The sequence below is a fragment of the Gallinula chloropus genome (genome assembly GCF_964237585.1).
Source record: "Gallinula chloropus genome assembly, chromosome: 16".
Lineage (NCBI taxonomy): Eukaryota > Metazoa > Chordata > Aves > Gruiformes > Rallidae > Gallinula > Gallinula chloropus.
Window position 1 is genome coordinate 14,987,033 of NC_140101.1, and position 141,813 is coordinate 15,128,845.

General features: G+C 53.7%; 4 protein-coding genes across 4 annotated transcripts; all 4 read right to left on the bottom strand.

Annotated features, from left to right (window-relative positions):
• Positions 1-63,299: 63,299 nt before the first annotated feature.
• On the bottom strand, positions 63,300-77,691 carry MYBL2 (MYB proto-oncogene like 2; the record flags this gene model as incomplete). The annotated part of the gene is made up of 14 exons (XM_084271784.1): positions 63,300-63,959; positions 65,811-65,957; positions 66,188-66,304; positions 66,810-66,923; positions 67,547-67,646; positions 68,578-68,717; positions 70,688-71,074; positions 72,190-72,471; positions 73,184-73,340; positions 73,501-73,721; positions 75,266-75,358; positions 75,733-75,804; positions 76,844-76,937; positions 77,672-77,691. 14 exons carry the CDS (start codon positions 77,689-77,691, stop codon positions 63,831-63,833), a joined length of 2,073 nt encoding a protein of 690 aa, XP_084127910.1. The 3' UTR covers positions 63,300-63,830.
• A 5,345-nt stretch (positions 77,692-83,036) lies between these two features.
• On the bottom strand, positions 83,037-95,370 carry IFT52 (intraflagellar transport 52; the record flags this gene model as incomplete). Its single annotated transcript, XM_084271383.1, has 13 exons — positions 83,037-83,330; positions 83,881-84,026; positions 84,503-84,611; positions 85,911-85,998; positions 87,007-87,161; positions 87,861-87,929; positions 88,611-88,697; positions 91,208-91,334; positions 92,420-92,491; positions 92,579-92,654; positions 93,465-93,594; positions 93,893-93,980; positions 95,252-95,370. 13 exons carry the CDS (start codon positions 95,368-95,370, stop codon positions 83,283-83,285), a joined length of 1,314 nt encoding a protein of 437 aa, XP_084127509.1. The 3' UTR covers positions 83,037-83,282.
• Positions 95,371-96,034: 664 nt separating this feature from the next.
• Positions 96,035-110,611, bottom strand: SGK2 (serum/glucocorticoid regulated kinase 2). The gene is made up of 14 exons (XM_084271689.1): positions 110,539-110,611; positions 105,411-105,480; positions 104,135-104,192; positions 103,416-103,465; positions 102,813-102,870; positions 102,146-102,229; positions 101,706-101,837; positions 100,792-100,904; positions 100,251-100,287; positions 99,621-99,707; positions 98,224-98,319; positions 97,804-97,959; positions 97,329-97,418; positions 96,035-97,248 (listed from the first exon to the last, which is right to left on the bottom strand). Exons 1-14 carry the CDS (start codon positions 110,588-110,590, stop codon positions 97,093-97,095), a joined length of 1,239 nt encoding a protein of 412 aa, XP_084127815.1. The 5' UTR covers positions 110,591-110,611; the 3' UTR covers positions 96,035-97,092.
• A 9,417-nt stretch (positions 110,612-120,028) lies between these two features.
• On the bottom strand, positions 120,029-122,529 carry SLC32A1 (solute carrier family 32 member 1; the record flags this gene model as incomplete). Its single annotated transcript, XM_084271381.1, has 2 exons — positions 120,029-121,216; positions 122,152-122,529. 2 exons carry the CDS (start codon positions 122,527-122,529, stop codon positions 120,029-120,031), a joined length of 1,566 nt encoding a protein of 521 aa, XP_084127507.1.
• Positions 122,530-141,813: the final 19,284 nt, after the last annotated feature.

The window sequence follows — 141,813 nt, forward strand, 5'->3', positions numbered from 1 at the left end:
CATCACATCAGCCCCACCCAGGGCAAGAAAGCACATGCAGGGGCAAAAGCTCCTGAAGCTTTAATGCCTCACAGTGGCGGATACACCACTAGAGAGCACATCTCCCACACCTTGGTTCTCCTGCATCCCAAATCCCAGCCCGGGCAGTAATCCCACGTTTTGCACTTTAAGGTGACAAGTAGCCTTGTGCCCTTCCAGGTGGAGGTTTGAAAAGGTTTCATCTCCATGGCAGCAGAACCACCCCGCGCTTGCCCATTGTTTCTGGAGCATGTAACTGAGATGTCACAAGCAGGGGAAGACAACATGTGTCCACGCAGCTGCAGGTGCCACCAGGGTCACAGTTCTGTGCTCAGAAAGTTAAACAGCAGAAGTCATGGCACTTCTTGGGCAAGACAAGCTTTGCTTTCTTCCAAAATGGAATTAAAACCTTGCCACACCACTTGCAGCTGCATCACTGCAGCCTTGGGCCAGGCACAATGACAAGTCACTGCTGGTTTCTGCAAAAATCCCAGCTTTTTCTCCAGAGACCTCCAGCCAGCAGGACCACTCCCTAGAATCCCATTTCCCAGAGCAGTAGGAGTTAGCAGGGACCCCACTGAGACCACCAGCACCGTTCTGCACCCCGCTTTTGTTACTGGATGGATCTATTGCTCCCTTGAAGCAGCAGTGTTAAACTCTGATTGCTCTTTTGCCAGATCATTGAGATCTACCAGGAAAATGATGTGCACCCACATCCAGGTGTTTGAACCACTACAAAACACAATGAGCAGGTTTCACTGGAAGAAGCAGCCTTGCTCCAGGTCTCATTCCCAAAGCCACTGCAAGTGTATGGCTGGGAACAGGACTGGAGATGGGAATGGTGACTTCAGAGATCAATGCTGGATTGCCTCCAAAGAGAAAGCCAAACAGGACAGAAAAATGGTTTGGACACAAATAATTACTTAACTTATTAGTGCTGTTCTGCATAACACCAACTAAAGCAGAGATGGCAAGAGGAGCCTGCAAGCAGGACAGCTGTGACACTCGTGTCCCAGGTCCTGAGCAGCCTGGGACAACTCAGACCCCAAAGGGCCCTCCTAACTTCTCTGTGTCTGTGATCCTGCCTGTGCACAGCCCTGCCTCAGAGGTGCAGAGGGACAAGTTCTTTCAAAGGGTAAACTGGGGTGTGTTGGGAAAAGCAACAAAGTGAGATGCATCATAGAGGATGTGGTATTCGAGATACCCAATGTGAGCAGGTAGATGCAGGCAGTAGATGCAAGTGTGGGGTTGCAGTCTCTTTTTAAGGGTTTGTATTCCCAGACACACACAAAGCCACACCATTCAGCAGTTTGGGCAGCCCCTGGGGTGATGCCCCACTGTCAATGCCTACTAGCTTGGAGACAAGTTGCTCCTAGAGATAGAAATTCCCCTACAATTTCTTCAGCCCCTGTCCCTGCCCCAGTGCCGAGCTTGGTGCTCACTGGGGGGAGAGCTCCAGTACCACCAGATTCACTTGTGTTCTTCTCACCATAGCTCAGCAGCACCAAACTCCTTCCCAAAAAGCATGAGGGGACACTAGGACTCTGCATCCCTGTGGCCACGCTCCAGACACATCACTGGACCAGGGGTTTGAAGGCAGGGAATCCATCTCCAGCACCACCTCAAAGGGTTTGCTATGCAGCTCAGGGAGGAGAGATCACCCAAATCAATTCACATGGAAGAAAAGCAACAGGGAAAAGGCATCAAAACACAGGGTACATCTTCAAAGCACTGACCAGAAGGCAGAGGGTCATTCAGTGGGAAATGTAGGCCAGTCTGCACATGAGGGACATGTTTTTCATGACCTTCCCCATCCTTGATATTTCTAACTTTCAAACAGACGTAAAGAGGGGTATCCTTCCCTCCTCCCACCAGCTGCAGGTTGGCCCTGCTGACCACAGGAGCAGCTCAGGCTGGGTGGAGAAGAGTTCCTCAGCTGCCTCAGCAGCCAAGCTTGACCTGGAAGGAAAGAAATCTGAGTCCTCCCTGAGATGGAAAACACAGAAATAATACATCCTGTGAAGCAATAAAGCGCTGCTTGGGAATGAACAAGTGATCAACAAGAGGAAGAATTAATTTTAAAAGATGTTCTCTCATTTTAATCCATCAAACAGGGAACTCACCTTCTGCCCCCAGGATCAGAGATCACCTATCTTGGGTGGACAATGCAGAAAACATCAATAAATGGGTGTTACCAGCTGGTTGTTTTTTCATCCTCGAGTATTTACCACCCTCATCTGTGCAGGTGAGAGGTGGGATGTACAAAGCCTCAGATAAAGAAATGAAAGCAAGGAAACCTCTGGTTCTACTGGAAGAGCAGCACAGTTCATTTTTTGATGAGGATTACTCCTCTGGAAGCAGAGCAGCACACTAATAACATTCATACCAGCCCGTTAGACACAGGCAGAGCCCACCCTGCACGTCATACACACTGTCATCTCTGCTCAGACATGTTCCACAGCTGCTGACCTCCTGTGTTCCAGCCACACTGTGTAACACTCATGTCTCACCCACTCAGTTCTAGAGAGCATCAGCTCAAAATGCCACCATCCCTTGTCACAGCTGGAAACCAGGAGCCTGCATTGCCCATGGCCACCACTGGCTTACACTGCCTGTGCAAGGCTGCTGGTTGTTCACAGGGGACCAAGCTGTGACTCTTTGGTAGAGGATGACCTGCACTTGAGGTCCTGCCCTGACCCACACCACAGAAACACCCAGCAACCTCACAGCACAAGACCCAGCTACAAGGCTCATGCAGACATCCAGCCCATCTCATCCAAGTGCCACCAAAACATGTTTTACTGGCTCTTCCAAGCTGTCCCCCCCCATCCTGGGGACATACAGTTCAGAGTCCCCCAGCAACAGAGGCCACTCTCTGGAGGAAACATTCATTAAAGGGAGCATTGACAGAATCACAGGGCTGGAAAAGACCTTTAGGATTATCAAGTCCAACCATCCCTGTCCTGTGCTGACCCAGATCCCTGAGCACCTCATCTCCCCTCTGTTAAACACCCCCAGGGCTGGGGACTCAGCCCCTCCCTGGGCAGCCTGTGCCACAGCCCCACAACTCTTTCAGGGAAGAACTTTTCCCTCCCATCTGCTCTGCCCCTGCCCTGGGGCAGCTTGAGCCCATTGCCCCTTGTCCCATTTCCTGTCCCCTGGCTGAAGAGACCATCGCCCACCTCTCTGCACCCTCCTGGCAGGGCAGTGGAGGTGGGGAGAAGGTCTCCCCTCAGCCTCCTCTTCTCCAGACTGAATACCCACAGCTCCCTCAGCTGCTCCTCAGAGGATTTGCCCTCCAGCCCCTTTCCCAGACTGGTTGCCCTTCTCTGGACCCTCCTGCAGCTTGCAGGATTTGTCCCCATTTCTGGGCAGGATCACAAGATCTCCCTTGCATCTGAATGTCAAATACAGGCTTTGATGGCCACTCCCTAAAAGGATGTCAGGTTAGCCAACTGCCCAGCCCAATCAGCGCTACATTTTCCCACCACCAGTGCAGCAGCCCCCCAGACCTGTTCCCCCCACCCCCTCCCCAGCATGAGGTTTCTGTGTGCAGAGCCAGTTCAGGATTCCCCCCAGAGCTTTAACTCCTGGGCCTGTTTCCCCACTCCCCCACACGATGATGAATACGAGCAGCATGTAACTCCTATGGCAGGGACAGGCAAGTACATACACCTGCCTCCTCCATACAGCCCCATACACACACACACATGCCCATGACACCCACAGCAGCTGTTGGGTCTCTGGTCCCAGCCCACAATGGGAAGCGCAGCATGAGGCAGCTCTCCTCTAGCACAGGGTAAGGAACAAGCCTGGAACCCCTGTGGCAGCTGAAGGAAGAAATCCCAGTCACCACAGCTGGAGACCAAAAGCAAAAGGGTGAGGTTTCCATGCCCTGCTACCAGCTGGGGGCTAGAGTCCCAACTTTGATGCCGAAGCTCTCTCAGCATGAGAGTTCTGGGCTAGAAGTGAGCTCTTTGTAACCACCCACAGTTGGGGCCAATCCAGGCTCAACTCATCCCCTTCCCCTCCTGCTTCCCACTCCAGCCACACCTCACCCCTCCCTTGGGGCTAGACACCAGCTAAAGGTGTCAGCCAGGTAGGATTTTTCTTCTTTTGTTGGCTTTGGGGTTTTTTTAACCACAAAAGAAATATTCTGAGTGGCAGGAAGTCGGTGATATGGAAGGGCTTAAATCAGTAAAACCCCAACAAATACTTCTATCAGCCCAGGTGCTGAGTGACAGCAGCCCTTCCACAAGTCCAATGGCTTAATCACCACTGCTCTGCACCACCACCACACAGACCTCTCACAGCACATCCAGGAGCTGGTATTTAGGCACCAAAGGAAATTTCCTGTGAGAAATCTGCAAGAAACCCAGGACTTGAACCCACACCGGGGTCGTGCCAGATGCAGAAATAGAATCCACAGATGATACGGAGCCAGAACACAGAGTCTCTGAGCACCCTGCTCAGTGAAGCTTTCACCAGGCTACGGGGCATTATACAAGAAAAAAATTACCCTTATTTGCTGTATAAACAGATTGCAGTTGTGTTCATTACACAGTCCTGCATCTTTACTCAGCCATAGCACATTAAATGCCAATAAGGGAGGGCTAAGTTGCCGTTAGCCACACGGCACAGCACCAGGATGCTTGTACTATTTAGGGGTTCACAGATGCACTTCCCAGGAAAGGAGCCAGAGCTCCCCAACAGCCCCTGGTACAAAGTGTGAACTGCTGCTGAAAGGTCGCAGGGCTTTTCCTTCTTTACCTCTGCCATCAGAGCCATGAGAGCCAGTGCTACCCACTGCTGGGGTTTTGTTCTGTTTATGGCTGTCAAATTAAAGGAGGATCAGAGAATATCAGCTATTAGCGGATTACAACATGCTGAGCAAAGCTGGTTTCCAACATCTGCAGCATCCCAGAAACGTGAGGTTTTGAGATACAGCATCCTGGGAAGCTAGCAGAGTAACACCCAGAGGTGTGAAGGTCCAGGGTGCAGCAGGTCTTGAAGGAGAGGGTTTGGGATACAGATGGATCTCTGCCACAATGGCACAAAAGCTTTTAAAACTGGTGTTGGGGCACCCAAAGCAAGTGACTGCAAAGCCACTGGTCCTCTGTTACTTGTAACAGGAAGGCAAAAAAAGTTGGGCGGTCTGAGGCGTCTCAGACATCTGCTGCTCTCAGACCAGGTCTTGTTACAGCTGAGAAATATTTTGGGGTTGATAACGATGGAGGTGGAAACTGGACACTGAAGATGTTCCCAACATGACTGCTGTAGAGTCTCACTGCCCACGCAGGAGGGCATCCTCCCATCCATGAGGCCTATCTGGTAATGCCAACTTATCTCCCTACCCTCACCAGCAGATAACACCCCCAGCTGCCCAAACATTTCCAGTTCAGCAGTACTTGAAAACAGAAGGGGAGATGAAAACATTGGGGAAACAGGGAACAGACAGTACAACACCAACCAACTAGCAAAGGCATCTGCATACTGTCCCTGCACTGTGTGCTCCCTCGCTGTGCTGCAGTTATATATAATTACAATTCAGTCCAAAAATAACTTCAGAGGTATTTAGTGCTTGGAGACATGGTCCAGAGGTGGATCAGACAGGGTCAGGCTGTGGCTGGACTCAAGGATCTTGAAGGTCTCTTCCAACCCAACTGACTCCATGATTTATCTGCCATGATTGCCCAGCCCGTGCCTGCTGCAGAGCAGCAGCAGCCACCACCCCCTCCTAAGCAGCATTATTTAGAGGGAACCCCAGCTTTGCTGCCAACCTCCCTGTGGCACAGAGGCAGAAAGAGGAACAGAAGCAAAGGGTGCACAATATTAGGGCGCAGGATATTCCTGGCTATATCATCCCAGCCCAGGGACAGACCTGTGCAGCAGCAGGTGGAGGTGACCTCAGAGCCACAGATGCTCGTGCAAGGAGAGGGTGCCCAAGGTCCCCACTCACCCCACAGCTGGGCCAGCTCTGTCAGAGCAAAGAGAGAACCTGGATAAAACTTTTAAAACACCAGGATTTTCAGATCCAGGAGCACTCTCCACTCTGGGACTTCAGCTTCTCAGCTCTGACAGAATAAGAACACTGCAGTGCTCCATAATTATTTTTTTATCTTAATTTTCCAGATTAATATAGAATCAGGAGATTTGCTTTCAAATGTTAATTTTCTTTCTTTTCTTTTTTTCCTAAGTACACCCCCCCAGCTGGCTGGCTCAGGCTGCTGAAGGCTTTGTTTTAAAATTAAACTCCTCTTCATAGGGATTTCAATAGCAACACTATTTCCATGGCTCAGGTGAGCCAAGAGCAAAGCTGACCCCAAAGACCCATAGCAAGCTGACCACACTGGGTTTTGCTTTGTGCACTTCAAGAGGCAGAAATAGCCATGAACTAAGCTCAGGGACCAGCAGGCAGGACCAGGATGGGGTGCCTGGCAGTGCTAAAAATGCAGATGCACCAGAGAGGGCATCTCCTGCATAACTCATCTGCCTTCCAGCAGCAGCTCAGTAAGAGAGGCACACAGCTGGGGCCAGCCGTGAAGTCAGCACACCCCAGCAGCCAGAGACAGAGGGGGGAACAAATGCAGCCAGAGAAAGAGGGGGGAACAAATGCAGCCAGAGAAAGAGGGGGGAACAAATGCAGCCAGAGAAAGAGGGGGGAAATGTAAGGATTTGAGGAGTCTCAAGGCATCCCATCTCTTTTTTTCCTGCTTTACCTAACAAAAAGGAATAATTTTGAAGGGTGACCAAGGTCCTTTCTGCCTGGCAGTACCCTCAGCACACAAACCCCACATCCAACAATATTCCTTCAGGCTACTCCAGCCCTTGCAGAGGCACCTTTGGGTTCTATGGCACCCCTGCCCTATCCAGGGACAGAATGTGACAAAGTCACACCAACCACTATAGATGGAGGGTGGCCCCTGTGTGTGACCCAGGGCCTGGCTGAGGGGGAACTGGCTCTGAGGGGGACACCTGGTTTGCTACACATTGCCTGTCAGCCCTCAAAGTCATTTCAGGTTTCCTTGCCCCTAAACACCACCTCTAATGTGTAATTACCTACTATGGGTTTTGTGAGTGTGAAGACACCAAACCAGTGAGGAAATCAGAGTCAGCATTCAGAGGGGATCTCAGAGCCATGGACGCTACTAAACAGCTTCAAGAGCCAAGCTGTGCCAAGCCCTCTCTTCATCAGGGATTGGACTTGATCTCTTAAGGTCCCTTACAACCCCTATGAGCCTGAGATTCAGCAGAAGAATGGGTTCAGCAATGATCAACCCCAGCTCCCAGGAAAGCATACAGGGATGCTGTGCCCTGCAATTAAAAAAAAAACTACTAAAAAAAACCCTTTCCACACCACAGAGTGTTTAAAGTCATGTTAGTATTGCTTATGCAAAGACACACAAATGATGTAAAGAACAACCTGCAGAAAGCAAACAAGGTCACTTCACTTGGTAAGGAACATTCTTCACATTAGTTACACTCAGCCAGTCTCATCTTTGCCCTTTGAAGGGTCAGTCCAGAGTTACCAACCTTCCCTTCACCATGCAGCAAAATGTCTTTTTTAGCTAAATTTGCAGTCAGTGGACAGCAAAAAAACCCAAACTTCTCATTTCTAGTACTGCACAGTGGCTAAAAGGAACTGGGTTGTGTTTGCAGGGAAAGCTTGCACTTTACTCCAGGGACAGAATAAGGCTGGTACTGACAGCAGACAGCTTTTTCCTTCCAGGGTCCCCCTGCAAGTCTGATTCCAAGCAGGCTGCAGCATCACAGAACCCCAGACTGGGCTGGGTTGGAAGGGACCCCAGGGATCACATAGCTCCACCCCCCCGCCACAGGCAGGGACACCAACCTCCAGGCCTGGAGCTACACAAGGCTGCCCAGGGCCCCATCCAACCTGGCCTTGAACACCCCCAGAAATGGGGCACCCACCCCCTCTGGGCAGCCTGTTCCAGCCCCTCACCACTCTCTCTAAAAATCTTCCCCCTAACATCTCATCCAACCCTTCCCTCCTCCAGCTTCACTCCATCCCCCTTGTCCTGCCAGTCTCTGCCCTTTAACAAGCTGATTCCCCTCCTGTTCCTCTGTTCCCTTCAGGGACTGGAAGGCTGCAATGAGGTCCCCCCACAGCCTTCTCTTCTCCAGGCTGAACCAGCCCAGCTCCCTCAGCCTCTCTTCACAGGGGAGGTAAGAGATCTGTCCCATCAGTAGGTTCGATGAACTGGTGGCCTCTGTCTCTGCTCACAGCAGGAAGAGCACCAGAGGGGTGTTCCAGGGTCACCATATCATCGTGCACCCCCTCCTGCTACCAGGGAGAGGAAGAGGATGACTCATATTACCCACAGGTAAAATCAAGCACGGGGATCCCCATGCTGCCAGCTCAGCAGCACCCCAGCACCAGGCTGCCTGGAATGACCAAGAATTCATTTCTTTTTAAAAAAGAAACGAGCTGCTGTTTGTTCAGCACAAATCCATTGTCCAGAACCCTTAATTAAGAGTATGGGGCCATCACAAATGAGCTTATTCCCTATTTTTCTACCTCCCAGTGAGAGTCTCTAAAGAGCTGAGTGCATTTCAGCAGCACTCACCCCACAACATGACGTAGCACACACACACACACACACCCCTCTTTGCTTTACACAACCCAGCACAGAGCCCAGTGCCAGCGCTGCAGTCAGTCCAGAGATCAAGGATCACTCCTAATGGAGACAACACAACAGAATCCATTTAATATTCTCCTCAGATTCCAAATAATAATATTGTCAGCTAAATAAAAGGCAAGCATTCATTTGTATGTAAAACAGCTGGTTATATCAGGCCTATTTATGCCTGCTCTGCCTTCCAGCTACAAAGATTTATGACTGAACACCCAGGGGACCTTTATATATCTATCCAAATTCATGCATTTTTTTCATTAACCTGTGTACTGGCATCTTGTACAACACAGCACCAAACAGTAATATAGATTTTATATTTTTTTCCCTTACTCTTCAGGCAAAGGAAGGAAAAGTCCCTGCCAATAACAGCAATAATAAATAACATCTCTCTGTGGTGGCTTGTCATACATAAATATAGGTTTATATTTTATGTGTGCATATATATGTATGCAAATATATGCATACAGACACATGTTATGGGCACACATGTCTGTGTGCAGAGGGGCCTCCTCATCCTCCTCTGCCTGTTCTTCTCCACCTCCCACTGCAATCCTCCCCCAGCCTTCCCACCTCCTTCCAATGCCAGACTTCTTCCAGTATCTCCCTGGTGACAGGGCAGAAACAGCTGCAATAAATTGCTCAGTGTGCTTTTTCCATTAAATATAGTTTTCAAAGTGAAAGTTTGAAAGCCAGAAGTGTGCTTGTGTAGAGTTACAACAACTGGCTTCATAATTCCAGGGAAATGACTGCTGGCTGAGAGAGGTGGGAGTCTGGAGGGTGTGGAACAAGCCCAGCTCTGTTAAGTCCAAGAGTCACTGAAAGTCCCTTCACTGGACCAGGTGTTTGGTTTTGCTAAATCATCTCTCTCAGTGACTAGATTATTTGCCTTGCTTATATTTGGAGCCTATTGAAGCTGTTCCACCAAAAAGGTTTCACCTCTGAAGCCCCTGGCAATTGGCCCTGCCCTGAGGAGGAGATCCCCATTTCTTGTCTGGGGACCTCAGGGATCACTATTGCCTCTTGGGGAAGGGGAAGTGAGAGAACAGGAATGGTCCAGCTCTGAGTGCTGGGGACAGCAGTGGGGCACGATCTCAGGACACATAGGGGAACACCCCTAGGTGCTTTCCCCAAAAGAAAGCACCCATCAGCATCACAGGTCCGGGATCCCCGCTGTGCACCAGGACACCCTCAACTAAGCACAGCTTCACCTCTAGAAAAGGCAGAAGACTGTCCTGAGGTGCCAGCAGAGCATCCAGGATGACTGCAGCAGTGAAGCCCCCACCAAGCCCCCTGATATCCCTGCTTCATCCTAAACCCACCTGCTGCAAGCAGCCAGCCCTAGCCAAGCAGTGTCCCTTCCTGCTGGCACCCCAGTGAGACCCAGGCACTGTGGGGAAGCTTGTCCTGAGTGAGATCATTTTGTGATGGGAAGAGAGCACGCTGCCTTCCTGTGCAGGTTGCTGGGAGAGCTGGGAGCAGTTCCAAGGCAGCAGGCAACACACCAAATCCGAGACACCCACGACTCACATCCCATTGCCTGCTGCACTGCACTGGATTCCAACTTCTCTATTTTTAGAAAAATAGATTCCCTGAGGCAGACTTATTCATCTTTCTTTTCCACAAGGAGGTGCTAGGTTTGAGGTTTGGTGAGAGGCAGGAGATGGAGGTCTTTTGGAACAGCAGAGCCTCCAAGCAGCACCAGCTTTCCTATCCCACTCATCCATTTGGCAGCTGGCTGGACACGAGCCAGCAGTGTGCCCAGGTGGCCAACAGCATCCTGGCCTGTGTCAGGAACGGTGTGGCCAGCAGCAGCAGGGCAGGGATAGTTCCCTTGTGCTCAGCTCTGGTGAGGCTGCACCTTGAGTGCTGTGTCCAGTTTTGGGCCCCTCACTAAGGAAGAATGTTGAGATGCTGGAGCTCATCCAGAGGAGGGTGATGGAGCTGGTGAAGGGGCTGGAGCACAAGTCCTGTGAGGAGCAGCTGAGGGAGCTGGGGCTTTGTGGCCTTAAATGGCTGAGGAGAGACTGTTGCAGAGATGTCAGGGTTGGTCTCTTCTCTCAGGTCACAAGCAACAGGATAAAACAGAACAGCTTGAAATTGCCCCAGGGAGATTCAGGTCAGATGTCAGAAGAATTTCTGTACCAAAAGTGTTGTCAGGTGTTGGGACAGGCTGCCCAGGGGGGTGGTGGGGTCACCATCCCTGAAGAGATTTAAAAGGCATGTGGATGAAGTGCTGAAGGACATGGTCTAGATGTGGGCTGGGCAGTGTTAGGTTTGTGGTTGCACTTGGTCTAAAGGGTCTCTCTTCCAACTCAGGTGATCCTATGATCCTCAGACCTAGATTTCCATCTGCCACACACATCAAGAGGGCTGTTGCTGAAACAGCATTGCCCAATTACTGCCAGCCAAACCAGCACCTCTTCCTTCCCACCAGAAAGCACTAGGTCAGGTAACCTCTCTGAAGCATCGCACCTTGTCAGACAGCTGGCAGGTTTCTTCCCCACCAGGACAGAGCTGAGCCCCTTAAGTAAACACCAGAACACCTACAGAAGTTGGGTAGGAAACCTCAAGCATAAACCTTTGGGGTTTTCCACTGGAGTTTATTCCTATGCATCCCTGTAGTCTTTCTGTTTAATAACATGCTGAGGCAGAGTAATCGATCTTGAGAGAGCAGCCTCTCTGCACAGTGCTTGCTCCTGGGCCTGGAAATCTCAGACTATCATGGACCTTTTCTAGAAGGGGCTCCTCAGGGTACAATTTTCAGCTCAGCTTCATCCCACACTCCTGCTACACAGATGCAAGCTCACACTGCAACATCTATCCACAACCTAGTGGCTACAGAGAGAACCATCACCTGAATTTGAGAGCACAACCAAGTCAGACATTTAGGACAGACAACTGGGTTGGTCAGAAAAAGGTTCTCCCACTCCCATGGGGTGTCCTAGAGCTCTGGCTCCTACACAGCAATCTGAATTAGGCCCTGACCTGGCATTCATGCCTTTGAGAAGCCTTCCTAGAATCCACAGCTTCCCTCAGTTGCTTACAAGCACTCAATATGCTGGATCTTTTAAAGGTCCAAGCAGCTCACTCAGTCAATCCCAGGTTAAAGAACAGCACAGAGGAACCTCCTCTTCATGCTGCCATCAGCCAGCCCTCCTCTTCCTATGGAGAAGGTTTGAGTAGAGACCTCATCCAACAAACCTTGTCAGCAGTGACCAGCAGGATATGGCACTTCCCTCTGAGAGATGCTTGTGTATCTTTAGTTAGTGACACTGTTGCCCAGAAGGTCTGGTAACCCACCTAAACAGTAACACTCAAGCACTACATCTTTCCTTGATAGACCTTCTTGTTCTGCAGGCTGCCACAACTCTACTTCCCACCCCCTGTGAATGATGATAGCTTGTGCACTAACTCCTGGAGACTAAATTGGTCCTCTGGGGAAATTTCATCCTCAAATTTCAATATTCATTACATAGCAAACCTGTACCCATGCTTCCCTGGGCCAGGCTGGTAATGTGGCTGATTCAGAGATTTCCTGCTCTGGAAAGAGCTGCACTGTGACAAGCACATCTGTAAAACAAGTCACAGTTGGAGTGCCTCCAACAGCCACTTACCACCGTAGGGTGTCAGGGCATACAGCGGTTAAGGATGACAATGCACCATCCCTGGAGACAGCTTTTTTTGGCCATCTCAGGATGTCTCCTGACTTTATGGGTCCCTCTCCAACCCATCTCCCCACCAAGCAGATCAGGCTGCATCTGGGGAGCCTTTGCTTCTGTCCCTGCCTCTCTAGTCCCAAGACCACAGATAAAAAGCATCACATAGAGCCACATACTGGCTTTGGTCAGAGGGGACCTCGAAGTCCATCCAGTCCCACCCCTGCTACGGGCAAGGACATCCCCCTGCAGCCCATGGTGCCCAAAGCCCCATCCAACCTGGCCTGAAGCCCTGCCAGGGATCCTGGGGCAGCCACAGCTTCTCTGGGCACCCTGGTCCATCATTCACATTTCCTGCACAGTGTCCAGCCCCTTACACAGCAAGCTGTCCCACCAGAGGGGTTTCCTCTCTTAAGGACACATCTTGTTCACCACTCAGAGTGTGAATTCACCCAGAACAGCAGCCACTCCCTGGCACATCCTGCAGTACCCAGCACAGGCAGTACCCACTCCCATGAAATTTATCAAGTTGGGATGCAGTCAGCAGCTAGAGACCCATTTCTCACCTGGCTCCCACTATAACAAGTGATGCCAAGGGTAGCATGACTCCCTTCCCATTAAGCTAACCAAGTCCTGCCACCTAGAAGATGCTGGTGGTGATGGGAAGGAGCCAGTGCCCAAGACTCAGTGTCCACATGCAACAGGACACAAGGTCAGTGTGTGACAAGTCACATGGGCAGCCTCCTCAGCTGCTCCTCATATACAAGATGCCCCAAGACACGGTAATAAACGTGCTGCTCTGATCCCTGGTGCAGCTTCCCAGGCACACCGAAAACAGTGATTTTCATGACTGAAAGGATGGAAAGAGTTGCAGAACACGGTGTCAGCTTGCCAAGTGCTTCATCTCAGAGTTACACACACCATTATTCTCTCCACAAAAATCAAAGGCAATCCATCAATTACTGTCTCCTTACCCTACCTGCCTTTCTATTATTTTGTACTTTTAAAAATACTGTCTGTATTAACGACACCGAATTCACAGCACACACAGGGATTTCCCATTAATCTTGCTTTAGCCAAGCTTAAAAGAAAAGAGCCAAGACACTTTTTCTCCTGCCACAAGTCAAGCACAGGTGGCTGTTCACAGTGGGGCCAAGAAGGCCAATGGGATCCTGGGGGGCTTCAAGAGGAGCACGGTCAGCAGGTCAAAGGAGGTGATCCTCCTCCTCTACTCTGCCCTGGTCAGGCCCCATCTGGAGTGTTGTGTCCAGTTCTGGGCTCCCTGGGATAAAACAGCCAGGGATCTCCTGGAGAGAGTCTAGAGGAGGGATATGAAGATGATTAAGGGCCTGGAGCAGCTCCCCTGTGAGGAAAGGCTGAGTGAGCTGGGACAGTTCAGCCTGGAGAAGAGAAGCCTGAGAGGGGATCTGATCAATGGGTATCAGTATCTGAAGGGTGGGACACAGGGGGACATGGGCAGCCTCTTCTCAGTGTCTGTGGGGACAGGACAAGGGACGATGGCCTCAAGTTGGAGCACAGGGAGTTCCCCACCAATATGGGGAAGAACTTCTTCCCAGTGAGGGTGAGGGAGCCCTGGGACAGGCTGCCCAGGGGGTGTGGAGTCTCCTTCTCTGGAGAGATTCCAGCCCCGTCTGGACACCGACCTGTGTGACCTGTCCTAGGGACCCTGCTTTGGCAGGGGGGTTGGACCTGATGAGCTCTGGAGGTCCCTTCCAACCCCTACAATTCTGATCTATAGAAAGAGCAGAAAAGATACATTAGAGGCCAGATTTCCAAACACAGACACATAAGCACTGGGGAAACACTTTGGTTGTGGTGGGAGTTGAGAGTGAGGACTCCAAGCCAGGGATTAGCAAAGGCAGGTTGGCTTTCTCTTGCGCTGTGCAAGCCACACTCTGCCATCCAGAGCCAGGTCACTGCACACACACACAGATGAGGACAGGTTCATCCAGCCAGGAACAGGCACCACCATCCCCAGCAGTCTCTCAGTGTGAGAACAGGCACCAGCACCCTGCAGCAACACCCCTCCTGCCTGGACTGTCACTGCAATGCATCACCCCCCACCAGCCACTCTGAGGCTTCTAGATGAAAGGCTGTTCAGGTAGGTTAGTGCAGAATTAATCAGCAGTTTGCACACACAGGTGGCTCTGCCCATCCCCCACTAACACTGAAATATTTCTAAATGGCCAGAGATGGAGACAGAAGTACCACAAAACCCTACTGCTCTGGGGCTTCCCACCAAAATTCATCTTCAGGGTTCCCAAGGGCACAGTGTGGCCTGGGACACTGGTGTGCCACTCCTGACAGGAGGTGTCCCTCCTCAAGGACACAACACAGCAGTGGGACTGACCTGGGAGCAGAGGCTTGGGCCTGGCTGAACGGGCCCAGTGACCATCCAAGCACTGCAAGGACAGTCATCCCACCAGTGACAGACACTGAGGCAGGCTGGACAAGGATCACATCAGCTTCCATCAAATACTTCCTTTAAAAACTAATTATAGTTATTCCATCCTTTGTTTCCCTGTGTGGAGTCTGCTTCTCCAGCTGGAACATGGTGGGCCAGGGCATTGAGCACTTTGATGGCCCAAGGGCCACCCAAGAAAGCCCAGCAGGAAGAGGGCCAAGGGAGCACAGATGATGCAGCAGTGACATTTGCTGAAGCCCAAGCAAGCCAGGGAGGCTGCTCATGGGTGCCAGCCTCCCTGCTCATGGGTGCCAGCCTCCCTGCTCATGCTGGCAGGCCCAGCAGCAGCAGGTACCAGGATTGCCCAGCCATGCAGAGCACTGCACCTTCATGGGGCACAGGTGGGTGCCAAATGCTCTTCCCTGCCACCCTATTATTCCACAGCATCGTTATGACAAATGGGGACTGGGAGAAGAGCAGGAAGGCTGTGGTTTTATGCTCCCCTGAGTGCTGAAGATTATTTTTTAACACATTAATTATATTTGCATATGCCTGAAAGGTAGCAGAGGAGTGAGCAAGCATCCTGAAGGTAAACAAGTACTACAACAAGGAAGCAATTCTGGCAGTTTCTCTTGCAGAGCGTGGTAAGGCAGGATGAGGGCTGAGCAGGGACACAGCTCAGAGCATCCCTCCTGGACATTGCAGCTCCACGAGCACTCCAGGCTTGTCCCTGCAGCCTCTGCAGCAAAGGAACATGTCCAACTACAGCAATAACCTGTTCTCTGTGGGGCTGATGGGAACACCTCCATCAGTACTGGTACACTCACCCTCAGGTGTCCTCTGTCAGCACACACATCCTTCATGCAGCTGTTCTTATTATATCAGCACTGCTTGCCCTTCTCCTGAGATCAAAAAACCCAATTAGAAACCTCCCCTAAACCCAGCTGAGGCCATAGCTGGGACCAGAACAAGCCTGCGCCCCATTTCAAAGCAACCCACATTCCCATCCACCTCTACCTCTTATCCCCTCACTCCCAAAGATAAACCCAGCCCTCAAATACTTCCCACGGAGCAGAAACATGACTGAAGATCCAGCTACACTTTGGACCTGTATCCCCCCAGCCCCATGCACCCCAAGGAGCCCTCTGGCTGCTCTGCAGAGGGGCAGACCACCCCCAGCTTCTGAACTCTGGAATGAATTCCATCCCCCTGCTGAGCGGGATCCAAGGGGAGCTCCAGTGCCTCTCTGCCCTGGGTACACACATCCCCAGGGCTGCTCCAAAACTCCTCTGGGTGCTTCAAACTGCAGCAATCCACTGACACCTGTACTCCAAGTAATAATACGTTGAAAAGAGATATCAAGTCTAGTTCTACCCTGGAAAGCATTTTCTTAAGTGCAGGTTAAATTATAACTTGTAGAGCAGCTATAATAAGGAACAGAATTCTGCAGACTGGGAAGTTTGCTGTTCTTTAACTGTTGAAGAGCTGCTCGGGGGTCAAACAACCTTCAACGCTCCCAGCCCAGCTCTGCACCCCATAACCTGACCCTGTGGCTCAGGGGTCAATCTGTCCAAGAGCCATTTCAGCTTTTGTTCCTTGCAGAAGAGCCAGGAACGCACAAGTCAACCTCCTCCTCTTTAAAAGACTCTTCTGCTGTGGCAGATACAGAAGCCACAACATCCCACCACAGGCACCAAACAGTTAATTGCACTAATAGCTTAGCAGAATGAAGTGGGACTAGCCATCTGGGCTTCTGCTATTTGGGCTAGCAGAAGCACTGTGGGATAGCTGTCACTTATATTCTGCAGCCCATGGGAATTGAAATTTACATTGTTGTGGTTATAATTGGGATTTTCATACCCATTGTTATGCTCTGTGCATGCAATAAGTTCCTGTGCCCCATAAGGTGTATTGTAGGAGTGGTTTGAGTGAACAAGACACAGTCTGACTGCAGGGTAAGTGCTGAGTCTCCACGAGGAGAGCGGCTGGAGATGGACAAAGTGGATGGCAGATTTAAACTGTTTGTGTAAAGTAAATGAGTTTTGAACCAGGTGTTGTTTGTTTTTGTTCTGTATTTAAGCAGGAGGTTGTGGTGCAATTTGGAAGCAATCTTTGGTGTGATGAATGAGAGGAAAATTGGTCTGGTTGGGATGGGGGGTTTGGTTTGGGACAGCTTGAGCAAGTGGTGTGTATGGATTTGAAAAGTGAAAAACCAGTGGTGTGTGGGAGAAGGGCTGTTAGAGAGCTTTCAGGTCTCCTGATCAGGAACAGGAACGGGTCTTTGCCCGTTTTGTGAACAGTGTGGTTTGTGTGTGATGTTGCCCTTTGAGTTGTGTAACAAACTGTGTAACTACAATGTGACCTCCTGAGAGTGAATAGGGGAAATTTGGATACTAAGGCATGTCCCTCTCAGGATGTGTTGCCCCTGTGAAGTGTGTATGTAATTATAGGATGGCTGCCCCTAAGGCAGTCAATATCTCTTGATGGTCCCTTCTAACCCAGAGTGTTCTATAAAGACTCAGCACCCCCATGAAGAACACCAACATCTCACTTTATGGTCTGAACAAGCATTACAGAGGGGCTTTAGCTTCACTGCATGCTCACCCTGGCATGTTCAGTCACAAACATGCAGAGCCCAGCCCTGCTCATCAAGACTCCATTTTCCCTCCTTGTCTGCAGACCTGGAAGCACAGTAGCCCAGGCTCTCAGAGGTGCCCAGCCAGCACAGAGAGCAGCCACACAACACATAGCAGCCAGATTTAGCAACTAATCATCAGGCCAGCACAGGAGGGAAGGTGTTAAAAAGGATTTCAGGGCCAGCTCTAGTCTGATAAAGGCAGCTGTGGGTATCACCCAAGTCAACATGCATCTGGCACCAGACACTGGAGGGAGGGACAATCCCACATCTGACCAGGACTGGAGCTCAGGGAGGTTCAGCAACCCAAACACCTGCCCAGGGTCCATTCCCAGCCCTCACTTTGCACTCACTCAGCCTGGACAGGATATGTGCAAGCATCCCACCCAAGCCTCCCTCCTTTAGACTCCAGCTCATCTCCAGCAGAGCAGGCAGGGCCAGTGGTCCCAGCAGCAGCAGGGATGCAGACACATCATTTCCCCCCCCCCCCAGCCCAAGCCCCCTGCACCTGCCTGGGAGTGCAACTGGCTGCAGCAAGTGGTCACAGCACATGGGAAGAGAGCAGGTTCCATAAAGCACTAAGTGAAAGGGGGGAGCTGTCAGAGTGCTCTCCCACATACCATTAGGATGTTTATTTAAAGAAGCCAACCCTCCCCATCAGCAGCAGCATCTCATTAAACATGTTGGCTTACAGAGTGCACAGAGCAGCTGCTGAGCTGTTTAGCTTGTCCTCACCTCACTACAACCCTGCACCAGCTGCCTCCAGTTCTCCTCCCTTCCCTCAGCTCATCTTTCCTTGCACACTCCATGCCTTCTCAGCTCTCTTCCCAAGCTGCACCCTTCCCTCCGTGCCCCCATCAGTGCCAGGGCTGCAAAACGGATCACAGGCAGCATGCACATCTGCCAGCAGCTGGAAGCAGGGTGGGAATCTCACTCCAAGCCCTTAAAACCAGCTCCTTAAGCCCACAGCAGCCTGGCAGAGCCAAGCCTTCATTCTTCAGAAGTTGGGAGCAGTGGGAAGAGAACAGAAAAGCTGAGGGAAAACCATTCCTTGACTCCAGGTAACCTGCAGAGCAGGGTCTGTGCAGAGCTGGCATCACTCCCCTGGAAGTGCTGCTGGGGCAGCAGCAGCTGCAAGAGCTGTGGCAGCGACACATGGACCTCACAGCCACCCCTTCCCCATCTCCAGGCTCTGCACCAAGGGTGTCGCTGCTGGGGGTGGCTGCTCACCTGCCCAGGAAGCAGGTGAGACAGTTTCAGGGAGAAGCCACACTGCATCTTAGTAACAGCTCTTCCATTACTGAAAAGCATTAAACAAGAATAAAGTAGAACAAAAAGCTGACCTACCTGGGGATGAAGTGCCACAGCACAGCAAGAAGGAGCCGCTCCACAAAGGAGGATGAGCCAAGAGTTGATGGAGACAAGGGCTCAGGACCAGAGCAAGGGGAAGCCAGTTTTGGGGCAGTGCTTGTCACCTTACAGACCCACAGCCATGAAGAGGTGGTGATTGGTTGGGTGGGTAGAAACAAATAGGCCCTGGTGAGGCTGGTTAAGGTGATTATTGCTCAGAGATGCATGCAGACTTGCAGGAGAGCTTCCCTTCCTTCTCCTGGGGGCTTGGCCCTACCCACTCAGTGCTGTTGGGGCTCCATTACTGTCCTCCCAGAGCAGCACAGGGCACCCACGGTGCAGTGTGTAACATCCCCCTCCAGACACCTCTCCCCCAGCACATCTGGATTCATGCTGATCATTTTCTTTGCTCCTATAGGTTTCTTCTCCCCTTCCCTCACCGACCATAACAAGCAGCAGCTGCTTTGCAGGTGGTGGATTTGAAATCAAAACTCTTCCCCTCTCCTCTAACAGAAACAAGTAAAAAGAAACCAACCCCCCAAGCACAAAACAGAATAAGGGAAAATGAGAATGGCAGGTTTCAGGCAGACCCAGAGAAACCACCCCAGTTTCTGTGGGTCAGGTAAGGGCCTGGGAGAGGGATTGTGCTGGGTCCCCACACCATCCACCCCTGAAACACCCCTCCAAGCAGTTCTTAATGCCAGTGGAGGAGCACGAGGCTCTGTGGTTAGAGAATTATGTCTTCCAAACCCTCCTGGGTACTTTTAAGGGCTCTAATTCATTAACCTTCCCTTGTCTGAGGCCAGTAAATGGGTAGCCAGGAACACAAAAAGCAATTAGACAAATTCATGGGGGCAAAAGCAACCCCAAACCCATCACCAGTATTAAACACGGCCCCTCGGGAAGTGCCTGAGCAGCAGCCAGGAAGAGCAGCTGGGGCTGAGGGAGCTGTTTCCCTTTAATTTATCCCCTTCCCCTGGTCATTTCTGGAGATGAGGGAGCTGGGGTAGCTCAACCTTTGCTCTCACAGGTAACCACCATCCCCAAGTTAATCTCTTATTGATAGAAGAGCCCAGAGATGGCTGACCTCTCAGAGCTCTCACTCCACAAAGAAAACATTAACACTTTTCACATGGCCACAAGACATCTCCCAGCGAGAGGGAGACCTGACAGAGGAGGGGCTGGTCCAATTCCCAGAGCAGCTCTGCAAAGCACAGGCTGCACATGGGCATGGCTTGTGGGCAGGGCTTCCTTCCCTGCTCCTTCAGACATGACAGACATCTTCAGACTGGGCCTTTGTCTTCCTTGGTGCCGGAGAAATTCACAGAATCACAGGGTTGGAAAAGACCTTTGAGATCATCAGGTCCAACTGTTCCTGTCCTGTGCTGACCCATATCCCTGAGCACCTTATCTACCCTTCTTTAGACACATCCTGGGATGGTGACTCAACCACCCAATGCTTCATGTCCACAACGAAGCAGCACCACATGAGGAGTACAAGCTCTAAGCTCTAGGATGGGGTAGGTGATGGATTCTATCTGAATGAGCTCCAAGGAGACCCTCTAAAAAGCAAACCATTCATTGAAACAACTGAGCAATGATGAAGATTAATGTTTGCCCTCAGCCCTGACCCAGGGGATGCCACAGCCCCAGATGTATGAATTCTCTGTCCTTCTAGGGAACAATGAACAAACCAGCTGCAAGCACACAGCCCGCTCTGCCTGTGTAACTCAGCTGTGATGGACCTGGGGTCTGCAAAGGGGACAGACAGGGAAAATTAGGGGGATTTCTGAGGTCCTTCATGAGCCTTTTCTGTAGGTTGTCTACATGTTACAGTCTCCAGGGAGACTGAGTTATTAAACCAGAAGGTGGCCTCCTTCTTCCAGGAGGCCCACGCTGGTTCCAGCTGGGTTTGTGACGCTGCAAAGATGCTGCACAGACCTGGGAGAGCATCACACCTAACAGGGATAAAATTCACCAAGCCCAAGAACCTCCCTGGCTCCCAGGCAGGGACAAACTGGAGAAGAAGTGAAAGGAAACACAAGGCAGAGAGAGGAACAGCTAACACGAGTCCTTAGCAAGTACAACAGTGTCCAGTGGCAGGGAGCTGCATCTGCCACACTGAATGGCCCTGTCACTGTGCTGTGACCCATCTCCTCTGGCAGCTGGTGCAAGGAGGAGGGTGTAAGCATGGCAGTCACAACAGTGGGAGCCACTAGAGCTCCATCTTTAACCAGTGAGATCCCAGGTATGATTTCTGGGCTGGCACCTACCAAATTTGTCAACTCTCTTGCACGATGGGCACAGAATTCCTGCCAGCCAGGGCTACCTGATCCAGCCTCCCTGAGGAAGGGATGGATCCTTCCCAAGTCCTCCTTCACTCCACATTTCTATATTCCCTGTTTTGGGTGTATTTGGTGTAGGTTTTGGGTGACGATATCAGACACTGACCTGTTTTGTCCAGATCTTTACCCAGAGGATGAACATGTTAACTGTACCCAGAGGATGAACATGTTAACTGTCGTCACTTATGGATGTGAGTGGAGAAACTACACCATGAGCTACCCCTGGAGGCTACTCTGGGGGTTGCTAAAAGCTGGTAGAGAGACCTGGATCTCTGCCAGAGGGTTTCTGGGGCAAACTCAATGATTAATAGCCAGCAAGAAAAGAACTGACCAGGTCCTCCAGATGAGTTATAGCCCTGCAATGCCTTAGGGAGAGCGATGTAATCTCACCAGGGAGGCTGATGGCCACCAAGGCTGGGGCTGCAGGAGATGTCTTCTGAGTGTACGTGAAAGGGACGGAAACTAGAGCAATACAGAAGATGTGGGGGTTCATGGAGGAAAGGCTGTGGGAAGGAGCTGTACACCCATGCAGAGCAGTGGGGGCAAGGAGAGATGCAAGGAGCTGCAGTCAGACCATGGGGTACATAGCAGATGTGTCCCCAGGAGACACAGCCAGACAGAGGCAGCTCCACGCCCCAGATGGGTGCTGTGCCCCAGGTGGGTGCTGTGCCCCAGGCACCCAGCCCTCCAGAGCACAAGGAGGAGGGAGAGAGATGTCCACCTCCTGGTTGCTGCCACTGCCTGGGCAGGGGCTGCAGGGACTGAGAGCAGGAGGAGGGCTGGTTATGACCCGAAACATGAGCACTAGAAGGGCATCATCTGCAAATGCTCCTATGATTATTTACCAGACACAGAAGGAATGGAATAAATCAAATCAGAAGCTCACAGGGAAAAGCACTTTGATGCTGAAATACATCAAACAGGCACCCTGGGAAGGGGGACAGGGCAGTGAGACCCCATTCCCCATCCAGCTCCATGACCCCAGCAGCAGCCCTGCTCTCACCCCTGCCAGGCTCAGAGGATGCGATCCCATTGCTGCAGGGGGCTGTGAAGTGCTCCAGCTCTGCTCAGACCTCACTGTCGGTGTGTCACGTTGTGCTTCAACTTGGGGGTTGGATTCAATGATCTCTTGAGGTCCCTTCCAACCACTACGATGCCATGAGTCCGTGCTTCAACTCTGCTGTGTCTTACTGGTTTTCTTCAATCATCCTTCCTCACTCCCCATGTTACATCTCCCCATTTCACATCACCCTTCCCCCTAATTCTTATAAAAAATGCTTGAGTTTAATTTCCCCCAGAAGTCCCTTTGTATCATTTCTTATTTGGCATTTGGCATCACTGTGTGTCCGTGCTGCTCCAGAGCCAGACGACCTCCCTCTGTGCCCACCTCCCTCTGTGCCCACCTCCCTCTGTGCCCACCTCCCTCCTCTCAGTGGCTGCTCTGTCCAGATACCTTTTCCCAAGTCCAGGCACACTCACGTACCAGCTGGGCTGGTGTTGAGTCCTTGGTGGGGTTTTATCACGGTTTATGACACATCTGCTCTTTATAAATTATTCCTTTTGACAGTCGTGATCTTTTCAGTTGTGGGAGCCAACGAGCACCCCCAGCAGCAGGACAGAACAGCACCGCTCCCACTTGGAATTGCTGTCTGTTGGGAATGCTGCACACACACACACACACCCCTTTTCCCTGCCCTGGGAATCTCCCAGAGTCCCCTCCGCTCCACAGGAACCCCCAGAGACAGACACCACATGGGCACAAACTCCAGCCTGTGTGGATCTGTCCTGGTTTTGGTCAGGATAGAGTTAAATTCATTTGTAGCAGCGGATGGAATGCTGTGTACTCTATCCTGACCAAAACCAGGACAGGATCCCAACACCCAAACCCAGCACAGAGATACCCAGTGAGCCAACACATAACACACACATATTTTGGGAACTCATCAAAACACAACAAAGACCTTATCAGGAGGACTTGTCCCAAAGGAATGTCCCTTAAAGCACATCCCCCAAAAGCCTCTGACATGAGCACCAAGCCAAGAAATCAATCCACGTGTGCCCAGCCCGGCTCACACTCCCACACGCAGGGCTGGGAATACTCAGGAGCTGTGGATGAGCCATGCCTGCTGCTGAAATCCCACCTCTGGAAAGATAGGAAACTTAGAACCAAACAAAGCAACTGATGTATTCACACATCCAAGCGCTCCCAGCCAGCCCTACTCCCCCTTATTCAGGGGTTACTCCTGGGTTTAATTTTTTCCACTTAGTTTTTTGCTTGGTTCTTGTTATTTTCCTGAGGAACAAGGAACCCTCAGGGGGATCAGAGGATTATCTTGTTCTGCTTAGTGAAAAGTCTCAAGTGATTGTAAAAACAAGGCAAAATCAATAGAGGATTATTATCTGCAGTGATGCAGCCACTCGCTGCCCGAGTGACAGCGGCGGCTTTGCCAGACTGTCCCCTCCCTGTGTCATATCCCGTGTCATAACACCCACCCCCACCCCCCCCGTGTCATATCACCCCCCAGACTCTAGTTCTGAAGTGGAAAGTGCTAGAGTCACCAAGGCCAGCATGTTTGAACTGGATTTTAACTCCAGGGACATCTCAGCCCCAAATCAAGGTGTAGACCAGCTCCCTCGGCGAAGGATGCACCAGTTGGATTTGGAGCCGCTGGTAAGAGCTGGCTGGAGCTGACACCAGCTACAGGGACTTCTAAGCTCTTCTAAAGCTGCAGCCAGACTACTGAGTCCTCTGCAGAGACCTCAGGACTCAGTAGTTTGGCTGCAGCTTTAGAAGAGCCTCTAAGTCCCTTTGCAAAAGCAGCTGACATAAGGGAATGAACCCATCCCTGTGCCAACACCACCCCAACCCCCCCCGCCGCCCCCTCCCCCCCCAGCAGCCCCCGGCACCGCTCGGTCGGTTCAGAACCTGTACCCGCGTGTTCCCGCGCTGCTGCCGGCAGAGCAGCGCTCAGCTGAGGGGCAGAACCTCGCTGAGGGACAGCTCAGCTCTTCGCTAAACTCGCTGTGGCTGGAGACGCCTTCGGGGTGAAGGTTCCGGAGCCCCTGCCCCGGGGAAGCGATGCCAGCGGCACCGGCTGCGGGGGACACCAGCGCTGGGGTAGGGACAGGAACGGCTCTCACTGGGCCTTGCCCTGGTGTCCCTGTGAGCAGTGGGGGTGGGATGTGCCCCCCCAGTGGGTTGGATTTCGGGGCGGGGGGAAGGGGGGGACTGGACACCTTAATGGCTGGAGCCTCCCTGTCTGGCTCCTCACCTCCTTTGGGCAGGGGGAAACCTGGCCCTTTATCCGTGCCCGCACACAGCCGGGATGCAGCTGGAGCATCAAGGCGCCAAACAGGTGCTTTGACGGTGCTTTGTCTTCCCAGGATGAAAAAACACAAACAACAAACCCCAAACCCAAGCACAGACAAGAAAATGCAATAACTCTTTTTATTTTTCCCTAACGAACGCCAGTGGGCTTGCTTTTATTTGGTACTTGACGCATTTACATATAAATTGCTGGATAATGGCTCTGCCCCTCCTACTCCTCCTCCTCGGCGCTGGCTGCTAACGAGAGGTACAAAGGGTCAGGGGGCTGAGCTGGGCGATGCTGAGGGGCTGGGGTGCGATCCTGTCCTTGGAGCTGAGCTGCAGGTCCCTCCCCTCTCTCCCACGCTCCCCGCTGCCTCCCGGGCACCCAAAAAAGTAAAGTCACCCCCGAGATGCGAGATGTCCCCTTTCCCAGTGCGTTTTGCATCCCGTTCCCAGCGAGGTTTGGCCCAGCGGGATGGCCTGGGCTCTCCTCCCGGGGCTGACCAGGGGGTTCATTCGGGTTTTAGCGAGTGTCTTCCAGGCCAGCGCGATCTTTGCTGCCAGCCTGAGGAGCCCCGTCCTCACCCATCACCCTGTGTGGGGACCTTTGCCCTGAGACATGTGGGGGTACCCCGAGAGACAAGGGACACAGCTGCCAGCCGGGCTGCGGCCCTGGGGGAGGCAGGGCAGCAAGGAGAGGGGTGGGGGGCTGGGGGGATAGAGACATGGGGGGATGGGGGCAGGTGGACATGGATGGGGACAGAGACAGATGGACATGGGGATGGAGACTGGGACATGGGGACATGGATGGGGATGTGGGGATGGGGACATGGGGACAGGGATGGAGACAGGGGGATGGAGACAGGCAGATGAGGGTGGGGACAGATGGAGTGGGATGGGAATGAGGATGGATGGACATGGGGATGGAGACCCGGGGGTGGTGGGGACCAGGGACAAGGACAGGGCGGCTGTGGGGATGGCGCTGAGGGGCCAGGGGGGAGATCCGTGTGACTCCGGGTGCTGAGGAGGGGAGGGCAGGAAGGCTGGAGACCCTGAGTGCACCCAGACAGCTGCCCAAAGCCAGGAGGGCTAGGGGGGTTGGGGGCAGCCCTGTGTGCCCCTCGCTGGGCTGACCTAGTTTCTGCCACCTTCCCGGGATGTGCTTGTCACAGGGACCGGATGAGGCTCCCTTAGATCAAAGGACTCTGGGGCTAAAGTCAGCTTTTGTCTGTGAAGAATTAAGGGCGGGGGCGGGACACTCCCTTGGAAGGGTCTGGAGAGAAACACCAGGAGGGGAGACAGAGCTGGAAGGTCCCTGACACTCCCACACGCAGAAAGGAATCCAAATAAAGTTGAGGGGGCGGGATATATGGCAGAGCAACTTCATCCTGTGGTTTAAATTGGAGATTTCCTTGGGGGAGGTGACTGCACCTGCAGGAGTGACCCCCACACACACTTCACCAGCACCTCTTCATTGGTGGCTACAGCACATGGAGCCCCAAATCCTGCCCCTCATGGCCCAAAGGCTTGCAGCAAAGCTCCTTCTCCACAGCATTTCCATGTGCTTATCAAGGGGCAATAATCAGCTGGTGGACTGGGGAGGGGGGCAGGTGTGTAGGTCTGATGGGGCAGGGTGTATTTAGGAGCAGGCTGTGTTGGCACCCAGCAGCTCCAGGACCCTGGTGCTGTCTCACCTCAGGTCTTTCAGGGGACATATGATTTAAAAAGAAAATGAGAGAGAGTTAGAGGAAGCCCTAAAGTTTTGGAATTACCCTAAAATTCCAGCTGCTTCTGTCTCTTTGCCAACCACACCTGTATGCCTGACACAGCCAGCACAACTCCACCACTCACCTGTGAGTCCCAGCCCAGGCAGCACCATGAAACACAGACAGAAGAAGAGACCACAACCCCTCTGCCATCAGATGAAGAGGTTCCTGGGAAACTCCTGCACAGACAAAGCCAGAGGGTTCCTTTGCTTATCTGTGTCCCTTGAACAGGAGGTCCTGTGATGTACTCTCCATACCTGCAGGGTATGGAGAAACCTTGCAGAGAATAAATTTGGGTTCTTTTAATTGCAACACCCAATCTAAGGCCTGCATTTGGTCAACAACACTCACCCTCTTCATGTGGATGACTAAGTCTGAACTGAAGGCAAACCCCTCAGTGGCCAAGCAGCAAAGGAGAGACAACATCCTCTATCTCTGCAGGGAACGTTTGGCCAAACAGAAAGACTAAGAAAAGGCAGCAAATGTCCTTTTCCTTCTGCCCCAAGCTTCACAGGAGCCCTCAGGGCTTTGTGTAGGTGTTTCCATAAAAACACATCCCAAAATGCTCCCAGCCTCTCCTGGGGAGGCTGTTGGCAGCACAGCCAGTGCTGCCCCTTCACGCTGCGAAGGGCTGTGTCAGATGAGTGTGATGCTCTGTGAATCCTGGGTTAATATACAAGTGAGTGGGACTGAGGTGTATTTATCCATGGAAAAATAAGGTGGTTGCCCCAGTATTTGCTCTAGGTGACCTGCACCCTTCCCTTCTTCCCAAATGGAGTTTTTTGGTTAGGGATCTGCCCCCATGGCTGATAAAGAGGAATTCTGAGTTCTTCCATACGGAGCATCCAGCCTCAGTACCTGTTGGCAGGAAAAGGAAAACTCCAAGTAAAAATAAATAAATATACTGGTGGAGTAGTTTGTGTGGCTGGGGTCTGGTGGGAGGCTGCAGGGGGGCTGCTGCAAGGAGCAACCAGCAGCTCTCTGCTTGGAGGTTTCCAGGATGTGGCCACAGAGCCACATCTGACCAGATCTGGTGAGAGTCCTTTGTCCAGCAGGAGATGGGGCTGGACTCTCCTAGCTGATGCTTCACAAGATCACAGGACAGAATCACAGAATTGTTTAGGTTGGAAAATACCTTTAAAATCATCAAGTCCAATCACTAACCCAGCACTGTCAAGCCCACCACTAAACCATGTCCCCACACCACATCTACACACCTTTTAAACCCCTCCAGGGATGGTGACCCCACCACTGCCCTGAGCAGCCTGTTCCAGGGACTGACAACCCTTTTGGGGAAGAAACTGTTCCTCATACCCAATCTAAACCTCCTGTGGGACAGCCTGAGGCCATTGCCTCTCATCCCATCACTTGTTACAGGGAGAAGAGACCAATCCCAACCTGGCTACACCCTCCTTCCAGGTAGCTATAGGGAGAAATCAGGTCTCCCCCAGCCTCCTTCTCTCCAGGCCAACCAACCCCAGGTCCCTCAGCTGCTCCCCATCAGACTTGTCCTCCAGGCCCTTCACCAGCTTCTGTGCTCTCCTTTGGACAAAATTTTAATTATCTTTATCTTTTTTCCTTATCTTTTCTTAATTATTGTTTTAATCTTACACCTGACACATCCATGAATAAACCTGCCAGGAGGTTAGTTAAAAGGTCAGGAAGAAAGCATCACTGCAGAGGTATCAGGGGGACGTGGCACCCCCCTGTGCTGCTTATACTGTACTTGGGTGACTCCACTATGGGCAACTTTGGGGTTATGGACAACAGAGCAGGCACGTGGGAAAAAGGAGATCACTTGTAAGAGATACCTGCTCCTTCTTCCTTGCAAACAAACTGGAGAAGAAGCTCCCCTGGACCTGCCAGAGAGCAGAACACAGCAGGGAGCAACGAGGGGACAGCAGAGCCCAGCCACATCAGGGTGCAGAGCCATGCTCTGGGGTGCTCTGGTCCTTCCAGGGCTGCTGCAGAGCTGAGTGTCACCAGAAGCAGCCTTCAGCAGGAGGACCTGTAAACAGCAAATCACTACTGTAGGAAGTGAGAAATGTTACATAATTTACCACCAATTTAGTATAATTTAGAGGACAACCTTGTCCAAGGAGGCGATTAATCATCCCTCAGAACACAAAGGGAGACAAACAGCCTGAACAATAGATTCCCAAATCTAGTAAGAGTGCACAATCCCTCTCTTCATTATAGCATCACAGTATTGCAGTTAAAGTAGTTGCTTGAAGGAGGGAAAGGGAAGGTTTAACCCAGCCCATTGGCGGATCCCATCACATCTCTGGCAGGATGTGGGGTCCCACTGGAAAGCCAGACCCTCAAAAAGACACCAGTGGGACCCAGAGGATGGCAGTTTCCACAGTGCCCACAGGCAGCCTGGCCACATCAGAACACCCCGGGGACATCAGCCATCATCGATGGCCAAGGCAGACAGCAGGCAGCCTGGGGCCAGCTAGGGGCCAGGAGCACGAGCACCCAAGCCAAGGGGTGCTTTGGATGACTGGAGACATGCCGGTGAGAGGTGAGGGATGCTCCTGTCCCACTCCCTGCCCTCCCATCTCTCAGCTGAGTAGCAGAAACCTCCTTTGAGAGGATCCAGACTTCTCCTCCGGGGAGCAAACGCTCTGGGCTGTAATTGATGGCCACAGCTCCCGGCAATTAGTATTCCTGCAGCAGGTAGTTAACCCGGGGGCAGAGCGCGGCTGGCTGGCTCCCTTTGCCTTGCTCTGCCCTGCCCTGAATTTCCAGCAAGCTCTTTAGATGAGCAGCTGCTCACTGAGCCATGGGAGCAGGGATGCCTCTGCTCCTCCATCCGCAGGAAAATCGCTGCTCAGGGCAGGGAAACGCTCCCTCCAGCCCCCTTAGCTGGAGCTCAGTGAAAAGCCCCCGACCACGACCCTCTGCTGCCCCAGAAACAAGGCTGAGGTCCTTTCCCTGCTGAAGGGGGCCGAAACTGGTCATAAATGCAGGCACTGATGCAAAGCACCTTGATGGCCCCATCACCCCACCACCCAGCCTGATAGTGAGACAAAACCAGAGTGATTTGTTGGTCCTTTAAATTCCCAATAATCTGCATTTGTTTTAATTGGCACTGATGGGCAGACCAGTTACAGGCAGCAGCTGGGAAGGGATAATTACGTTGCTATCTTAGGCGTGGGTACAGCGAAGGGCTCTCCACTCACAGACAAAATAAGAAGGGGACAGACATGCAGCCAGGGACTGCTGGTGACCTGGACTGGACACAGGCAGCAAGGAGAGCTCTGCACAAAGTGAACTCAGAGCCTCCCCAGGCAGCATCCTCCATCCACAGAACCCTGCGAGGGAGGTGGGAATGTGGCTGAGAACTTTGCAGGGATGAAGAAACTCAGAGATGTCCCTGGGAACAGTTAAAGTCTGGGAGGGCTCTTAGGGAATGTGGAATGGGAACCAAAATCCTGGAGAGCTCGACCATAGGTTGCAGAATTACAGCAAGGAAGCAAAGTGCTGCAGGGAAAGGGGTGGGTGGGCTCTGCACCCACCCCCCCTGCAAGATCTGTCACTGAGACCAGCACGTGGCACCTACCACACACTGGGTGGCTCTGGGGAACAGCAGTGGCCAAGGAGAAAATCCTCCACCCCAGAGGCAGCTACCATGGGTTTGATCCCTGCTCCGGCCCTCCACACCCCCCACAGCCCTCCCCAGCCTTGTCTCTCCTGCACATCACTCACAGCTCATTCAGCCCACCTTACCCACGGGCAGCCCCCCATATTTAGGCACCACACCAAGCCCGGTGGGTGCCACTTGCCTGCAATGACAGGAGCTGCACAGGCGGCTCAGAAGTCGGGGAGAAAGCTCCGAGTGTCACGGCCACCCAGCCCATGTGCAGGGCATGAGGCCAGCCCTGTTCCTCTGCAGGGAAACACTGGGATCTCCAGCTTCTGGGAAACACTGGGATCTCCAGCTTCTGGGTCATGGCTGCTGGCCAGAGGCCTCCTGTTCCTCAGCACAAGCTGTGGTCCCCCCATCACTGTTCTCATGGCCAAGCAAAGCTGCCCGTAGGGATCACAGCAGCAGCGGGCAGACGTGCCCGTACCAGGGTTGGGCTGTGTATCCATCAGGTTGTTTTCTAGTTATTTGTCTGGGAAAAAAAGATCTTCAAGCTTTCCAACTCACCTTGTCCAAGACCTTCTGCAGGGAGCAGATGCCTGAGGTCACGCAAGCACCTTATGGCATCTCAGTAGGCTGCTGCTCATCAGCTGGGCACTCTCTATCCAAACACAGGCAAAGCACGCTGGGTCCACACCCCAGGGAAGCTCCTACCTTACTTTTTGCAGTTGCATCCTCTCAGAGCATGCACAGAGCCCAGGTGGCATCTCAGTGCCATGGTACCCAAACCACTTGAATCCTGCCCATACCTCTTCTATTTTAATAAGAACTTGGTGTGCCCCACCCTGAAATCAATGGCCTGCCTTCCCCAGCTTAACTCTGCCCTAGGAAACATTTGTCTGCATATAATTTCTATCCACAGGTTGTTTCTAACATCACAACACTCCCCAGCTGCTGCCTTCAACCCTCCCTGCCCGGGATATGGTACTGGTGCAGCTGGGAGACAGCCAGGCCAGGGTATGTAAAACCTAGTAACAAAACTATGGCCCTGGACAAAACCCCTGGACCAAAAATAAACCATCACTTCCCAAATAAAGGAGAAACAAGCCCAGAATACAAGTGCAGGGAAATACCTGCAAGTGTTGTCTCAGCCCCAGCGTAACAGGGCAGAGCAAGCCCCAGGGCTTGGGAACCAGCACCGAATCATGGGCCAAGCCTGCTCCATGGGGTCAGAGCCCCCAACTCCCAGCCTCCCCTCCCAGCCCAGCTCAGGCATCCCTGTGCCCCCATCATTCTGTCAGCAGGGCTCACACAGTGCACTCTGCTATTCTGTCACGGTCATTTTCTGTATTCATGTTCTGCGGCACCGAAAGCCCTTTCATATGTTAAACTCTAATTCATATGCTAATGCACCAGTTATGGCAAGGTAATTATTTTTTGTCAACTTCATTATCCGGTGTTCCTTGAGGAAGGGAGAGACAGGCAGCAGGTGAATTTTGGCACTGGGCAGGATAACACTCTCCTGGGTGTAAATCCCAGCAGGCACAACACCCCCTGTCTGATATGAGCATCCAAGTGCCCCTGACTCATTTCCTCACTGGCAGCATCTCCATGGGAGAGCTGGTCCCTCCCTGGAGCTGCTCCTTGTGCTTGCAGGAGGCAGTGAATGCTCCCAGGCACCTTTTGGGACCTGCCAGCCCTTTGTCCCCAGGGCAGTGTGTGGGCTCACAGGCAGCGGGCGCAGGCACAGGGGCCATGGGGAGCCCATCAGTGCCCGTGCTTGTACACAGGCTGGCAAGCAGGGGTGCCCTGGCCAGGAGCAGGGATGTGCCACAAGGATGCACACATCATTTGCATGGGAGAATTGGGAAAAGCACATCTGCCAGTGTGGGAAATTCTGCTCCAAGGCTCTGAAATGGCACCACTCATCCTGTCCTGCACAGGGCCTGGGCTAAGGCCAGGTCTGTGTGCTCCAAGCTGGGATGGGAGATTTCCTGAGAGGATGGGAGTCAGGACTAACAGAGCAATCCAGGAGGAAACCAGACAAAAATAAACCAAGCACCCAGCTCTGCTCACAACAGCCACATTCCTGCCCCGTGCTGCTTTGTCCAGCCAGCATGGACGAGCAGCTGCAGCCTCCCTTGAAGAGACAGGGCTCAGAGGCCCTGGGCAGGCAGGAGGGGACAGGGACACCCCAGTCCCTGACCTGAGTACACAGCCCATCATCTGCAGCATGTCGCTTCACCCTCTCTCCCCCACAAAACCGAGTTCTGTGCCACACCTCCACTGCAGACATGCCATGGGAGCTGTGATTGGATTCAGACACGTGGGAGGGGGTCCCTGTCCCACCCCCCAGCCCCGTTCCACACCCTGCCAGCGCCGTGTCCTGCCCTGAGCATCACCAGCCCGGTGCTGCTCCGAGGGGCTCGTGAGAGCCAATGGAGGAGATGTGGGAAGGGGCAGCCCAGGGGTGATGAGGAGCATATGCCAAACACAGACCCCACGCCCGCAGAGCCTTCGCCCGTGGTTCTGCACAGTCTGTTTGCTGCTCCAGGAAGCAGGTGCAGTTCCATCCTCGCAGCCTCAGCAGCCGACGGGCTGTCGGAGCTGTGATGGCTCCAGGACAGTTACACTGCCTCAGATTTCACATTCCTGACACATCCCATAATGATGCCAAATGAGCTCACCTCATCTGCAGCCCTCGGAGCTGCACATACTAAATCAAGTGAGAACTGTTAGCGGCGCAATGAGAAAGGCAGGAGGGGACAGGGGCTGACCCACCGTGTGACAGGGACAGGACAGGGGTCCTGGGGCTCCCATCACCACTGCTGCATTGGCAGGTGACCCACCCAGAAGAGTGAGGACAGACCCCTGTCCATCCCCCAGTTCAAACCATCACCCACATCCACCAAGAGTTGGGGCGAGCTGCAAGAGGCACAGCACTGCTGCTCTCCCCTCCCGGGGAGCCAAGCTTCAGCATCTCCCCAGCTCTCTTTTCAATTAACCCTTTTCCTCAAATCCAGCACATCCCAGCCCATCCTGGGGGTTTTCCACACACATATTTCTGGTTCTTCATCTTATATTTTTAGCATATAAAAAAAAACCCCTACGATTTACCCAACGATAGGAACAAACTCTGCTCGGCAAAAATGAAGCTGTAACTCCCTCCAGCCAAACTCCAAATTCATTTCCTAATCCTTAGATAAAAGCTTAGAAGCCAGAATATTCATTTCCAACCCAGGCTCCATGAGCAGCCAGGGCAGCAATGGAATGGAGCAGATTTGACACAGGGGATGTTGCTACAGAAATTAGCCTGTCACAAGATTACAGGGACTAAGTGTTGCTGGGCGATAAGGTGTGATGTGTTAATATTAAATTATCTTGCTAGTTAGGGAAAAAAAAAAGAAAGGAAAAAAAAGGCACTGATGATGAAACTCACATTTATTAAAAGCCCAGAATATGATATTAAAAGATCCCAGATAAGCCAGTTTATTTCTATGCTGGAGTCCAAATTGAAAGAATCCTCCAGGAGGGATTGCTCTGAATGCAGCAGCACAACAATAAAACAACAACAACAAAATAAGAGCTTTAAATAAATTTAGTGGGACTAAAGCAGCCTTAAAAATTCCAGGCTAATCCCTCTGGAGAGGGTGTGTTAACCCTTCATTGCCTCTCTTGTTGCATCAAAACAGGGATCAACTGGAGAGTGCTTCCATAGGAAATGATGCTCCCTGCATCCCAAATTCTCTCTCTATAGCAAGAGGAGATGAACTCCAGCACCCAGTGTGACACAAGGCTGGGACAGGATGGCAACAAAGGTTTCTGCTGGGAAAAACCAACAAGCCACAAGAACAAAGCTTAAGTGACTTGTCCAAGTCACCAGGACCAGCAAGGTAACACCAGGGCTATAGAGTACCCAGAGTTTGCTTAAAGATGTGATTTGCTGCCCTCAGACAGCAGCAAATAACGCTGACACCCAGCTTGTGTTTGTTCTGCAGCTGCTGGTACCTCCATCACGTGCTGGCAGTGCTCCTGTGCTTGGTGGTTTAAGCCAACCCCATGAAACTGGGGTGAAGGGGTGTGAGCTAAAGCAGGGCCAAATTAACGGGGGCATCAGGAATGGGAGGGGTTTGTGAGGCAGCCACAGAGCAGACTGTGAGATGAGGTACTTCAGGATATGATTTAGCACAGGGCAGGAGTGGTTGGACTTGATGATCTTAAAGGACTTTTCCAACCTGGTGATTCTGTGATAATTCTGTGAGAGGCTCTGAGAGGGACAGTGGCACCCAGCCTGGACACTGCTCTGGGGACAGCAGCACGGCCACAAGTTTTAACTCAGATAACACATCGAGTCATAGAATCCCAGACTGGTCTGGGTTGGAAGGGACCCCAAGGATCACAGAGCTCCAACCCCCTGCCACAGACAGGGACACCAACCTCCAGGCCTGGAGCTACACAAGGTTGCCCAGGGCTCCATCCAACCTGGCCTTGAACATCCCCAGGGATGGGGCACCCACCCCCTCTCTGGGCAGCCTGTTCCAACCCCTCACCACTCTCTCTGGAAAGAACTTCCCCCTAATCTCTCATCTCACCCTTCCTTCCTTCAGCTTCACTCCATCCCCCTTGTCCTTCCAGTCTCTGCCCTTTAACAAGCTGATTTCCCTCCTGTTTCTCTGCTCCCTTCAGGGACTGGAAGGCTGCAATGAGGTCCCCCCCACAGCCTTCTCTTCTCCAGGCTGAACCAGACCAGCTCCCTCAGCCTGGTTATATGGTTATATATAACCTATAAATATATATAAAAATACATATATATACACACACTACAGTGAGTGTAGAGGAAGCCCCTGCCCCACAGACCATTCAGGGAGCTCCCACAGGTGTTGGGATGGATCAGGCTTCCCTCGCTGGGGAGGTTCACCTGGAGTCACATCTAGGCCAGAAGCCAGGAGAGGGGCTGTAACCTCCTGGAGTAATAGAGCAGGAAATATAATTACCTTTAAAAAGCAGCTCAGTTCATTAAGGTAAAACAGGAGCTCGTACAGTCAAGCAGGAGAGATGGCAAAGTCTCACAGGTGCCTCTGTCTCCTGCTCACAGCAAGTCAGCGTGTCCCAGGGCGGCTGAGGGACCTCTGGGAAGGGGCAATAGACTTAAATAACTGCTCATGGGGTGTCTCAAATCCAGGCTGTGTCTGTCTTTTCTCCTTAAAACTAAAGGGCGTTGTGTTCCCCCGATGCTTGAGGAGGGAGGTGAAGGTGCTCAGCGTGGTGGAGGTGGTCCCATGAGCGGCACAGGGGGCAGCACCTCACCTGGTGAGGGAAGAGGTGGGCAGGAAGCTGGTTTTCAGAATGGGGTCTGAATTACTGTGTCCACTTCAATCCCTGAACCTTCAAGTGTTTTGTTTGGCTGTCCCCACAGACCAGTCTGTCCAGCCCATCGCATCACCCTCTCTTCTTGTTTAATCCCCTGCCACTCTACAGGTGCAGACCCCTCTCTCCTGAGAGGTGGCACCTCTCCCCCTGCCCACACCCACTGTGATCTGGCAATAGAGCCCACACGTCCCAGCATCCCTTGGCAGGGCTAAAGGAAAGCCAAGGACCTTCCTTCCCTGGGAGGAGCCACAGCCCTCAAGCATCCCCACAACTTTAGAGGTTCCACAAGCAGCACATCCTGCCCTTGACCCAGACAACTGAATTATTCAAATATTTTAAAATCTGGCTGCATTACACCCCACTTCTCTCTGTGCTGATGCTCTTGGTGCAGCTCCAGCCTCACAGGAGGCAGAGGAGCTGCAGAAATGACCTCACATCACTCCTGTACCTGACCTGCAGATGATGCCACCCGGAGCTGGCCGGGAGCTGCCCTGAAATCAAACCACAGTGAAAAAGAAGAGCCTTTTCCTCCCTGGATACAGCACATTTCACAGCCACGGGATGTTTCTGCTCTTGCTTTACAAAGGATTCTGCTGCTTAAAAAAAATATTCTTTCTGCAAAGTCTTTTGTGACCAAGGAGCAGGATAAAAATGCAGCTCAGGGACCCCGAGCACGGCTGAGCACCCGCTGGGGGGTTTGGAAGCGAACCCAGCGCCAGCACTTAACAAATAATAAATAACCAGCATTAATTATTGATCACAGCCCCAGCTAATCACGTTTCACCCCTGTGGTTACCATGCTATCAACAGACCCCTTTGATACAGCCTGCGAACGGCCTTGCAGCGCGCTCGCCTGGCGCGCGGCTCTCCGCCCCGGGAGGTCTGGGAGCCTGCTGGCTGCTGAGCGGGGATTTGGGGAGGGGGTGAGAGCTGCTGCTTACCTCCCACCCCACCCCCTCCCAACAGCCCATCAGCTGCTGGGGTCCCAGAGGATGTCTGCACATCCAGAGCACACAGAGTTTCCACAGGAGCAGAGCCGCCTGCGAGAGCATCCCAGGGCTCAGCAGGGATGTAACGGGTGGGAAAGTCTAGAATGAGGGTGGGTGGTCTGTCCTGAGGAGCTGAGTGATGAGGCAGCACCAGATTTGGCTGTGTAGAGGGCGGGGTTTGGTTGTACAGCCTGGGAATGGGTCTGAAAGCATCTCCATGACCTTGAGAATGCTCTGCCTCACGGCCAGACCCTGCCATGGAGCCCCAGCCCCACCAGTCAACACGCTGGGTTTGGGCCAGGGCAGTTCCCCATGGAATCACAGAATGGTTTTGGTTGGAAAAGACCTTCAAGATCATCAAGTCCAACCATCTATCCAGCCCTACTAGGTCCAACACCAGCCCACATCACCAAGAACAGCATCTACATGTTGCACACCCACACAACCATTGCAGGATTATCCTGACATTCTTCTTCCTTTGGGGAAGCTGCATGGGAATTTTATATTGCCCAAAGCCACCACAACCCACAGAAGAGCCACATCAGGTACAGTGTGTCCCCTCCAAATGATCTGCTCATCAATCCTTGGAGCAATGAGCCAGACAGAGCCCTGCAAACATTTGGGATGCTTATGGAGCCCAAGCAGAAAGTAAATACAGCCCTAAATGCTCTGGGCCTGACCTCTGGAGATACAACTTCTATTAACCTGTCTGAAGAGCACAACATCCCCACTTCATTACGAAATCCTCTCCCCCCATTCCTCACATGAGCCTCCAGCACCTCCTGTCCAGGCTGGGTCAGGAGGGGGTTCGGGTCCCCCCGCCGTGGGTGGCCAGACCCGCCCCGCTCCTCTGGGCAGCAGGAAGGGTCAGCATCCTGCTCCCCCACCCTTATTTCACAAGCACTGTGTGTGAGTGCAATGCAAGAGAGCTCTGGCTTGCGGGTCCGACACCGCCGGCCGCCCGCTCCCGTTACGGGGCCGTTAAATCCCGTTATTAAAGGGAGTCATTATGGGATGTCACCGGCACCTCCCGATGAAGCTGTATGCCTGCACAGCCAGCCAGCCCGTGGTTGCTTATTTACTACTCATTATAAAGGCACTGCATTGATTTCCCTCATCTTTCTCCCTCTCTGGCCGAAGGATTTGTTGTCTCCATGTGAGTCCAGGGCACCAGACCTCACTCCCTCCTCCCCAGGGGATGTGTAGGAATACAAAAGCTCTTCCTCTGTTTCCAGCCTGCCCTAAAAACTGCCCCAAATTTGGGCAGGTTGGTGAACCCCAGGGGTTCTGCTGTTGTGCTGAGCCCTCTGTTGTCAGAATCACCAGCTGCCCGCAGTCCCCTGGGTGGTTCCAGCCAGGTCAGAGGAGTAGTGGGACCACCCAGAGGACACTCAGTGCTTGGGGGCTGCAAGGAAAAGAGGAAAATCTGGGGTCTTTTTCTCCTGAAACCATGTGGGTTTCTCCATGGGGGGAAAAGCTTCAGAAATAAAAATTAATCAATCAGAGTTGGAAGTCAAGAGAGCAAAGGGGGTCTTACCAGGAGCAGAACACGAACCTGGAGATGCAGCAAGCCCATTCCATTCCTTGGAGCTTCCTAAGTATGCTAACCATCTGGTAAATAAGAGTAAAAGCCAGAAGCATTTGCTGTAGGAAGAGTTAAAGACACACTGCAAGTCTGGAAAGCAGCATCTCTGGAAGCTTTGGTAACTCCACACACAGAAGAACCGAGTGCTTTACCCACACTTGGATTTCCCAGTAGATGTGCTGCTTCTGCAGACAATTTATGGGCCCTCATCCAAAGCAAGCATCCATCCATCTTTCAGTGACATTATGATCATTCCCAAAATCTTGAAAATGTGCTGCAATGCACATTCCTTCTTGCTGGAAGCACTAATGGATCCAAGACTCAGACCTTCCCACAGTGCATGGGGTGGGGTTACAGAACCAGGAGCCTTTCATACCACTTTCACAGGTCTCCCCTTCAGGGACTTTGGTAACAGAATCACAGGTTGGAAAAGCCCTTTAAGATCACCAAATCCAACCATTGCTGTTCTGTGCTGACCCAGATCCCTGAGCACCTCATCTCCCCTCTGTTAAACACACCCAGGGCTGGGGACTCAGCCCCCTCCCTGGGCAGCCTGTGCCACAGCCCCACAACTCTGCCAGGGAAGAACTTTTCCCTCCCATCTGCTCTGACCCTGCCCTGGGGCAGCTTGAGCCCATTGCCCCTTGTCCCATCTCCTGTCCCCTGGCTGAAGAGACCATCACCCACCTCTCTGCACCCTCCTGGCAGGGCAGTGGAGGTGGGGAGAAGGTCTCCCCTCAGCCTCCTCTTCTCCAGGCTGAACACCCCCAGCTCCCTCAGCTGCTCCTCAGAGGATTTGCCATCCAGCCCCTTCCCCAGCCTGGTTGCCCTTCTCTGCACTCACTCTAGGACCTCGATGTCCTTCTAATGGTGAGGAGCCCAGAACTGGACCCAGCACTCAAGGTGCAGCCTCACCAGTGCCCAGTCCAGGGGCACAATCCCCTCCCCAGATCTGCTGACCACACTGGGTCTGACACAAGCCACAATGCCATTGGCCTTCCTGGCCATCCCATTCCTAAGAGAGGATTTTGCTTAACTTAATCCCAGGTCCCTCTCACCCTCAGCCCCACCCTCTCTGCAGTGCTGGCAGGAGGCAGAGCTGATGGTGCAGGGCAGGGCTGGGGACAAGGGAACCTGCCAGTCCTCATCCTTCCCTCTTACAGGACAGGGCACAGGCATCTTGCCAGCCCTGTGTCATTTCCAACCCTCCACTGCTGATGCACTCACATCCATCTCCTTCCAACACAACCCTGACCATGGCCATGGGTTTAAATTCGCTTCCCCCCCCCCGCGGTGTGTTGGGGAAGCAGCTTAAGGACACATCCCAGGCCCCTGGACACAGTGACACATCCCCCTCTGAGCCATGGGGATGGGAAGGATGGCAGTCCCTGGGAGAGGAGCTGCATCCTGCATTGCACAAGTTTCCCAGCCAAACTGTATCCCTCCTGCTCTGGCAACACACACTCGCTAATGTGTGCTGGAAAGGAGGGAATTAAGCATTCCCCTCACCCACTGCATGGGGAATAGCCCCAATTTCCCAGAAATCTCTCCTGACTTGTCCTTTAAATAAAGCTTAAATAATGCCACACTATCCTTTAGGCAGCTTATGGCAGAATGTTAAGAAATAGGAACAAATATATCCTTATATACAGACAAATATACATATATATATATATATATATATACATATGATACCCTCCTTCAAGCTGCCCAGCAAGTACAGCAGGTAATCACACCAGCCTTCAAATACCTGCCAATTAACCCCGTGGGACAGACCATTAACCCTTCTTTACCCCATGGGACCCCAGAGAGACCCTTTGGAGCAATGATCCATGATGCTCCATTGATGCTTCATCGCATCTCGCTGGCCCTGAGCAGCCCCATTGCTGTTCCCCTCTTCACATGTTATTCTACAAGGTCAGGCAAAATGCTATGGAAAGTGTCCTGCTTGTTTCCTAGGAGACAATATAAGCAGCCTGTGAGCCTGGCTGGCTGTGGGGGCTTTATCTTCCACCAGATAATTAATCTCACTCCTAGCTGGAGAAGGCTGTGAGGGGCTCTGGAAAACCCCACAGGGCTCCAGTTTTGCAGCCAGGACCCTCCTTTCTGACAGACATCTGCTGTGGAAGCCCCTGCAGCACCCCACACATGGGGGTCTCCTTGTAAAGTCTTCCCCATCATTTAACCCCATGGTGGGAAAAGGGCATCCCAGTCCCCACGGGGAGGAGGAGGGTGCTGGGGGTACAGAGGCTGCAGGGAGGGGATGGGATGGGGATGAGTGGGGACCAGACACCACTTGCAATCATCCTTCACACACAACCCAGAGCATTTTACCCTTCCCAGCAGGCCAAGCAGGAATGGGAATTTCCCTCTCCTGCTGCCTTCAGTCCAGGAGGGTGCAGAGAGGTGGGCGATGGTCTCTTCAGCCAGGGGACAGGAGATGGGACAAGGGGCAATGGGCTCAAGCTGCCCCAGGGCAGGGTCAGAGCAGATGGCAGGGAAAAGTTCTTCCCTGGCAGAGTTGTGGGGCTGTGGCACAGGCTGCCCAGGGAGGGGCTGAGTCCCCACCCCTGGGTGTGTTTAACAGAGGGGAGATGAGGTGCTCAGGGATCTGGGTCAGCACAGGACAGGGACAGTTGGACTCGATGGGCTTAAAGGGCTTTTCCAACCTGTGATTCTGTGAGTCTGTGATTCATGGTGCATCCCCAAGATCCACAGATCTCACATTGCTCCAGGATTTAAGGCAGGTTCTCAGTGCCTGACTCAAGGGACAGAGAAATAAGCATAAAATGGGATTTGGAGAACAAAGCTGTTACTGGGGATAACCAGGAGCAGAACCTGGGATGCCTCTCGAAGCCAAGGACCTGCCTGGCTGCAGGGTGTGCTGCTGCCTGCCCATGCCTGTCAAATCGGCACAGCAAGGTGTGGGTTAGGATGTTGGGGAGAGCATTCCCCCCACACACACACACCCAAACATCACCCTCCTGCCCTGGTGACCCCACTGGGCTCACACCCAGGGAACGGGCACCCACCACGACCCCACTCCCGCAGGAGGCACGACCAGGCTCCTTCCTCTCAATGGCATCGCCTATGTCTGTACTCAGCCCCTTGCTCCCCAAACCCAACCGCCACTCTTACAGCATTCCAAACCAACAGAATCCACGTAAGGGAAGAGGGAATCGAGCAGCTGGCGTGCTGCGGGGCCGTGCGCGTGGTGTCAGTGCCATCTAGGGGCAGCAAACCAGCTGGGAGCCCCAAAAAGCCCCCAAAACCCCCACAGCCCGGAGGCTGCGTGGCCCCAGCGTGGAGGGACGCGGGGCCGGGGGAGGGGGGGATGCAGAGCCACCGCAGGGGACAGGCGCGGGAGCCGCGCAGCATCCCGCATCCCGGCCCCGCAGCGGGTACCGGCGCCGGCAGCCGTGGCCCCGCGGCTCCGAGAGCGGGTCGGAGGCGGAGCGGGGCGCGGCCGTGGCTCGCAGGGAGCCTGGCTGCTGACATGGGTGCAGCTGCATAGATAGAACGGGCTGAACCCCACCTCGGGCCCGGGGAATATTTCAGCCTCTCGTTCTCATCCCAAATTAGACTGAAACAGCGAATTGGGAACATTATTTTTTTTTTATAGCTGGAAAGTTTGTGAAAAATATCAAATGAGAAAAGGAGAGATGAGAAAACAGCATCCTTGCCAGGGGTGGGGGGTACCTGCCCGTCCCACCCTGCCCCACAGATGCTGTCAGCTCCTGCCCTGTGCTGTCACACCTTGGTGGCTGGTGCCCTTATTTCAGGGTGACAAATCTACTCATGGGACCAAACAGGTCCCCAAATCCCCCACACACACACACCCCGAGATGGCTGGAGCTACCCCTGGGGCATACAGCAGGTCTGTAGGTAAGGTCAGGACAAGCCAACCAGCTGCAGCCAGGAAGGTGACACCAGCTCCAAAACCAGGAATGAAACCTGGCAATCAGCAAGCCCAAAGCAGCCTCTGATGCAGCCCCTCAGTCCCCACCATGTCCCCAGGAGCACCAGGGTCTGTGGAAGCATCTCCACCCTGGAAACCTTCCCATTCCCTTTTGTTCACTTCCTTTTTTAAAAAAAATCACATTTCTCTTCCACATATTCAGGAAGGAGGAGGATGCATAATGAGTACCAGTGCCTTCTGGCCCTAGCAGCCCTGTCCTATTTTGCAATGATTAACTAACTGCATTTGCATACTGCCCATTCCTGGTTAAAGACTCAGGGGGACAATTCCCAAGCACTTTCTAATCTTACACAGAGCCTGCACGCCGTGTTGTCATCTCCTGACAGCCCCAGTGTCTCTGCATCTGCCAGGCTCTGCTTCTGCTTCCTTTTACTAATGTGAGTTCCTATTCCCGTTGCCCACAGGCAGGGTCCTGCTGCGCTGGGTGCTGGACCAGTGAGCAGGATGATGCCTTCCTCACTGTGGAGCATCGCTGCATACACAGTGTTGGCACAAGCAGTGGGCTGGTCAGACCCATCTCTGCATGAGGGCATCACCTTTGCTGCTGAGCTTGTCACAGAATCACCAGGTTGGAAAAGACATTTGAGATCACCCAGTCCAACCATCCCTGTCCTGATCCAGATCCCTGAGCACCTCATCTCCCCTCTGTTAAACACACCCAGGGGTGGGGACTCAGCCCCTCCCTGGGCAGCCTGTGCCACAGCCCCACAACTCTGCCAGGGAAGAACTTTTCCCTCCCATCTGCTCTGACCCTGCCCTGGGGCAGCTTGAGCCCATTGCCCCTTGTCCCATCTCCTGTCCCCTGGCTGAAGAGACCATCGCCCACCTCTCTGCACCCTCCTGGCAGGTAAGTTTTCTTTATGCTTGCGCTCCCATTTGAGGTGTCAAGGAGCTGCTGTTGCCTTTCCCCCCTGGAGTTTGCACCCACAGGTGTCCCAGGCTGGGGTCTCCTTGCACACACCAATGCCATGGACCTCTTCAAACAACCCAAACATCCCACAACGAGATAGCACCTGCTAGCTCCATCAACATACCTATCACTGAAGCAGCCTATATAACCATATATATATATATATATAACTGTATAGATCAGCCTATATAACCCCAAATCACCTGATATAAAGCTCAGACTGTAAGTCCCTCAAGGGAAATGCAGAACCTCTGGTGACTTTGGGGCTGGGAACACCATTGGAAATCAAAAGGTTGGGGAACTCAGTAATGGCCTGAGCAGGGTTTTATTAAGCAAATTATTACTGAGCCAGTAAATAAAGCAGCAGGAATCAAAGCGGCGATCGACAGCACAGCTCGATCCCAGGCAGCCTGAGCACAGGCTCAGACACCATCCCACGGTGCTGCCAAAGCCAAGTGCCAGTGATGGGGACTGGAGAGGGACAACACCCCATCACACGGGTGCTTGAGTGGGAACTGAGCAGAGATAAAGACATGAACACCCCAAAAAACAGCTAGGTAAGGGCAGGCTGAGGTAGGAGCAGCTCTGGGGTCTGTGGTCCCAGGCTGGGCACACAATGTGGTGTGGGGATAACACTGGGCACCACGGGCAACCCACAAGCCCCTTTTCCACTGGGAAAAGCTCCAGCAGCCTGGATTAGCTGTGGCCCCCCCTTGGCATGGGGCCATCCCCGCCCAGCACCCAGGGCAGGAGCCACACTGCAATTGGCAGAGCTCACAGCCTCCCACGAAGGCTCATGGGTCCCATGTTCCCCACACACAGGTGCAGCACCCATGGGTACCCAAGGGATAAATCACCTGCACACTAAGCTCATCTTGTTTGGCAGGGTCAGACTGGACTAGAGCACCTTTATGTGTGGCACAGGGTGGAGCATGGGGTTTGCTTCCCTGCACCAATGACAAAAAGCATCCCCCAGTCACAGCCCAGTCCTGCCCAGGGGCCTCAGGGCTGACCCAAATCCCTCCTCCAAGGACAGCACCAATGCAAACACCCTTGGCTTTTGTGTATTACCTCACCTGGAATATTATAACCAGCTTTGGAGCCCTCAACACAAGAATCACAGAATCATAGGGGCTGGAAGGGACCTTGAGAGATCATCAGGTCCAACCCCCAAGAAGGACATGGACCTGTTGGAGCATGTTGAGAGGAGAGACACAAAAATGGTCAGAGGAGCTGGAGCACCTCTCCTGTGAAGCCAGGCTGAGAGAGTTGGGCTGGTTCAGCCTGGAGAAGGGAAGCCTCAGGTGGGACCCTATAGCAGGGAAAGGTGCCTGTAGGGCAGCTGGGGAAGAACTGGTCCCAAGAGCGTGTAGCAACAGGACGAGGGGTGATGTTTTAAACTAGAAAAGGCAAGATTTAGGTTGGGCATTAGGAAAAAGTTCTTCCATGTGAGGGTGGTGGATCACTGGCCCAGGGTGCCCAGAGAGGTGGTGGAGGCCCCATCCCTGGAGACATTCAAGGTCAGGCTTGATGGGGCTCTGAGTGACCTGATCTAGTGAAGATGTCCCTGCTCACTGCAGGGGGTTAGAATAGATGGGCTTTAAAGATCCCTTCCAACCCAAAAATTTCTATGATTCTATGATTTATGGGACAGAAGGTGCTCAAATCCCCAGCATTCATTAACAAAGCATGACAGAGGTGAGAGACACCTCTCTGCCCAGGCAGAGATACATCACTGCTCCCTTGATGCCTGGAATTGATGTACCTGCTTTGCAGCCCCTGTGTTGATCATCACAGGCAGCACAGCCAAGCCCAGGGGAATAAACCTGCCCACTCTGGGTGGCTGGGCAGGACTGACCCGTGCCCACGGGGAGCAGTCCCAGACAGGACTTTGTCATGGGAGTGGAATGTGAGCGCTGGCTATGGGCACACTCACAGCCCAGTGAGGGGATGCAGGTGCCTCTTTACCCCTCCAACACCCCTTTTTCCCCTCACCTCCTTTAGCAAATGGGACCAGCCACTGAGATCTCCAAGGGAAAGGGGTCACTATTCCTTCCCCTCCATGCAACCAGAGGCGAGCCCTCCCCGTCTCCAGCACGCACAGATGGCCCCACGCTGCTGGGAAGTGTCAGTATCCAATATGTCCTGAGTTTCCCACTGCGCCAGCCCAGCTATAATCAGCTTTGGATTACCACAGCCTGCTAAAGTACCAGACCCTGATACCATCCCTTCTGTTACCGACTCCCTAAATCTCCCCAGTCATGCAGACAGTTCCCCCCCAGCAACCCAGCACCAATTACCAGGAAGCAAAAAGCACCTCAAAACAGGGAACACCAGTTAACAATCAGGTGAGAGCCAGGCACTGTTGGAATGAGCAGCCAATGGCTGTTTTCTTGCCCAACTACAAAAGGGTAGAGAGTGAAATTGGACAGAGGGGACCTTAAGCTGGCTGCTTTCCCATAACGTGTCACTGACGTCTGGGAGCTGCAGCTGCAGATCGTCTCTGAGGGGTCGGCAGCACAGGGCTCAAGCTGACTGGGCATTTGGATCGAGGGCCAGAAGAGCCATGGCCACCTGAAGAGAAAAAACACCACAGGGGTTAAGGTTTGTCCTTCTGGATGCCCTGGAATTGTCTGAGCATGTGAAGAATCTCCCACTTCCCAACAGCCACCACTTGCCCCCATCCTGCCCCTGAAGCTGCTGGCACACAGCAAGAATGTGCTCCATAGCACCTGGTCCTGCCCTGGCACCTCCAGCCTGATCATCTCCCATTCTCCCACAGGTCCCCAGAGGCTCCTCACCTGAGCTCCTCCTACATCTGGTTGCCCTTTTGTCTCCAGCTTCGCCTCCCCATCACGTATTGGATAGTGAAGACCCTGTAAATCAGATTGCTGCTTTTCAACTGTTCTCCTCATGCCACTTAATTTGGGGTCTAAACAACCCTGGAGATGGGTTTTCATCAATCCAATTGCCTCAAGTGGTAAAACTCTGGTCATGCAGGAAAGAGATGGGGCCTAAAAATAACTCCAGCAGCCAGAAAACAGAAATAGGTTAATGAACAGCTTTTTTAAAGTCTCCATCTTCCTGCCAGCATGGAGCCCAGGGAGCATCCCACACCGCAGCCAGGGCCACTGCCATGGAGCAACACAGAGGCAAAGCCTGCCATCTCACACCAAGCTGGGATGGGGACAGTGACAACTGACCATGAATTGTAGCACTAAAGGGTCTTTAAACCCCCCTTCCCAGGGACCTGAATCCCATTGCAATAGGATGGAGAGCCCAGCACAGCTCACATCTCCTTCACAGAACGCGGTCGCATGTGGTACCCAGCGCTGCAGAAAAGCTTCACCTCCTCGGTCACATCAGAGCCTGTGTGGCTCCCAGTGAGCACCACAGCCTTGGGGGGACACGTGTGGCAGGGCCACCACTAACAAAGCATGGCACGTCCCAGGAAGGCTCCTCCAGTGACCCTGAACCGGCCACTTCACCCCGCGCCGAGCACCGAGGGCAGAGGGCAGCCAGGAACAAAGAGACCTTTACAGCCCAGCCAAGCGCAGAGGAAAGAAAGGAAGAGGTGGGGGAAAGAGCTGACAGAGTGTGGAGAGAGAAACTTCAGAGCTTCTCCCTTTCATCCACTGCCCCTTGCTGCACGGTGAATGGGGAAGGACAAAGTGCAAAGCCGGGGCTGCAGCGGGGACGCCGCGTGCTGGCTCTCGCCGTGACACAGTGGCGCTGCCGCCACGCATCACTTTCCTCAGGGGGAGTCAGCCCGTGGCTTTACACTCTGAAACATGTTCAAGAGACCCACAAGGCAAATCCTCCAGGCCCCCAGCAAGGTTCCCACAGGACCCCATAGTTTTGCCTGATCGCTGCAGGATTATTGTGACCGAAAACGCTTCTGGGGGTTCAGAGCTGAGCCTTCCCACCCACAGCCTGGAGCTCCAAGATTTGCCAGTGAACAGCCCTGATAAAGCCTTCCTGATTTTACCCCCATTTTACTATAATAGGTATCTATCTCCCTGCAATCCAGACAACTCCTTTCCTACACCATTTCATGTCACACCAACATCGAGGATTCACTTTTCTCCCCTTACAAAAGTTAAAAAAACCCAGGTTCCCCACTCTGTGCCCCCTGTGCTGCTTCAAGAGCTGCTCCTAAGGTGCCAAGATGGACCTGGGAACCCCAAAGCTGAGATGGGAAGAGACCATCACCCCAAAGCTTGGTGCATCACCCAGAAGCTTGGTGCATTGCACCCAGCTGCCCTGCTCCCAGCAAGCTGGAGCCCTGGAAAACAGGAGGGAGCTTTGTAAACACCATCCACACTTTAAACTGCTGCCCAGCAGAGCCTGGCTGCATGGGTGGAGGTGTAGGAGCAGCCTTGGATGGGTTTGGGAGGTTGGGGTGACCCCAGGAGCTGTGGCATTGAGTGAAGGACCCTGTCCCACGAGGCTTGGGGTCAGGATGGTGACCAGCCAGCCCTGCCTGGGAGCACGGTGCTGGGAACAGGGCAGGTGGGGGTGATGCAGCAGCCACACTCTGCCCCAGGCACTGTGGGTTTCCCAGCCAGCAGAATGAAGTCTATCTATTGGGCTTACCGCCTGGAGCTGCTCAGGGGCTTTGCCAGCTGCATCTGCGGGGCAAGAGGTGAGGGCCGGGAGGGAGGATTACTGCCTGGCAGGAGATGCTGAAGCAGCCTCTGTGAGAAGGGATTGCTTCTTGGTGGCCTCTTTTAGGTCATCAGCATTCATGACATCCTCCTCTCAGAGAGATAAGCCATCATCCAGGGTGAGAGAGCTTGGAAGTTTCCTTAAAAACTTGCTGTCCCCTTCAAGCCCCTGCACGGTGACACTGCTGCAGCGGGGCTGCTCCTTCTCATTTGGATTCTCCCAGGGGAAAAATGAGCCTGGAAGGACACAAATTCCTTAGCTGGGACAGAGCTGTGCTGCACCAGGCCACGCTGTAGCCCTGCCAGTGCTACCCCACTCCCCATCCCAAGGAAAGAAGGCAGCAGCTCCTGTCAACACACCCCAGCAGAGCCCAGAAGCAATCGGGCAGGGAGAGGAGTGATGCTGCAAGCCCCAGGTAACACCTAAATCAATAGCACAGCAGCTTGATAGCATTTCCCTGCACATCCAGCAAGCCAGGCCTGCTAACACCTCCAGTTTAAAGGCAGATTCTCAGCAGCTGCTGCTCCTTGAGGCACAGGCTCAGCCTGAACAGCCTGGGCTGGGTGGGGATTATCAGCAGCAGCTGCAGCGATGAAGCCTCAGTGGTCCCCAAAGATGGGGGAGTGCAGCACCAGAGGCAACCCTGGTGCTCCTATGGGTCTGTGGTTTGCTGCCCAAACCTCTCTGGTGCCTCTCAGACAGGGACTGTGTGGAGCTGCTTCTGCACAGACACACCACACCCCCCCCCCCCAGGGACTGCCCACGGTCTCACTGGGGGAAAGAAAAAGGGAAAATTAATAATAATAATAATAATAATAATAATAATAATAATAAAAGAAGAGGGTCCCTGGAGGAAAGAGCAGCCCTGCTGGGGAGGTGCTTCAGCCAGGCTGCTGCTCAGCAGGGTGCAGTAGCATCCTGGGCTGTACAGCATCCGATCCCCCAAACCTGGTTTGAAGCTGGACAAGGTACCACCCAGCATCACACCCAGCACCATGGCATGTGCCAGGGAAGATCAGCTCTGGGGATCCAGGGGGATCAGCTCTGGTTCTGGCACACAGGCCCCTCGGGTGGCCAGTCCCTGCTCCTGGAGAGCAGGATGAAACCAGAAGCTGGTGCTGCCCCCTGGCCCCGGGGGCGGCCACATCCCCTCCCTCCCTTCTGCCAACTGCTCCTCTTTGCCAGCTCTTCCCAGCTCACAAAATCCAGATGAAGCTTCTAGGTTCAACGTTGTTTCAGCCCCTCTGTGGTGAGCAGTAAGAAGCACAGCACTCCCCATCCACCCATAAAACCCACGCTCCAGCCATCATTAGATGTTTACACTCCTCTGCATTTGGGGAATGGTAAAACATAGCTGCTGTGTGCCAATCCTCAGGGCCATGGGTGCCAGGCTGCCCGTCACAGCACCCCTCTGCCTGCCAGGGCATCCCCTCTGCCTGCAGTGCTCCTCCCTCCGTGCAGGGACAAGGTCTCCTCGGACACAGCGAGGCATTTCGGTCCCACCCTGCCTCTGCACCCAGTGCCCCATCCCCACGTCTTCACCCACCGCCCATGGGATGCACCCATAGCTTCCTTTCCACCACCTGCACTCACCGGAGCAAAGAGCCTCCCAAAAAAGATTTGGTAGGGAAAAATAATTTGAAAAACTGGAAATAGGCAACAGCAGGCTCTTCAGAGGACTGCAGACCCCAGCACACTGCCAGGGCAGCTCCTGGACCACAAAGTCCCTCCTGCGAGAGGCAGCACATGATGGATCTTTGGGTTTCAGAGGGCAGGGGAGTGCCCACATTTCCTTGTAATCCACAGCCTGTGGGACCCCCAAACACCCTGGGGCTATGGAGGATGTTCCTCCCTTCTCCACAACCACCCCACCTGGGCCCTGGATCTGAAAAGTTCAGATGCCACAGCCTGCTGACACATCTCAAAGGCAGAGAAAATCCAGGGGGACACAGGGTGCCCTTTTATTCCCCCAATTTTCCAAGCCTCTGACCCAGTAAGCAATATTCCACTTGTTGGAGGAAGCATCACCTCCAAAACATCTCCACCTCTGGTCTCCACCAGCCTGGAGACCACCCTACCTTCTTTCACATGGGGTAACTAAGGTGGGGTCAGGCAGGACCATGAGCACCCTGCCCACAGCTGGCAAGAGGCACCAGGGTGCCACCAGGGAGGAGCTGCCAACACTCAGAGCTGCTCCTCAGGTCCCCTTTCCCCATGGGCTCCACTTCTCCAACCACCTCAGCTTAATTGGAGACCAGCTTTGAACTGCCTGTGCTTAACAGGGCCCAAACATCAAACTGAATATATTTAATAGGGCCTGATCTCCATAATGGCTGTGTCTGAGGACCGGGATTTCAAAGCAGCTCCACTTAACAGGACTTTGTGTGGAAGCTGCAACCAGATAATAGGGCCTGGTTTTAAACCAGGAGTGTTTAATAGGATCTGATGTTTAAAGTGCATGTATCTAATTGGAGCTAATCTTTATAATCCCCCTTTCCTCCCCCTTTTCAGGCATTTTCCTTCTCCTTTGCTGCTCTCCCTGCCTGGGGCACAGACCCACACACCGCTCTGGCAGATCCCCATCTCTGCAGGGAGCTGCTCCAGGGCCAGGAGTTGCTCTTGCAAGGATTATCCTGAAGCCTTTGAAGCCCTACTCCCCCCTCCCAGGGTTTCCCAGCCCATCTCCTAATTCCTACCACACTCCACCTGTGCTCCCACCATCTCCTCAGCCCACCAGTCCCAGGTAACAGGTACAAACCCACCATTCAAAGCTTGTTTTAACAGGACTGGGAACGGCAGCAAAAAACCCTGCAAACCCAACCCTCCCAAGCCCCCAAACACCTGATCAGGCAAATGGAAAACATGGAGCTTTTTCACCCTGCTCTGCAAGAACCAGCTGCCCCAGACTATTTTATTCCCATGCTGTCATCTCTGGTGCTGTGAGAGCTGAGCTGGAAGGACAGTCCTCTGGCCGGAGGAGCCAGGAGGTCACAGAGTTGTAAGGAAAAGGCTGAAGCACCAACTTCTTCTGCCTCTCAAATGGGAAAACACTTTTTCATTGCTTTGCAACCAACTGTTTCCAAAGTTGAGGCCCAAGGAATCAGCACCTCTTCCAGGGGTAGAGACCACAAACACCCAGACACGGCGTTTCCACAGCCGCTCCGGACAGGCCCACGCTCATCTACAGCCACAGGCTAGAGGTGCCCACGCCAAAGAGCAGCAAAGCCCCTCAGCTTTAAGGCACAGGGGTCGCCCCCTGCCCACCCATCTACCCTTTGTCATACACAAACAGTTCAAAACACCTTTTTATTCCACCCTGTGTGCTGAGAGCCCAAGGCTTTGACACAAACCACGGGGCCATGCAGGGATTCCTTTGTGTTGAGACATGGGCTGGGCCCTGCTCCTGGTCAGGACAAACCGAAGGGCCACAGCTGCTGTGCTCTGCCCAATGTCAGCCTTCTGCTGCTGGCGCCTGTTTCCAAAGTACCTCTGGGGTTACAAAAGCTTCAGCACTCAAATGTAACACCCACATTGACAGAATCACAGATTCACAGGGTTGGAAAAGACTTTTAAGATCATCCAGACCAACCGTCCCTGTCCTGTGCTGACCCAGATCCCTGAGCACCTTATCTCCCCTCTGTTAAACACACCCAGGGGACAGGAGGAAGCACCACTCTGGTTCAGCAATGAGATGCAGGGTCCTGATCAGCCCCCCTCCAGATGACTCAACCCCACGTCTGTAGAAATGAAAGCCTTTAGAAAGCATCTAGCACCAAACAGCCAAGCTTTGAAGCTGAAGCACAGACATGCACCACAGCAGAGTCCACAGCTTGTCCAAGCCAGGATCTACCTCACAACGAAGCGCCCAGGACCTCACAGGCTTCCCAAAGTACACATAGAGATCAACTGATGAGGTCACAGCGACCTTCTGTTGGGCCACCAGATGCCACCAACCCCTCAGCTGCCACACAGCAAGGAGGCAATTCTTAAATAACGTGAAGTTTGGGGAACTGGGTCATCTCACCACAAAAAACCTGTTCCCCTGACAAAGCAAAAGTCTTTGTTTTGCCCTAAATAAGAGGGATTAAATATGCTGGGGCAGGTGAGGAAGAAGAGGATTAAGTTTGTTACTGTCACATCCATAGTGTGAACTCTTTTTTCTTTTAAATCTTCTAAATATGGGTCATCCTTTGCTGTACCCCACCTGCCCACAGCTGCACGCTGCAGCTCAGCCACGGGTGATCCTCTTCTAAACCTGGTGTTAATCCTCAAAGCCTAAAAACTGTTGACCCATCATTATTAATTAGCTGGCAGGTACCAAAAGGCACAGGGGAGATGATCACATCATTATTTCCTGTGCAACCTCCTGTAACGCTGCGTGGGGCAGTGGGAGCTCCACAGAAAGCCTACCAAGGGATTTGCCTTCCTCCCACCATCCTGGCAGCACACTGGGAATCAGCTGCTCACCTGGAGCAGCCTTCCAGCCCGGCTGCAGTCTCCCCCTGGGCGCAGGATCCCAGGTGGCCACAGCCAGCGTGTAACAAACGCTGTTACAGAGGGAACGTGTGGTTGTTCAGCAGCGGGTGTGGGCAGAGGGAGCCCCGAGCCATGGAACCCCCCTCAGTGACTGCAGCAGCAATTGCAAACTCTCCCAATTCTGTATTTTATTGGAAAAACAGGGAGTGGGGATGGACATCAGAGGAGGGTGTGACAGACCTTCCTCCCTAACCTCGCCACCGAAAGCAGGAGCTGAGCAGGGGCTGAGCAGGGGCTGAGCAGGGGCTGAGCAGGGGCTGAGCAGGAGCTGAGCAGGGGCTGAGCAGGGGCTGAGCAGGGGCTGCTCACACGCAGAATCACAGAATCACCATGTTGGAAAAGACCTTTAAGATCATCCAGTCCAGCCGTTCCCATCATAAGCTAAACCATATCCCTAAGCACCTCATCTACCCTTTTTATAAGCACATCCAGGGAAGGTGACTCAGCCCCTCCCTGGGCAGCCTGTTCCAGGCCCTGACAACTCTTTTAGTAAGCTGACCCTGCCCTGGGGCAGCTTGAGGCCGTTTCCCCTTGTCCCATCTCCAGTCCCCTGGCTGAAGAGACCATCACCCACCTCTCTACAACCTCCCTTCAGGTAGTTGTAAGTGGTGATAAGGTCCCCCCTCTGCCTACAGAAGGCTGCCCGGGTTCCTTCCCAGGAACTACTGCTCGTTCCTGAGGGAAAGATGTGCTGCTCCAGTCCTGTTTCACCTCTCCCACCACCCAAGGGAAAAGCCCCACAGTTGGCTCCATCACACAGCTTGACCTTCACTGGGAGCCCACTGGGCACCCTGAACCACCCTGGCTTGGGGTCCGAGCCTGCCTGTGCCTGCGAGCCCAGACAGGCTGATGCTGCCTCTGAGTCGCATTATCGTAGGGGATCCGAGGCATCCCCAGTCCCAGGCATCACTGAATGGGACTCTGGGCACCAGGAGCTGCCTGGGGCAGGTCTCCTAACAGAGCTATCATGGATTTCAATGGCAGCATTTTCCAAGCACTCCAGCCAAGATGCTTTCAGAAGCCGGGTGCTGTGCTAAGCCTTCACTGAATAGCTGGCTGATCTCTTACAGAGATGGGGACACAGGATGGAGGAATTTAGCTGATTCCTTATCACTAACACCAAAAATAGTGTGGCTTTTATCTTCCCTTTGTTCTTTTTCAAGAGGGAGACTAGGACTCCACTTATCCTTGGAAACAACTGCCCTGCCTTCCCCGCCTTTGCTGACTGATGCAAGTGGAGCTTTTTGTCTTAGTCCCATATGTTCTCACCAGCTTCTCACCCTGACCTGGCTCCTGGTCATCTCCACCTCCCAAAGTTATTCTGAGGTCCCAGCACAGCCCTCCTGGTCCCAGGGACCTGGCCTCAGGGGAAGGTGAGGAAAGCAGCCAGCCTGGAGCCAGGGGGGGCACCAGTAAAACCCCCAGTGAGAATCCAAAACAAGGAGAGGGAGTGAGATGGGGAAAGGTGTGTGCTTCATCGGGGCTTGTTCCTGATTGCAGAGGGAAGGTTGCGGGTCTCCAGCGAGCCCCAGAGCACTCCAGCACACACACCAGACACAGCACAGGGTTTTCTCAGGGGGAAGAAGGGTTCATTTCCCTTTGCTTCATCCTAGAGACACCTCTCGAGGTCACGTACCCCAAAAAAGCAACAGAACCATAGAATCACCTGGGTTGGAAGAGACCTTTAAGATCGAGTTCAACCACAGCCTAACCCTGCCCAGACCACCTCTAAATCCTGTCCTCAAGCACATCTACACATCTTTTAAAATCCCTCAGGGATGGTGACTCCTGACCTGGATGTCCTCTTTGGCCATTTGAAACCATTCCCTCTGGGAGAAGAGACCACCCCCCACATCTCTACACCCTCCTTGCAGGTAGTTGTAGAGAGCCATAAGGTCTCCCCTCAGCTTTTTAAGGCTACAAAGCCCCAGGTCCCTCAGCTGCTCCTCACAGGACTTGTGCTCCAGCCCCTTCACCAGCTTCATCACCCTTCTCTGGATGAGCTCCAGCATCTCAACATCCTTCCTGTAGTGAGGGGCCCAGAACTGGTCACAGCACTCGAGGTGCAGCCTCACCAGAGCTGAGCACAAGGGAACTATCCCTGCCCTGCTGCTGCTGGTCACACCGTTCCTGACACAGGCCAGGATGCTGTTGGCCACGTTGGCCACCCAAGCACACTGCTGGCTCGTGTCCAGGCAGCTGCCCACCAAGACCCCCAGGTCCTTTTCCCCCAGGCAGGTCTTCAGCCACTGCCCCAGGCCCGTAGCGCTGCCTGGGGTTACTGTGACCAAAGTGCAGGCCCCGGCACTGGGCCTTGCTGAACCCCATACAGTTGGCTCCTGCCCATGGCTCCAGCCTGCCCGGGTCCCTCTGCAGACCCATCCTGCCTTCCAGCAGGTCCACACTCCCACACAGGACTGGCACAAGAGGGTACTTGTGCCTCCCTAGACAAAGCCAGCGGAGAGCACCCAGAGAGCATCTCCCCAGCCCCAGACATCCGCAGCCCAGCATCTCATGGCAAACTAGAACCAGCACATGGGTGGGCATCAGTTGGCCATGTGTCCTGCCACAAGCCATCCTCATGGAGCCACAACCTCTGCTTGGGCCACCCAAGAGCCAGCATGGCACCGGATCAGGCCTTTTTCCTTGGGATTTCAGTGTTGTGTCCCCCCCTCCCCCAGCTCCTATCGCTTGTGGGTGGGGAGGGGGAGGACAGGGGAGAAATAGGATCTCACTGCCTTCTCCTGTGCATCACACAGAATAAATCCAAGATGGATTGGTGACCTACTTTGCCTGAAAGGCAGTAAATAATACGCAGCACAACCGATTGCCTTCCAGACCCACCAGCAGCACATAGAGGATAAATCTGCTCAGGCAAAGGAAGCTTTCCCACAGCACTGCCAGAGCCCAGCCCTCAGCATCCCCCAGAAATGGCTGGATGAGTGGCCTGTGCCAGAGACACACAAAGCTGGAGCTGCTCAGCGGGTCCAGAGGGATGAACAGGAGCCAGGAGCTGGGGGAGGTGGGCTGGATGGAGGTATTTTTCACCATCAGCTCAGCTGATCCGAGGTGTTGGTGTCCACACTGCTGGACTTGTGTCTATCTGTCTGGCTTTTAATAGGATCTAGTCAACACCAAAGAGCTTCTGGTAGAGAACATGGAGAATGTAGGGTATCAAGGCACCACATAGCTCCAGGTAAGGCACAGGAGGGCACTGATGCCAAGCTGCCCTCAGTTCGCTGGGCCAGCAGCAAAGCTGTGTGCTGCACCCACAAGGGTTTGGGAAAGACAAAGGCATTTCCTCAACAACTCCTTTCCTGGCCTCCCAGCATCATTCCCACATCACTGCACGGCCAGGAGTCAGGTGACCAAGCTGGGTAGCCAGGACAGAGAGGGGCCTGAGAGTCACCCATGGGTACAAAGCCTCTGCGGGGAGCTCACCCTGCTGCCACAAGGCCCAGCACAGCACCCTCAGCCACAGCACCATCCCTGCTCTCTCACCTCCCCAGGCAAAGGAGTCGGCACTCCCGCTGTGCCAGCCCCACCTCAGTGTGCAGCTCCATCACAGGGGCTGCCCCGAGCCCCACACCCCGACATGCCAGCTGGGGGGCTGCTGAAGCCACCCAAAGTCTTTTTGGGTCAAATCAGTCCCCTGCCATACGCACGATGCTGCTCCATGACCAGAGCCGTGGGGACTCACCACGTGTCCCACCCACAGCTGGAACATCAGCACCGGGTTATCCCAGTTGCCAAGCCTGTGCTTAGGTGATGCTCAGGTCTCTGCCTGCCTCTCCTGCTATCTAGGGCAAGGAGATGGAGCTGCTGCTGTCCTCCCCCTCAGCACACCCTGCCTGTGCAGAGCTGTGGGGCCGGCCGTGCTGTGCAGGGATGTGCCAGCATGGTGGGGGCAAGATTTGGTTTCCAAAGCAGAACAAGCACGACTCAAGCACTGCTTTACAGCCTGGGAGAGGCAGGGCAGGCAGGGAGAGCCCCAGGCTCTCAACAGACTGACCAGGGCTGCCACTGAGCCCCAACAAGCGAGACCAGAGGGTCAGAGGAGTTCCCTGCTGCAGGAAGAGAGGTGCTGGGCTACAGGACTCTCCTTTTTCTCAGTTTACAAGGCACAATCCCTGTGTATAAACAGATGTATGCCCTCACCAGTATCCTCACACCTTCCACAAATCCTTTCTTTGGCTTAGGCTTAAGGCAAACAGCTGGAGCAGCCTCCTAAATAAGGCCACAAGGACAGGACGGAGCCTGAGGACCGCTGGGCAGTCCCTGCCCCTTGCCAAGCCAGGGGTTCAGGTGCAGAAGGGTGAGAGCAGTGGGATGTGCCTGGGTTTGAGCCAGAGAGCGCTGGTAATGCCCATCTGGAGGGAAGCACTTTACAAAGACACTGCTGATGGGATGAAGGGAGAGACACAGGAGCTCAGAGCCAGGTCTCTGCTCCCAGCAGGTTCCTGGAGGCAGCTGATCTCTAACCCACAACCAAACCCTTTGTGTGCTCAGACCCAAAACCAGTCCAGGGGCAAACACCAGCAGCCTGGGGTGAAACCTAAGACAAACCCAGCCGCTGCCAGGGTCTCTCCTTCACACAGGGCAGCAGCAATCATCTCCCAGCCCCCCTTTTACACCCTCACCAAGGGCATCCAAAGGTCGCACTTGAAGGCAGCACGGGATGATGGCTCACTCTCCCTCCTCCTCCTCACCTTCCCCAGGGGCTGGAGGCTTCTGCTGGTACCCACCTCTGAAATACCCCATGGCAGAGCTCACTGGCCCCATTCACATGGGGGAAAGCAGCAGAAGCAGCTGTAGCCTGCTCTATTTTCCTGCCCTGTGGCTGTGCTCCCTTTTCCCGCTCCTGAGATGGATACAACAGCTCCATCCCCCAAAGCCCACCCAGCACAGAGGGAAGAGCTCTTGGTTTCATGGACAAGCATTTATAAGCTGCTTGTGCTGGAGCCTGTGCTTCACCCACCTGTTTTATTTTTAATCTTCATTTCCTACAGCCCAGACAATTCTTTCAAGGCTCCTGTGAATGATCTTTATCCCTTTCACAGCTCATTCTGATTCTGTGAATAAAATCCCTGGGTGGCCCTGGAAGAAGAAGAGAAGAACGATGACATTTGAAATGAAGTAAGGAACTGAAAACAGAGCATATTGTTAAAGAAAACTCACAGCTCGGACTCCAGCAAGCCATAAACAGGCACGTTTGGCATGTGCAGATCCCAAAATCCTTTGTAGGGAGAGATAACAAAAATGCTGAGTGGGGTTATCTGTGTTTTGCAGGCAGATGGGCCGGGGCTGAGTCACACAGACACATCGAGAGCATCCCCAGGGCAGGGGAACGACACTGAGCCCATGACATGGGCATCAGACCAAATGAAGGCACGCAAAAGCAGAGCACCTGCTCTGACCTACCCCAACAAGTGATTGAGCCCCACCTCCTCTCTTCTCAGGATGGGGAAGGACAGCAGGCTGGGGAGTGTGTCTTCTCCTCTCTATCTACTCATAGTTGGTGGCCCTGCCTGTGGCAGGGGGTTGGAACTCTCTGATACTTGGTGTCCCTTCCAACCCTCACCAGTCCGTGATTCCATGGTTCCTGCAGCAGGAAAGCCCATCTCAGCTCACCACTGAGCATTCATCCACCCACCTGCACACTCTCCATCAGCTTCTGGCCTCCTTGGGCCTCAAAGGGCTTCACAGCTCAAGCGGCCTCTCCCGCTCCCCAGTGCCAAACCCATTCGGGGTTCGATGCCGCTTGTCCTCATTGGCCAGGGTGGGTCTGAAATTCGGGCGACTCCCTGCCCTTGATAGGGAACCAGAGGGTGTTTGCTCTCCCTTGAGCCACACTGCGAGAGCCCATCACTCCTGCTTCCTCCACTGCTGCGAGGAAGAGCCGGGACTCGGCTGCTTTGGTCGGGCTCTGTGGTGTGGCAACACTCCCCCTTAGTGGCAGGAGCCCAGAACAAGCCTTCAGTCCAGAAATAACTCTGAGGAGGGACAAGATGATCCGTCTACCCGCTCAACATGGGGCCAGCCTGGAAATCTGGGCATTAACCCACTGTGCTTCCACAGTGTGGTGCTTACTGATGCCTTCTGAAGGTGCCCAGCATGGGAAGGGAGGGACAGAAAGGTTCCCTTCCTTGCAACGGAAGGGTGCCACATACATCCCCAAAAATGGAGCAGGGATGGTTTTGCTGGAGAGATTTAAGCAGCAGCCCAGGTGCTGGGGGTACAGCAGGAGTTTCACACCATCCCTCTGCCACAGCAGCCCAGGACAGCACACTGGGACAGAGCCATGGGGCAGGATATGGCCCCACAGCAGGGAGGGCTCTGGAGAGCCATGGCTGCAGAGATTATTAGGCAGAAATTAATCTGTACAGAAAATTTAGCAACAGTTAGAGAAGGTATCGATTTTGTGCCTGCCTGCTTCTGCAGGGCCTGAGACCAGGTGGGTTTGGGCACTAACTGGGGCTGCTCTGGCTTAATTCAAACCTGGCTTTATACCAGCCCTGGGAAAAGGCATCAGAGGAATGGAATCCAAAATTATTACTTCTCCCCCCCTGCCCCTTGTCTGGTCCTTTTGTGCAGACCTGGCACCAATTCCAGCAGCATTACCTGTGAGAGCAGCACGCTGCAGTGCTTGGTTTTCACTCCATAGTGGAGTTCTCAGAGCAGCCGTGGGCTGGGCAGAGGCACCAGCTGCCTGAAGCCCAGCCAGGTGCTGGCATCTCCCTCACTGGATGCATCTGGATGCTCCTGGCTGAACTCAGGAATGGAGACAGTGCATTTACACCAAAAAGTGGTGTGGGGGGGAAATAAGTAAGTAGAGATACAGCTCGAGAGTGCTGGCCATAGGACAGCGATGCCTGGTACTCCTTCCCTGGCTGGCTGTAGCCCTGGAAGCTGAAGTGTTGGGGAAGATTGCCAAAGCCAACCAAAAACCCAGCCCCAGGGGAACTGGGAATGCAATTTCTTTTTGTTTTCACAGAATCACAGATTGGAAAAGCCCTTTAAGATCACCAAATCCAACCGTTCCTGTCCTGTGCTGACCCAGATCCCTGAGCACCTCATCTCCCCTCTGTTAAACACACCCAGGGGTGGGGACACAGCCCCTCCCTGGGCAGCCTGTGCCACAGCCCCACAACTCTGCCAAGGAAGAACTTTCCCCTCCCAGCTGAGCTGACCCTGCCCTGGGGCAGCTTGAGCCCATTGCCCCTTGTCCCATCTCCTGTCCCCTGGCTGAAGAGACCATCGCCCACCTCTCTGCACCCTCCTGGCAGGGCAGGGGAGGTGTGGAGAAGGTCTCCCCTCAGCCTCCTCCTCTCCAGGCTGAACACCCCCAGCTCCCTCAGCTGCTCCTCAGAGGATTTGCCCTCCAGCCCCTTCCCCAGCCTGGTTGCCCTTCTCTGGACTCGCTCCTGGACCTCCATGTCCTTCTGATGCTGAGGAGCCCAGAACTGGACCCAGCACTCGAGGTGCAGCCTCACCAGTGCCCAGTACAGGGGCACAACGCCCTCCTCAGACCTACTGGCCATGCTGTGTCTGACACAAGCCAGGATGCTGTTGGCTTTCCTGGCCACCCAGGCACACTGCTGGCTCATGTTCAGTCAGCATCACACAACATCCCCAGGTCCTTCTCTGCCTGACAGCTCTCCAGCCAGTCTCCTCCAAGCCTGTAGCACTGCATGGGGTTGTGTAACCCAGGTACAGGACTCTGCACTTATCCTTGTTAAACCTCATCCCATTGGTCTCAGCCCATGGATCCAGCATGTTCAGGTCCCTCTGAAGAGCCTCCCTACCCTCAGACAGATCAACACTTCCTCCCAGCTCAGTGTTTTCCCCAAACTCACTTTTCCTACAAGACCAGTCCAATATTTTGCCTTAAAACCCCAGAATGAACATGTTCACAGATAACCCCTATAAAGCACTAAATATCCCTTTCACCAGCCATTGGGTCAGGAAGTCACACAGGGATGATGGTCACCAGCCAGAGGCTGCCATGGCTGGGGGATGTGACCCCCCCATCCCTCCCTGGCTCCTGCCCCAGGGAGCCCTGTCTCAGTGGGGCTCTATCTCCCTGAGGCTTCTCTTCCCTCATCTTTTCCACGGGGAAACATTCATTTCCTCACCCTGAACCCCTCGGTTTCCACAGCAAACCATTTCCCTGCCCTCACACTGAATTCTAATCCTGTATTATCCTGTGGTTGGCAGAGATCAGGAATTGCAGTTTCCTCCCTCTCAAAGTGGGACAGGGGGAGGGCAGGAATTTTCAGCTTCCAAAGTGCAGTTAGTTCCCTGGCCAGCTGCAGCCAGCTCTCCACACGAGTGGTCTCCATCTCCTGCAAGATCCAGGAGCTGCTCAGATAATCCTCAGCATGTATCTACCAGGCTAAAATTGCCCTTTTTTAATTTCTTGAACCTCTAAACCCATGAGTTAGTGTCAAAAAGAAAGAAAAAGGACATGGGAAACTGTACAAAGTCATCACTTAGCAACTGCTCAACAAATACCATGAGCTGAGGCAGGAGGCACTTTGCTGCTCTGAATAATCCCCAGGGCCAGAGGCATTTTTGGTCTGGCCATTCACCCCAACCTCAGCATCCCCTCTCCCCCAGCACAGGGTCCAAAGCAGCCGCCCTGCAGGGAGCAGAGATGAAACTCACCAAACAGCATCAAGGGGGCGACAGACTGGGATTTAGCCACGAATGGGACATTCACCTTTAACACACCCCTCCCTGGGCCGGGAGGACAAACCCACCGGACACCCCCTACCCCGTGCATGCTGCAGCCAGGCACAGGGAGACATCCAGCAGCACCAGGTCACACTCAAACCCCCACGTCACCACTGAGGGACCACCCATCATCTCAGGCTCTGCATCAGAAAGGTGAACAGCAAAGGTCGGGCTGCACCAGTCCCTGCACCCAGGTTGAAGCTTCCCGTGCTGTGCCATGGGAGAGGCTCTGTGTGGGAGCAAAGCACCGGGCTGCTCAGGGGGCTGGCAGGGTGGGCGAGCTGGGGAACTGGGCACATCACTCTGGTCACCTTCTCCTTGTGTTTCTTTTAAGTTACAGGAAACCCCATGAAACAGGAACACCCGCTTTGCTCACTGCTCACCTCCCTGCGTGCAGGCACGGCTCTCCCTGCTGCTCCCTTCCCAAAAAGCCAGAAGCCCCTTGCTTTTGTTTGCAGAGTGTTATAGCAGAATTACCTGTGAGAACAAGATGAAAAGGCTGTGAAACGCCCCTGGCAGCAGGATGGAGCCCACAGCCCAGCGCCCTGAGGGACACGCAGCAGCTCCCAGGCTGCAGAGCTCTGCAGGCTCAGCACCCCTCTGCCCCACCACTGGCCACCCTGGCACCAGCAGCCCCATCCTGAAAGAAGCCACAGTAAAAAAACAAAACAACCCTGGATGTCCCCTCTTTTCCCCCCTCATCCCAGTATTTTTGCACTCCCCAGTTTTTCCAGGGGCTGTCCCAGCTGGAAGGGACATCCTGCTGGCAGCCTGGGCACTGCCCCAGCCCAGGAGCTCCAGCTCTGCTGTTCTCCTCTCACCCTCACTAAAATGCAATCCTTTTTCCATGTCTGGATTCAAACAAGGGGCCATCTGCTCTGTTGAGGAACACGAAATGCCAGAAGGAAGCAGTTTCTGGGGCTTCCCAGCAGCCAGGGCATGGGCCAGGAGTCCTCTCCCACACAGCAGAGGCACCGCAGCTTCCAGCCTGGTCTTTCATCAGAAGCTAAATGCCATTCCCAGGTTTCCCTTTGCGAGTAAGGGCTGCACAGCACAGGAGGGCAGAGCTGCTCTGGAGCCTTCCAAGGGACCGTGGTGAGGGTATAGCCAGGGACACGCAGTCCTGGCCTGTGGGGAAACAAAACCCCATCCTGGGGGCTCCAGCTCCAGCCAGGGTCTCCACTGCCAGCAGGACATGAGGTTCTCACTGGCAATAAAGCAGAGTGTCCCAGTGAACAGGAAAAGGAAGCTGTTCCCCCACCACCCACCCCAGCCTGCACAGCAGCACCTATTCCCAGGCACCAGGAGAGCAGAGCCAGGCTGGACATGGCCCCAGCAGCAGGTGCTCCATTTTCCAATTAGAAGCTGATTGTCTTTTCACTCATTAACCCTGTCAGACCTCACTCCTTTTCCTCAGTGTCCTCCTGTCTCTTGATCTTTCCTAATAAGCGTTCCACAACACAGGACACCCAGTGCAATCCGGATTCATGGCATGGGAGCAGCTAATTCTGCTCAGCCTCCTCATCCCTGAATTCAGGGGCAGCTCCCAAACATGTCAGGGTCACACACTGATTTGTTCTCCAGGGGAAGCTCAGGACTCCCTGCTCATGGGCTCCACAAGGGAAAAGCAGCTCTAGGCTTGGTTTTGTAAAGTCACCCCAGACAAGAAGAGCCAAGCCCACTAAAGCCTGAGCCAAGGGGGACGGGTTTCTGGGGATCCCTCTTAAAATAACACTGAATGGAAGCAGCTAAAGCCAGGTTCTCAGACAAACAGTCCCAGAGATCACTCCAAAGCAAACACTGCAGCACTGAAGCAGGAATAGAAATGACTCCACGGGTTTGCTTTGGCCCAGAGCTTGTAGAAATGAAGAATGAGCCAGGTCTCAAGAAGGCCCTCCTTTCCCAGGAGCCCATGTTTTACTAACAGGTTTGGCAGCACTGCTTTTCTGACTGTATTCCCATTGTAAGCCACAACCTGAAAAGAGGTGTTTAGACAGTGGGTTTTCTACCCTGCAAAGGGACTGCAGACCAAGGCCAGGGCAGGGGGGTCAGAGCCTCCCAGCACCTTTACCAGCACCTGGCTGGAGGCAGACCTGCTGCAATGGCTTCCAGAGAAAGACTGGCACAGCCCTGAACACAACTCATCCCAAGAGCTGCTCACACACTGGTCTAACTGCTGAGTTGCAATCGCAGAGGTGCTGGAGAAACTGGAGAGCAAAACCTCACTATATCACTAGTCACATTATGCATCTTTGGCCACATCAACCAGGACCCCACACTGCTCTGTCACACAGGAACAGCTCTGTGGATGCAGCTCTGGCCTCCAAAGGAAGGAGGAGAGGAGCAGTTCTGCTACTGACACACTCCTGGTGCTGCTCCCCAGCCCACAGCACACCGCAGCCTCCCTCCCCTCCCACAGCTCTGGGGAGACCCCAACCACACCAGCCTCACACACACTGCAGCACCTTAAAGCAGCCAGAATCACTGCTAAACAGCTGATGAAACTGCTGAGCACGGGGAGGACACCATTCCTTCCCTCTTCTGACAAGGAGCTGAAAGGAATTCAGCAGAGTCCCCCACGGAAAGGGGTGTTCCCCTGCACCTCACCACCCAGCACAGAGCTGCCGCCCTCCCAGCATCATTGCACAGCCCTGGACAGTCAGAGGTCTGAGCAGCAGGTAACATTAGCACCATGGTTTATTTGAAGAGGGAGCACAGCCCCACACAGAGGCACCCACTGCTCCCCTTGTGCAGCAACAGGAGTACAGAAGGGAGCGAGGGGCAGGCTCCAAACACAGGTCACCTGAAAGTACATCTCTTGAGTGTGCAACAACACCACCCTCCCTCCCTCCCTCCAAGAGGAGACATCACCCCATCCTCTGGAGACAGCTGGAAGGGAAGACAAGACACACAGGAACCTTTGCAGAAGCTGATCCCGAGGTACCAGAGCAGCCAGTGCTGTGAGGCCAGGCTCCACCTCCTGCCACACACACTGCTCCAAGGTGGGACACAGCCCCGTGCTTCTATTTCCATGGGCCCAGGTCTTGCAGAGGAAGAAGATCTTGCTGTTAGCTCTCCAACCCTCCCTTATTTGCTTTTCTGTAAGGATCCCAAAGCTTGCATTCCACACATCAGCCAGCAGTTAGCCCAATTTATTACCATATAAATCTACCTGGGAACAGAAGGGAAAAACCAATCCAACTCCACATACTATGGCCTGGCAGGAGAGAGTTTTTCCTGGGGCTCCCTCACTTCCACTTATAAAAGTTATAAAAAAATAAAATAAAAGAAATGCAGAACAATCCTTCATGATAAGATTAAGGTCCTTGACGTGTGAGACTGTTTCAACATGCCCAAAAACTGTCGAGCTTTCTCCTGCATGAAGAGCTGGTCTCGGGTTCCACCACAGGCCACTGCTTTCCAAGCCCTGGTCATCTAGAAGGAGAAAAGAAAGCACGTGTACAGCAGTGAAGGGAGAGGGCACACTCAGTGTCATCATCCTGGCTCAAAGCACTGCAAAGATAAATAAAACCACCCACCACCTGCTACCAGAGAGAAACACAGCCTCCCTCCTCAGGCACCTATCTTGCAGCCAGGTGGAACTCACATGCTGCCCCCCCAGGTGCTCATCCCAGCCAAGGTGGCTGTTTCTAGCAAAGGAGGTTTCCTTCTGCAGCTTCCCAGGGGAGCACTCTGTTTTGGGGCTGTCCATGTGCCCCATCACGGCTTTCCCTTGCTTGACTCAAGAGAAAAACCCCAAAGCACAAACCCACTGAGGCTCCTCGTGCTGAAGCAGGCCAGGAGGCTGGAAGGCATTCAAGGACAGCTTGGGGTTTACTCCCTGACTGGCTTAGCCCCAGGCCTGGATGGGTCACAGACCGCCCTTCGCAGCAGTTTCGCACCCTGAGCCACATGGGAACAGCTCAAAGCTGGGTGTGCATTGGCCACTGGGTGCAGAAACAGCACCCACAGGTCCCTGGCACCCCAGGAAAGCCCCAGCACATCCTCTGATATACACAAAGAGGTAACTTGATGCCCTGGAAGCACTGCCAATACCCAGCACTCACTCACAGCAGCAACGCCCAGGCAGCTTTGGGGCTGATTGCAGTTCAGCCCACAGCCAGGAGAGCTTCCTAATGAATCCCTGCCACTGCCAGTCTGGCACAATAAACCCAGAGATGTGGAATCCTGCAGCACCACAGGCTGCCTTTGGGCATCACTGCACACCCACACTCTGCCACTGCTGCCAGCTGCCTTGCTGTCCCTGTCAAGTCACTCCCCAAGGTTTATCTCTACAGATCTATTAGCTCCTGGAGCAACACCACCCTGCCCAGGACAGGAGGAGAAATGGAAGCACCTAAGTAGGGTTTGTTTTGAGGAGGGGATGGAATTACTCTGGCTGAGAGCTCAGCTGCCAGAAGAGCAATCTCCCCCAACAGGCAGCTCTTAACCAGGGACAGAGGTAACTGCCCACACTGCAGCTGGGTGAAGACAACACTGCACCTGGGCTCTCCCCAGGATGTGAAACACCCCAAACTAGCCCCCTGTTGCAGTTTCACTCCCACCAAGGGCAGCATGTACCTCCATCCTCAGTTTAGCTACCAGAGAGCTCCCATGACCTTGCTCAAACCAACAAAACCACCATCCAAGCCCCGTTCTGTAAGGCACACTGCCCAACAACAGGCCACTCCTCCATAACACACTCCAGCTGCAAACACACCAGGTGGTGAAGGTTTTAAACAGAGACCAAGAAACCATTTACAGCCCAGGGGCCATTTGTCAGCTGCTGCACAGCCCAGATACAACTATGTGGAGCTGAGGACAGAGTAGGTGTGTAGCAGCACCAACCTCCACACCAGCTACCAAGTGGTACCCCACTTCAGAACCCCTACACCCAGAGAAATGAGAGGTGAGTGCACCATGGTCCCCATGGAGTGCTCCCTGGAAAAAGGAAGGTTTATTCACTGCTGGCTCAGTCAGCTAAACTCCCTGAGGGACTGGGATGGGGTGTAGATTCCCACAAGGAAATTCAGGGCCAAACATGCTAAGCTGGCCAGAGCTCTGGTCAGCCATGGGGCTTTGAGCCCCAGGGGAGACAGGAGGAAGCTGAGGTGTGACACCACTGGCTCAGTGTCCCCAAGGCTCAGTGCAAAGCCAGCCCCAACAGCGTAGGGATGGCTGTGCTGGAGTGCACAGAGCTTCATTCCCTCACTCCTCCCAAGGAGGGACAAGGGCTGCACCACCAGCAAAGCCCCTGGTGGGGAGAGCAGTAGCTGCAGGGCTTACTGGTGCAGGTGGCCTGAAGTGGCTGGGCATCTTCCTGTAGGACATCTTCTCTGGCTGCACCTGCACGAAGGCTCTGTTGAGCAGCCCGCTGTCGTTCTTCCTGCTCGAGGAGGAGAGGTTCAGGGACCTCGACAAGAAATTTACAGGCTGCAAAGGGAAGATAAATATAAGTATAAAAGTCAGTTTGCCCTGGCAGTGCTGACAGCTGGCCTGGCCAAACCAGCTAACAAACCCAGCCCTTCATCCACATCCGTTGTTCCTGGGGGTCCCTTCCAACCCAGACCATTCTATGATTCCCACCATCCCCCTGCTGCTCTGCACAGGGTTTCTCTGGAAGAGAAGCCAGCCCCAGCCCCTCTCCAAGCTCCCCCCCTCACCTGGGCTCTTTTGAAGCACACAGTCTTGGGGAGGGCAGGCACGTTTTGGGTCATATCTTCATCCACAATATCCAGGGCCAGAGACTTCCTGACTTTCTTGATGGGACTCCTGCGCAGCTGGGGGACATGGAAAAGCAAGGGTCAGCATGAACCAAGCCAGGGAACTCCTGCCCCAAGGGCCCAGGGGGCACACCAAGCTGCTGTCACCCCAGGTCTGCACTGCCCAGCACCCCAGGAAGGAGGTGTGCAGCCACCCTCCCCGCCGCAGGGCACAGCGGCTTCCAGCGCTCTCCTGGCACTGGGGGGCCCTGATTTAGAAGCAGCTCCTTTCAGAGCACAGGAAAGCAGCCAGGGGAACTGAGCCAAGAGATTTTGCAGGCCAACCCACAGCCTTCTGGGAGCCCAACTTGCCAGAGATGACCCAGGCATGGCATGGGTCCCTCCTGGAGCACCTCCCAGCACGTCCCAAGCTCGGCACAAACCAGGATGCAGCCTGGCTTTAACCTCCTGCTGCTTCACAGGCCAAAAGCTGTTGGGCATCAACAGCAGGATGAGCAAAACCAGGCAGAACACCCCTGAACAGTACAGGGCAGCTCAGCAGCAGGTGCAAAAGTCAGCTCACCCCTTGTTTCCTCTTCTGTTTCTCAGGCTTTACATCATCCTCTATGATGAGCTCGATGCCAGCTTCACTTCGCAGCACCTCTTTCAAGTCTTCTTCCAGGTGAGGGGTCTGGGGCTGGGGTGAAAAGGGGAGAGAGCACAAGGCAGTTGAAATTTGTATGCTGAGCAGACTCACAAGTACTCCCACCAAGGGATAACAGGGGATGGTGAGCCCACAGTGGGAGGACAAACATAAAGACAACTTCTTTACTTCCCAGCTGGAAAAGGTGTGACAGGATTTTTTGCTCAATTTTGAGATCTACAGGATCTCCAGGTGTGAGACACTTACCAGCTGAACCCCAAGCATGCCACAGCCTGCACAGAAAACATGGGGTACTGGAAACTGCCATCCCCACAACACCTACATTAAGAGACCCAGTTCCTCAGGGATGTCTAGGTAGATAATTTCCTTGCTATTCCTTTAAAGTCAGCAGTAACCAAGCACTGCAGCCTGACTCCAGTGCAGTTTGGGGTATTTTTAGCTGGCTTACAGAGGAGCTAGAAGTCCTGTGGCTACTTACCAGGACATGTTCACCATGACAAGATGTCCTTCTTCCCTCCAATCTCAGCCTGGCTTTAGAAACTGTACCTTGCCATGGCACAAAGAGCTGGCTCACAGCTCTGCTGCAGCCTGTCCCACACCCTGTTTGTACCCTTACCTCCTGGCACTGTCAAGCACCAGCCCTGCCCAGTACTCACCAGAGGTCTAAGTGGTCCATATTTCTCCAGGGCATTTTTGAAAGGCGTGGGGGTGTGAGGAGTGTTGTCCACCACATACTTCTGATCTGGTGTGACAAACCTGGCAGCAGAGAGTGGGGGAGAAGAAGAGTCAGACACACTGTAACCCAGCCTCCTGAGATGCATGAGCACCCTCCATGCTCACAGCATGAGCCATCTGCATGGTCTCATGTGGTGGCAGAAGAAGTGACCTGCCTGGCTGGGCTGCTCCTGAGGCAGGAGGATTCTTTAGCAGGGTAAACACCTTTTAGGCACACCAGCTATGCTGCTCCACCCTTGTCAGAGAGCCATACAGCCTCTCCAATGCAAGGGACACAGCTCTGCAAGCCAGCCCTACTCTGCAAAGCTTCTGCTGGTGGATCTGCCCAGGCCCAGCCTGGGCTTTGTGAGTCACAGCTGGACCAGCAAAAGTCCTGGGAGCAAATGTGAGCAGCCAGGCCAGCTCACACCACCCAGAGAGGAGAACTGCTCTGGACCATGCCAACATCAGAGCAGCTCTGCAGGCACAGCCAGCACTGCCAACACTGTGCTGCTCCAGCACAGCAAGAGGTCTGCAGGCAGAACACCCCCTGTGCAGCCCACCCTTACACCCTGCCTGGTACAGCACCTCATTAGCCATCACCCTGCCTCAGGCCAGGGAAAACAGAGGGTGCAAAGCTGAAGGGCTGGATCTGAACAACTCTGGCTGATGGAATCAGACCCCTTCCCTGCTGCAGGGGGGCTCACAGCACACCAGCCTTTCCCAGAGACACAGAAGGCAGCAGCCTGCCCAGTAGCTGAACACAACCGTGGTCACTCAGCCAAATCAGATGGGACACTTACTCCTTGCAGCTCAGAGAAGGGGTCTTAGAGGCAACACTGATTTAAGGAGATCTCCAGCTTGTTCTGCCCCCTCTCAGTACAACTATGGGGGAGGTATGTTTGAACTGGATGAGACCCCTGCATGGAAAAATCACTCAGCTCAGGTGGGGATGGGTGAGGAAAGCACTTACGCTGAGTTCTTCTGGAGCAGAGGGGTCTTGTCCCTGTGCAGAGGGGTGGTGACAATCACCTTCTGACTGCACACAGGTGTTGAGGTCAGAGAGGGGTTCTCCAGTTCTAGTGTATCCTGTTTGGTCCAAAAGTTTAAGAACTGCAGAGCACAGGAAAGAGAAGACACTCAGTCTGAAGCATTCCAGCACAGCATCCCTAGTCCTAAACACAGGGAAAGCCTGGAGCAGGGACAATCCTCTCATACTGAGTGGCAAGAGGGATCTGTCCCAGTATAAACCAGGATGACTCTTACAGACTCAGAGTCCTGCACACAGACACATGTGTGAGGGTTGCCAGAAGGTGCCTCATGCCCCTGAAGATGATTCACTTCCCATAAGGGATGAGCTGATAGGACTACAAGCAGCTGCAGGGTGGGAGCAAAGTCTCTCCTTGCACTGGACCAGATAAAACCAAGTGAAGCAGAGGAGTGGTGAGGCCAGCCCAGCACAGCTCTGTTCTGACATCAAGGTGGCAAACATCTGGGAAGTCCATGTAGCACAACAGTGTATAAGCCAGTGGGTTGTGCACTGAGCTGTCTTCAGCCTGAACTGTGACAAACTGGCCCATCTTTGCTAGGATTTTACTTCACAACAGCTACTAAGTGTCAACTGGGCTGCCACAAGGAACAAGGTGTGTGCCCCAGAACCTTCTGGGAGGGAAGAGCCTGGTGTTTCTCAGTCACTGAGGGCTGAAGCTCAGCCTGAGGACCAAGATGTGCTGTCTGCCTTCTCAGATTCACTCCCAGCCTTCCAGCCTCTGACACCCTGCAGAGCCACCCATCCCAGGTCCCACTGATCGCCCATTTCCTGCTGGGCTTACAGTCAAGGTCCACCTGGACCTGGGTGCCAGCACCCTGCAGTGTCTCCATGTGCCACCCCAAGCTGCAGAACCAGCAGAAATAAAGGCTGGAGGCTGGGGCACACCGGGTCTGAGCAGAGCCCTGAGGGAGGCAGCAGCTTCTGCTCCTTTACAGACAGAACTACACCACGTGGATACACAGACACCAGTGGGCTGAAACACCAGTGCTCCCACACAGCCCACGTGGGAGACCACCACACACAGAGTGCTGCAGGAGTCACAACAAAGGCAGAAAGACCCAGAGTCCCCCATACTCAGGGCTGGTGAGGTCTCACCTGGAGTCCTGTGTTCAGGTGTGGGCCCCTCACTACAGACAAGACAGAGGTGCTGGAGTGTGTCCAGGGAGAGGAGATGAGGGACCTGGGGCTGTTCAGTCTGAAGAGGAGGTTGAGGAGAGACCTAATTGCTCTCTACAACTACCTGAAAGCAGGGTGTGAAGAGGCAGGGGGTGAGCTTTTCTCCCTAATGACAAGTGACAGGGCCAGAGGAAATGGTGTCAAGTTATGGCAGGGGAAGGCTAGATTGGATATTAGGAAAAGCTTCTTCCCAGAGAGGGTTTTAAGGCCTTGGAATGGGCTGCCCGGGGAAGTGGTCGAGTCTCCGTCCCTGGAGGGATTTAAAAGACTGTTAGACATGGTGCTGAGGGACATGGGTTAGTAGTGGGTGGCAGGTGATGGTTGGACTTCATGATCTAAAGAGTCCTCCACCAAGGCAATTCTGTGATTCTACCCCAAGTCCCTTCTGCAACAAAGACAAACACAAGGCCTGAGCTGCCAAGCCTGAGAGCCACTTTTCACTGTTGCTGCTCTGCTGCCCGTGGCTGGGGCAGCAATGCCCAGGGGACAGAAGCACCACACCCTCCAGTGACCCTGCAGCAGGCAGGTGCTCTTTCCTAAGAGGAAGTACATCACAACGTGTAGCTGGGCTTTGCCAACGCTGCAAGTGCTCCCAGAGAGGGACACAGGCTGCTGCTCCCACAGGAGGGGCAGCACCGAAGACCAGTGATGCCAAAACCCAGCTCTGCCCTATCAGCAAGACACACCCTGCATATTGACACCACCTCATTCAAGGGTGGAGAAGCACAAAGCTGGTGGAGCTGACAGGAATAGAAGGTTTGCAGGCAAGTAAATAGAATATTAACAAGGTTATTAATTAGCTCACCACCAAGGCCAAGCAGAAGAGCAGAGACTGGGCTCTGCCACCACTCCATACCTGAGATGGAGAGAAGGGCAGTGTCTTCACAGGGGTGCTCTTGGGCGTCATGCTGTTGCAGGAGTCAAGGAAGGAAAGGCTGGTGCTGGTGGCATTCTCAGTGGCAGGGGAGAGGGAGCTCTTCCTCTTCTTCTGCCTCTTCAGCACAGAGGGCGGCGTGCCAAAGCTCACCTCAGCGTGGGGGGAGATGGGGATGAGCTCCCCCTTGCTGCTCTTGCTCAGGTCGGAGATGGTGTGGCCATCCAGGCGGTACTCAGTCACGTTGGGCAGGGGCGCTGGCTTGCTGGGGGTTTGCCTCACCGGGCTGTTGCTGCCGCTGCTGCTGCTGCCGGCAGAGGGCTCCTCGGGCAGGTCAAACTGGGTCAGGTCACACCACCCATCTGGGTCCTGTGCAGAGGGGACACTGTCAGGAGCAGACCAGGAAGGGAAGCTGGGAAGCTGGCTGGGGCTGAGTGTGGGAGGGGAAGGAAGTGGGGCTGTGAGGCTGCACCAGCTTTCACGAGGAACCTGGTTAGAAGAGAGCTCCAGCAGAGCTGAGCACCAGAACAAGGAGCTACCCCAGCTGAGAGCCACTGCCTGTCCAGCCAGCAGCTCTTTCTGTCTGTGCAAGGCTGGTTTCCCAGCTCAGTTCACAGCACAGCTGCACCAACAGCTGCACCCCCACAGAGGGCACAAAAAAGCAGCTGGGGACAAGGGCTGAATGAAGCGACTGTCACCCAACACCAAGCCACAGTCACTGGGCACACTGATACAGCTGGGTTCTGCTGCAGCATGCACTGCTGGACAGGATTAAAAATAGCCAGATAAGCTGCTTCACAGGTCAACCCCACCCATAGGTATCTACAACCCCTGAGGGCCCACAGATGGGCTGCTAAGTCTATATAAGCCTCTGTCCTGTACACATGCAAAGCAGATCCTTCATGGGACACCTCCCTCAGAAGGCAGCTCTGTGGGTTCTGGCCAGCCTCCCACCCCAGGGACCTCAGTGCTGCTTGACTGGCCCAAAAATAAGTTTCAGTGAAGCTGCCTCCACTGAAAGAAAGTGGTGGCATCACACCAGCATCCTGTGCACTATGCATGGGGCTGGCCTGTTCCCAGGCTGTCCTGTCCTACACTATCTGGGAATGGGAGGGAAAGGAAGGGAAAGCCCGTGAGCATGGGCCTGACTAATGAAAGGGAGAGCTGGGAAGGCTGACAAAGGCTTGAGATCAGGTTTGCCAGCATCTACAGCCAACCACACCAGCAGAGCCCAAGGACACACCAGTAGAGCACAAGGACACGCACCTACTGCAGTCTGCAAGCCCAGAGCAATACTGGGAGAACTGGAAAGGCCTCATCCTGCCTTGGTAAAGAGATGGTGGGGAAGCCACAAGGAAGTGACAGATCCAGCCCTCCCTCAGGATAACTTATGGTGACGAACAAGAGGACCCAGTGAGTTCACTCAAGGGAAAAGAGGGAGGATCAGTCTCCCTGCAGGAGCTGGGAGAGGATCTGCTACTTACAGACTCAATCATGTCCAGAGCTTCATTGAAGGCTGGCACAGATGTCGGGCACAGATAGCTGGCAGCTTCCACGACCCATTTGTATGGCGATGTGACAAGCGAAGAGGCATCCTCAGGCACCACCTCCTCTGGGGCCCCTTCGGCGCTGGGCTCGGCCAGCTCAGCAGCTGGCAGCTCCGAGGGCAGCTCCGAGGGCAGCTCCTGCACACCCGTCACCTCCTCGTCGCTGGCATCCTCTTCCTTGATTTCAGAGGCATTGGCTGGCCAGTTTGGCAGGATGGGCTTTGTGCATGCAACAAAGAAAGACCAGCCATTAGGAGAAACCAAGGGAACAGTGTCAGATCCCAAGGACAAAAAGCAAGGGTCCCCAGGCACACTCTGCTCTCCTACCCGCCACTCAGTTTGTTTCACACCCCTGTTCTCCCATGGAGAGCCCAGGCAACACAAGCACAGGGCTGTTTATCTAAAGATTCTGCTTAACAGCATCCCAGGAGAAAGATGAACCAAGGCTGAGCAGGTAGAACTAAATCTGCATTTCCCACCTCCCAAGAGCGTGCCTATAAAAACCACACACTTTCTTCATGAAAAAATAATTGGGGATAATTCCACTAGTTCCTTCTTCAGAGAAAAGGAACACAAACCTCGTCCCCATGCCCCCACCACTGCCTGGAGCAGCCTCCTTCTCCCACTAGCAGCAGCACAACAGAGCCAAAACCAAATCTTCAGTCTCTTAAAACAGGCCCATTGCTGGGACTGGCAAGATAACAGCAGCAGCAGGCTGCTGAGCTCGTCTGGATAACGGGCTGGGCTCACATTACACCTCAGCTTCCAGAGGGAGAGACCTTCCAAGAATCAGTGTCTTGGAGAAGGCTGGGCAGGGGTACAGACTGTCTGTGTAGGACCCAGGCTGTGGCAGAGGCAGCCAGAGAGGCAGCAGAAGGGTGGAAGGACCGCTCTGGCCCAGCTGCCTGCTGCTAGTGTGCTGGTGCAGTACCTGGGCCCCAGCTCTCATCTGAGTTTGGCTCTCCTTGTCATCCACCTCCACAAGCAAGTACAGCGACTTGGACTCCTTAGTTTCATTGAGGAAGCCTCCTGTGTCCACCTTCCTCTTGATGGTAGAATTCCAGTGATTCTTCACAGCATTGTCGGTCCTGCAGAGAAAGCAGAAGGAAATTGAAGTCTCCACTTTCTGCAGCTTTAAAGCACATCAAACAGGAGCCACACGCTCCCCAGCCCCACCCTGCAAGCCCAAAATATGGATCCCCACAGGCTGCCCAGCCATGAAGCCACCAGTGAACACAGAGGTCCTACCTCCCAGGCAGCAGCTTGGCAATCTCTGCCCAACGATTCCCCAGAACCTTGTGGGCTTCAAAAATGATGCGGTCCTCCTCCTCCGTCCACGAGGACTTCTTCACCTCGGGGTTCAAGTGGTTATGCCAGCGCTCCCGGCACTGCTTCCCCAGGCGCCCTTTCAGGTGCTTGGCTATCAGGGTCCACTGCTTGGTGCCATACTTTTTAACCAGCTCAATTACCTTTGGAGAGAGAGGAAAGGGCATAAGGAAATGGAATGGCAGCACAGTTACCTTCAGGCTTTGCTCTTCAATTCTTAGGACCACGTAAGGGGAGACAGAGAAAGGCCCCTTGGAAGAAAAGGCTGGAGGGATCCAGCTCTGAAAATCCGTTGTGCCAACACCTGTGAGAAGAACAGTTCAGCCCAACTTCTCCAAGAGGCTGTTTCCAGGCCAACATTTGCCACGTGGCACCAGTGAATGAAGACAACTGCTCACACACACACACACCGTGGGGTGGGGACTGGCAGGTGCCCCAGGGGCAGAGGGGCCCTTTTCTGAGCAAGGGCCAAGTTACACAAGTTCCAAGGCTCTTGTGCTCTCCCTACCAAGGACCTGGCTGCATGACAACAGGCCCCATCAGCTCTGCACTGGTCTGCTGCTGGGACAGAGGCACAGCCTGCCTCTAGAGTGCCAGAGCACAGAGAGGCCAGGCCCCACTAGCACCAGGCTGCAGTGAGAGCTTCAAAGCATAACCAGGCCACATTCACTTCAAAGCCACCCACTCTGCACTTCCCCTTCACCCAGAGCTTTGCCAGTTCCACCTGGCAATGCTTCTGGACTGGGAATCTGTTCTGAGCCCTGGCAATAAGTCCATGGCACAGTCAGGATGAAACAACTTGCTGCCTGCAGTGATCAACCTACCAAAACCTTGGTAGAGGAGGATGAAGGGTCCCCAAAGAGCCTTTCTCCCCAGCCAGCAGCCAGGTGATGCTCACAGTGCTCATGGGCCATAACAGTTGTCCATACCACAGACTCCTGACTATCACAAATGGATCAGAGACACCAACCCAAGGGACTGCAGCCAAGGAGCTGGAGTCAGGAAATGCAAAGGGAAGGGGAAAGCAGGCAGCTGTAGCTCTGCTGTAGGAAGGTGAAAGGGCATCGTGCTAAGGCTGTGCTTCACATAACACACAGGTGGGAAGCAAAAGGGGCCACAACAGCCTGTAATGGGACTAAACCTAAAAGAAACGAGGGGAGCAGTTGTTTTACAGAACATCTGAAAAACAAGAAAATTTTGCAGCAGAAAACATTGGTAAAAGTTGGAATTCAAACCAGCTTTTCTTAAGGACATGAAGGTGAGTCTGTGTGAGCTAGCCCCTCTCAGCTTGCTCAGCAGAGAGAGAGGCTCACAGAAATGGTTCACCTGGATGACCTCAGACACCCATTTCAGGCTGTTTACTGTGGCACAGGACATGCCACTTCTATTTTGTCCTAGGTCCAACACAGCCAGGTCAAGCAGAGATCTGCCACTGGGCAGATGAATAGATTCCCTTCTCTGCTGTCTGCCTTGGCAGCCTCTTGTATCAGTACTGCGTGAGAGGGAGGCAGTGTTCAGCTCAGAGGCCTAGGCCTGCTGCTGCTCATCATGCCCACAGCTGCATCAGACTGCTCAGAAGAGGTCAGATGTCCACCACTGGTGACAAGACCAGACCTGAGGGCCTGACACCGCCATCCTCTGCAGACAGCCACAGACCCACACTCAGATCCTCTCAGCCCTCACTTACCTTTTGATCCTCCTCTTTGGTCCAAGGGCCCTTAACCAAGTCTGGATTCAACACCCTCAGCCACCGGTACTGACACTGCTGATCGCTGCGGTTCTGGGAGAAGGAATGAGAGCAGCCATACGTTAGACCAGAGACTCCAAACATCCCTGGAGCAACAGCAATCCCCCCCCTGCCACACACAGAGGCTGTTCTATGGAAAACCTACAGAAGCACACAGACAATGCGCACTACAACTAGGGCACTGGGCACAGGAACTGCGTTTTCTCACCCCAACTCTGAAAGGCTTGCCCATGAAAATCCTTTATGCCAGAAGGATGTCCCTGTGCCCTGAAGGAGCACAGTTACCCAGCCAGGAGCTGCAGTCACAGAACAGTCCCACTGTGCTACAGAGACACAGAACCCGCACCCAGAGCACAAGCAGCACCACGCAAACACTACAGGTCCCAGTCGGACAAGGGGTCACTTACAGGGAAGTGACTGGCCAGGAACTTCCAGTCGTTCTGCCCATAATGTCTCACTAACATCTTCAGCTGCTCATCCTGCAAAGAACAAAGACACTTTCACATACACTGGGGAAACACACACTGCTGGCACCCCAAGGCTGAGGGCATCAAGAGACTAAGCAAGGCAGTTTGAACTGTCAAAGGCTGTCTTGGCACTCTGCATTTGGCGAGGAAGGCAGTTCACACTGTCCTTCAGCAGCCCTCCAGTGCATGGAGTCCAACTGGAGCAGAACATTTGGCTCTGGCCTCTGTGCTAGGGTGAGCTCACACAGCAAGTACAAAACACGAGCTCAGCTCCGTTCCAGTACAGGCTGGTTCAAACCATGTGGCCAAAGCTACCAGCTTACCAGCCCCAGTATAGCCCAGCCAAGAAAACTGACCAGTTTAGGTGCATCACCACTAGCCCAGCAGTCTTTCAGTGCCACCAGTCTCTATAGCATTTCCTTCATAAACCCTGCACCAGCCCAGGTTTGTGGACTCACAGCTCATGAGGACCCAGCTGGTCCTTGCTGGTGTGCTCTGGCTGGTAAACAGAAGCATGAAATTACTCCCTGCCCAAAACAAGCTCGAGGCTTTGATCTCTGCAAAGACCATCTTGGTACTCAGATACCAGGGGAGACAGGACATCTTGCAGTGTTCAAACAGAACAAAGATGATGGAGGAACCAGGAGAATATCCCAACTAATTTCAGGCTCTCAGCCAGGATGACTAAGCCATGATCCCAAGAGACTCAACCCAAAAAGGGAGGACCCTTCCATTGAGAGATTCAGCTTATTGGAGGCCTCTCCCATCCTACTACAGAACCCCTCTCTACTTACAAGAGCACTGCAGGCACCTCTCTCAGGGCTCAGATGCTTAAACTAAAGTGGCTGGAGCTCTTACTCTCCAGTCTACATTTCAAAAATCACCTGAACTCCCTGTCCCCTCAGCTCAGACCCTCAAAACAGGCCCATGGTCTTCTCCACTAGCAGGACAGCAGGAAGTAGCATGTCATGGGATGGAGGCACCCAAGCCCCAAGTGCCATACCAGAAGCTACCCTGAAGCACCTGCCCGCAGCGAGTGCCAGGCTCTCACCTCTTCTTGTGTCCACTTGACTTTGCACCTGCCATCCCGCTGCTCTGGCACATCTGAGTCTGTGTCCTGGTAATGCAGCTCATCTTGGTCCTCACTGAAAAGATAAACAAAGGTTGTCATTTTTACCTGATAAAACACCCAGCAGAGACCAACCTCCACCACGCAGAGCAGAGAGAGCTCCGGGGAGCAGCCCACAGCACAGAGCTCCAGATCCACCATCTTCAGCGCTGGGCCCCGGTGCCTCAGACACTCACTCAGGCACCCCGGGTTCAACAGGGGCCCTCGGCTTCGGGCTCCCAGCCTGTGCTGAAGATATTCATGCTGCTGAGAGCAGGGAAGGGTCGTTTGTCTGGGTCGCTGCTCCCTGCCAGGACTTTGTGCCTGGGACTTTCCCCCACTCTGCAGCCCGCCGATCCTCCCGATTGCTGAAGCGACTAAAAGGGGTGCGAGAAGCACCCCGAAGCCAGCCCCCAGCTCCCGAGTATCACCCACTCGCCCCCCCCGGGGCTACCCTGTCACCCCGCTGCTCCCGAGCACGTAGAGCCAGGCCAGCGCCCAGCTCTCGAGTGGAGCCAGCGGGCCTTCCAGAGCGGAGCCCAGCCAGCCGCAGGATGCGGGGCCGCGGCCCTGCCCGCCGCCCGGCCGGAGAGCGGGAACAGGCCGTGCGGGACGGGGCGGGGGCAGGGAGGGAAGCCGCGCGTCGGGAAGGAGCCTCTAGGGCGCTGCTGGGAGTCCCCGGGGCTGCCCCGCACCCCTCTCCCCCCCAACCCCAACCCGGCGGGGAGGCGCGGGGCCAGCAGCCGAGGCCCCGGCGGGGTCCGCACTCACCCGCGGCTGCGGCGCGCCATGGTGGGGCCGGGCGGCGGCGGCGGCGCTTTCCTATCTCGCGCCAACGGCGCTCCCCCCCTGCGCGGGGCCGGGCCGCGCATGCGCGCTGCCGCCTCCCGCCCTCACAAAGAGGCGCGCGCGGGAGGGCGCCCGCCTGACCCGCCCCTCCCCTCAGAGGGACCCGGGGCCCCGGCACCCCCCGGGATGAGACCCCCCCCCAAACCAAGATTCTCCCCCGCTCCAGCCCGAGGAGTCCCAGCAGCCAGCACTGGGCGCGGGCGGGGGGAGGAGGATCCCCCCCTGCCCTGAGTTACCGCTACTCCCGCAAAACTCGCTGCACCCCCCCCCCCCCCGCCCAACCCCTCCTCCCCGCCCCGGGGACGCGGCTCCGGGCGGGTGCGGGGGTACCGAGAGCCCCGCAGGCTCCAGGAAGGGGCCTCGGGCACCTCACGCCAGGACCAGCCGGGCAAGGGGGGACCCGGCAACCGCCTCCCCTCAAGATCGTGGGGGGGGGAACCCCAAATCCCACCCCCAAAAAAGCTCAATCGGAGCCAACCCCAGCCGCCGCCGCAGGGGCGCGCTACGGGCCCGCAAGAGAAGCGGGCGGCCAGCACTAAGCAACCCAGCTCCTCCTCCGCGCCCCGCTGCCGGGCGGCGGCGGTGAGGGGCGGCGAGGGGACGGTCCCCTCCGCCCGTGACGGCGGCACACGCGCGCCCCGGGCTCCCGCAGCCCGCACAGCGCGGCCCCGGCCCGAGCCGCATCCCGCCCGCACACGCGGCTGCCGCTCCCGGGCGAGCACAACTCGGGGAGGTGTCACCTGCGCTGCAGGACGCGGGAGCGGGACCGGGCAGGGGCGGACGCCGTGATTGTGAAGGTCTCCCCCAACCCCAGCGATTCTGTGACCTTCCTGGGGACAGACACCCCTCTGCTCTCCGGGGCTGGAAACAACCCGGCACTTGCAGGACTCACTTCACCGTCAGCAACTACCCACAGTAGCCACCCTTATGATTAAAAAGGAGCAAATAAAAGCCCCTCCCCCTTCTCAAACTAGCTTAATTAGGAAATCAGCCTGCTAATTAATTGCCAGAACTATAAAACCACTGGAAGAAGCACCAGGTCTTGAAGGAGTTTTTAGAGAAGCTGAAGGTAAGCAGGGCTTGTTAAGTTCACTCTCTCAGCATGTACTTTTTTTCATGTATTAACTTACTTGTCTTTGGGTATAAAGGTATTTCAACATACAAGAAAGGTTTCCTTCTGCAGTGGCTGTACAGCTTTCCCTTTGTAGTAAGTTCAGGAGCTTCTTGGCTCCTTTTAATATGTTTAGTGCAAGAAATGGTTTCAGACTACAGTAGCTGCCTTCCCTGAGCATCTATCTCTGGGGAAAGCCAGCTCTGTCTCAATGCCACTCGCAGGTGGAGTAGTTTACACCTAGTACAAAGCTAAGAGTAATGTACACAAGCTGAGGCTAAATAAATGCAACTCTAAGGAGAATGTAGCAATGCCTGAGTAATAAACAGGCTATAGTGCAACTCTTTTACTCTAGAAAGCAAAGGTGGAATGGATGCCCACCTACCTGACATAGATCCTGCTCAGTTCCTTGCACTCTTAAGGAAGACTGAGAGAGGGCTTGCAGAGAACAGCCCTGCTGCTCAAAGCCTGTAACTTGCTAATGACCAGTAATGTGTTTATTCTTACAGGGACACCCCGGTCTCCATCAGCCTGACAGCAGTGGGACTGCACCATGCTGTCCACCAAGAGACACAGCACCAGCACCATGACCATCAAGGAAATCCTGGATAAGGGGTTTGTCGCCAGTGCCTCCAGCCATACTCATTCTCTTGTTGCCAGTTATCACTTGGATGACAGCAGTGCCTCCAAACCAGACACCTGGGAGCTTCTCATGGACTTGGACAATGCAGCAAGAGGCAGTTCTCTGTGTGTGGTCAAGCAGCTGGAGTCTCAGAGCAGCTCTGTGAAGACTGACCCGCAAAGCCTGACCCAGGGTATCACTGACCTCAGTCTTGTCTGCTTCTGCAAGACCCACCAGGCCACCTTAGACCTGTCTGGTTTGCCCTGTGAGCACAGCAGCATAGCTGGCTGCCTGATGGACCTGGTGTCACAGAACACCTCAACGCCCTGCAAGAAAGACAGGCACCCCAAACAGCTGGAGAGCCTGCTCTCCAATAGCACGGAGCTCGCTGGTGCCCTCTCCACACTTGGGAAGATGCCTGCACCCGGGTGGGATATCTCGGCAATAAAAGCCTCCCTGGATAGCAGCCTGTCCCTTGATGTGAGTACTGAGGATTTGAGGTTACTGGGATGCTCCAAACTGGACACGCCATTCCTGGAGACCCCCGCAGCAACCCCTCTGGCTTGGCCTGGTGCCTTCAAGAGACCCCCTCCACTGAGCCACAGCTCTTCCAGCGCCGAGGCCCAGCTGAGCGAGCCCGAGCTGCTCCCCGCGTTCCTGCACCAGGCTCAGTGATGCCGCAGCGCTCCGGGCTCCCTGCCCACCCGCCATCGGCCGCAGAGGAGCGCGTCAGGCGAAGGCAGGACCGTGCCCGGAGCTCTGCCCGTCCCGTGGGCCGGCCGGGGCCAAAGCGGCGGGCGGGGCTGGCCGGAGGGCGCTCCGGCGGCAGCCCCTGGCAGGCCGCACCCGCCCCGCGGGCTCTCCCCTCCCTCCCCAGCGTTGTCTTTCGTATCCATGTAATAAAGATGAAGTTTTTACTCAGCGCCTGGTCCCTGACTCTCTCTGCCTGGCCTGCGGGCGCAGGCCCGCGGGTGGGCCCGCCTCTCCTCGGGCTGAAGCCCGGTCGCCGCTCAAACCCTCCCCCGAGAGCAGCCGCCCGTCCGCGCCCCGGGGCCGCCACGGAGCTCCGGGGGAGGGAGCCCGGCCGCCTCCTTCCGCCGCGGTGGGCTGAGGAGGGGCGAGACTCGGCGGCAAGATGGCCGGGCCCCGGCGAGCTGCGGGCGGGGAGCCCCGCGGCGGGCCCCGCTCCGCTCCCCGGTGCGCGCCCCGCCCGCCCCCGTTACCTGGCAGAGGGGCCTGGGGAGGCCTCGGTGAAGGAGGGGGGCCGGAGCGCGGTTCGGGCCTCCGCCGACGGGCCATGGCGGCCGCGCCGCCTGGGCGGCCGGGGCTCGCCGCTGCCCACGGGGAGCGCGGGTAGGGAGGCGGCGGGCGGGAGGTGCCGCCGGGGCTGGGGATCCCTCTTCTGGCACGCTGGGAGAAAAGCAGCCTGAGAGCGGGGGGGACCGGGCCGTGCGGCCGGAAGACGGCGGCGTCCCGGGGGGTCCCGCAGGCCGCCGCCGCCCCCCCCGCGCTGCCTCCGAGCGCGCTGGGCAGGGCTGGGGGCCGCAGCCCGCCGCAGCCATGGCTCGCCGGCCGGGCCAGCCGCGGGGACGGGGCGCTCTGCCCCCGCCCTGCTCCGGGGGACGCAAGCGAGGGCCCATCGCACCCCCCGGTCCGGGTGCTCTTGCTGTCCGCTTCGAGCTTCCCCGTACGCAGCCGCTCGCTCTCCTGCCTCTTCCCCTCCCCGCCCGCGGCTCACAGCGGCACCGGGGCTTGCTCGTTAAGCGTTTTGGGGCATTTACGGTTCCTTGAAAGACCATCAATTTCCTCCTTTTAGGGACAGATCGAGGGATGAGAAGTCCCGTTGCGTAAGAGGACGGGGAGTGAAAGGGGCAAACAGCAAGAGCTGCTTGTGACCAGCTGCTGTGAGTCGAGCAGTGATGTCATTAACACATGAACTCCAGCAGCCTCACCTTCCAGGGACCTGGCCTTGCTTCTTGAAAGCCTTCACCACTCACCTCCTTCAAAATCCTGTAAATCAGCATAAACTTTACCACTGTGACCAAAGCAAGCCCTTCTGTTCACAAAGTAACAGTTTAAATAACCCCGGGGGGCTAGGGACAACTCTGAAAGATTGATGGGAGCTATTGCCTCCACATGTATTTCACACTGAAGCTTCTGGCTAAAAGAAAACTTCCATTCAGTGAAAAATCGGTTCTTTTAGTTCAGCTGTGAGAGTGGCACTGCAGACAAACAGCAAACAGGGAGCTGCTTGTATTCTCCTGCTGCTCAGATGACTTTTCCTAAACCATGTTACAGCATCAGGAAGAGGTGACAAAGCAACTCAGAGGAAGGGCCCAGAAAGAGAATGTATTTACAGTTTGCAGTATAAACACCACAGAGGGGTACAAAACAGCTCTGTAATTAGCAAGAGATGGCAGGGTTGTTTGGTTCAACTGTGCTCTGTGCCGGGTGACTGATTGGTATTGATACAGCAGAGGAAAGATTAAGCTTATTGTGTAAACGTGTGGCTGGAACACAGGGAGTGCACTGGGTGACAACCACAGCCATGCTGGGAGAGGAAAAAACACATAAAAGGGGAAGAAATGGAAAATGTCAAACATGGTGCTGTGAGCAAGGCATGGCTGCAGAGCAGGCAGAGGTACAGCCACTGCTACACGCTGCATTAGGGCATCTCAACTGGCAAAGAACTCAGGTGGCTTTGGGACCTCCACTAGGAAAACCTGCATCTGAAATAGGAGGCAATGCAAGAAGAAATTACTTTTTCTGGGGAAAAAGATGAGCAGATTTTCCACAAGCAGATTTGATGCTAAAAACCACGTCAGAGCCAGATAAAGCACAGGTGTCACAACGGCTGCAGAGAAGGCTGGGGCAAGGGAAGAGTTTACCTTTCAGAGTTTGGGTGTCAGGCTAAATAACAGCATCTCTTGGATGTGCAGTCTCAGGGTCGATACAAAACAGCCCTCACAACCACGACAGACAGTGGTAATGATGCTGACAGCTCTTCTCACCGCTCCTGTCCTCGGCTCTGTTTCTGCTGTGCAGTGAGGTTCAGCATTCTGTGCTGAATGAGTTTCACTGGCACTTCCACTCTCACACTGTACGTGGCTCACCATCCCTAGAACGGGCTGGGTATCAACTAACTGCATGTGGAGATATTCCAGAGTTTCTACACCTTGCCACATTTTCTTCACCATCATAATCTATTGAAGTCTCTGTCATCCCAGTGCTGTCCCTTCTTTTCAAAACAACACATTTCCAGTCTCAGATGAGGTCACAATCTGCTTAACTCCAACTCCTGCCCTCCCTGGGAAGAAGCCTTTTCCTTCCACAGTAACAAAACCACCTCATCTTGGTTCACTGTGGCAGAGACAAAAGCAGCTGCTGTTGTTAATGGCTGTATTTTCTTTTCCACAGTTCACAACCCAAAATAATTCACTGTGGGAAGGACCAGTAAGGACAACACATTCACCAGGAGAAGCCACAGTGTGCCTTACTACAAGAGAATAAACAATGGAGCCACAAAGAAGGACCCAAACCACCTTTTCTTAGTACAAGATAATATTTTTTTTCATATACAGTTTCAATAAAGAAGTAGAAAAACAGGAAAATATTTGGAAAATGCTTGCAAGATCCCAAGCACTTCCTGAGAAGGCATCAGTTACCCCAACTGTAAGTGATCCAAACGTTCAGTGAGCTACTGAGACAGCCCCGATCACTGCACTGACCACAGAGGTGTTAAAAAAATGGAAAAGGATGTTTTTACTGAGAGGTGGATCTCAAACTGGGGAAGCCAGGTCTCAGTTACCATCCTGGAATGCAGCTTCACTCGTGTCAATATCGTGTTCCTTAGGGAAAGGAAGAGAAAAAAAGAGAAACAAACCCATTAACAATAGGGTAGAAATGTCAGATTTTTGTCTTAACTGGACTACTTGAGACACAGGGCTACCTGTTAGAGGAGAAAGGGCTGACCTGCCACACTCCAGACTCCCAAGCATCCCAAGTACTTACTATGAGGAATTATTTCAACACAGCCCTGCTTGTGAGCAACAAGGCTGGCTTCACATCTGTGCTGTAGCATTAGCCAGCGCTGTGAAGGTCCGTGAGGGCACGCTGCTGTTACACAACACACCCTTAATGAGCTGCATTGAGCTGAAATCACCAAGCTATGCTTGCATGTATTAATCCCCCAATTAAATGAGAGACTTAATAAACTGAGCACTACACATTCTATACAGATTAATGGTCTCAAGTATTCTGGTCTAATTTACTGTACAGCCAATGCCTTAAACACATCACTGTGCCTCCTGCCTGGGACATGTGTAGTAGCTACAAACATGTATCAGCTCATTGCTGATGGTGCCAAGCCTTCACTTGTAATTCTGTCATTATAAATACCTGATTCAGTTTCTTAAACTCAACCACTTGGAAGAAGATGTACTCCAGGATATGCTTGGCATCTTGCTTCTCCTTTGGGAATTTACTTGTTACTCCTAGGATATCGCCACACTTTCGTATGTAGAACTCCAGGTCATCATCAGTACCTAGAGAAGGATCCCAAGGAAGAAAGTGGGTGAGTATCACAGACATCCCTGTCACCTGGGCAAAAGCACCCTACAGATCTCCACTTGCTGCTGGCATTCTGGGAGGTCAGGTCCTACAGCCAAGCTCAGTGGATTAGCTGTGGGTATTCTTGCAGCTAGTTTTAGGTTTAAGGTGTGTTCAGAGTAACCTGAGCATTTTAACTTCAGAGCATTAAAAATGTGAAATAAATCAGCAAGACTCTGCAAAAGCAGTTTGTGTGTGCTACAGGCAACAGCAGGCAGAAGCATAATACAATGGTGTGGTACATCAGGTCACGTTATCAGTTTCCAAGGCCTTGCAATGTCTTAGCCCAGGATGACAGCAGTGGATTTTCATAAACAAGGAGCATATTTTAAACCTAAATAGAACCACAGTTTTTCCTCCCAAAATTGGACTCTGTATGGAAACATGTAAGCAATGAGTCTGCCCTGCTTACATTTGTTGGTTATCTCTGCAAGACGAGTTTTCTCAGAGGAAAAAGTTTCATCCAAGTCAAAGAGCTCCAGTGGGGGAGGGGGCAGCTCTCGGAAAGCCGGTGGAAAAACCTTGGAGAGAAGAAGCAGCAGGGTTTATTGCCCAGGGTCTCTCTCACCCATCTCTAAGACAACAGTTTTTGACTTACACTGGACTCAAATAAACCATTCATGGAGTCAAAAGCAACTCCAAAGGCTGCAGTACCACGGTACACATTTTAAAATATTCTATTTATATTTTGTTAAAATAAGTGAATGTTCCAAAAGAGTTTGGTCATGGGGACGCCAGAACCATCCCCCAGCATCACACCCAGACACACCACACTTGCAGTTTGAGTTTAGTTGTGCTCCATCAGGTCCAGGTGATAGCTGCAGTACTAAGCTCAGCACAAGCAGCTCACCTTGGAAATGTATTCACCTTAATTCTGGGAAGAGTATGTTCTTTTTCATGCCATCACCACTATGCCACAAGCTAAACTTGCCTTTTTGAAGAGCAGTGCATGAGACACAACTTTCAGTCACAGTAATGTTTCCCCAGTGGACAACATAAAGAAGGATGGAGCCACAATGGCAAAACTCAAAGATACTCAAAGATTTATCTGCTTTTCAAAACCAGTCTGACAACGCCACGGCTCATGGTGCTGCTGCCAGCCCAAATCTCTGTTGGTAAAAGTCTGGCCAGCCCTTGCTGTAACAGACCAACACTCTGCTTTCTACTTCCCCAACGGACATGGGAGACTGAGGATGGGTGGGACAGACTGGCCCCTTCCCTGGCAGTAACTTACACCACCTCTGCTTTCTGAAATACCACTGCCTGTTTCCACAGGGAAGGTTGAACCCCAGCAGCTCCCTGGGCTGGGAGCAGGACCCCAGCAGCTCCCTGGGCAGGGAGCAGGACCCCAGCAGCTCCCTGGGCAGGGAACAGGATCCCAGCAGCTCCCTGGTCGGGGAGCAGGACCCCAGCAGCTCCCTGGGCTGGGAACAGGACCCCAGCAGCAATCTGGGCTGGGAGCAGGACCCCAGCAGCTCCCTGGGCGGGGAGCAGGACCCAAGCAGCTCTCTGGGCTGGGAGCAGCTACTCAGCTGAAAGCTGAGATACACCATGGGCCCTGCTGTGGTTATGGATACTACATGTTCAAGTGATGTTGACAGAAATTAAGAAGCATAAATTAGTGCTCTTTCCTAGAGCACAGTCCCTGCAATGTATCCAACTCCCAGCTGATTAATGATTACAACAGCACTTCTCTCAATTTTTGGAGAGTTTGGTGGTTTTTTTGTTCACTGCTTTGAAAGAACTATGGAAATGAAACACAGAGGTTCCACATGGAACAGGTTTCTCCATGTGCTGTACCAGCAAGGAGATTTACTCACAGCTGGCTGGAGGGCAGGTAGTGGAGTCTCAAATTGAGGCTGAATGAGTTGAAGGGGTTCATGCTTCACATTCAGCTGTTCATAGGCTCTGCAGCACAGGAAAAAGACAATATGAGAGCAGAAGTGACACAACAGCCATTTCCAGATGCTCACAGAAGGGCTGCAGAAAGAAATTTTTATGAAGGCACCAGAGTCAACATCATGCACAGTCACAGCATTAAAGAAATAGGATGCCTCATTTTACAAAGCCCATAGAAAACGACCTCTCAGTTGTAACTGACTTCTGCAGCAAGTTAAAATGATGACAGAGGAGAAGGTAAGGATAGGTGGATACATAAAAAAAGGAAGTGCCACCTTAATTCTTCAAGCAACTTTAGGTGAACGTGTATGAGGAATAAGTGACCCAGTTTGAAAAGAGCAGGCTTGGATTTCAGAAGGTTTTTCAGGAAGTCCACAACCAAAAGCTATTATTTTAAACTAAGTTACTTGCTATGGGATGAGAAGGGAGATCCCTCTATGGATTCACATTCAGCAGAAACACAAGATATACAGGGTAAGAAGGAGGAATGTTCACAACAGATTGGAGCTTCATGGCATTTGTGTTAAACCTGCTACTATTCCACGTGTTCACACACAATCTGAATACAAGATGAGTTGTGAGGAGCAAAACTGCAGTGGTACAAAGGTGGCACAACTGAGCAGCAGATAAATCTCAAGACACAATTACTGGGACATGCAAAGACAAACGTAATGCAGCTTCACTCAGTAAATGCCAAGTAATTCAGCAGTGAAAAACCAACCAGCTCTCAGTTTCCACTCCAGAAAGTACCCAACATCACTGCAGGCAGTGCTACTAAAAATACCAGTTTGCTGGATCAGCAGTCATTGGAAAAAGGGAGAGAACAATGTCAGAAACTACAGGTAAGAAGGAAGAGAAAACAGCACTGTCACACTGTACCCATCAGTCTTCTGGGACATCCACATTCCAAAAGCTGCCCACAGCTCAGTCCCTTCTGCTCTAAGCACACAGAGAAAAGGCAGGATACACAGTGGAAAAAGAAGTAAGGAAAAGAATAAAATAATCACAGCTGCTGACTTGATAACTGAAGGGAGGACAGTTGTATCCTGCTCATAAAGGGACGTGTCGAACAGCTTAGTGACATCTCTTGGGTTCTCATCTCCTTCCTGCAGACAGACTCGCAGTTGCTTTGACAGCACAGCTGTGTTTGGGAGCATGGTGTAGTCTGAAATCTGAACACACACACATATACACATGTGATTTAAAAAGACCAACCCATTTACACAGTCTCTTTCTAGTTTACATCTCATTAATTCGCTCTCCACCAGGTATGACCATTGGCAGTGCTCTTTACTAGATCAGACTGTGCAGACTCTGTTCTCTGAGCTGTACAGATACTTGTCACTGGGATGTTGTATATGGACTGGTTACTCCTTTACAATACTTAATTTTAAGCTGTCATGTAGCTTACAGGGCAAGCCTGTTGTTCTTTTTATGCACAGAGAGTATATGATATTTCCAAATAAAAATAGGACTTGCCTATGTCAGTTAAAGAAAACAACTACACACCGACACACAGGTTGCACCCTTCTCATGTACAGAAATCCACCTTCACTCCTGTTCCTCTTGTCTGAAGGCTCAGAGCAAACTTATGAAGTTGGAGCAACAAATGATCTCAAACACAGCAAACTGGGATGAGACCTTCACAAGTGAAGTCTGACAGCAAACAGCAATCTGACAGAGATACAATGCCATCATTTTTTTTGCCTGCTCCATCTGCCTATTCAGTCTCAGACTGTGAATAAAGGGTCTGCAACAACAACAGCCTCCATCCAGCTGTTAAACATTCTGTGCTAAAGATATGGTTTGCCAGAACTGGTGCTGCTGGATTCTTTATTACTATTTACTTCCTTGTAATGGATTTCTCTTACCTCAGGGTCCTCCATATCCATGTGGTTTAAATGGATATCTGATGTTGTGAGCCACTGGAAAAGCACATCCTGGAGAAGGGCAAAGGTCAATTAATTACTGGAGAGTCTAAGTAAACTATTCTAATGCTTGAAATTCATATTAGATCTATTAAATTACATACAGTGAAAAGGAAGAAAATAAATGGGTAATAAATCAAAGAACATGTGTGGAGAATATCCAAGCTTTATTTGTATTTACACAGGGAAAGAAGGAGTCATGGCAATGACCATACTTTGTATGAGGTGCATGCTTTCAGGAACACCCCAGCAGGAAACTCCCCTTCTCACACATAACAACGCAGCATCCCCCACTTTGGGAAGCGCGTTACGATCTCCAGGTATCAGGACTGATACACACCAGTGTTTAGCATTAATCATGGAGCCATGATCAAGGAAGCTATGAAAAAGCAGTAAACAAAAAAGCCTGCCTGAATATTTAAATGTTAATAACAATGTGCTGAACAGAAGGAGGAAACACTTCTCAGAGTCCTGTAATGTAACTAATGAACTATGACTTTAAGAACTCCTTCCTGTTACCTGTGCTCTAACACATTCCTCAGGACATTAGTATTGCATTAGAATCTCCCTCCTGAATCCATTTCATAGCTGCCTTGGTCTGACATCAAGCTAGTGAGCTTGGGCTGCTTTGTAAGTGCTTTGGATAGCCACTAAAAAAACCCCAACTTTAAGAAAACACAATAAACAACTTACCATGATCTTACCATTTTCTTCTTTATCTAAATATTGATCACTGAACATGTGGGAAGATCCCAGAGCTGCTATCTTCCCACCTTGGCTCTATCAATAAAAACAAAACAGCAAAAAATTCTTTCAAGTAACAATTTTAGAGGCAATTGTTAAAGTAACTACAAAGTGTTTCAAAGAATTAGGAAACTCTGGAATAAGCAGCAGCAAAAGCAGTTTCACTGCACAGCAGCACTGTGAGTGTACTTGCTCTTAAGGCTCATCAATTTATTAGGAACACTGATCTGCATCCCATGAGGGCACAGACAACTGGCTGGCAGTGAAAAACCAAGCCAGAGTACCATCAACAATAGCTGTGCTTCAGCTACTTTGGCAGGAAAAGAACACTCTCCTTCCAATCAAGTGAAAATAATGAAGTGAAATGGGCACACTATTGACCTCTGGCAACTGATTCCTCAGCGTTCAGAATGCAAACCTAGAGCCCAGTGACATGAATGCATGAAGAAGTCAGTAAATTTAAGATTTGTAAGATGAAAAGCCAAATACACAGGTCATTATGTCTTAATCTGGCTAATTTACACATGCATGAAAAGGCATTCCTGAAACACCTTCAGAACACTTCCCAAAGACCACCCCATAATCCTTCCCAAGGTGTGTGTAAGAACCAGGGAGCTTTCAGCAGAGCAAGCAGCCCTCTCCTGCTCCTTGCTCCAGCTGTGACACTCACAACACACCAATGAATACAGCTGGAACAGATCTCATGATACATCCAAGTTCCACTTAGTTTAACACATTTCTGATGCATCACACTCCATGTTTTGCAAGGTTTTAACCCAAATTCTACAGGCTTTACCCACAGCAGCACAACTGCTCTTCCTGCTCTTCCTTCCTTCACTTGCTGTATCACTTTTTCACTCCAAGAGACCTTTTCCTTCAACCAAATTACTCTGCTCTGCTTGTAAGACAGCCTCTGTCTCTGGCTTCAGCTTCTGCCCTTGTGTCTGCAACTTCCTTAACCAGACAGGGAACATGATGTGTGACATAGACATCCCATCACAGGAAGCACTGTTGGAATGATGTGGTTTCCCCTGCACAAATCTGTTACACTTTATTGATCAACTCATGCAAAACATTTCGTGGACGTGCAAGAGAGGTACCTGGTTTGCACTTACAGCATCACCTAGTTCTAATTCTCAGAAGAAAGCAATCCTCTCTATACTGACCAGGTGAGGCACATGAACCCCCCCATGAACAGGTGCAGTCTTGAACCAAGAACACCAACCAGCAAGGCTATGATCCCAGCAGAGTCAGGTCTTTGCCTAACACCATGACTTACAGCATGAAAACACAACTCACCAGTGCAAATAGTTTCACTATTATCACAGGTGCAAAGTTAGACCTGAGTCTATGGGTGTGCAGAGAGTGTGTGGATGGAGGGATTTCATTATACCTCACTCTGACACTGCAGATAAAAAGCAAGCAGCAATTTTACTTGCAGGTTCACTTCATGCTGCTGTATCATCTCTGACTCGTGGGGTTTATTTCAGGCACAGCATGGGGGAGGAGGGGTGGAGCTGGGCATCCTCAGCAAAAAATACCTTCTTAACAAAGATGCCAAAACCCCACAGCAGTGTTAGAAACTCATCTACATAGTAAAATATGTGTTGATAAGTTCACATTGGCTAACAATATTAATCATTTGTTTGTACCCATCAACTACTACTAGATCACTGAACTACTAATTTTAATAAATTAACAGGGCTGGATGGGTAAGAGAACATAAAAATCTACTAATTCACAGAGTCACAGAACTGCAGGGGTTGGAAGGGACCTCCAGAGCTCATCAGGTCCAACCCCCTGCCAAAGCAGGGTCCCTAGGACAGGTCACACAGGTCGGTGTCCAGACGGGGCTGGAATCTCTCCAGAGAAGGAGACTCCACACCCCCTGGGCAGCCTGTCCCAGGGCTCCCTCACCCTCACCAGGAAGAAGTTCTTCCCCAGATTGGTGTGGAACTCCCTGTGCTCCAACTTGAGGCCATCGCCCCTTGTCCTGTCCCCACAGACACTGAGAAGAGGCTGGACATTTCCCCTGTGTCCCACCCTTCAGATACTGATAACTATTGATCAGATCCCCTCTCAGGCTTCTCTTCTCAAGGCTGAACAGCCCCAGCTCACTCACAGGGGAGATGCTCCAGGCCCTTAATCACCTTCATAGCCCTGTGCTGGACTCTCTCCAGGAGAAGATTCCAAGGTGAGCATCCTCTTCCCTAACTTGATACAGCGTATTTATGAAGCTAATGATAAACTTACCTACTAAATGATTAGTAAAACAGTGGGGGGAAAACCTCAAACCTTAAAGAAGAAAAAATATCCATCTCTCAACCAAAGAAATATATAATCTCTGCTGACCATCAAATTAATTCTCCTCTAATCCCGTGCAAAGGAGTTTTCCATAAAAGGAGGCAGGAGTCACTAGGCTTGTCTGAAGCTTGCAGATGCATCAGAAAGAGAAGGGGGTTTTTTAAGTACAACCAGAAAATACACACTGGGTATTTGTGTGGGGTAGGGGGAGAACCCATGCTCTGTGACACGCACGGTCATACCTCATGCTGATAGAAAGCAAGAACAGGCCTGTTGAGCGGGAAGCAGACAGATCCTGTGGACAGAATAGCCACTGCTGGCTTCATCACGTTCAGCGTGGCGCCGAATGGGTACATGAAAGTGAGTGCTCTGCAGGAGACAGAGAAACTCCCTGAGTACCTGCACCTGCCAGGCAGGCCAGGCTTATTTATAGAACTAAGTTTGTCTGCCTAAAGCACAAACTACTCGTGCATTGGTGGTGGAATGCAGAGAGGCATCGTTTCAAACATTCTTCACACCATAAAAATGACATTTTAGTCCCTTTCTGTGGGTTTTTCCAGGTTGACAATTTGTCTTAAATAAGGAACAAAGAACAGTCTTGATTTCTGTTTGGACACTGCTGTACCTGGGGAAGAACTGTTCCTGAGGGCACTCAGCAATAGGATGAGGGGTGATGGTTTTAAACTAGAAAAGGGGAGATTTAGATTGGATATCAGTAAATAATTCTTCAATGTGAGGGTGGTGGATCACTGGAAGAGGTTGCACAGAGAGGTGGTGGAGGCCCCATCCCCAGAGACATTCAAGGTCAGGCTTGATGGGGCTCTGAGCTACCAGATCTAGTGAAGATGTCCCTGCTCACTGCAGGGGGTTGGACTTGATGGCCTTTGAAGGTCCCTTCCAACCTTACACATTCTGTGAGTCTATGATTCTATGTATCTGAGAGAAGGGTAGGGGTGTTTAACTCACATTTTGTACATTTTTCCTTTTAATCAGCCACATGGTCATGCATGGGTCTAAAAACTAGTTGCAAGGAAGAATATAAACATTTATAGTTATTTACAGTAATGCCTTTTCACTCCTCCTCAGCAACAAACATTCATCTTACTCTGGCTTAAGATTTTCTAAAAGATGCAGGGTTGCTCATACCTGCATCCAGACCACCTGCTAGCCAGAGGTTACTCATATTTACATTGTGTAATCAAACTCAAATCCACAGACTTGGGGCAAAACCAATGTAATAATTCTCTTCAAGACCTATCACTCCTGCTCCTTCACTGGTGATCAAGCACTACTAAACAGATTCTCCTTTCCAGGTATGACCTTGGGGAACAAGAAGCTGACACAACAAACACATGAGAAAACCTCACCACAAGCACTCACATTCCTGCTAGATTACAGACCTGCTGATTCAGAACTGGGCTCCATCTTTTCACATCCTCAAGGGAAACACTTACTGTGAGTCATGGCCACTTCCATCTCCATCTGTTGTCTCAAGCGCTGATTTTCTTCCAGCTTCACTGATTCCCCTACAAGATGTTGAAAAGCAAAGCTCACTGAGAACAATACAGATGGTAAGAGGTTACTGCAAAGGCTTATGAACCCCAAATGTTTACCTATTCACAACTCCATCAGAGATCAGTGCTTCTTTTGGGTGGTGGTACTTGTAATACACATTTCGTACTACAGCATCTTGAAGAGATTAAAAAAGGAAAGACATTTTCACTTCAGGTGATCAGTGTGCTTGACAGAATGGAAAATGACTTGATTCCCCAGGTGTTTGCTTCCAACACCACAAAGCTGCCACATGGCACATCAGAACTCAGATCAGTCTTCTCTACTGCTGCCTTTTGGACATACAGATTTAAAACAGATTTGTCTTCTGCATGGCTACTGCAACACAGAAGAGGCCAAAGGATGATCAAGTTAAAAGAATATGTATAAAGCTTTACAAGTTCAAATTCTTGTTTTAAACACTGAAACTGTTAAAAAGGCAGTCTAGAAATGCCACCAAAGACCCTACAAATATTTTAGGTGCACTGAGACCCAGTTGCTTTGGGATTTCAGTTGGGTTTTTCACATTGCCAGTACAAAACCTAATGAATGGCATTTTATTGGTCTGCTAAAGGAAAGTTGATTCAGGGCAAGTATCAAGTGATTCAGTTTATTACAACGTGTGGATATAATACTTGAAATGAAAGGCTTTTTTAACCAAGAAACATTACTGGGATTGGTTTTTTTGTTAGTAAATACCACTAAAATTGATGACTACAGCAAAGAAATGGAGATGGACAATTTGTTATGAGGGTACTGTCTCTCTGGAAAGCCTTTGGTGTGCTTCAGTTTTTACACATGTGCATATAGATTTCAGGAAAACCATCTTAGACCAAAAGATGCTTTGTGAGAGGGATGTGTTTGGCCAGTTACCTACAAAGGCTGAACCTGAACCCGCTCTTTAGATTTGGCCCAAAACAGAAGAGTACAAGGTACCAGCCCCGTTACCATTATTGAAAATGATCCCATATTCTTCTAACAAGAAGTTAATATTTGTGCCGCATCGGGACTCTCCACCTTCTCTTAGCATCACCAGGATGGCCCCACCATCCTCCAGGAACTTCTTCAGGACAGAAAACTAGAAGACAGCAAAGACCCAGAAAAAACACATGTGAAAGAAGTTACATGAGAACGAAGCTACATGAGAAAGAAGCCTCATGTGTGACTGCCTGAACTTTTACTGAGGTGAGGGCAGGCGAATTACTCTGTCTCTACTTGCAGTGAACTTGATCCTACCAGAAAAACATTCAAATTTCAATTTGTACAAATTCCTATAAAGCAGTACTACTGCTGGTTCTTCTGTGTTGTTCGTGCCTATTCCACATGAAATAAATCTTGAAGCATAAGTAATTTGCAGGCAATTCTTGCCTCCTTACCTCAGCGGTGCTGAACTTCTCTCTTGGCCCTGCTGTAATCCACAGTTTAACCCCGACCAGTTTCTCTGCCGTGATCTCATCTTTTAAGCTAGGGACAGATTAACAGACACACGTTATTCCTGGATATAGTCCTGAACCACAACTTCCTTTTTTGTACAAACACAGAGCAAATCACTTCAGTGATTTCACATCCTTTTATCAGGGCTTAAAGGTGACAATTCAAGTGAAAATAATCCTTACCCATTTTAACCCACTAAACATAAGTGCCCCTCTAACAGGGTACTGTGGCAGATCCAGAACTACTATCAACTGTCATTGCTGCTACTAATCTTTGCACCTGACAAGCTTCCTCCTGTTTTCCTTTTTGCTCTGGGCACATTTTGTAGTGGACAGGCAGTATGCTATGCACAAGGGCTGTCTTCTTTTATTCCAAGTTCTAAATCAAGATAGACTCAAAATACCGCACCTGGAGTTTCATCCTTATAACACACTCTCTCTCTCTTCTGCAGATAAGATAGGTGGGAGCTCTGAAGAAATTACAGCCAAATTACAACTAATGCCAGAGAGTGCAGCCACTGCAAAGACAGACCTTAGCTCACCCTTACTACAGGAAGGATGTTGAGATGCTGACAGTGTCTGGAGAAGGGTGAGGAAGCTCATAATGGGGCTGGAGCACAAGTCCTGTGAGGAGCAGCTGAGGGAGCTGGGGCTTTGTAGTCTTGAGAAAAGGATGCTGAGGGGAGACCTCATTGCTCTCTACAGATACCTGCAGGGTGGTTGCAAAGATGTCGGGGTTGGTCTCTTCTCTCAGGTCAAGCAATTGGATGAGAGGGAACAGCTTGAAATTGCCCCAGGGGAGATTCAGGTCAGATGTCAGAAGAATTTCTGCACTGAACGGGCTGTCAGGCGTTGGGACAGGCTGCCCAGGGGGTGGTGGGGTCACCATCCCTCGGGGGATTTAAAAGGCCTGTGGATGAAGTGCTGAAGGACACGGTCTAGGGATGGGCTGGGCAGGGCAGGGCTGGGCTGTGGCTGGACTCGATCACAGAATGACTAGGTTGGACAAGACCTTTAAGCTCAACGAGTCCAACTGTAGATGACCTAAAGGGTCTCTGCCAACCCAGGTGACCCCATGATTCCATGCCCACAGAGGCTGGGATACTCCAGGGAGGCCACACACCTGAGGCGCTCCGCAGGGCCTGGGGGTGCCGCCGGCCCCGCTCGGCAGAGGCGGCTGAGGCGAGGCGCACCGCCAGGCCGCGCCGGGGGCAGGCTCCTCTCCGCCCGCCTCAGGGGCCGCGGCCGCCGCGATGGACCGTCCGACCGCTCCCGCCAGCGCCCCGAAAAGCCGCCCCTCACCTCTGCACCTTCCAGTTGCCGCGGAGCCTCTTACGCAAGGACTTGTAGCTGCCGGCGAGCGTGAACGCCTCCCCCTTGGAGGCGCTGAACACTACGGCATTGCGCGGGCCCCTCTCCATAGGGGCACCCCGCGCTGCCGCAGGGGACGCCGAAGAACGGCGGCTCTCGGGCCTCCGACGCTCCCGCTGCCCGGCGGGCCCGGGGGACAGGGGGGGTTGGGGGGAACAGGGGGGTTTAGGGGTGGGGGGGTGTCCCCGCTGCGGCGGGGCAGAGCGGTCCCGGCCGCGCTCTCCGCGGCGCGCTCCGCCTAGCAACGCGCCGGCCGCCGGGGCGCAGGCGCGGAGCGGGCGCTCCGAGTGCGGCGGTCGCAGCTTGTCCCGTTCCCGGGGAGGGGAGAAGACGCGGGCGGAACCATTGCGGCCGGGGACGGGGGACACACACCGGGCTCCGCGCACCACTGCCCGGCGGGCCCTGGCCTGTCCAGGCCCCGCGACACCGCTCCCTCGGCTTCCAGTGGCGGGCGGGTCGGGCCTGGCTCCGGCCCCAGGCTGAGCCGGCGCTCGGGCGGGGAGCTGCTGAGGCCGGCCCGGGGCCCGCTTGTCAGCCCGCCGGGCCGCGGTGCCTCAGGCGGCGGCCCCAGGCCGCGGTTTCCCCGGAGCTGAGGGAGCGGCTGCTAGTGCTGCTCGTTACAGCCCGTGAGGTTCTGCCTTGGGCAGCCCCCGCAGCCCCGCACCCCTCCCCGCTCTCCTTCCCCCCCTCACACAGCACAGAGAGGGAAGCAGACCCGTGGGGACACTTTAATATAAACAGATATATATATATATATATATTCGGCATATACAAGATAAGGCTGATAAAAAAGAACCTGTTCCAGCACAAGCTCCTCAGTGTGAGTGTGACACAGCCCAGCCCATGGAGCAGGGGCTTTTAGCCCCCTTCCTCCACAGCAGAGCCCAGTGACAGCTTCCTTGGGCAGGGGAAGCCACATTCCGTGAGGGTACCCACACCTCAGAAACTGCAGCAGGTACAGAGCCCCCAGCCTGGTGCTGAGGCTGCCCTCAGGGGTGCTGCACCCAGGGTCATGGGGGTGGTGGGCCTGGGGTAAATCAAGCACCAGTCTAATAAGGTTCCCCTCTTAGCTGATTTTCCTCATGCCTGTGGCCTGCTCCTTAACAGCCTCTTTGTTGCAACAGCAGCATCCCAATCCTGGACCAGAGAGATGATCCACTCACCTTGGGGAGGGATAGGCTGGCACTAAAGGAAGGGCACAGCACAGTTTGGGACTTCCAGCCCTGCAGCTGCCTTCAGAGCAACAGCTGATCAAGGGTTTGAGCCCAACTCAGTCCAGGATAAGGGGCTTAAGCTGCACAGCCCATTTAAAGAAGCTGCTGCTCTTGGTGGTGCAGAGTTTCCTTGGAGTGGGGCAGTGGGGGGGGAATGTGCAAACACAGAGTGTGGGATAGAGCTGGGCAGAGTCAGCTCCACTAAAATAATAAAGCCAGTTCTAGGGCCAGAGCTGCTGGTGTGAATGATGGTACATACCTCAACCATAGATAAAACCACAGAGTGAATACAGTTCTGCCACATAGTACAAGACACTCAAGGGGGGAATCCATAACAATCAGTGTCCCACCTTCCCTGCCAGGGGAATTTGAGAGGGAGATCTGCTAAAACAGCAGAACTAAGAGCTGTTCCATCCCACCCAGTTAGTGTATTAGTCCCAGTTTCCTTAACCCATGAGCAGAGGACAGTACCAATCCTCTCAAAAACCCAAACAGAACAAGAAAAAAAAAATAAAACCCATTCAGTTAAAACCTGGCTTCTGGAAGCCTTTATAAAACCTAGATTCCCTCTTCAGTTGGTGCATAAGAAAATCCTAAAAAGGCATCTGAGGCACTGGAGCTGCTGGCTGCTAGGTCAGGCGTGTGGGTGATGGAGGCAGAGATCGCTTCTTGGGTGAACTCTGGATCAAAGTGTCGCAGATCAGCTGGACCAGCCTAGGCCAAGGAGCAGAGACACAGTCACTTTGGGTGAGCAGACACCACTGGAACAGACACCGACAGCAACACCCACTTACCACGTTGGGGTTGAATGGAGGAGTAATCCTCTTGTGGTACAGGTCGTCCCAGTTTATTGGGCTGAAGAATACGTGGTTCTTTATCTCGAGCTGGTAGGAAAAAGTGGCAAAGAGTCAGTCTCTTGCCAACCCCCTCCTTCTCCAGCATCTGCCAGATGGTTTCACAGCATTAAGTGATTGAAGCGAGCCTTGGAGCTACCATGTCTCCGTGTATGGGCCATGCAGCAAATAGACAAACATCATGGTCCAGTGACCCCCTGAAGGGAGACAACACCACCAGCTTGGTGCCCTAGCTTGCTGCCACACCTTTCCCTTCAGAAATCTAAGTCAACCCCATACATCCCTTTTAATAGGCTGGAGAGATATCAAACTGCTTGGAAAGCTCTTCCCAAGGTTGTGCTGTTCTCAATGAAAGGTTCAGAACAGAAAGGCTTCCTATCCATACTCCCTCCTAATTGTAACTAAGGCCACCTACAAAGTCTGTCTTGGCACCCAGCCTCCTCTTCTGGTCCTTATGGAGAAGCCCCTGGAGGATGTCACAGGCTGCCACAGTCTTAGTTCCTTGGATCTGGAGTGGCTTGTGCAGAATGTTGTCATACATCTGAGACACATCCCGGCTGTAGAAGGGAGGCTGGTTTGAAAGAGAGGATAAGGAGCCAGGTAAAACATGAGCTATGATGGTGAACCACACACCACAGTTCAGAATGAATCAGTGAGGGAGACCTGCCCCATCTCCATTCAAAAGGAGAATGGTGTGGCTGAACCAGGGCATCTAACTCAGGATTCAGTTGTCTGTATCCAGTGCCATGAGAACACCAGGCCAGCCTCACACCACAACTCTCAAAAAAGTCAGTTCTCCTCCACACAAAGTAACACACATTGCTTCCAAACTTACCAGTCCAAACAGCATCTCATAGAGGACAGCTCCCAGGCACCACCAGTCTACTGTCCTGTCATACGGCTGCTTCTTTAGCACCTCAGGGGCCAAGTACTGGGAAGGGTCAGAAACAGGTATTTGAGAAGTTAAAAAGGAAGGTCTTTGCCTCCTTAAGCATGAGAACCTGGCTGCAGCTCAGGGTGAGCTAACCCATCAGGAAGCACACAGATGCATTTCCTACTCTGCTTTGATAGAGCCTCCACTTGCTTCAGAGCAACAGGCTTGAAAGGTACCTACCAAACCAGCAGAGTGCTGGGCCACAGAAGGTTCTCTGCCTATAGAAGACCTATACAAGAATTTGCTGGCACAACAACTCAGCCAGCAAAGCTGCCCTGCACTGACACACTGCACACCTGAGCGGCTCCTGGGGCTTTGAGAAGGTGGCATTTGTCACTCCCAGTCTGTCCAAAGCAGAAAGACTACAACTAACCACCACCAAGGAGCAACAGGCAAGACCTTGAGCAGCTTGCAGAGCAAGTAGTGCATCCAGCCTGGTCTCACACAGCACAATCTGTGTAATATCATAAGGCAGAAGTGAAACCCACAACACCAAAACCCCACAGAACAAAGCTCAGACATTCCTGCTTGGCTCACACCATACCACTGCACAGACAGATCCCCACTGAGGGTTACCACCAGGAAATTCCTGCTGGCTTCCACTGAGCATGGATACCAGAAGCTATCTTGCTTACAGACCCTCCTTCAAGCCACCCAAGGAAGGACAGGACAGGTGTATCACTTAAGCTAAAGTGCTACCAAAAGCCCCCAGCTCAGAAGCAGGAAAAAAGCTTCCTAGAAGCCCCACTGGAGATCAGTTTTACTAAAACCTATTTGAGGTGCATTGGATGAGAGGCCCTTCCTCCCCAGGCAGTGCTCACATTCCAGGGGAGAGTCTGGTCCTCTCCCCGGTGCAGGCTGCCTGGCAGCTCCTGCATACCAAGGACATGTAAAAGGGCACAGTGAGGTCCTGCTTATGTCAGTACCAGCAAGCTCCCTGTTCTGCAGCTCCAGGGTACTGGAGCAGGTAAACAGCCTGCTCTGATGCCCATAAACACAAGCTCTCAGGGTCAAGGTTGTCTCCACAGCCACACAGCCACCTGCAGCAGCCCCGGTCTCACAAGACCAGCCACTATCAAGAACAGGAATCCCTCCCCAACAGCACAAAAGGTTTGGAGTACCAGAGGTAAAACCAGAGTAGGAAAGACCTTATCTGGACTCCAGCTTCAGGCTGACTACCTGAAAGAGCTCAAGATAGTCTAATTCAGAGGCCATGTTTTGAGATGCTGAGCACCCAAAAAGGCAGACCCAGAGCAGACAGTCTCTGAAGGCTTCCAGCACCTCAGCACATGCTGTACCTCAGGAGTGCCACAAAATGTAGAAGTTGTCTCCTCTTGCTCCATTCCTTCTTTGCAGAGCCCAAAGTCTGTCAGTACTATGTGTCCCTAGAGGAGAGGGGGAAATTTCAGCTTGGCCAACTCTTTCCCAAGAGGAGAAAGGATTTCCAAGCATTAGCCTTCAGGTTGCATCTCACACAGCTTTTAGTTCCCCACTGTTCATCTGCTTCCCCTCCCTCACCTTCCAGGCATCCCATAATTCAAGTACAGATGCTTACAGAGCAAAGTACAGCCTGGATTTTTAATTTGCCTTATCTGCATAGCTCAGAAGGGCCCCAGCACTGCTGTGCGGCATCCCAGAGCCAGTTTATACAGCAGCATCACAGCAACTTGCTCTTAGCATCCCTGCTCCCTGCCCACAAGGCAGCTCCCAGGTTTTGGGAATGAGGTGAGAGGGCCCCACACATGCAGTTCTGCAGAGGGCTGTGGTTTGCTCCCCCTTTGCAGGGTCTGCACAGAAACAGGGTGGTGCACACACACCAAAATCCCCACAGTGAAGGGAGCTGTAGTCCAGCCTGCAGAACCATAGCCCTGTTTGTGGTTCTGAAGCTTTCAAAGCCAGAAGGTGGGCAGCACACACTAGGAGCATACCTGGCAATCCAGGAGGATGTTCTCAGGTTTTAGGTCTCTGCAAGAAAAAAAAAAAACAAAACAAACCCCACAAGCGCTGTTTGAGCAGATTTGGCCAGATATTTAGAAAGCCAGATCTGAAACAGCATCAACTAAGAACAGGAGCTAACGAGACTTCCTAACCCAGTGCACCAAGACTCTCCCAAAGCACAGGTTCCCATCACTGCTGGGTATCAACATAGGCCAACAGAAAGGCTGCTGCCACACAGGATGAGGTGTTACCTGCATACCTACCCAGAAACTGCTACTGAGAGACCTTCTGACTTACTGAGCCAGGTTTGTGTTAGCTCTTTACATGTAACCCTTCTCTCCCCTTCCCATTGTCAGGCTGGGAGTACCTATGGGTCCCACACAGACAGGGCCCTTCTTGCAGGATAAAACACCACCAGCTCCTCCAGTCCTGCATTTCACACAGCCCCAGGGAAGCCCTTTTTCTCCCCAGCCCTGCACACAGCCCACCCAGGCAAACATGGTGCTCCCAGCAGCAAGGCACGTGCCTTACCTGTAGATGATGTTTAGGGAATGCAGGTACCCAATTGCACTGGCGACTTCTGCAGCGTAGAACCGGGCCCGGGGCTCACGGAAGCAGCGCTCCCTTTGCAGGTGGAAGAAGAGCTACCAACAGATCATAAGGTTGAACATTTCTCCTCTAAACAAACCTGAAGGGTACGTGGAGCAAGCCTGAGAGATACCTGAGTGAAAGCCTGTTTGCAACAAGTGGTGCATGAACAGCACCAGATAAACCCAAACCAAATGGCTTCGGGCAGCCTAACCAGCTTTCTAGAACTTGTTTCATTTGTCCTCCTCTTAGATCACTGTCCCAGTTCAATGCCCCAAAACTGGTCATCTCCTGATCTGGTTAAGCTTTCTAGCTTGCTACAGTCCCCAGGTTGCAGTACAGCCATGGAGAGCAGTACATGGTGCACTGAACCCAATCATATCCCCAGTGAGAATCAGACTGGGACAAGACATCCATGTTAACATCACCCAGCCAGTTTCAGATGGCACTGAGACACAGATAGAAAGAGGGGCTTCTACAGAACAGAAAGATGTCTGACTCTGCCACAAAGTCACACAAACACTAGAGTGGACTCCAGACCCAGCCCACAATTGGGTTTTGCCTAAAACTCACCAACATCAGCATTTCTGATATTCTCCAAAGGGTTTGAGTGCCCCCAGCACACGTTCCTCAGTGCCCTTGCCTTGGGAATCATCTGGCACAAGTCACACCCAGCAAGATCTCCACTCAACCTACAGGTGACACAGCCGCTTGCAGCTGGTCCCAGCCAGCAGTCAGGGCAGCACTGTACTTCAATGTCATAAAACTGCCTCTTGTTGGAAGATAAAGTCATATGACAGCATGTTTGGGAAGGACCAGAGAGAGGATTAAATAGAGCCCATAGTACATGCACTCACCTCTCCCCCGTTTACATAGTCAAGCACAAAGTAAAGTTTCTCTGATGTCTGGAAGGAGTAGTGGAGTCCCACCAGGAAGGGGTGCTTGACATTTTTCAGCAGCACATTGCGCTCTGCCATGATGTGGTTTTGCTGGAAAAAAAGCAGGCAAGGCATTAATATTCCAGGGAAGGGTCCAGCACAGCCCACTGTACAGGCTCAGTGCTGCTCTGAAAGCAAGGAGGGGCTGGGAGTTTTAGGGGATCACCTCCAGCCCCAGAAAGGGAACCACTCTCTCTCTAGCCTGATTTATCTGTTATTTTCCATTTCCCCACAGCACCAAGAAATCCATGATTAGACATAACTTGTCTGTGTGAATGCTCACAGGATCATTCAGGATGGTCAGGATTGCTCCCACACTGACCATGACATGCAGCAGTAGCCAAGGGGAGCAGACATACCTCCTTCTTCTTGAGGATGGTTTTCTTATGCAAGACTTTCACAGCATAAAATGTCCCATCACACTTGCGTTTGGCCAGGAGAACCTGCAACAGAAAGTCCTGGTCACAGGTTTCAGCTTTGCCTTCTGCCACTTGCTGCTTCTTCGTTAGCTGAGCACTCTTGTGAGTGGTTGTGCACAGAGTGCAGCTTCAGAGGGGCAGGTACAAAGCTTTAAAGACCAAAATCAAGCCCACCAGCTTCCCAGCACTTGCTCATTGCCAGAAAAAGGCACACAACTTCTCCACACACCTCTTGCACATCTAATAAAGCGTGTTTGGATGGTTTGTCAGCAGTCCCATTTATAGTGGGCCCTTGTCTCACGAGGCACAGATCTGCCTGGAGGTCTTTCACTTGCCAAAGAAATCTGAGGTCTATTTTAAAATCAAGAACTGCTCCTCACCCTGAGTACAACCACCTCACACTTCTGTCCCTTGAGATGTCAGGGCAGCTCAAAGTGAGAACAGACTATGAAAACTGAATCAGGTTTCATCTGATCTCAGACTTGCTCAGGCCAAACTCCTCAGGAGAGGTGCAAGCAAAGGACACAGCTAGAAGCTCTTCCAGCAAGGAAGCAGCTCTCCAAGCTGCCTCTGAAGAGCTAGAGCCCACCTGTACAAACCCACTTACTTTTCCAAAGCTTCCTTTGCCAATAACCTTCAGGAAGTCAAAGTCTGTTGGCTTGGCACTGTTGGGCAAGAATGAAGCAAGTTAATGTTTCTGGGAGAGAAACATGCAACAGCAACACTACCACCAGAGACAGCTTCCTTCTTGGAAACACAAGTGTTTGTAGAAGGGATTAAAGGGCACTGGACAGGTGACCCTCGCTCAGCCAGCTGCTGGCAAGCAGGGGATTCACACAGGGATGTCTGTGCAACCAGCAGAGGATAAGCCATCCCTCAGCAGCCACCTGCTGAATGCAGCAGCAGGGGAAGACACACATCAGGGCCAAGTGGCACCTATGCTGTTTATCCCCCTTTCTAGGGAAAAGCCAGCTGTGATGAGGAGGATCTTCCCTACTGCCTCACAAGGGGTGGGACAAGGGGCTGCAGACATGGGAAGGAGAGGATAACAGGGACCAACCATAGCTGAAAGTCTGGTGATACACACAGTGATAGTGTCATTGTTAGGACTTCCACAGACATCACCTGTGCAAGACACAGGGACCAACTGCATTCCCCTGCCAGACCTCTCCACACTCCACACCCTACCTGGCTTTTGCAGGAAGCTTACTTTGGGTTAGCAGAAGGTCCGAGGTTGATGTTGTCAGTTGGAGTTGGAGGCTAGAGGTGATAACAAGCAGATTAGTCCCAAGGCCCACACTGCAGGCTGTGCTTTCTCTTCCTCAGTGCAGCATCCCTTGCTCAAAGCCTTTGAGAAATGCCCACTAGCAAAGACACAGCAGATGCCTTGGCAAACCACACAACTGGGGAGGACAGGGCTATGCACTGCAGCAGCAGCACAGCTGGAGGGTGTGCTGAGCTAGGGCCTCATCCTGTACTTGCACAAAGAAAGGGGAGCACTGAGACTGCTTGGCTCCTGACTTGAGGCTGCCAAGCCCTGCTGCTCTTCCACAGAAGGGCACTGTGGGCTCAGTTGATCACCACAACTGAGGCAAGTCTGGAGCCTTGGAAAAAGCACACCTAGCTCCAGAGGTGCTCAGCCCTCTTCCCAAAGACCAGGGAGTGTATAAATATATTTAAGCTTCCATCTGTTCCTGCTTCCCAAGAATCTTCCCCTCCCTGGGCTCTGGGAAGGCCGTGCCTTGTCCAAAAGGCTATCCAGAGTCTCCCTATTCTTTTTCTCTCTACACAGCATCACCCACAAGGACCATGCAGCAGTAGACCTCCCAGCAGGCCAACGCAGGCTCTCCTCCTCACCCTTCTGCTACAGGCACCAGCCCCTTTTCACCCCAACCCTCAGGACTCGCTGCCCCAGAGCCATGATCTCACCTGGCTGCTTTTGTCCGGGCTCCGGGAACGATCCATTAGAACAGCAACTCGTTCAGCACTTGGGAAAAGAAGAGCCCAACATTGAAAACAAAATCCAAGAGAGTTTCACACCATGAACTCACCAGGGACCAGCACAGACCCCAGGGCATCCTGACAGGACACCTTGGCTGAGCCCCCCAGCAGCACAGCTTCCCCCAAGGGGAGGGCTGCACATGCCTCATGGGGAGGCAGAGGGCAGTGGGGCCACACCAGCAGGAGATGGGGGAAGGTCCCCAGGTGGGTGCACAAGTGGTTTGAACAAGCACAAGGATGACAAGTGCCATCCCTTCAGCTGCAACAGCAGAACCTGGTCAGGACACCAACACATGAGGTCAGCACAGCCCAAGCAGCAACACGGCATCGGGGCCAGTGAGGTTGCAGCCCTCCTGGGCACAGCCAGACCTCTCTCAAGGCAAATACAGCCCCCATCCCACCAGGATACTGTAGCACCCAGCCCTGCAACCCATCAGGTGTCCCCAGAGGACAGCCAGGAAAGCCCAGCTGGTCTGACCACCACACACCATCCAGGCTGGCAGCAGTTAGAGGCCGTTCCCCCTGGCCAGTGCAGACCAGGACAGAGGGGCTGGCCATGGCAGGCTTGATGGGCAGAGCCAGTAAAGGACAGGCTGCCATCTACCCAGTGCAGCTCCTGCTGGGACTGGAGGTGGACTTGAACAACACTTGCTTGTTCAGATCTGCCCTGCTCAAGCATCACTGGGGAGGGACAGGTCCTGCCTTGAAGTCCTCCCCTTGGTTTTAAGGGTTCCCCCCCAACTCCTTGCAGAAGCCAGGGTTAAAAGAGATTGCAGGAAAAAAAAAAGAAACAGCTCTGTACCCCTCTCCCCTGCCCCCCCAGAGCTTTGGTCAGCCCCACCAAGCCCTCATACAGCACAGTGAAGCTCTGAAGGCTCCTGTCCCCTCAGCCACCCCACACTTTCCAAAAAGGGGTTCCAAAGATCCCACCAGCCTCCCCTAGATCTCACCTGCAGGTGCTCCCCCTCTCCACCCCCACGCACCACCAGGCAGAGACCCACAGCCACCCCAGAGCTCCCTCTGCTCCGGGGCCAGGCTGGCCACAGCAGGAGATGCCGGGCAGCAGCGGGTGCTGGCAGCCATCCCCAGGGACTGCCCGCATCTGGCCGGTGCCAGCCAGCTCCATTCACCGCCCAGCCGGCCGGGGGTTATCAGGCTGAGCTTTTAAAGGGCTCTGATCCCACTGGGAGGCTTTGGTACTCACTACGAGCAGAGCCGGGAGCCGGAGGCCTTGATGGTCTGTCCGATCCTCTCTCGGCCGTGCCTGAGGAGCTCTGTGAGGAAAGTTGGAGCACCGGAGCCGATTAGCCAGCGGTGTGATCAGAGGCGCACAGAGGCACGTTTGTTCTTCACTGACCTTGCTCTTCTCTCCACAGCTGCCCTCCTCCCCCTTCCACCCACATACCGAAATAACCAGGAAATTATAGGAACCAGGACAGCTCCCCTCCCAGCCCAGCCAGGAGCCCTCAATAGCTCACAGGACGGGCACCAGCGCCGCAGGACAAACACCCTCTCCCACGGCAGAGGGGACTCCAGCTAGAGCGCCACTGTCGAGCCTCCCCGAGCCACCCCTGGGTCCCCAGGAGGGATGAGGGGAGAGCTCACAAGGCCGATGTTGTACTGGGATACGTCACACACTTGGCACATCCACTGCCCCTTTCATTCAGGACTCTGCAAGTAATTAGGGACATGAATGAAACCTTTCAGGCCCCACAGGAGGTAAGCCAGCACACACACGGTGCAGCAAGTAAGTGACTCGCCCAAGGACATGCAGCCAGTGCCAGAAGCTGGGATTCCCACCTCTGAGCATCCCTGCTGCTCAGCTGTGCAGGCAGCTGCCACCAACCATCACCTCTCCCTTCAGAGAGGCAGAGCCTGGACCCTGCTGCTCTCAGCTCCTCTGAGCAAGAGAAAAGCCCAAGAAGCACAACCTGCACGGAGGAGCTCCTTGTTTTGCCCAGCAGTAGATAACAAAAATATTCCAAGACTCACTTTTACTCCCTGGCTCAGCCTTGGCTGAGGGAAAGGGAGAATCAAAACATTCACAGGGACATGCATTTCTCCTGCCCCCACAGTGCCTCTGCAGACACAAATTGTCATCCTGGTATAGCTCTTCTATGGACCGAGGACCCGGCAGCACTGGCCTCCAGAGCCCATCTCCCTGGGCAAGGGGCTTGTAGGGCAACAAGCAGCTCTGGAGTGAACACAAGCTATTTGCAGAGCCCTTCCCACATGGTCTCAGGACCTGCATGCCCTGGAGAGCCACCGAGCTGAGCACTGCTGTGGGACACAGCTGCAGACCCAATGAGGGGCCAGTAATCAGGCAGGGAGAGCAGGAATTCAAAGGAAGAGAAGCCATTCAGTGAGGGAGCTTACAACATCAGGCTGGGCTGAGAGCCTGACCTTGGCCAGCTCTGCCCCACAGCAGGCAGGGGAGCTTGTCCCAGGCAGGAGCCACCCAGCAGCAGGCACAGCGTGCAGGCAGCACCCAGACTGACCAATCCCCCTCTCCTCCCACCGGGCATAGTCCTTACTCCCTGACAGTCTGGCTTGCTGAGGTGCACTGAAGGTCATCCAGTGCCTGCCTCGGGGCTGCCTCTGTCCCACAGGCTGTTCAGATACTGTGGTCACAGTAGAGGGACACCAGCCATGCCCTCCAAATCTGAGCCTCCACAAGCTCGTTCCTGGCCCCAGGGTGAGCTTGTTGCCACAGGCACTGTTCTGACCCCAGAGGAAAAGGAAAGACTCCCTTGTCCTGGTTTCAGTCAGGATGGAGTTAACTTCTTCTGAACAGGTGGGCACATCACAGCTTGGACACCTTGGGGAGTGCATGGGCAAGCCATGGAAGCATATCCCTCTGGCTTGGAGGCATTTGCTGGTAGCACAGGATGCAGGACACATTCCCAACTCACTACAAGGGGTTTACACAGGGCTGCTTTAGTAAGGTCTCCACAGTGTGCAGCCAGGCAGGAGCATCACTACGGAGCTGAGGCTGCACAGCTCTTCCTCAGCCTGGGAGCCCATCCACGTGCCCTCCTCCAGCCCCATTCTGCTCCACTGATTCTTCCCTGGAAGTGGAGCTACTCAACAAGTCCCTGCTGACCAAGGGCAGCATTTTCCAGCAGAACCATTTAACAAATGTGCTTGCTCTGAGACAGGAGGCTTTCTGCACTGTAGTGTCACACACAATTTAAAGATATTTATATCCCCCTCCTGTATTACCTTCTGTCCAAGCTCTCAGTCACCTTCTCCAGCCTGAGTCCACCTTCAAAGCCAGGTTCTGGTTTAAATCTCCCAAGCAGTCAAACATGCTTTTCCTTATCATTAACAACCCCACTCCCCCTGAAGCACAAAGATCTCCTGAGCACACACACACCAACAGAATCAGAAATAGGTCATGAAAATACGCTGGCATCCTTGGTTAGCCATGCCTGGCTGCATCCCACCTTGTGCCTGCTGGGGCAGCAGGGATGCTCCAGGCACAGCCAGGGCCACCGAGAGCATCAGCAAGCAAGCCTAGGAGTTTCCCATACCATGTGTCTACTACACACCAGGAACAAACCACTGCACTCCACACACCCCTCCCCTCACAGACCATTTAACCCCAACACCCACCCCAGGGCAGCAGGCACCCATCTACACAACACAAAGCTGCTATTTAAGTTGAAGCAGTTGCTACAGCTAAATCCACACCCCTCCCCAAACCATCCCTCAGTAACATACGTTTCCTTCCCAGCAGGAGCAGCTCCCTCTTCCTTGCACAGTTCCTCCAGCAGTGACCCACATTCCCATGCTAACCCAGCGTTATTTGCTACAAACACATTAGTAATGCAGGCGTACCTTGCACGGAGAGGCAACCTCATAGACTCGTCATCCGCAAGCTGCCTCCCACCCTCTCCCCTGATGTCACCGCTCCCAGCATCGTTTCCTACCTAACCTAGATTGCAAACCCCTCTGAGCAAGGGAAAGGGCTAGTTGCCAGCATGGAGAGGCAAGGAGGCCTGGCAGGCTGGCACTGGGACAGCAGGCAATGCTTTGGGAGAAGCACAGGGTTTGGAGAGGCAGGGATGAGAGGAGGGCACCAAAGAAACCCCCCCAGCTGTCACCCAGCACAGACTGCATGCAGCATAGGGGGGCAATGCCCCAGTTTCAGCTCAGAGAAACAGCACAGGGGGAGGTAGGAAGGAGGGCTCCTGAGAACACATGCTTCTGCCAGCACGGAAAACCCAACCCAGTCTAAGCTTTCCCCAGCCCCAGATCTAAGAGAGCCCCAGGCCAGGAGCGAGCTCCACTTTCATTCCCATTGAGACACCACAGCAAGTCCAGGAAGAAGTTAGAAAAGACTTTAAAGGACTTCATTTGGGGAAGATTTCTTAGCTGCCCTCTGCAGAGCTCTTAGGCTTGTCCAACTTTCTCCTGGGCATCCTTTCCTCTACACCCCACAAACACTGCAAACTAGAGCAGGACCAAGCAGTCCTACCTCTAAGCAAGACAGAACCCCCCAGACAACCCTCCAGATTTTAGAGGGGTGCTACATACAAAGCTGGAAGAAAACCCATCAAGTGGCTGAAGCTTGCAGTATTTTGAAAAAAGCAAAAAAACCCACCCAAAGCCACCCTGAAAATAGAGAACAAAACATCAAACCCACCTGGGAACACATCTGCCAGCTGAGGCTGTGCCCTGAAGCACGGGAAGCAGTCCAGAGCCAGTGAGCACAGACAGCCCTCACCCTCCACACCTCCCATCCCTGCACCAGCCCACCCTGCCCCTGACTGCCCTGGCAGGGCAGAAGCCCAAGGTTCCTCCCTAAAACCCAGAGGGGAGCAGCTTTGCTTCCTCCAGCAGCTCATCCAGCCCACAAACACTCCCCTCAGAACAACACCAGCAGTGCTAGTGCCTCACCACAGCCCTTTAAAGCAAGCAGGAAAAGCTGATCAGCTGCCTAAAATGAAGAGACACCTGCTTGATGTACCCAGGGAGCCAGGATCAGGTGGGGGTGGTCATTTTGGATGAGGAAGAAGGGGTGCAGGTGATGAGTAGGAGCCAGTTAATCCTGGCCAGCAGCCCCAGGTGCTCAGAATGATCTTCCACACATCAGTACCCTGGAAGTTTGTCCTCTGTCCTTCCGGAGGAAGGTCAGAGCAGTTGTTTGGCTCAGGTCAAGCCCAGCAGCTGCTCTTTCCAGCACCCTCAGCCACAGCAGCAGCAGTGGGGCTTTGCAGCAGTGTTCAGTGCAAACATAAACATGTCAGGGGGTGTGTGGGGGGGGGAGTTTGGTGTTGGAGGCACACAGAGAGAGCGGAGACTGAGCTCTGAGCACAAGGAGATGTTACAGAAGGGCTGGTGGCTTGTCCCTCTTGTCATTAAAAATAAAACAGCTGCTTCTTGCTTCTGCTGTCGTTCCCTATGGAATCTCCAGTGTGTGGCTGCAGCAGCAGAATGCCTGGCTTCCTGGGGGGAAGAGGAGCTGGCTGCTATGGGGTGCATCCCTAGACCCAGACTGCAGCTACAGGGAGGAAAACATCTGTAGCATCCCTTGTGCTCCCTGCCATGCGTAATGGGAGAGGGAATGCCTTAAATACCATTCTCTCTCAGGCCAGAGCCTGGATTTTTTGCTCAGCCAATGTCCTCAAGCTATCCACATTGCCAGCCTTTTAAATACCTCTTACTGTGGTTTTACTTTCTATAGTTCTGTCTCTACTTGAATTGACAGAGTCAGGTCTCAGAACACTTTCAGCAGCTGGCTTACACCTTCACATCAGTATCTTCTACTTTTGTTCCTGTCAATAAAAAGCCTCAGCACTACCCCCAAACTTCTACTTGGGTTCCTGCTCCACAGAAAGGCATCTTTAATGAAAACCCCGTTTTCAATCCAAAGAAGAGAAAGCAGAAGGATCCTGGAAGGGAAGAACATTTGCTGTGTAGGATACATGAAACATCTAATTTGGAGTGTGTGATGGACAAAGCAAAGGCTGGGTTGGATTTGTCCCTCCTGCCCCCTGCTTTGTAAGGGTCACTGTCACTTGAGGGCTGCCCACGCATTGGCTATGACTCAGGGCAAGCCTCCTGCCACTCTCCTGGCACACAACCACCTCCCAGTCCTGCCATGGATCCCATGGAGATGGGCTCTGCACAGCCCTTGCTGGAAAGGGTGAGCCCTGGCTGTGCCTGTGAGGTTGGGCTGGGGCACAGGGCCAGGCTGGAGCCCAGCTGGAAGGTGCAGTGGGGCTCTGCCACAACCCAGTGCCAGCGGGACACCCCCGTGGGGCAGCCTTCTCCATGGCCTCACCATCCCCAGGGATCTGTGACACCAACCCAGGCGGGAGCATTACCCTTCGTCTTCCCCAGGGCAGTAGAGGAGGGCTCCATCCAGACCACGTACATAAAGCCAGCCGGAACAGTCCCCTCTCCTGATGGCTGGGGCAGGAGCTCAGCGACGGGCACTGCGCATCCTCAGGAAGCAGAGCACCCAGGAGTTCCTCCAGCTGCAAAGGCAAAGGGTGCAGGAGTAAGTAAGGAGAGACGAGCCCTCGGGTGCAGGGCTGGCATGGCTCCGGGACACAGGGCCAGCTCCCTGCCCCCTCGTCTGGCCAGCACCCACTGGCACTCAGTCTGGGGGGATCGGGGTGCTCGGGTCACTCTGGGCTCTGCAAACGCTCTGGTGGGATAGTCTGGAGAAGGTGCTCAGCCCTGCCTCAGTGTCCCTCTCTGCTCTCCTTGAGAAGGTGCTTTGGGAGTGGCAGAGGGAGGGCACTGGAAGAGAACTGGGTGGTACTGGGTGGCTGTTTGAAATTTACTCTGTAGGTGTCTGGTCATGGGAAGGGGATTCGTTGTTTGATGCTTTTGAGGCACAAAGACCTGTGCCTGGGGTGACTGCCCTGGGATGGGTGGCTCCCTGGCACAGGGGAAGACATTCCCTGGAAGCACAGGGACCCACGGACAGCCAGGAAGTCCCCAGCACAGGGCAGGTCCTCACCTGTGGATTCAACATCAGATGCCACCAGATGCCTGGGGCAGCAGCAACAGAGGGCTTTGCCCAGGAGAGCCCCATGACTGTCCCTGGAGAGGTGTCCTGGGCCAGCAGTTGTCCCCATGATGACAGACATGAGTGGGACAGGTAGATGTGAGCAGAACTAGCCCACAGCATGCTGCCCACCCAGGCAGCCCTCCCATCTGCGAGCAGTGAGACCTTCCCCCTTGCCCTGGCCCTGCCTGCCCATGGCCACCTCCAGCAGCAGCCTGGACCACTCTCACCCCTTGACCAGTGTTGTCCCTTGGCCAGTATTGCCCCTTGCCCACCATGGGACCCACCAATGCCATGCTGAAGGGGCTGCTGGCGGTGGGAGCGCTCGCAGGGCATTATACAGGCAGGCACAGGACTTACAGGCGCTGCAGGTATGGCCACGCGCCCCTTACACCAGGCCAGGCCTTGGCCTGTTCCCCTGCCCAGCACCCATCGGCTCCAAAACAGAATGAAACAGTTCTAATAAAGCCAGAGGCCTGCTGGTGTCAGTGGGTGCTGGTCTTCTGTGCAGGGGTGGTGTTCCCCCCCCCCAGCCACCTATGTGCCAGGAAAGCCTCTGGCTGGACCTGGGCCCAGAGGTGATGTGACCCTTTCTGTGCACATCTCCTGCCTGGGCTGGACTGTGTCAGAGCACGGTGGCAAAATCAGAAGCGAGTGCAAGCTCTGGCCACAGAATGGTGATGATTCTTCCAGCTGCCCAGGTGCAGCTCAGAGCTTCCTTGGAACCATTCGCCCTTCGGCCTGAGGGAGGAAGCTGCCCTCACAGAGCTGGGGCCCCCAGTGCAAGGAAGATGTGGGACTGTTGGAGAGGGTGCAGAGGAGGCTATGGAGATCATCAGATGGCAGAAACACCTCCCCTACTGAGACAGGCTGAGGGAGCTGGGCTGGTCCAGGCTGGAGAAGAGAAGGCTGTGGGGGGACCTCATTGCAGCCTTCCAGTCCCTGAAGGGAGCAGAGGAACAGGAGGGGAATGGGCTTGTTAAAGGGCAGAGACTGGCAGGACAAGGGGGATGGAGTGAAGCTGAAGGAGGGAAGGGTGAGATGGGATACTGGGGGGAAGTTCTTTGCAGAGAGAGTGGTGAGGGGCTGGAACAGGCTGCCCAGAGAGGGGGTGGGTGCCCCATCCCTGGGGGTGTTCAAGGTTGGATGGGGCCCTGGGCAACCTTGTGTAGCTCCAGGCCTGGAGGTTGGTGGCCCTGCCTGTGCCAGGGGGTTGGAGCTCTCAGAATCTTGGGATCCCTTCCAACTCAGACCAGTCTATGATTCCATGATTCTATAATTCACTTCCCCAGGAGAATGGTCGAGGGCTGTGTGGCTGCAGACCCTGGTCCCTCCCTGGCTGGTGCCACTCACCCTGGAGAAGCCACAACTGTAGCTTCTCGGAGGGAAGACACGTCCAGTGGACAACAGGTCCAGTCTCTTGCCTCTACACACAGAGAACTGTATAATATTTTGTATGCTGTGCATATATGCTGCTTTATAGGGAAAGGCACATTATCTTTATCTCCTTATCTAGCCATATCCATAACCATAACCATAAAAGTCTCTCTGGAGTGGAGCCACGCAGCCCCGGGCAATCCAAATTGCAGGGAAGGCCCCAGATAGGGTAAAACCAAACATTTCTCCAGAGCACAGAGCAAGTTTCACCAACCTGCAGTGAAAGGTGACCTGGAATGTTTGGCTACTCTTATCTCCCTTGAGTAAAGAATAGGATAGGGATAGAGATAGGACAGCCTTTAAAAGATCAGAGCCTATTTCTTCATCTTAAGAGGATCCAAGGAATACTAAATAGACTATTGGTGATCAGTGGGGTTCTTTACAACCTTTTTATCCTCTCTGTATATATATATATTTATTTTTTCTTTTAGCTTCCCAAAGCCAGGGATCTGTCCCAGACACTGCCCTTGTTTTTGCCAAGGAGTCCCTCATGGGTACTGGGAAGTTTCCCATGTTTTGGTGAAAGGAGCCAAGAGGAGGCTGCTCGGGATCAGGTTTTTGTTCCAAAGCACAGCTGAAGTGAGCTTGAGCAGCTCTTGGAACTTTCAGTGCCTCCATCCCCACAGAGGGGAGCAGGGTAGAATTCGGATACGAGTGTGGCAGAGTGGTACTGGTGTCTCTTAAAGCCTTTGCTTCATCAGAGGAATAAAAGCCTGATCTTATCGTTGCCATTGCATTGCTTGGCTGGGACTTTCTTGCTCCCAAGTGTTTCTGAAGTGGAGGCACAGTCTCGGTGAATGAAGAACACGAGGGTGGAAGCAGCCTGACAGTCAGCATCACAGCTGCCCAGCCTGGTCCTCAGGGAAGGTGCAGTGCTCTTGCTCTCTCCCGTCCTCTCCTCCCCAGCAAGGCTTCTCAGATTTAGAGCCTTTCTTAAAAAAAAACCCAACCAAAAACTCTCGGGGGGGGGGGGTAAGTGCCTCATTTCTCCTCATCTCCTGGAGCAGGGTGCATGCTGAGGGCCACCACCCACAGCTCCAGCCCCAAGTGTGACCAGCCCTCTGGGGCCAAGGGCAGAGAGGCAGTTTCCCAGCCGGATTGAGCAGGGCTTAGCAGCTCAGGGACAGCTCGGAGAGCTGTGCTGCCTGAAAGCTGGGCCCCTCGCTGCTGGCACAGCACAGGGCTTGTGGGCAAATTGTCCCTGGGAGTGCTTCCCCCCCTGCCCTGCTCTGTCCCCAACCTGTCCCCGTCCCTAAGACCTGTGGGCTCCAGCTCCATGGCACAGGGTGCAGGCTTTCACCCCTTGTTACCCACACACAAAGCCCGTGCAGCAACTAGTGCTGGCACAACTGGAGATTGTCTCCACGCTGGATCCAGTGGGCAGCCCAGTTCAAACTGGGCCAGGTGCTGCTCCCGGCACCATCAGGGCCCATGAGCCCCAGTGTAAGAGCAGTGTATCTGCACTGAGATCTGCTGAGCCTGCCTCTGTCTCCCTGCCCTGGCACAGAGCAGAAGCAGCCCTCCCTGCCCCTCCAGCCAGGAGGTTGGGGACACCCTGTTAGAGGGATGGGGACACAGCACCGCAGAGATGCGGCCCAGGACACTCCAGCCAAAACACCCCGAAATTCCTGATGTGAACCTCACCCTTCTGGATCCAGCTGTGAAAGCCCAGAGCAGCCCAAACCTCCTTTCCCTGTACAGGTGGGACACAGGAATGCCCATGGTCACTCACCAGCTCCTGAAATTACCCAGGGTCAAAAGCACTCGCGGCTGCTCCCCATGGGACCTCAACCGGGGAGGTGAGCTGGTGTGGGGCTGTGGACACAAGCAGGGCGATGGAAGCTCCTTGTGATGGAAGAAGAAACCTTCCCTCCTAGTGTGGTATTTCCAAGGGGAGGGAGGAAAGCTGCTGTCTCCTCTCTGCATTCCTCCACAGCTGGGAAACAAACCCACTGCTGGAACTCCAACCCCTCCCCTTCCATACTCCCCCTTGAGCAGCTCCAGGTCCCTGGCAGCAAGGGACCTTCACAAAAACCTCTGCGTCCCCCCGAGGGGCTCAGGGCCCCGTTAAAAGGAGGGAAAAACCAGAGTCATCCCCCACCGAGTAAATCTGCGTTACCTGCGGAGCCGGAGGCGTGGGGGGAGCTGGGTCCTGGCTCGGGCAGCGGGGGCACGGCTGGGCAGCGGGGGCACGGCTGGGCTCCAGCCGTGGGAGCAGCCAGTGCCGCTTTCCCTGCCCCTGTTTTTATTTTGGCGAGGCGGGCTGAAGGTCGAAGGAGAAGGCTGCAGGAGTGGCCTGTGGCAGGAAGTAAATGATTACCCTGCCCGGCTCTGCCAGGGGACCCGGCACAGGGAGCTGGGGTGGGAGAGGAAAATCCCTCCTTTGGGATTAGAGGGCAGCTTGCAGCACGGCAGTGCCAAGGGCCAGGACAAAGTGCTCTGTTTGCCAGAGGCTGTGCCGGGTCACATGCCAGGTCCCAGCAGAGGAAACGAGGCATGGGTCACCTCCCAAACCAGCAAGGCCTCCTGGATGTGGACACGACCCATTGCCGATCCACCAGCAATCCATAGGGCTTGTCAGCTGGCAAGGAGCTGGACAAGCTGGAACCTCGTCCCCTGGCAGGGCTGCGTCCAGGGTGGGACATCCAGGGACTTTTTTAAGTGCTTGGACTTTGCATCAGCCCAACAGCCCCACTTCTGCCTTCTGCATGACCCTCCTCAGGCCCCAGGCTGCCCATCCTGGGCTGCAGGAACCTGAGCAGCCCCTGAGGACCAAGCCCCATGGACACATTAAAGCTGAGTCCAGAGAAGTCCTCGTGGAGCCAAGATCCATTTGCCTTCCATTCATGCCTTCCCCCACTTGCTCCCCATTCCTCTCCCTTGCCCTCTACAGGTGCCCAGCACGGGTGGTGCCCACATTCCTGGGTGGCTGGGTGCTCAGATAACAGTCTGATGGTTCAGCATGTTGGTGTAGTCACTGCTAGACATGGGTGGAGCCTCCAGCTCCTCACCCAAAACAAACCTCTTGTGCACAGGGCATTTTCTGATTATCCAGGAGGTTTCCTTCAGCCTCAAAGGTCCTCTCGTGGGATGGCAGCTCTGTTCCTCGAGCTTTTGTCAAGCTGCTGGCTTCTTGCCATCGGCATGTGCCCATCCCAGTTGAGCCTGTGAATCCTGAACTGGGGAGGAGAAAGAAAAAGGATCGCTGGGCAGGGAGGCCGTGACAAAAGGGAAAGGGCGATGTACAAAAATCAGATGATGGTGCTGGAGATGATGGAGACTTGGTGCTGTCACCCCAATAAGCATTTTCCGAAGCAGCCTGGCATGCGTGGTTTGGAGCATCCCGCGTTCGTGAGGCCAAGACAGCCAACTGCCTCCACAGCAAAGGTCTCAGGCCCATGTCTGTGGGAGAAGGCAGAGCCACTCCTGCCCCTTTGTGACCTCCAGTGTGTGGGGAGGAGCAAGCTCAGCCCTTGCCCTGCCCCAGCTCCCACTGTCAGGTGGCACGGCCATGCAGGTGCATGAGGTCCCCTCACGACTTGGGGAACAAACCCAAATAGGGGTCCCCATGGTACTTGAGGAGCCGTAAAGACACACAGAGAGAACAACATCCATGCCCTGCTAGCGCAGAGAGTGCCTGTGTTTGTCGTCTTGTCTGAACAAGGAGGTTTAGGGGATTGCTGCACCACATGACCAGACGCTACAAAGCTGCAGACAGAAGCCATTTGGAGCAGACACTTCACCACCGTGCTGCCTTTTCAGAAGGTTTCTGCTTTGCCCAAGCTAAACCTGCTGCTATTTTGGGGTTTATCTCACTCGCTTTGCTGCAACCCCAGCACTAAAGGCTGCATGTTTCCCACAACGCCTGGGCTCGCGTCTGCTTTCACTGGCATGGGCCCTGCAGCAAGATGGCTGCCGCAGCAGGCCAGAGCAGGGCCGGGGCTGCCTGCATTGCACGGCCAAGTCACAAGGGCTGCACCAACAGCCCCACTCCTTCCAGCCACGGGCGAGTGTAGAGGAGAAAGCCTCAGCTGATGGCTCCGGCCTGTGGAGCGGCCTTGTTTCCTGAGCGCATCGCACGTCAGCCGCGAGCGTGTGTCGGCACCCAGGAGAGACACGGAGGGAAGCGCTTGAGCGGAGCTGACAATGAGACAAAGCCCGTTGGGGCGCTCTGGGTAATCGTTGACTTCACTGCAGAGAACCACAGCCAGCCAGCTGCCGAGATGCCCCGTCATGCCCGGGACGCGCGCGGCCTGCTGCCAGGCGTCACAGGGGAGGATGGAAACACCTCACAGAGTCCCTCCAGGCAGGAGGTATTTCGGCTCCCTGGGAAGCAGGGGCTTGGGGGGGGGCTGTGCCGAGGCAGGATGTGGGGATTTGAGGTGCCTTTGCTGAGGGGATGCTCTGCTCCCGCTCCCCTGCTCTGTGCCCTGAGGGATGGGGTAGGGGCAGAGCCAGGAGCCCTCCGCACGAATCATCTGAGGTAGAAAAAAAGGCACAAATCACCCCAGAGCCCCAGCTGCACTCAAAGCAGGAGCTGCTTCTGTTCACCAGGAAATAAAAATAGTGCTGAAGTAGCTTTAAAACCTCTGCAAAGTTAAAGCTTCATAAAATGGTTTCTATCATCACGTGCCCTGAACCAGAGAACCTTTAGCCCCCGAAAAACAATGATGTGGGATGGGTTATTCTGTGAGCATCCCGCAGATGCAAGAGAGGCGAGCGAGCTGCGCTACCACTGCGGCACAGCAGCACCCGGCTGCTGCCTGCAAGCCAAACAGGGAGCACGGAGAGGAAAGAACCCTAAAAGGAGGGAAAAGAACCCTAAAAGGAGGGAAAAGAACCCTAAAAGGAGGGAAAAGAACCCTAAAAGGAGGGAAAAGAACCCTAAAAGGAGGGAAAAGAACCCTAAAAGGAGGGAAAAGAACCCTAAAAGGAGGGAAAAGAACCCTAAAAGGAGGGAAAAGAACCCTAAAAGGAGGGAAAAGAACCCTAAAAGGAGGGAAAAGAACCCTAAAAGGAGGGAAAAGAACCCTAAAAGCGCTGCATGCAAAGTGGATCTGAACCACAGATGTGCCAAGGCATGTGGTAGCCTTCCGGGGCTCTTCAGCTCTCCCACTGACTCCCAGGATCCAAGGGATTATCTCAGCCCTACACGGGGCAGAAAGGAGACAGGCAGAATCTCCTCCCAGGCTGATCCCTTCTCAGCACCCTAAGGAGAAGGCAGAGCTGGAATGGAGCGTTCACGGCAGGAGAAGGAGCAGTGAAGGAGGAGCTCCGTACCCAGCCCCTCCGGGCCGGCGATCCCCCCCCGCATCCCGGCCCGGGCGGCGGCTCCCGTCGGGCGAGGGCGCTGCGGGGCTGCCGGGACCCCGGGCGGGGGCAGGGGGACACCCCGGGGGGTGGGCAGGGGATAACCACGGGGAGCCGATACGGGATGGGGACGGTGTACGGATGAGGATGGGGCACCTCTGCATCCCCGCCCCCCAAAAAAGGGGGCCGCAAAGAGAGAAACACAGAAAATTCGGGGAGAGGGCGGGGGGGGGGGGCAGTCGCCCCTCTGCAACGCCACCAGGACCCCCCGTCCCCACGCGGAATGAGCCCCGCAGTTCCCCTGCGCTTTCTTCTCGGAGGCCGTGCAGGAACCCGCCCGAAACGCTGTTTCCTGCGGGAAGGAGCATCACCCCACCTGCCCGCAGCCCCTTTCCCCAGCCTGTGCCAACCCCCGCCCCCGCTCCCCCCCGTACCGCATTGCGGAGCCGCCCGCTGCCGTCGGGGGGCAGCTCCGCCAGCTCGGACCGGGATCCCCAGGACCTACCGGGGCTCGACATGATTTAGGGGGCAATAAGAGGACCCCCACGGGGACCCTTGCTGTGGCCGGGCTGCCGGTGGATGCCCCTTTCTAGACGACACCCCCGCTGCGCGGCGACACCGGGCAGACAACGAATTCATTGTTGTGGCTTTTAAACAGGTGTAAATCGGGATGTTTTCGGCCACAGGTGAAGCTGGTTCAAGCCCTGGGTTACCCCCAGCCCATTATTTCGTTTATTTTCAACCTCCCTCCCCCCCATACTGCATTTATTTGCCTGTAAGGGTTTTTCTCCCCCTTCTTCACAAGAATAAACATATCAGGGTGCATCTGCATACTCCATCCATTCCCGGAGCCTGAGCACTGCGGGCAAGGCAAAGCTGGGAGGAGGGTGAAAGCAGCCCCTTCCTAAAATACAAGTGTCCTTCCTTCTGCATACAGCTCAGTCCCGCTGTCAGTGACAGCCCAGCGCCAAGGATGTGCGGTACCCCCCCAATTTAAGCAGGTGCAGGGAGGATGAGCCTCCCTCTGCCTCCTCCAAGCCCCCCCCCCACCCCCATGAACCAGGCTAGCCTCGGTGGCTATGTTTTCTCTTTATTGTTCGACATATTTATGTACCACATTATATGTTAAAGATAGACTTTTGTTTTTGTCTGATATACATTTTTTTTCATCGTATTTACCACAATGACACCACACGTACATCGGAAACAGCTCCACGGATCTGGTAGATTGCACAGAATGAATTGTGTCCTAGGTTTTTGTTCCTGTATCCTGAACCACGGCAAATCCAACAATATATTATTATTATTTATTATTATTATATTCTTTAAACTTCTCATAATTTGGAAATAACAATTGTTAAAACAACCCAAAACCGAAAGTCACTGAGAAAGTGGACTCCAGGTCTGCGATTCCAACCAGAGGCAAAGCATCGTAACTGCTGGGAAGCGCCATTCCTTGGTGTGAATTCGGGGGGAAGAATGAAGCAGTCCTGACATCCATGTGCCTACGGTGTAAACACGGCAGGTGACTGGCATCGCCGGTCATCAGCCGCTGCTTGGACCGGTTGGGCTGGTTGTACAATCTGGGTCTGGTCTACATCCATCTCAGGCTGTGTGAAGCCAAGGTCCCTGCTCCCAGCACCCGCTGGTTCCCTTCCATCAGTGAGCGCAGTGGCCCAACCCCATTGGATCGGAGTTGCATATCTGTGAGGAGCGGTGAACACTGCGGCTCTTTCCCAACAGGCCATTCATGGGGTGGGGGTGGGGGGACACAAGCTTCAGGCAACGAGTGTGGAGGTTGGGGTGGGGCTCTGGATCATTTCCTTCCAAAAATTCTAAGTAACAAAAAAATATATTTAAATCTCAGCTTATTCAAAAAGCCAGCGGGGCAAACGCTTCCACCTCTTCTCCTCTCCTTCCGTCTGCAGGTTCTGTGACATAGGATTTTGTTGGATGCACGTAACGAAAATAACGACTCTTTCCATTAAAGGGATGTGGAATTGTTTGGCTATGCGGATGTTGGATGCGATTCGCTCACTGCAGCCAGCTCCTCAGTCTTCAGCGTTGGTTCTGAAGGCCTCTATGAGGCCTTCTAAAGAGTGGATGAACCCAGAAACGCTGCAGATACCACCTATAACGAAAATGGCGACGTCAAAGAAGACATGGTGCCACAAGAGCTTCCTCCACAAGAGTTTGAGGTGGAAAAGACTGGGAAGCAGGAAACAGAGCCCTGCGCCCGTGAGGCTCCCAGTAAGACCCATCAAGAGAGCAAAATGTGGGACATAGATAGCCATGAGCAGGGTGAAAACTACCAGGGCACATCTGAGGGTGAGTCCCCAAGATTTGAGCCGCCCGTCACCCCCGTAGCAGTTGGGGAAGAACGCCCTGTTTCCATCTTGGAAAAGGGACCGCTCCAGGACTTCCACAGCCGCAAAGAATGGCAAGGGGTATGACAGCAAGGCTTTGGCCACCAAGAAAATGTTGACTACTGCCCTAATGGTGGATGGCAAGTTGTCTGTGATGACTTCCTTGGTCTCGTCAGCCCAGGTCAGATAGGCGACCAGGGCAAAGAGTCCCTTAAGGATGCAAGCTGCTATGTGAGTCCAGTTCATCATGCAGTGAAACTCCTTGGGGTTCTGCATGTTCCCCTCCAAGGAAGGCAGAAAGATCTGAGAGGTGTAGCTGAAGACAATGATGCCAATGGAGATGGGAAACTTCTTTACATCGATGTAAAACTTGACTTTGTCCCAGGCCCAGTCGCGTGCCCTGGAGAGGCAGTAGGCGATCACCAAGATGTTGATGACAAAGTGGGCCAATGTGCAGAGCAAGCTGAACTTGGAGACTGCCTTGAGGTTCTTCAAGAACGCGCAAGGCAGGAGCACTGCCGTGGCAATGATGGACCACGACTTCTGGGAGACGGGCAGGTTGGGGAAGCTGTTGTACATCAGGTTCCCACTGACCACCACGTAGAGGATGCAGGTCATGACCAGTTCAATGATCTGAGCCACGTTCACAATTCTGCCTCCCAGGGTGGGGAAGCGGGGCGCGCAGCACGCGTTCGCGATGTCCACGTAGGAGTCTCTCACCCTGACTATCTCCCCGTCCTCATTCTCCTCATACAGACAGGCAATAAGGATTTTCCCGGTGTAGCAGCAAACCACCGCGGCAAAAATGATTAAAAACAGTCCTAGGTATCCACCATGAAGGATGGCATAGGGCAGGCCCAGGACAAACATCCCCTAGAAAGAGACAAAATGGAAACCGTGTTGCTCGTCTCACGAGGGGGGGACGGGGGGGCACGCGCAGCCGCGCAGCCGCAGTCACGTGCGCTCGCTGTCTGGCTTGCACACCATCACCCCCACGCAGCCGCTCACACAGTCACGCCACGCGGCCACGGCCGCACGCAGCTACACGCACCTCTGACGTACCACCCCCACCATCACCCCCACCATCACACCCCTGCCTTCACCCCCCCCCAAACCATCACACCCCCACCATCGCCCCCCAAACCATCACACCCCCACCATCATCCCCACCATCACGCCCCAAACCATCACACCCCTGCCATCACACCTGCATAATGTCACCCCAGAACACACCAGCACAGTGTCCCCAGCCCCTCTCTGTCCCCAGCCCCTCTCTGCACCGAGACCCCCTCGGCGGGCCCGTCCTGGGCTCACCCCAGTGCAACCCCCCCACTGCCCCGCGCATCCTCCGGGGTCCCTGCTCGCCCCCTCGGCCCACGTGCTGCGGCAGCCCGACGGGGACACCCGCCAGCCCCCCGCCCCTCGGGAGGCGCAGTGGGACGGGGCTTGGGACCCGGCGGCCCTCCCCGGCTCTGCGCCGTATTCCGGGGGCGGGGGCCGCAAGGCGGGGATTCAGGGCTGGGGTTTTGGGGTTTTTCCCTTTTCTTTTTACTTTTTTCCCCTTTTTTAAACAATAAGGGGGGGGGGGGGCGGGGGAGGAGATTTTCCCCTATTTTTTCTCTATCCTTCCCCCATTTGTATTTCTTTTTTTTTCCCCTTTTTTCTTCCTCCTTTCCCCCCTTTTCTCCGAAGCGGGTTTCCGATCGCCCCTGGGCTACCCGCGAGTCGGGCTCGGGGCCGGGAGTGGGGAGCGCATCCCGGTGCCCCCTGCCCGGCTCCCGGCGGTGGCGGCGCGGCGGCGGTCGTACCTGGATGGCGTTGGTGACGTTCCATCCCGCCTCCCAGGCCGTGATCTTGGGCTTGCCCTGCCCGGAGAGCTCCGAGCAGACCCCAGCCTCCTTGGAGGCGGAGGGCGGCAGCGGCCCGGTGCCGTCCCGCTGGTAGTGGATGTCTCCTTCCAGGGGGGTCTCCCCGCCCTCCTCGCCGCCGTCGGACTTGAGGATGTCCATCTGCAGCCCTTGCCGGTGCTCCATGTCCAGGTCGTCGCAGTGGGCGAACCCCACCGCTTCCTCGTCGGTGGCCGCCTGGAAGCCCATCCTCGCGAACATGCCGCTCATCTTCGCCTGGGACTTGTTGGACACCGAGGTGGCCACGTTGGAAAGCTTGCTGCGGAGGAGGGTGGCCATGGTGGCTGGCCGGGTAACCCCGCTGCTCGGGAACCCTCGGGGATGGAGACGCCCGACGGGGCGGGGGAGCGGCGGGGCGGCGGACGGGACCTCAGCGCCCGTCGAGGGGCGGCGGCCGCTGCGAGGGGCTGCTCCGAGCCGCTACCTCCGCGTCCCGGCGCAGTGCGAGCGTTTCCCCGCCGGGCTGCCCAGGGGCATGACACCGCTGCGGAGAGCTGCGGGCCCGCACGCCCCGCCGCCCGCTCCGCGCTCCTCCGCGCTGCTCCGCGCCGGCCCCCGCGGCGGCACCGGGGGCGGAAGAGTCGGATGGGGGTCGAGGGGGGCTCTGTCAGCAGCCGGCGGCTGTCACCAGACGGGCAGAGCGAGCCCCTGGCAGAGCGCGCCGCGTCTCCATCGCAGTGCGACCACCTCGGGAGAGAAGAGGGAGAGGGGAGAGGATTGCTGCATTTCTGGGGGAGGTACCAGCCTCCCCGGCCAAGCCCAGCCTTCCCCCCCCCCCCCTCCCCTTCCCCGCCCCACCCACGCCCGCCGGGCCCCGCCAGCAGCTCCGCAGCGCGGACCCCCCCCCTTTACCCCTCCTTACCCCCCCAGCCCAGCTCCGCAGCCCCCGCACTGCCCGCCCTGCCCCACACCCGCGCCGCGGGCCCCCGGCCGCCAGCCCCTTCCTTCCCCGCGGCGGAACGGGCAAGAGCCTTATTGACGGGGCGGACAAGCTGCTCCCCAGCAGAGCTTAACGGAATTTTCCTCCCCGCACCCCTCCTTTCTCTTTTCTCTCCCAAAAAACGTGCGGCCCCTTCGGAGGAGGCTGGGGGCAGCGGGGGCAGCGTGTCCTGCGGGGCACACCGGGGGCGAGGGAGGGGGGTGTGTGTGTGTAAATCCGCGCACGGGGAACGGGGTTTTAACGACTCGTAGGGTCTGTGCGCTCCGAAACCGGAGGGAAACGGGTTCCCGTTCCTGCCCGGGGCTGGCAACCGAGAGGCAGCGCCTCTGCTCCCCAGAACGGCACCGGCATCGCCCCGCAGCTGCGGGATGCCGGCTGCTGTGGGGATGAATGCTGGGCTGCGGATCTCTCCTCTGGGTCCCCGCAACCTAACGCAGAGATTCTCCTTTCTTAAAAAAAATAAAAAGAAAAGAAAAGAAGAAAACCCACCAAAAAAAGCCCCCCCCCCCCCCAAAAAAAAAAAAAACCCAAAACGACATATTTCCTTTTGCTTCCAAACGCTCGCACTCACTGGCAATTAAAAAGCCTTACGATTTCTTTTTCTTTATTCAAAACCTTTCCGAGGTGAGCAGCCAACACAACGAGAGATCCCGGTCCTGGGCTGTGGCAGAGACAAGCACAGGGTGCCAGGGAGAGCGGTGGCACCGGGGGTAGGGGGTGAGATCACCCCCCCCCTCCCCCTGCGGGGACATCGCTTGAATCGTTTTATTTAAGGAAAAAAAAAAAGCTTCGGGGGCGGAGGGTGTCTGTGTTTCGTTTACGGCCTTTGGAAGGTAAAAAAAGGACATTTTTATTGTAAGATGGGCGGAAAAGCCACCGCTGAATGATTTCCCGACAGAGCTGCTGAGGGTGCGGGGAGGCAGCGCTCAGGCTGCGGCTGCAGGTGGGATGCGGCACCGAGCAGAGGTGGGGAACGAACCCCCCTCCGCCCCGGCTCCTTGGGAAAAAAAAACCCTTAAAACACACGGTTTATTATTTTTTTATCCCCTCCCCTCCGCCAAAATCCGAAAGAAAATCGCGTGCAGAGCGGTGGAAATGCGTAAGAAGCAAATAAATGGCATAATGCCCCCGGTGAGGGCTTTACCCCTCTATTTAGGGGATCTCTCGGCGCGGCGGGTGCTGCTGGGGCAGCCTCCCCCCTCCCCAAAATAAAAGGGGGGGAGGGAGGGAAGCGAGGCGCATCCTTGACTTTGCGGGGGAATTATTCCGTGTCAGTGCACAAATAGGTCGAGGAAGCCGGGCGGGACACGCTTTCGCCCCGGGTTTAGCAGCTCCCTGCCCGCCCCCGGAGCAGCGGCGGGGTCTTCCCGGGTCGGGATTTAACGGAGGAAAACGAAAATCAACTGGGGAGGGGGAAAAGGGGGGGTGTCGTGGGGCATCACCGCTGCCCTCGGCTGCCGCAAGCCGACCTTTCGCCTCTTCACAGTCCTGGCAAGGGACTGGTGGCTACGACGAAAGCTTCGGGGGGTAATTCAATGATTCACAAACACCCCCCCCCCTTTTTTTTGTTTTTAATTTTAAATTTAGCTTAAGCTCAATTCATTGTGAAAACAGCCGCGGAGAAGACCCGTTTCTGGGGGCATCAGGGAGGAAGGAACGAAATTTCGCCCATCCCGCTCTCTGGTGCGTGGGTATTTCCTCAGACCGCCCCCGCACATCCCCTCCTCTGCCCCGGCACCCCCAAACCCCCGTCCTGCCCCCGCTGGGAGCCGGCGGGGCACCTCCCCAACCCCTGGATGCCGGGGATGGGAGTGGGGGGGGGAGTCCCAGCCCCCGGGTGGATGCTCTGGGCTGCCGGCTGCTCGCAGAGCAGCGTGGTCGGGATGCGCTGGGCTGGGGAGACGCCGCATGGGGAAAACCCAATGAAACCCCAAATAAACCCAGGGCAGATTAATGATCCTCACCGAGCCGCCAGGAAGAACCCCAAACAGAAACCCCAGCCAACAAAAAAAACAGCCCACTAAAAAAAATCCACAACCAACCAAATCCACCCCCGAACCCCACTGATCCCCACAAGGAAGGCACAGGGAGACTGCAAACAAGCTCACCGGAGAACCGGAGGGCTGTGCCCCGAGACAGGGGGTCCCTGCTTGGGCCGCGGCCCCCCCGGCGGACTCGGACCGTTCCTCCGGGGGGGGATGCCCTGGGCGGGCGTTTATTTCTATTTTTATTTGTATTTGTATGTTTTCCCCGCACATTTGTATGTGCCCCCTCCCTGCCCGAGGGACCCCTCACCCGACACCCCCGCCAAAGCAGCCAGACAGTCGGGAAAACGGGGGTGCGTGTGGGGGATGCGCGGGGATGCCGGGGATGGGGGGATATGCAGGGGATGCTGAGGAGTTCAGGGGTTGCAGGGCGTCCGAGGGACGCAGGAGCTGGGCAGTTGCGGTGCCGGGGGTGCCTCTGTCCGTACTCGGTAATCCCACGCCCGGCTGTAACGCTGGGAAGCGGAGCCCGCATCCACCACCCGCTGCCAACCCCTCCACCCGCTGGTGGGGCACCCTCGGAGCAGCCCCCCGCCGCCCCCGGCAGCACCCTGCCTTGCTGCCAGACCCCTCCCGGGGCTCCCTCTGCCCTCGGGACGGGGGGTCGCTCCCGCCCGGTTTCAGAGGAGGGAGAAGAGGATTTTCTGCTGCAGCGGCTGGAGATGCCCAACCCCCCCCCGCCCGGAACTTCTGCTGGCGGCTGGAGCCGGGGAGGGGGTAACGCAAACAGAGAGCGGGTGGGGGGAGGTGGAAAATAGAGGGAAGAGGCAGAGGAAGAGAGGAAGGAGACGCCCGGAGGGATGGAGAGGAGGATTGGGGCAGTTACCTCGGCTGCTGTCGCTGCCCGCAGCACGCCGCTCCGCCGGGGAGCGAGCAGGAGGGATGGATAGACGGATGGATGGATGGATGGATGGATGGATGGATGGATGGATGGATGGATGGACGGACGGACGGACGGACGGACGGACGGAGTCGCGTCATCCTGGAATCCCCCTTACTCCTAATTAACCCAAGCAGGATAACGGTGCCAAACCTTATCCAAAGGTTAGCGGCTCTCAGGGGGGCGGCTGAGCTGCAAACCGTTTCAGATGAAGCTAAAAGGAGAGACGGAGCCTGCAAACGAGCCGGAGCCCCCCCCTCTGCCCGGGGCTAGCGCTGGGGGGTTCTGGGGCGGGTTGAGGGTCTCGCCCCCGCCCCCCCGGGAGGCCCCGGCGGGGCTGGAGGTGTGCAGCTCCGCTCCGCGGGCAACAGCTCACCCAGATCCCCCCCCCCCCGGCCCCATCCTCCCCAGGCACCGGCAGATAGAGCCAGAGGAGCGATTCCACCTTATCTCCCCGGAGCAGGCTCGGAGGGGTCGTGGCTGGGTCTTCTGTTTAATAAACTGCGGGAAAAGAGGCAGTCGAGCTCAAAAATCGTTTAAGGAAAGCAGGGAAGGCCAACCCCCGGCAGGATGCTTTTCTCCAGCCCGCACCATCAGCCCCTCTGCAGGCTGCTGGGTGGCTCAGCGCAGCAGCGGCTGCAGGAGGGTGCGATTGTTGGAGAACAGGGTGAGCATCGCTCCTCGGTCGCTGCTCAGTCAGGCTCCCAAAGCCCAAAGGATCCGATTCTCACGGGCTTCCGTGGGCTGTGAACTCTCCTAAACACATTGTGCTGCAAATCGTGTCCGTAGGGAAAAGGGGACTTGTAATTCTTACGTCCTCAGCTTCACCCTCCTCTGTGAGACTCCCAGAAAGCCTCTAACCCCCTGAGTCCTGCTCAGCCTCCTTGCTTATGCCACGGTACTCCCACCCTCCGCTAAAACCCTCTGCTGGGCATCACCAGCAGAGCTGCCAGCTGCAGAGACGGGAAGGCTGAGGGGAAGGGGGGATCTTCTGCCTAACCAGCCAAGAATCTTCTCCGGGCACATCTGCCCAAGGAGCAGCAGCCTGCCCAGAGCAGACCCAACACCGGTCAGCCCAGGCGTTCCCTCCTGGAGAAGCAGCCACCCCTCCCGGACACTTACACCTGTACCTAGAGCTGTGATTGCAGGAGTCAGGAGAGGTCCACCTTGTCCCCAGCCGTCGCTAAGAGCAGCTCCTGGGTTTATTGCCCAGGTGTCACTGTCCCCGCAGCAGCAGGGACGCACAGGCTCATCCTCTGCCCTGGACCCGGAGTGGCTGCGCAGCAGCAGCCGGCTGCATCCCAGCTCTGCCTCCCCGTCTCCCCTCCGGCACCGCGCAGGGAACTCTGACAGGATAATAAAGAGTCGCACAATATACTATAAAAAGGCAATTAGATAAACTGCTGGGCTGGGACCAGCTCCCGTGACCCAGTTAATAGCCCTGGGGATTTCGGGAGGGCGGGGAAGGAAACAGCAGCGGTGTCAGTGCACGGTGCAGGGCCAGGGGGGTTGGAGGGGAGGAAGGGTGCAGCCTGCACCCTGGAATCACCCTGAGGAAGCAGCCCAGCTCAGCATGAAGTGGAAAGGCTGGATGCAGGATGGGTTCTGGCAGAAGCTGCTGCTCGGTTTGTGCTCTGGGTCTGGAGGCTGGATTCCCACACAGCGCCGTGCCCGAGACAAAGGCAGCTGTGGCCAGGATGGCAGGAACGTCACAGAGAGGAAACCATCGTTGGGTAAACCCCCCCAGCAACAAATCCAGGAGAGACCCCACACTTGGATGGTCCCTCTTTATCTGGTTTTCCTCCTGAACACAAAATGGCTGCCTAAATTATAGACATGAAGCAATGACAGAGCCTGTAAAGGGCTGGGAACACCACAGGGTTATATTCACACGGGTTTCAACAAGGAAATTCACCTGAAGAATACTCACAAACTAAATACAGGCTTCTTGATTGAACCTGACCATTCCTAGACTGGACAGCTCCTGATCTGTAATTTGGGAGACAGCGTGTGCATGGGTCTCTGAGACTTTCATTTCCCAGGAGGGAAGAGCCCTGACAAACCCCAGTCATCTATAGACTACAAATTCCTTTGCAGTTCGACCATGCCATGTCTCCAAGATGCTTCCAGTGAGGTGGGACTGACCTGGATCCATGAGTTTGTTTTCAGTGCTGACGTGAGGAGTGAGCAACAGCCATCGGTTACTCCCCATGCCGAATTCCCAGCTCACTGCACAAGTAGCATCATTCCCAGGAGCCTAACAACATTTTCATTGACTTCATACCTAAAGCTTCATCACTGTCTAATTAAGTATTCATGGATGTACCTGCCCTTGTGTTCCATGGGAAATGGTGACGGACTGGGAAGGTGCCTGCTTCGCACGCCGAGCCAGCGGAAAGCCTCCTCTCCTGCTGCAGCTGTGAGGTCTGCCTGCTGGGTTTCCATTGCTCTCCCCAGTTGCAGACTGGCTGTTTTCTCCCCCTGTGAAGGTTTTGGTTTGATTCTGTTTCTTTGTGGTTTTCACTTGGACTGAAAGCCCACGTGTGGGAGAATGGGGCATTCCAGAGAGCTGTGGGCTGAGCGGCAGCATGGGCAGCGCTGTGCCGGGCTCACCCAGCCCAGCCTGGAGCATCCCAGACTGAGGAGCCTGCTGGGGAGGGCTGGACTGGGCAGGGACAACTGCTTCTGCTGTCCCCTGCTGACCCCAGCCCTGCTCCCCATGGAGCGCTCAGCTCCTCGCACAGCAGCCTCCGGAACCAGCAACCGCTGCCTGGATCCCACCCACCTCCTCCTGGTCCCAGAGCTGCTCCTGTCCTGGCTGCAAAAGATGCTTTAAAGCATGGAACAAAAGCTGCTGCAATGGAAAGAGACTGGTCTGCACAGGAAATTTCTCCCTTAGATGCCCCTGGAGCTTTTATATCAGCTGAGCCTTTTATTATTTTTTTAAATTATCTTTTTCTTTTTAATGGGAGCAGGCTGTGAGGAAGGGCCAGCTTCTCAGAGCAGAGGGATGGTGCCAGCAGCCTGCTCGCCTTTGGGGTGTTTCTTGTCAGGAGGGTTCAGCTCAGCCAGCTCCGTGTCCCCCCCCCCCATCTGTCCATTTTCCTTCTCCAGTTTATGTCCATTTCTGATGGAGGCGAGTCAGTTGCTCACATTTCTGGGAAGCATCCCTCATCCCCATCCAACAGCCAAGACCAGCACAATGGGAAAACCTGTCCCCCCACACACACTCCCACCCCCCCGCTCCCAGCAATTCATCCAAGGGCAGCAAGGGAAGGCAGCAGGCACAGGACCTTGCTCCATGTGTTGGAGCATCACAGGCAGGGCACACCTCAGCCAGGGACTGGTGCTACCACCAAAACTGCAGCCGGGTCTCTGAGCCTGTCCCTCTGCATCTCCCTGCGGAGCCTCACGCGCAGAGGCTGCTATTTCCAGAGGCAGGGTTTGGATGTGCAGCCACTGGGTGATGATATCATCCATCACTCCTTTGTGGTTTGTTGTTTTGGGTTTTTTTTTTCCCTTTTTTTAACCAAAGGAGGCCAAAAATAAAGGGTACATAAAAGATACAGCCACAGTCTGAGCCGGGAAAAACACCATGTGAGGAGGCTTTACCGTGTGGTAAGGAGACCCGAAGGTACATCACTGCTCCATCAGAAGGGAAAAGCTGCTCAGCCCACAGCAAAGCTTCCAGTGCCACTGCATCTGCTGCTGGGGAGGGTGAGACAGAACCACCTCACCTTGCCTCGGTGCCTGGGAGTCCTCTGCATGCCCACAGCTGAGGTACTGGGGCTTGGGGACGAGGACTGAGCCCTGCACCCAGCTGGGCTCCTTTGCTCTGCAGCACAGGCAGAGCCCTGTGCTGAAAAAGAAACAAAAAAGGGAGTAAAAAAGAGAAGAGCTGCTCATGTTCTCTCTCATCCCAGCCGTGCCTGTGGAAGCACTGCAATGCCCGGTGCTGGGAAACCTGCTGCAGCCCAAGGAGGGTGAGGGGATGGGGCTTTTGGCAGCCTGCAGGGCAGAGGTTCCTGGGGGTAGGGGTGCAGAGTGAGGAAACAGGGGTTACCCATGGCTAACACAGCAATGAAGGGCCTGCTTCTGTCTCACAAGGCTCAGACATCAGCTGGTCCTGGTGCCTTAATGCTCCCAGGGCTCCAGCAGCCATCGTCCCACGCTGCAGACAGCTCCTCTGTGCTGACTCCAGATGTGGCCACGGGGACACAGCTGTTACAGCCTAAATGCAGCGGTTCTATGTAGGTTATAGATACTCTGACCTGGGAAGCTTTCCTGTCAGCACTTCAGATTAGAGAAGCCAGGGTGGGGTGGTATCCACTGTCCTCAGGAGCAGAGGAGCAGTGCTGTAGGAGCAGCTCCCTGTGCAGAGGCACCAAAGGAGTCCAGCCACCCTGGGGGGGCTCAGCACTGACCCCATATGCCAAAAACCAAACCATTGCAGGAGGGATTTTCCTCTTTCATCTACTGCAAAGTACAGAACAAAAGCACTGGGATGGGACCGAAATTATCCCTTACCAGGAGATGAGGAGAGGGAGCAGACCAGGAGCTGGAAATGCAGCTGCAGCAGGGGTGTGTGCTGTGTGATGCCTGAGGTGTGCAGCTCCTGTTGTTGATACACGATGAATTATTTCAGCAAAATAGAAATTCCATCTGGTCCTGCTGCAGCAACCCCCCTGTGGGGTTTTGGGTCAGGTGTCCCAGCAGGCTGGAGGAGGCTGGGATGAGCCCAGGAGCATGGAAGGTGTGGCCAGGGTGGTCCTCACCCAGGGTCTGCCAGGAGCCCCAGGGGGTCTGCTTAACTTGTGTTACAGGGGTGACTTTTGGGATCTCCCATGAATACAGTTTATACCTATGAATTCAGGGGAGGGGGGAAGGCAAATGGGATTAAACTATTATTTACAAATAACAGCACTTGGCACCCTCCCACCCATTCAAAGACATTGTACCTCGATAAAAATACACACACACTTGTGTATGGGCACCCATCACATGTACCTCCCTGCACCTCCAGAACTCCATCACCACATGTACCTCCCTGCACCTCCAGAACTCCATCACATGTACCTCCCTGCACCTCCAGAACTCCATCACCACATGTACCTTCTGCAGCTCCTACTAGCAGTAAGAAAGCCAAGAAACCAAGAACTCCCACCCAGGTGGGAGGAATCCCAGGTCCCCAGGCCCCATCCGTGCTTGCCCTGTGCAGAGGGGTTCTTAGGGCCGCAGTGCCTGGGCTGTGGGCAGCGATGGCTGCACTGTGCTCCCAGCACTGCTGTGTGGGGGGAAACACTCATCCTGCCTTTCCAGCATGAGGGATGGAGGCAGGAAGAGACAGCTACAAGGGCTACACACACATCAGACTCCCACATCACCCTCTGGGGAACCAGCAGGGCAGCACTGAGCTCTGTATGGATGCTTTGGCTTAAATTACTGGTACAGGTAGAAGTTTTATCCCAATGCCAGGTACCACCCTGCCAATGCCTGAATCCCCAGCCTGAGCCCTTGTCACAGGAAGAGCCACTCTGTGCTTTAGCCAGTGGCTCTGATTCCTTTTCTCCAGAGCTCTGCCAGACTGAAAAGACTTTTTTAAACTTTTATTTTTTTTTAAAAAAAGGTAATTTTTGGTTTGGTTTGGTTTTTTTTTTTTTTTACATTTTCTTTTTATTCTGTTGACCCCAACACAGCAAACAGCCCACCAAAGCAGCAGCCACACAGTAACCCTCAGTACATTCTGCACACTCAAGTAGCATTTCTGCTCCCTCTCCCCATCCTCACAAAGCTCAGAGACGCTTGTGGTGCCAGCAAGGACACTGCCACCCCTCCACCACAGCGTAGGTTTTGGAGGGAGCTTTACCCTCCTATGTTGCTGCTCTGCCATCTGACCCCTGTTGCAGGCTCAAACACAGGAGAACCTCGCTGGCTGATGTGCTGTTCCCCCTGGAATAACTGCCAGAGGTGACTTAGAAATTGAACATCTTTGGATTTTAAAGAAAGGCTCAGCATCCCAGAAACACTCCGGGGTGAGGAGCAGCTGATATGTTACACATCCTTTTCGCAGTAAGTTCCTAAACACCCTTTTCACAGTGAGTTCCAAGGGGAACCTGATGTGCCAACCCTGAGAGGTCGCTGGAGTGGGCCAGGCTGGGTGATAACATGGGAACTGGAAGGTGAAACGGAAGCAATAAGCTGAGTGTGTGCTTCCCTGTGCCAGCAACCTGTCATGTATTTGACAAAATGCAGTCCTTTTGGTGAACTTTGCCCATTATAATATCACTATCATACCAAAACACACCTCCATCCCCAAAGCTACCCCCCTCCAAGGCGCGAACACCCCCCACTGCACACACACTCTGGATGTCTGTTACTCTGTACCTTTAAACACGGAGTGAGAGGGTTTCACACCAATCACAGCAAAGGGACGTGCTACTCCAGTCACTGAGCTCCACCTCAAAGGTAAAAATAGGATATGAAATAGCTTAAGGGAGAGAGGACATTAGGGAAGATTCCATCATGTACTGGTCTGACTCCTGGCATCAGTCACTGGGCTGAGCCTCTCTCCCCCACATCTGGATGCCTTTGGGTAAGATTCGAGCCCTTGGTTGTGCCGAGTGCTTCCCCAGAAGCCATAAATCTCTACGGGGTCACTGTGTATCTTTTAATGGGTCTGTGGTTAAGCTGTGCTGCTCCAGTCTCCCCAGCAATCCATGAGATCCTGGGCATCTGCTGCTTTAATAACTGGCACTCTCATCAACCTGGCTGTGATGTCCCGACCTCGCTAAGTGTGGCCGTGGCAGCTCATGGCACTGGGCTGGAGGTGTGTCGTGTTACTGCTGCATCTGTAATCATGATAGTTCAATAATGACTAATTGGCCATCGCTCCAGGTTTCCTTAACCCTTAATGCAACATCCCCATACCCTGTTTCCATCCTGGGGCAGCTCCTAATAGACAAAGGTGGTGGGGGGGGGCACGTTGCTTCATGAAGCGTCTCGCTGCGTCCCACGGCAGAGTCCATGAGTGCACCAGCAGAGCTCACTGCATTCACGGCACAGGAGCTCTCCAGAACCAGCCAGGACCACTACCTTGTACCATCCATGTGTCTGGCAAACCAGTTCAGGACTGGGGCTGGCTGCCTGGCTTCATACCACTGATAACTGCTCTGAGCAGCTCTTGGCCCCTCAGTGACCATGAACCTGAAGGTGACACAGAGCCCAGATTCCTTCCCAGAGCATATTTTATAGGATCACTGTCCCCATCACCCTCAATTTGTTTGAATGCTGCTGATGCTCAAGTGCCCAGACTGGCTTGTGTGGTTTCCTTGGCAGGGTCCCCAGAGGAAAAGATAATTTCCCAGCCCCTTCAAGTCCCCAGTTCCTCTGGAAACCCCAAAGGGAAGGAGGAGGAGTAGGAATTGATGGGCTGTGCCACGTCTCCAGCATCCTAAACAATGTCTCTGTCATAAACACCAACGAAGGGCAGAGATCTCAAAGTACTACAGCCCCACAGCCAGACCCCAGAGCTTTGACTCACCCACACGTGCCGCTGGTGTCAACTCACCAAGAAGCCTCCTCAGTGTTTGGGGTGAGGTGTTGGGCTGACATGGACACTCTGATGTGTAATCCCCAGGCTGCAGCTGCACTTGATGTGATCCCAACTCTTGTTGTCACGGCAGTGAGCATCCACCAAGACCCCTGGTACCACTCTGGCTCTTCACTGGGATCCAGGGGTCTCCAACAAGCACAGGAACCAATCCCTTTGCCTCTTCTATAACTTCTCATCCATCTGTACCTGAGTTTAGACCTCTGCACCCCAATATTCATCTCACAGCGGAGTCTTAAGCACAGTCAGAGCCTTTAAACCTTCATGAGAAGATAGCAGCCCCTAGACTGAAAGTATTAGCATTAAACAGACAGCTCTATAGTAGATCTTTTGGTATCATAACATTACATTCTTTTAATAGAAAAGTACTTCTTAGGCAATTTAGTTAATTTGATTTATGAAAAAAAGAAATTTGGAGAGTGTAAAACCTCAGGAAAGGAACAGCAGGGAAGGGAGCTCTGTGATTACCTCCCCTGCATGCACGTAAACCATGGCTGAGATAAATTAATAATGAGACTTACAGGTACTACTTCTCCATGGAGCAGGTCAGAAAACGGAGTGACAGACGACTGCAAGCCCTGGGAAGAAGAGGGCTCTGTGGTCCGAGTGGAGGACTGTGTTTCAGGAACTCTCTTCCAATACTAAACCATCCAATTAAACCTGTTTTCATGATTGGGTGGGGTAGAAGATCCTCAGGACTTGTTCCTCAAAGCTTACAGGTGTTGCTAGAGCCGAGCATGGCATCTACTCAGCCTCTCCAGGAGGAGATGGCATCCTTCTTGCCATGCCAGAGGCCTGGGGCTGATAACACTGGAGGCTTTGTTTTGCCATAAGCACCTTTATGTGGTATGAACCCCAGTGGGGAAGGGGCCATCTGGGATCCCAGGCCAAAGCAGTTTGTGCTGGAAAGCAGAGATTAAACTTTCTTCTTCCCTTTTTAGTCACTGAAGCATTGTTGCTCTGGATAAATCATTTGAGCTCAGCTGGGAACAGGAGAGAAGTGCCCAGAGGTGAAGTTAAACAAGGGGGCCTCTCTTCGCAGAATCCCAGGGTTGGAAAAGACCTTTAAGATCATCCAGTCCAACCATTCCCATCCTAAACTAAACCAGATCCCTGAGCACCTCATCTACCCTTTTTTCAAACACATCCAGGGAAGGTGACTCAGCCCCTCCCTGGGCAGCCTGTGCCACAACCCCACAACTCTGCCAGGGAAGAACTTTTCCCTCACATCTGCTCTGACCCTGCCCTGGGGCAGCTTGAGCCCATTGCCCCTTGTCCCATCTCCTGTCCCCTGGCTGAAGAGACCATCACCCACTTCTCTGCACCCTCCTGGCAGGTCAGTGGAGGTGGGGAGAAGGTCTCCCCTCAGCCTCCTCTTCTCCAGACTAAACCCATCTCTTCCCATGGTTTGTCCAGGTTTAACTCTTTCTACAAACCAGAATGCCTTTCTGGCCTCCTGATGCTCACATTTCCCCCTGAGACCTCGCTGGCTGCCATTCCAGCAGAGCCCACCACAGGGACCCCCTCCTCACCCCATGGCTTTTCACCAGGCTCAGCCACTAGCCATGCTGGAGGCTTGTGCCCATCCCAGTTCATCCTCCTGCTTCCACCGTCGCTTCTGCCCCAGGAGGGGTCACTCATGGTGCCCCAGCTCCAGCCATGTGAGGTGGCTGGGCTGATGCTGCTAATCCAGAGGGGCCAGAGGTAACATTGACTTACCCTCATTAGCAGGTAATTATTGAGGGGGTCTGAGGCTGCCAGATCTGATAAATGGACATTTAAATGCTCCTTATCTTCTTGTATTTTCCCAGTTTCCCAGAGAACAGGGCTCTGCTCACTGCCTCCCAGCCTGGGAGGGCCCATTGTGACCTTGTAAGTCCCTGTACCATAGACAAGACACTTGAAGCAGCACCTCTTCTCCCAGTCAAACCCAGTAACCGTTCAGATCATCACCAATGGTTCCTCGGTTGTGTTTGTACCCATCAGTCAAATCTTTCCAAGGAAATTCAGTCTTCTAAGTGATTTTCCCATTAACCTTCACCACAGAAAGCCACCTGAAAGAGCAGTAAAGCAGTTGCCTTTGGAACCAGCTCTGAGAGCAACCAAACAGCTGCTCCATGGCACCTCTCTGGGGCACCCTGAGGAGCTACTGCAGTCCAAACATGACCAATACTGAAAGAAACTTCTTGAAAGCTCAGATCCAAAGCAGGGAGGAGTTCAGAGCAGGTAATCCCATGGTCCCAGGAGCTTCCCTCAGGAGCTGCCTGCAGAGCCATCCTGAGGGCCGACAGCAGGGAAATAAGTCAATAATTGTGTAATCAGGGGCATCTTACTTTTTTTTAATGAACCTGTAGGATGAGGATTCCCCCCCCCTAGTGCCCTCCCTCTCCTCTTTTCCCAGAGCTCATCTTTCACTTTGTCATGCAATTCCCAGCTGGCCAGCTGCAGCCTGCTCACTCCCTTTTCCATTACACACTTGGCTGAGCTGAGCAGGAAAGGGCCCCTGGAATCCAGCAGGAAGGTAATTAATTGGCTTGCTGCTCTCGTTGCTATGCGGCAAAGGTGGAGGCTGCAGCAGCTTCACTTCATTTGTTAATCCTGGAAGATTAGTCACAAATGGCATCGTTATGAGGGTGATCAGCTGCCCACAGCACGGGCACTGCTCAGCTCGGGGTGCTCTCAGGATGAGAAGGGTTGTGATGTGGAGACTGGGAGCTGTGACACACACACACACACACCCCCCATTAACCCATCAGCCAGGCAGTACTGGCTGTAGCCCCTCTCCTGGGTAGTCTTTCTTCTTTTTAAACTTCTTCTTAAACCTGTCCTAAGCCTCAGGTTGGGCAGAGCTTGGAGTCACAGAATCACAGAATGATGGGAGTTGGAAAATACCTCAGAAGATCATCTAGTCCTCCCTGCCAGAGCAGGATCACCTAGAGTAGGTTGCACAAGAACACGACCAGGCAGGTCTGAATGTCTCCAGAGAAGGAGACTCCCCAGCCTCTCTGGGCAGCCTGTCCCAGGGCTCTGCCACCCTCACAGTGAGAAAGTTTCTCCTCACGTTCACATGGAACCTCCTATGCTCCAGCTCAGACCCAGTGCCCCTTGTCCTGTCATTGGACATCACTGAGAAGAGCCTGGCTCTGTCCTCCTGACTCTCACCCTTTACATATTTATAGGCATTGATGGGGTCACCCCTCAGTCTCCTCTTCTCCAGGCTAAAGAGGCCCAGCTCCCTCAGCCTGTTCTCATAAGGAAGGGGTTCCACTCCCTTCCTCACCTTGGTGGCCCTGTGTTAGGCTCTTTCAAGTAGTTTCCCATCCTTTTTGAACTGGGAGGCCCAGAACTGGACACAATATTCCAGGTGTGGTCTCACTGGGGCAGAGGAGAGGGGGAGAAGGACCTCTCTCAACCTCCTAACCACCCACCTTCTAATACACCCCAGGATGCCATTGGCCTTGGCCATGAGGTCAGCACTGCTTTGGCAGTTGGCATCACCCCTAAGCCAGGTAGGAAGAAAACCAAATAAATTTAAACAGTCACTTTTTAGGGTTGTAGATACAGTAAGTGGCTGATTCTGAGCCTCACCCAGCTCTGGTGAGTGCCTTTGCCTGGTGTGCTGGCAGAGCTGTGCCCTTGGAGGCACAGACCTTACCAAAAATCAGCTTCTTGGTGTGCTGGAACAGCACATTCTACCAAAATTTGTTAGAAACTCATTTTTCAGTTCAAAATACTAAAAACTAGTCTGCAGCTGGGGGCAGCAGGACCACTCACCCCCAGAAGATTACACACGTCCTGGGAATAGGTTGGATTTTGAGCTCCAGACTCATGCTGGAAATAGATTCTTCTCTCCTCAACAGCAATGAGTAGCTGCAAAAACAACCCCATTTTGCTACTGGGAGAAAAGCTATGAACCCAGAGGGACACTCCCAGCCTAAGCTTTATAAAGTTTATAGGAAATCTGAGTAAGAGCTGTTGTTTTGTTCCTTGTGCCAAAGAGCTTCTTGTTCTATAAGAGTTGTGTATTTGCTGGTGGTTTTAGCTAAGCTGCTCTCCCCATCTGCCCAGCTGCTGTTTGAGCCCTGTCCTGGTAGGTCCAGGTTTAAAGCCATTCCATAAGGAAGAGCTGATCCAGGGGGTGCTGGCTGTCACATGGCTGCCCAAAACTGCTCATGATGGTGCCTCACACCCCCGTGCCAGCAGCGGGTGGGGAAAGGGACAGACAGACCTTACTCTCAGAGTCCTAGGGGGTTATTTGGGCATATTCATCCAGATAAGGGCTTCTCACTGTGCTGGAATTTGGGGATTCATGATGGGTCCCTGCAGTAATCAGCTGCTTCTCTACATCCCCCTCTTGCTTTTGGTGGTATCCCACTTCCCCACTGGACCTGGTGCGCTATTTGCTGGAGAAGGTCAGCAGCAGAACAAATATTTGCTCTTCTCATGCCTCATTCAGGGCTTTATAAGAATTTCAGGTTTATTTTATGATCAAAATCTGTATCTCTTTTCTTTTTTCCCTCCTGGCTGTTTCCTTTGCTTTTCAGTTGGCACCAATGTACCACCAGCATCTTGTCAGCACACACACACACACACACACACACCCCTTGCTGGGCTCAAAGCCTGTGTTCTAGTGAGAGCACAGAAAAGCATCACTTTAACCTGAAGACTCTGGATGTCAGCATCAGAGCCAGGTTAGGGCCTCCCACACAACTTCTATGGCCTGAAATAGAAGCAAACCTGCTTAAGCAGCAGTGTTTACACAGAAGCCCCACAGGCTATCTTAAGTGCAAGCCAGGATGATATCAACACTACAAACAAGGAGTAAGGGGTGTCAGGTCAGACCAAAGAAGTCAGGCTATGGACAGGTGACCACAGTAAGTGGGTTACTACAGCCGAGTAAGTTACCACTCACCATCCAGATTTGCTGTGTAGATCTCTCTAACCTCATCCCGTTGGGCTTCAAGCCTTACCTCTAGAGACCTGATGGTTCAAAAGCATTTGTAGGTGCCTTCAAGCCACTCCATGGCTTGTCCTCAATGCTGGGCTCAGCCACTTGCACTTGCTGGTCTCCTGAGACAGGCTTGTCTGCAGGTTTCTGGTCAACCTCCACAGCTGGGTAAGGATGGAGGGAGAGTTTACTGGCTGGGGAGGGGAAATCTGTCACTGGAAAGGAGGCAGAGGTCCTATTCTTGCTTGTGGCCAGGACTATCAATGAATTCTCAATGCCTGTAACAGCACAGGCTCCGCAGCACACCAGGGAGAGCCGTGTCCCTGCACCAAGGTGGCAGCTGCAGCCCCACAGGGACCCAAGCCCAGGCCTCACACAGGGAGCAGCCGAGGGGGTCTCAGCTGCTGCAACACCCCGAGTAAGAGCACACTGTCAGAGGTGTCAGTTTATAGCACACAGCTGGGCTGTGCCCAGATTCATTTTCACCTTTCTGAAACTGTAGCAAAGCCCAGAAGTCACCTCTCACTGTCTTGGGGCATGGCGAGCCGCCGCCTCCATCCCGTGCGGTGGTTACCCTCAGACTACATGAAGGTGACCTGTGTGACTGTGCTACTTGCAAGCAGCTGTTTTTCCATGATCCTCACAATCCCTGGGGCTGTATAACCAGTGGTACAGCGGCAGGAAAGTGCACAGGCAGTAGCAGCATCCCAGGAAGCTTCCTTCAGATGTTCCCAACCCCCCTTTCCATCAGCGTGTCCAAGGGATTTCTGCTTGTGTCATCAATAGCGTTGCTGTACTCACCCATGTAGGAGCCGTGCCTCCCCACTCTGCCCAGCAAATCCCAGTACAGGCCTCAGGCTCTCTGGAGAGATATTGAAGAGAACCTGAAGCTGAAATGTGTTTACTGCTCAAACATTTAACACCTCCCATCGATTTCATCAGCTTCGAATTTACGACCTGCCAGACGTTTCCTGTGCATTATCAGCATGCCCTGAGCTGGGGTCTGCATTCAGCTGTGTGAGCAGAGCATTCCCAGTGCCCATGGTGAGACTGGGGAGCTGCTGTGCCATGTCTCTGGTGTCTGATTGGCATCAGCAGGAGGAAAAAAAAAAAAGAAGGAAAAAAAAAACCCAAACAAAACAAAAGAAAGAAAAACAACATAAAGAAAAACATAAGGAGGAAAAATAAAAAGATGAAAAAAGGAGGAAGGGAAAGAAGGAATTAAAAAAAAAGAAGGAAAAAAGCCCCCTGAGGTTGTAGAAATGTATCTGAATGGGTGCCCGTTGTGTTAGGAAAGAAGCAAGTTTATTGCCTGAGCCATAACAAATTTAATCATCATTTAAAATGTGGAGGTGGTGAAGGGCAGAGGCCTGCCCTGTGTGCAGGCGTAACTGTGGAATTGAATAGAGCAGCAGTGGGAGGTCACCTTATTTCCCATCAGGGTGTGATTTTGGTCACTGACACCCTTCGAATCTCTCTGGGGCACTTTTCTGTAGGCAACTGGGCAGACAGTGGAGGCACATCCACCCACCAACATCCACCCTCACTTATCCTTGTGGGTGACAGGGTGGCCATGAGCCAGCAGCGTGCCCAGGTGGCTAAGAGAGACAATGGGATCCTGGGGGGCATCAAGAGGAGTGTGGCCAGCAGGTCACAGGAGGTGATCCTCCCCTGATCAGGCCCCACCTGGAGTTGTGTCCAGTTCTGGGCTCCCTGGGATATAAAACAGACAGGGATCTCCTGGAGAGAGTCCAGAGTGGCTACGGAGATGATTAAGGACTGTAATAAGTAATTGTTCTCAAACCTTCTATGACTGTAAATAAGCAACTAGGGCAAAGGGGAACCATTGTTCCATCACTAGTAACACCCTGAAAGAACTTCAGATCTTGCTGAGTTGGTGCCTGTGGTAGACTATGGCTGTGAATAGGTAACCAGGTCAAAAGGGGAACCATTGTTTTATCACTAGCAACATCCTGATAGGATTAAATGAGTTAACCAAATAAGACACAGAACACAACGTAGAGGAAGACTACGGGGGACCAGGACGACCCCCACTACCAGCTTACACAGCTACAGAAAAACACCGGAATATGCCACGTGTACCCGGAACTACGGGACTATAAAAAGGGGACTCCAGAAGGGTGAGGTGCGTGCCGTTTGCAGGAGCAAGGGTCTCCTCCGGACGCCCAGCGCTGATATTTGCCTATATCTTGCGGGCTTGCTTAATTAATAAATTGTTGTTTGGCTTTATCAACTGGAGTATGTCTCAAATTTATAACAATTTGGTGCCGTGACTCGGATGCAACTCACGAGATGGGACTCTTGGTCTTATCAGGGAGGCGCCCCGCCTGTTGTTTGGCGGCCTTGGTAGCCCATTTCCCATCTCGATTGCACCGACGAACCCAAATTCCAAGATATTAGGCAAGGGAGGCCGGCAGACCCTATAAACTTTGTGCACAAAGGTCCGGACGAAGACGCAGGACGCGTGAGTATCTGGGGGGGAAATCCGTTCGGTCTGGGTCGGGGATCCTGGAAGCGCGGCGAGTGTGTGTGTGCATGAGAGGGGGACCGGCAGCTCGCATTCCCCAAGCGAGTGCGGACCCTCAGTAGTGCGGTTCTCATTGCCCGCGAGGGCGTGAGCCACGAACCAGGGGAAGCGAGTGAATATATTGTTGACTGAGTGCGCTCCAGATGATGGGACAGAAGAAGAGCAAGCTGTCTGATCCCATGGGTAGCCCAAGGGTAATGCTACATGGTAAGCCGCCAGACAGTCCTTTGGGGTTAATGATTGCCCACTGAGGGGACTAGCTGTCTAGGCGATGAAAGAATAAAGAGTGTATGATGTGGGTAACGTAAACTGTGTAACTACAGTGTGACCTCCTGAGAGTGAACAGGGGAAATTTGGATACTACAGTGTGGCCCTCTCAGGATGTATTGCCCCTGTGAAGTTTGTACGTAATTATAGGATGCTTGCCTCTAAGGCAGTCAGTATCTCTAATGATGCTTCTTCCCTGGCCTGGGGGATAGATAAGTTTTGCAATCTTGAGATGCACTGATCTTGTCCCTTACCCCAGGGACAGGATTGGGTGAAAAACTGCTGGCTCCATTAAATTATCTGGGCTGGCAGAATCAGTGCAAAAA

Excerpts from the sequence above, each read along its gene's own strand:
- SGK2 (XM_084271689.1), bottom strand. The coding sequence starts at position 110,590 with ATGTACGTGGTCTGGATGGAGCCCTCCTCTACTGCCCTGGGGAAGACG. Across the intron at positions 102,871-103,415 it reads GGACCTTCTGCTAACCCAAA|TGCCAAGCCAACAGACTTTG; the intron begins GTAAGCTTCCTG and ends CTTGCCCAACAG. Across the intron at positions 97,960-98,223 it reads ATGAGATGCTGTTTGGACTG|CCTCCCTTCTACAGCCGGGA; the intron begins GTAAGTTTGGAA and ends CTTTCAAACCAG.